This window comes from Lipophrys pholis (genome assembly GCF_963383615.2).
Source record: "Lipophrys pholis genome assembly, chromosome: 17".
In the NCBI taxonomy this organism is placed as follows: Eukaryota; Metazoa; Chordata; class Actinopteri; order Blenniiformes; family Blenniidae; genus Lipophrys; species Lipophrys pholis.
The window spans coordinates 1,614,730-1,757,877 of NC_137643.1; the positions used below are offsets into that span (position 1 = coordinate 1,614,730).

Here is a 143,148-nt window from a genome sequence, read left to right on the forward strand (position 1 = left end):
CTTTCAAAAGCTTGGCGGAGTTTTCGCAACGCGACACAACAGCTGTTGTAGCGACACGAGAAAAGTCTGTCAACAAACTCCCTCTGCGGAGACGTGAAACCACACGGGTGGACTGCAAAGCGAGCCACGCTCCGAAGTGGGATTCTTACCCAGGACGTCCTTGTCGTGCTGCGGGATGAGCGTCGTCCAGCGCCGCTCGTCTGGACTCTGCAGGTCAATGTTGATGAGGCGGTATCGAGGGGCGTCCAGGTTGGAGCGGAAAGTGAAGACGGTCCCTTCGTTGGTGACGTACGAGTACTGGGCGTCAAAGTTGTCCACGACTTTGACCCACGGCAGCAGGCCTGGAGGACAATGGTTCATGGACGGTTAATGGATTTCCCCGACTTCGCGTTTTTCCCCCCAGTGGAACACATGTGTGTCTCTGTGGCCCTTCTGTCTTTCACTAAATCATACCTAAATAAACACCTTTATCTAGTTTTCAGTTTATTTATGCACACAAAAGGACTTTTAACTCTGGGCTTAAAAGGGCTTTTGAAAAAGGGGGGGGGGCGCTAAAACTACACAAAGACAAAAACAGCTGAAAGAGCTTTAAAGAAACCCGAACATGAAGATTTCGATAAGAAAAACACAAAACCAAAATGTGAAAACTGTAAGAAAAAAGGATGAAATCTCTAAAATCTGGTGCAGAAACAGCTGAAAATGTAATAAAGCATTTACCATCCTAAACTGAAATTTCTTAAATGCAAGGACACTTCAGGACGTGGTCGGGGAGGAGATTTTAACCGAACCTGCAACAGTTTTTCTGTTATAAACTACCAATCTTATTGACGGTAGAATAAAATTGGGTTCAGATTTAATGCCCATCAGTCTGGACCCGAGGAGCTTGCCGGCCACTTTTGGCCCACGGGCCTTCTGTTTGACACCCCTGCTCTAGATAAATAACTTCCACCACCTAATGACTGGAATTAAAGATCAGCTTAACCCCAGCAGGTGATGGTTCGGTCTGCGCAGACCTTTGATGCCGCCGGGCAGACTGTGGAGATCGCAGTACCACAGCCGGTTCACCGGCTCGCAGCCTTCAGTGATGGACAGAACCGCATATCTGCCATCGTCTGATATCTGAGGAGAGGAAGAGGAGAGGGACACAGAGCCAGAGACTTTACACTGGTGGATGAGGAGATCTCATTTTTCTACATCACACAGAATCTAACAGAGTAACTACTCTGGTAATTACTTCCCAGTGAACTACTGGTAAAAATATTGGCATTACGGTTAGTTCACTGTGCCACTTGGGATGTTCTGGGAACTCTGCCACCAGAATGTCCTCCGACTGTTTGGTTCCGATGACGTGGTAGTAGAGCTTCTGGTTGATGTTGGAGGTCGTCTCCGTCCCTGTAAAGAGACACTGAAGAGGTCAATCCAGACGCCGTTTACACGTTACAAGTCAAAACGCCAACACAGCGACGTCACAGCGTATCACAAAACGTTTTCAGCCGTCTACACGGGAGTTGGACCGTTTTTAAAAAGTTGCAGTTTCAGCAACTCCGACCACTGTTGTGTTTTCAGCGCACACTCAGAATGCAGAATTTGCGTTATCCCTTAAGCACTGCCGTGTAAACGGGGCCCGTTCTTCGGTTTGCGTGCGCACCGTCAGCTTTGCCCTCCTGCCGTGGGTAGCAGTTGTAGAAAACCCCCTTTGCGTCGTGGGTCCAGGCCAAGCAGCTGAATTTAACCCTTTCCAGGAGGTCGGGGAGCTCCGTGAGGTCGTCGGCCTTCATGAAGTGCACCGTCACCCAGTCCGAGCCGCCGCTGCTCAAACCGTACGCGAAATACTCGCAGTCCTCAGACAGACGACCCACTGGATTCAGACAGGAGAGAAGCAAGGAATCAGCACTGCAAGTCTCTCTACAAGTCTACGTAAGTGTAGGGGCAGAGGTTGTCTCACTAGTCAGAGCCACGGTGCCGTCTTCGGACAGCTTATTGGGATCAAAGAAAACCGTGGAAGGCGATTCCAGAGAGTCCTGCACGTACAGCACATGTTGGTTCTGAAGGCCTTTGTTGTGGAAGTAGAAATACCTGAACGGGGCGAGATCAGACGTGAGTTCAAGCTTGCTTTACATGTTCATAATAAGTGGAGCTCTTTAGCTGTGGTACCTCTTCCCCCTCTTAAAGGGGCAGCTGTATTTGGGGTAGTCGTACAGATCGGTGAGACGCTGCTGGAACTGAGCGCGCACTGCACACCGCTCCAGGTACGGCATGGTTAGTTTGTTCTGCTCTTCCACAAACGCCTGAGGGAGGAAGATGAAGACAATAGAAGTCATGAGAAGTTTTTATTTTTTAATCGGCTTTCTGCGGTGAAGCGGTGTACCTTCGTCTCCTCACTATCAGGGTCCTCCAGCCAGGCGTAGGGGTCACAGATCTTGTTTCCATGGTAATCATCCACCTGTTTCAAAAAATGAGCAAATTTAAAACACTCTTGTGCAACGTTTTGCCTCAACGTCCTCCGATGTTAAGAACAACTGCAGCACCGGCCCCTCGCCCCTCTCTCATTCCATAAAACACCAGTTTGTAAAAACACCCGTAATGCAACGTTTATAGAAGCTTTGTGTGTGTGTGTGTGTGTGTGTGTGTGTGTGTGTGTGTGTGTGTGTGTGTGTGTGTGTGTGTGTGTGTGTGTGTGTGTGTGTGTGTGTGTGTGTGTGTGTGTGTGTGTGTGTGTGTGTGTGTGTGTGTGTGTGTGTGTGTTCCCATCCATAGAGATTTGACTTGAAATGAAACTGGTGCGTCATCATATTTCTGTTTTGAGACGTTTCAAACGGTCTCGTTTGCTTTTCTCCTAAAAAGAAAAAGAAAGCCCTCTAAACGCATGACTGCGCAGTGAGGACTCCTGTGTTCGGGGCTTTTATTTCTCCTGGGGCGTTGGTTCGGTTCGGTTCGGTTCGATTTGAACCATTAAGTATTTTACGCGTCATCGCAGCGAGCCTCGCGCTTGCGTAAAGTTTAGTTTCAGCTCCCTCCCCTCTGACTCCGCTTCTCCTCTTCCGGGTTGGGTTCTGCAGCAGCAGCAGACTGTTTCACACCGACACGAGGGGAGAAGAAAGCCGCGGGACACTGACCTGACTCTCGTCTCTGCGGGCAGCGGGGTACTTGAGCGCCATGGCGAGAGTTTCCCCGGAGTTTCACTCTTCGTTTCCTCGGCCGTCTGCTCGCCGCTGGGCTCTTACTTTTTGTGGCTTTTTGTGAGTGTGGTTTCTCCACTGGATCAGTGGAGCCTCCTAGTGAAAGTGAAAGCAACTTTCCACACGTACACGTTTCAAACCGCCTCTTTCTTTCTTTCCGTATAGTCTACAGGAAATTACGCAGCGTCCACACGCGCAGCGCGTGTGCGCATGTTTGGAGTTTATTACGCTGCACAAAAAGAAAAAAAGAAAAGAAAAAGACAGAGAAGGAATTGATTCTGAAACTTAAAGCAAACTGGCTTTTGCTGGAAATGCGCTGCTCCAGAAAACACCGCAAAGCCCCTGCAGCTTAGAGAGAGACCACGGATGTTATGTAAAGTTCAGGTTCTGAACTTGACACCACAAGAGGGGAAAGAAAAGAGAATGAGGCTAATCTGGATGAAGAGATACTACAAAGAAAACGAAATGACTGTAAAGCTGCTTGTGCTTCAATACTGGGCTGCAGCTGGTGGAGACGAGGCAGTGAATCACTTTTATTTTTATATAATAAAGTAATTTATCAAAAGATCTTGTGTAGTTTGGCTGACTTTTGTATAAACGCTTCAATAGCAAGTTCAGTAAATGAATAGTTGCGCATTTCTGATTTCTTATATGTCTCGATCATTCTCAACATGAACTCAAAGATGTAAAACATTTTCTAAAAACACAAACGACCCATTTCTCTCAAATATTGTTCACAAATCTGTCTAAATCTGTGTTAGTGAGCACCGAGATAATCTGTCCCACCTCACAGGTGCCTTAGGGTGGCCAGCTACTGTACCTGTACATATAATACCTTGCTATGTTTTAGTCACACACCTTCTATACACATCAGCAGAAACTAGAAGATCTTGGCTTTAATTTCATGTAATAAATCACAAAGACGTAGACGATAAGCTTTGGCATTCAAGTATGTTTAATCACAGAAAATCTACTCAAAATAGACTGTCCTAGGAGGTTATAGAGAAAAAGACGTAAAAATATGTAAAACTGTGTGGGAAGTTTATCGGATTATTTTGTTTGATACTAAAATGTAATGTCTCATTCATGAAAGTAAACACCAGAAAGTTGAAATCCGTTGCTGACGAGTGACAACGGACCGACACTGAAGCCATTACGGCTCCGTTCACACGACCACGGTGCTCGCAGCCACTGGAAACCAAAACGTTTTGAGAACGGCGCACAAGGTTGGAACTCGTCAAACGTTCCGACTCCGTCGGTTTAATCTTCATGTGCATCTTGTTGTTTATTTTATGCAAACTGGATAAAATCCTCTTATAAAAATAAACAGACATCCTTTTCAAGATGTTGCCACGTAAACATGAAACTTTTCAGAATGCGTTTTCACTCGAAATGTAAAAGGAGACTAATTGTGCATTTTTCTGCTCGGTCCTCTCCATTGTTACCATGGCAACTGTTTGGCTCTGAATAATGAGACATTGTTATGTCAATAAGACATCATCATTCCATCACTTTATGCACGGACCTTCTTCCTGTTGTGACGGATGCGTCTGCGGGTCGGACTCCGCCGTTCACGGGTCGGACTCCGCCGTTCACGGGTCGGACTCCGCCGTTCACGGGTCGGACTCCAGCGTTCACGTCCCGAATTAACGCCGAGACGGAGAGGGAGAGAAAAGAACCAAAACAGAGTTTCAGACTTGTAATCTGTCTAATCCACAAAGCTGTGAAAACGACTGGGGAGAAAAGGGGGAGTTGAAGAAGAGGGCTAATTTCAAACTAATTTAGATAAGGTGATTAAGTGAGACTGGCTTGATGAGAAAACAAGCTGTTAGAAGGCCTCTAACCTTGTTTGGGATATTTAACTCACCGTCTTCGAGGCTGGACATGTAGATAATGACCCTGTCCCTGCAGCTAAAACATCAGGTCTGCAGTTTGTGCAGTGACAAAACTAACATTGAATATATAAAAATATGTTCACATTGCTGAGAATTTAACTTTTTAACAGTAAGTGTCATCTCTTTTTTTTTTTCCAGGCGAAAGCAGAAAACCTTTTATTTGGTTTTAATTGTTTGATTACACCCTTTGCCTCAGAGTAAACAGAAAAAACACAAGTTTTCTGTAACTTGGAGTTTCGACACGTGCAAGTTTTTTCTGCACGACTGTGTGTAGATGGACAATGATAACAAAGGGAGTGTTTGTGCCGCTCACTCTTTAACGTTTACCTCCAACAACGTGTACATTTACTAACTCCACCGTCATCTAGCAAAAAGTGATTCATTGTTTACATCAGATTAAAGAATCTGTTAAAACTTTACACACAAAATACCTCAAGTGAAGGTTTTTTTGGGTAAACTACACCGAAAAGGTCCAGTCAATTGAGTTTTCTGTACTACTTTTGTTTATGACACGTTGTAGGACAAACATGAAATGACACGGTTGCAATCTTTCAGCTCATCTTGGGATTTATTTTAACATAAAATTGTGGAAGCCGTGGTAAGTTTTACTCCGCTTTGCAAGAGATTTGAATGTATGGGAGTTGATGGTGTGTCTTTAAAGTCATGGTGTGCAAAACTACTAAACACCTTAATGAGCAAAAAAAAAAAAATCCTATTGTAGAAAGTGCCAGAACAAGAAATCCAGAATAAAATAAAGTGGCCTTTTGTTCTCATCATATGACGTACAACAAAACTGGAGAGCTGCTCGTCTCACAGTGCAAATGAAGATGTACCAACCAATGATGGGACTGAGTAAAAAAAAACTGCTTATTATAAGAACGAATAGTGCACTATGGCAAAATATTGACCGTTGCTTCCCAGTGGATGGTTTGGACTTGTGATGTGCAGAATGTGCATGAATCAATGGTGTGAATTTACGGTGACGCTCGTTCTGACAAAGAAACTGTTTCTGAGTCTGTTTGCTTTTGCATCTGCAAATCTGCCTATTTCTTTATGTTTAGTTTCACACTACAAATAGTCTCAATTATCAGAGGTTTTTTTTTTTTCCTCTTCTGCTTTTTGAGATCGCTATTGAGGAAAAATCCTCCGTCTTTGATCCAGAAACATTTCTGAAACAAAGTGGGCTACTTAACGATGAATCATAGCTTCGCCTATTACCTAACAACTGCATGGCGACAAGTGCTTTAATTTACGGTAAGTCTGCGGAGGATCCCTAATCTTTGGGGCCGTTGGGGATGAAAGTGGACCAGGCCAAGCCGCGGCCAGATGGGCTGTTATGGAAGCAGATAGGTGGGGCCCCAGACGGCCTGAGCCGCCACTGAGCTGGGGGCCCGAACGGAGGCCGGCTTTGGCGCTGGGCTGCGTGGCGTGCCGCACAGATGGGCTCTAATTGGCTGGAGAGAGAGAGACCCAGGTAGTTTGCCAGTCGCGAAGGCAGAGACACCAGATTAGCCATGTCAGATTACAGCAGGGCAGACAGTGTCATCGGACTACAGCGAAGCTCCAGACTCCCCCCACTGAGACGGGGGCGGGGCAGGCCGGGGAGGGGCAGTGAGGGGCAGGGAGGAGCTGGACCGTCTTCTTCAAAACACTCAGCTCTTCTACCACTACTACTCTTCCTCATTATTTGGACACCTCCACCACCACTGGCATGATAACGCCTCGATCAGATATCGGGAGAATCAAAACAACAGAAAGCAGAGAAATTGAGCTTTCCACTCGTAAACTTCCCGCTGCAGCTTCAAGGCTTTAGCAGACAGGATTCCCCTCCAGTCAGTCTCGTAGTAAAAAGGCCAAACCACCAAGCAAATAGTAAAAATGTCAAAGAAAACATTGATTTCTTTTTTTTTTTAAACCCATTTCTTAAGAGTAGTGACACAACACAACACAAGCTGAGATGTCGGTGATCGGTCAGGGTGAGTTTGTCAAAACAGCCATAATGCAGCAGCTGGAGGACGAGTTTTCTGTGGACATTTCACAAAAAATGTATTTTGCACCAGAAAGTTTAATCAAAATTGCCTTTATGTTGAGATTGTAGTCGCTTCTGGCATCGGTTGTTTGGTTTTTTGAGAAAATATCAACATTGTCATCCGATACACTCTGCGTCACAACAAAGAAAAACGTTAAAGTTTAAATTTAAAGGTTATCATGGCACTATTGGACCGGTCCAGCCCACTCGAGATGAGCCTGGCTGAATGTGGCCCTGAACTAGAACGAGTTTGATCGTAGGTTTATTACCCGGAACATGGCCGTCGCACTGTGACCGTGACGGCTGCTTCTCCAAAGTATTTGCACACACTTGTCTCATTTTTCAACATAAGACCAGTGACTTTGAGCTGTTAAAGATATAACATCACCAGTCATGTGGCTGCAGCATCTTGAACCACTGCAGCTTTATTTGTGCATGAGCACATGTGCACAAATAATAATAATAATAATAATAATAATAATTGAAAAAAGGCTCTTAATGTAAACACACTCGTACCTTCAAGTGAACAGCATTATTCCCCCGATGTCCCTCTCCTCAAACAGATGGTCCACGCTGCAGCCGCAGACCATCATAATCCCTTATTGTTCTGAATATGTTGATTATCGGTTCAAAATCATACAAATCATGTCCCAACCTCGGCCTGATCCCGGGCTTAGCGCCGCCGCGAAGCTAATATCAAAGCCGTATTGTAATATTACTGAAAGTGCTATTCCATAAGCTTCTCATTTTAGAAATTGACAATGTACAGATTTATTTTTATTTAGAGGAAGGACCAAAAGCAGCTTGGGGGAGATTTGGGAAAAGGTGTTTACAAATGCTGACTTGTGTCACTGCGACTGACTGGGATGTAATACACAGAGGTGCTTTTTTATTATTATTATTCATTCTTACTGCTATTATTTATTTTTAAAATAAATGTCAATCTCATATACAAAACTGATGAATTACACAATAATCTGAGTCATTCATTTCCAATTTCTTTCATTTCTGTTCGTTTCTATAAACTCATTTTAATGCATCCTTCAATACAGAGTTTCTTTATTTTTCATTCTTGGTGCTATTTCGTCTCTTTTTTTTTTTTACAAGTTAATTAGTTTCATAAAATGTGATGAATTATACAATAATATTAGTCATTAATTTCTGTTTACTTTAATTTCTGGTATCATAATCATAGTTATGACAATTTATTTAACCAATGAAAGTTTTATGAAACATGCTTTCATTTCCAACCCCTTTTCAGGCATGATAATTGGATATTATTATTATTATTATTATTACTAAGGTGTTTATATGTGGTTTTATTAATGGATTTCTATATATACTACGTATGTGGGTGGATGGAGTATGTATGATTGTACACATATAAAAAATATCACATGTCTGAAACAAAATATAAAAAAAAAAACGAGAAAAAAACACTGATGTGTTATTTAGAATTTTTATTTATATTTTTTCTCCTTAAACGTTAATCTCTTGAATAAAATCTGTATTACACGACTCCACAATCATTAATTTTGGATTATTTTCATGATTATTAGTTTTCTTTACCAACAATCAAGCTTATTTTCATACGTCATTAAATCCTCTCCTCTTTTTTTTCTTACAATAATTACATCTATGTGCAACTCAAAATTAATTAAGTGATAATCAATCGAGCACCATGTTGCTGGCCGCAGCCCGATGCCAAGTATTGATCTCTGCTTAATGTTTTTGTTCTGCGGTACGCATGACGCCCCGGGGACAATAAAAGACCAGTGAGCTTAAGACAATTAGGGGGTTGATTGTTATCCAAAAGACGAGAAGAAGATTAAATGAGGAGATTTAGGTCAAAGTGATGATGTCCAGAGGAAGGAGGAGGAGGAGGAGGAGGAGGAGGAGGAGGAGGAGGGAGAACGGGCAGGAGAAAAGGAGCAGGGTGAGAAGTGGGGAGGCGGAAGAGGAAGGATTGGGGTCAGAGAAACTGATCGCAGTCGCACGGGAGGGCCGTCTCAGACTCTGGAAGAGAGTGATGGCAGGAGGGAGGGAGGGAGGGAGGGAGGGAGGGAGGCAGGGCGTGCCTGATCCCTGGAAAGACTTCACCAGCGGAGTGAGGCAGGGTGTCACCCCCGTGTACTTTACCTGATTTCCTCACCAGGTACAGCTGTCTGGGGATTTTCCTTATCCGTCTAGACTTCTGAATCAGCACTGGCTGCTCCAATGTTTGTTTTTCCTTCCTCTCCCTGTCTCACTCTCATCCAGTCATCCTCCTGCCTCCTTTCCTGGCCTCCCTAATTAGCAGACATTTTTATTGATCTGCTGGATTTGGTGCTGAAATCCCCCTCTCTGTCTGCCAGACAGATCTTGGGTAAAGTCTTCCTCCTGAGCTCGGATTGGGGGAGGGGGTCGCTGCTGCTTGTTGCCCACCTGTTAACCACAAGTCAGAAGCGTGCAGACTGTACTCACCCCTGTTTTCCTCATCAGAACCTGTTTAAATCCCCCCCTCCCCGCTACACTTGCAGGTCCTCGTGTGCCTGCAGGATATTCACTATGTTGCACTAGAAATGGTAATAATTGTGGTCTTAGTCGCCCCTAGTCTCATTAGTCAGAAAGCAGCAGCTTGTGTTCACCAGTCTGTGGTAATTAGGTGGCAGGGAAAGATTATAGAAGCATTATACGCCGCAAATTAGCCACTGTGCGCGTGCTAATAGCTAACAGCTGTTCACACTGGGTGTGTTTACTGTATTTAACGTTTACACCGGATAAAGATGAACCGTCATGCAACCTAAAATTATTGGGCCCGCGTGATGGTGTGGTGGAACCTTCTGGAGGTGTGACCATGAGTGTTTTAGATCGTCTGTCTCTTTGGCGTCGTTTCCATGACGACCTTTTCATGTAAAAGTTCAAAACTTTCATTGTGTTTTTTTGGAAACAGAGAAACGACTCTGAATATTACTCAGATGAAATCAGCTGGTCACCTTCACCAGTCCCCACATGGCTGAAAGCCACTTTCTAAACCGGGGGATGATGAGCGTGACGCTACGGATAGGGATGTTGTCTTCTGAGGTTCAAACGTGTCTTTCCTTCCTCTTTTGTGATGCGTGCGAGCTCGTGGAGGTGTGAAAACGAGATGGTTTGGTCTGTAACACCCGGCCTCCAAGAAACGGGCACACACTACTAATGCTGGTGAGAAAGTGTGAGCGCTAACTTCATCTTGACCTTGTATGGATGATGTGAAAAAGAAATGTAAAAAAAAAGTGTTGGTTTCTCGGAGTAAAATAAAAACAAACAAAAAGGTCATTGTGATTCTCTACATTGAAATCTGACTTCTGTTCCAGTTAACGGCTACAAATACAGACTTAGCATGAGAGTTTGTGTTCGATGAATGTTTCATAAGAGACTATAAATGCGGACGGAATGAAGCCAGTGGAAATGATTTGCAGTGAAATGTGCTTTCAGAGATTTAAATGTCTACATCTGTATCTCACATCTTCTCATCACTGGACCAAAGAAGCCCTTTTTATATGTGGTTCTAAATCAGATGCAGATCCAATGTTTTGTGTTCTGGAGGAGACGGGAGCTCCAGGAAACGTTTTCCTACACGACTCCTATGCAGAGGTTCACAAGAGACCTTTCTCTGTCTCCATCTTATACAACAATCTACTACAGCTTCCATACTTCAGTGTGTATCGGTCACGTGTTTTACATGTGCATTGCTTCATGATCTACTACATGTAATTTCATGTTACACAGACACACACACACACACACACACACACACACACACACACACACACACACACACACTTCCAGAGAAACGTCCCCAAAGGCAACAAGGCCAGTCAAATAGGTTCACAATGACATGTTTTATATGGAAGTTACACTTGAGTGTTAATCTCATTTCAATATCCTTATCCTTAACAATCTGGTCCATGAGAAAACAAGTTTACTTTGTGAAATTGCTCTGCCGGTCACGTTTTTCCCACAGATGGCGATGACAGATCGCCGAAAAGGCAAGAGCTTCCAAATAAGAGAACAAGGTTCGTTGAATTCCACGGAGACGGTCTGATCTTGTACAAAATGGTACATTAGGAAAAAAATACTGTAGTTGCAGAAGAGCGTTTAAAACCGCTGTCAGGTAAGTGACCGTATTTGGTAACTTCCTGTTTCAAATGGATGAGAATCAAAGATGACATGATTATATGGAGATGCAAAAGTTGTGAGAAAATCTTAGCTTGAAATGGCAAAACGTGTGTCAACACTTTTCATCACATATAAGTGGCTCATAATTTACACCTATAAACACATTTACACTGTCTTTCCGACTTTTGATGAATGTTGAAGACAAGTGATGCGGAACCAAATCTGACTTAAGACTCGTGTCTTTATCCTGCCAGAAAATCCTCAAAAACAAATATGCTTCCTGGAAAACAATTGCCTCGTGCATGTTAGTGAGGAAACACAATGATGTCCCCTTTACATATTTAAGGGTCAGCAAGCAGGGATAATCCCTTTGAGTAAAGGAATCTGATGGAGACTTAAGCTTTACACTAAGTAAACAACAACCCCCCCCCCCCCCTCTTTGGGGGGAAAAAAAAAGTGACGTTTCTCTAGTTATACATCAAATCCAGGCGTATTTCCCTAAAGAAGTAGGTGTGGTTGTTTTTAAAGGGCAGCAATCACAGAGGCATAGTAACAATGCATTAACAAACAAGTAATCCTCTTTTTTTTTTTCCCCCCAAAGATCTGAAGATCAGCTGTTTATTGTTTATGAGAGTGGGACTGGAAAAACACCCGGAGATGAGGGGTTGCCAGCAGAGCAGAAAGGATTGGGGACACCTAGAAGGCTCGGGTTGTAAACACTGTCACTATCGGGGGCTGCACAGTGCTCCGCAAATTAATAGACTGTTTTCATTCATGCTGCGTTCGCCGTCGGCAAACGCCAAGTGGCATCTGAAATATTCAACAAAAGTGGGATTTAAAAAAAAATCATACAATCGACAATTTACATGCTCACTAACTGTTACTCATAATTTCATAACTGGCTGCCATAGGACGGATGTAAGAAGCACAAAAATCAAGTCATCGAGTCAGAATACCTGAATTTTATTCAGCTTTCTGTATAACTGCACCCTGAAATAGCATAGAACAAACAACTAATTGCGTTTAAAGATAAATCATGAACCAAAATCCATTCTAAACTTTGGACTTCTCAACGAAGCCACTATTGGCAGAAATAACAGATGAACACACTTTTTTTTTATCTTTTTTTTTTTTTTTTTAAAGTGGAAATCAAATATTCCTCAAAGTTCTTCACATTGCTGAAAATGATGTAGATAGCATGCCAGGCCACTAGTGGGTGCTGTTGGTTTTCGTAATGGAGCCTCACACGGATGCGCGCAGAGAACAAGAAGCTATGACCATGAACAATGTGAGGACATGAACATTCTAGCGGACAGACCACCATGTTGGATTCTTATTACGGTGACTGTCAAAATAAAAGTACCAAGTCCCAGGAGAACAGGAACTGGTAGTCGTAAACCGTATTATTGCACATCGTTCTTTTACATAACGTCTTGTGGGCCTGGTCACCACCTCCCCCTGAGTTTCTGGGTGTTTTTAGGGTGTGATGCGTTTCCATTGTGGAACCATGATCATAGATCCTGACTCACCGCCAAGCAGCGAATGAATTCAGCCATTTCAATTCAGAGTGAAACAAAAGTAGTTGATCCCAGTCCGACAAACACAAGTCACCAAACTCTCCCCAGTGTCACCTGATCTTGTTTTGTAGGTGTTGTTTTGTTTGTTGCCAAAAATGAATCATAGTTCATGTTCAGGTGTTTTGTCATTGTGAAACAACGTCAAGGATTATGTCGCACATGACGAAGGGTAAATTTTATTTTTTTGGTTTTGTTTTGGGTTTTATTTTTTTAGATTTTGACACAAGACGATCAGAAGTAAGTACTTGCTTACAGTTATTACTTTGTAGGTTCTGATTTTGGCTGCGTGTATTTATTGGTTTGTATGTGTTTGTATGTAATTTAACAAGTTTTCGCAAAAACTACCCACGCGAAATGGATGAAATATTCAGGGATGATTTGTCATCATCAAGGACCAATCGATTAGATTTTGGGATGTTAACGACTAACCTTTTCCAAATAAATCCCAAAAAACTGCGAAAAAAATGTCCCGTATAAAGTGGATGGGAGAGGCACCTCATGGAAGAGATCAAAGAAGATCGGTGTCTGTTGCCATGGAGACGCTCCCTGCTCGGTGTTTCGCACAGTGATGTAGCTACCTGACAGGCTAGTTAGCATCGGTATGAGCGAACAGCTATCACGCTAGCGATGCTAACAAGGTTCCGCAAACAAATGTGGCGTTGGCGAAGGTCTACGCTCTACCCAGTTCTAGTTTGTATATGTTTTACGATCAGGAAGTAAACAATACATAATAAATAAATAATGAACCACCAAAAGGCAGATGACGCCTTTAAAGGTATGCTGACGATTACGTAATGTTACTAAAGCAGTCTATCGTTACTCTTAGTCACATTCTGGGCTCTTTTGTGTCGCTTGTAGGACAAGTTAGTTCAGGGTTTTTGGAGCCGCTCCTTCAGTAAACAAGAGTTTAGTAACCAAGTCATTAAGTGTGGTTGTTGGTTGTAAACCCAGCGAGAAAAGTTTTGGGAGATAAAGTCTTCAACAATCGTTTTTTACCTCTTCCCAGAATGCTTTGCTTTCCTGCATTGCAACATACAACAGAAACACTTGGACTCGGTTTACATGACAGCGTTTCAAGTCAAAACGCATTGTTGAAAATGATAGTTTCTATGTAGGGCCACTAGTGGGCACTGTTATTTTTGTCATGAAACCTCAGTCAGATAAACCACCAATTTAGAGCCAAGACCAAAGATATCGCCGCAGTTCTCTCACAATTGTTATCTTATCTTACAGTTGTCTTTCGTCTGGTATTTCCAAAAGTCCCACAGTGTGTCAAAGAAGAGAAGAAGAAGAAGAAGAAGAATCATTCTTTATGGGATTTAATGAGTTCTTGTATCAGCAGGAAGCTAAAATTCAGTACTCATACTTGTCCTTGAAAAGATTCTGACCGCTTGTCATGAATAACTGTATTGAACAAGGCAATTTCACACTGATAAAAGCCAGTAATGTAAAAACAGACATTTTATGGAATCCAAGCGACTGAACTGAATCCTCACTGGTCAACACTTGAGAAATATCTCAACTTCTGAACTTGCAAAGATATAATTGACTTTTGCTGTAGTTCAATAAAAACTGTGTCCACTTTGTGGTTTTGAATTAAATGGCTTAGTCACATGTAATTGTTGATCCTAACTCATGTTGGCTGAGCCAACATTCATGTGACAGAAAGTAAAACTGAACAGCAGCAGCCTGAATGCCTGATGACTCAGACGCAGAATCAGATGAGCCTATCTGATTAGAAACAGAGTTTAGCGTTCCTCACGCCGTGCTGCTGTACAGAACATCCCTGCGAGGGAAACGCATGGTCACAAGCAACATCGCAACATCTGGAAGATGCCCCGACTTGATATTTTGTAGGATTTCTTGGAAAATGCTGACAAATTGATGCTCCCTTGGCTGGTCCCTGTCAAAGCTGCAGACCTCAGTAAACTTGGGTTTAGTGGTCGTACACAGTCCAGTTATCAAATTATCAAATTATAGTTTGGAGCTTTCAGGATTTCTATGGTTTCCAAAGTTTTGCCTCAGTTTTGCTGTCAGCATATCCTGAAAATGTAAGGATTTGATGCTATTTCATCTTGTAGAACAGAGGATACTTTTAATAAATGATTTAAAGTTAGAATGTTTGTGTTGTTCGTATCTTCCAAACATGAGACTTATAATAATAATATAATAATTAAATATAAATATAATAATTCCAGACATGTACAATAAATACTGAACACAGAAACATACTAAAAGAAAAAAAAAGGATTCTAATGTGAATTTATGTATATACGCCTGTGCACACACTTGCATATATACACACATATACATAAATACAAGCACGTATACGTTCATAAACACATTTATACACACATGCACGGCTCTATATAAACCCCTTCTAAATAATCTATATAAAATAAATCTATTTTATGAAAATACATGTACACCAAATTAATAATCCATGTCAGAGTGTACACTCAACTATTCAGACATTCATACTTAGATAGATAGTGTATTCCTTCATGTGGTGAAAATAACACATAGAACTTTTTCAAGTTTTTATCGACAAAACTAATGATAGTGTCTATTAAAGTTTTGTTGTGTTTTTTTCCACATTATCCTTGATCTGGTGCTCAATCATGATTTTCCATTGGCTGGAGGTTTGGTGTGAGGAGGGTTGGGGGGCGGTAAATGTGGAGTTTGTGTATTGATGGGGAAACAATAGGATTATTTACTTTATAACTCGTAATTACCCTGCTTGAGTCCTTCCAGCACGGCTTTCCGTAAATCTGACCTTGACTCTCTGAAGTACATTCATATATATTTTGAGTTATATTCATTCTAAGATTAATAAATAAGAAACTTTACAATTGAGAAATTCGACATCTGGACAAGCAGTGTACATGAGTCATGATTGGTGAATTTTTTTCACTTAATATGTCTTGAATAATGCAATCACATAAATGTGATGTGTAATATGATAATGTAAAAGTACAAATACTTGCATTACTGTAATTAAGGAGTACTCATATGAGTAATTCTGTAAGTTTTTTTTTTTTTTTTTAACAACTTTTTCTCCAGTGGAATTTATACCATATGATTTAAATTTGAGGTTGTTTTGGTGCCAATAAGTTGAATTCTTTGACATATTTATCATAGTTAACATTTATCAGTTTTAATGTTTTTTCTTTTTTTTGAGGAATATACTTTCAACAAGGATGTTTTATGCAGGCAAACAATTAAATGTGATTTAATTGCATGAGCAGTTTTTGAGAATAGTGTTATCTTAAAAAGAATAGTTTTAGTTATATATGAGTTCAATCCAAGAACTCTAACATTAGTTTAATATAGATATCCTGTGCTCTTTCTATTTCTGGCGGTTAAAGTCCCCTTTATTGATATAATTATTTATATCGAGAAAGGTATTGGGAGCTTCTCAGATTATAATTATCATTAATAATGAATATTAATGGGGATCTGTGGAGTTTACATTATTATTTTTCCTTGTGTCTCAGTGTTGTATACTCTACTTAGTCATGTATTGTTGAACCCTCCACACTGCAGTTTGAAGTCACTCCTGTGCTGGGCGTTTGGAGCAGCAGGTGTGGGCTTTCTCTGCACAGTTGCACTGTCGTGGAGGAGATTCAGGCTGTTTGGATGTCAACATGCATTCACTTCCACCAGACTGTTACAAAACAGGCAGGCGGCCCGCTTCTCGTGTTCTCCTTCTCAGACGACTTCCTTACCGCTGACCTGGAGGTTTTACCTCCACTTATCCTTCTCGTCTGGTTTAGGAGGTTTCCCTCCTCTGGAAAATCTGAACCCTGCTGGTGTCCCGGATGTGTGTCCAGGAGTGCGATGAGTCGGCTCTCCTGCTATCCCGGAGTGTCTTTAGCCTCTGAGCCCTGAGCCAGAGCCCAGACTGTCTGCAAATTAGAGAAATTAGCCCAGCCAGGCGCAGGCCAGTGAAAGAACCTAAATCCCTATCTACCCTCCCTCTCCCTCTTCGCTCTATCCCCTCAATCACACACGCATACAAAGTCCGTCCACCACCGTTTACCCCCCCCCCCCCCCCCCCCCCCCCCCCCCCCCCCCCCCACGCCACACCGGGCACTAAAGCTCCCCTTCTGGAATAGCAGCGCGGCCATATGGCAGCCAATTTACTCCTATTAAAGCAGGAGACAAAACTCTACTTACAAAGTTTTAATTAAATACAAATGTGTGTTTTCATTTACATGAAAATGCATATTCTGTTTCTTCTGTATTTATTTTTTAATTTGCATTTCTAATTATCTGTATTTAATCCATCCACTGTATATTCACTGATTATGTAACATTTGGTAAAACTGGCTAAATCAGTCTCTGTTTATATGTTATTTGCACATATACATGTTTTCACATGTTTTCAAATGTAAGTATGCATGCATATGTACAACACAAATATCTGTAGTGATGAAATTCGCTGTGATTTAAGGATAAAATCAAAACACAAAAGTTGGAATAAATGAGAACTAATGGCACATATTCTGTTGTTTTATCAACTATAAAGCGATTTTTTTATTTTCTTTATTAGTGTACCATTGTAGTACCAGTTAATTACAATTTTCAATGCCAGGTTTACAAAAAAAACTAAAACTTTCGATAAATTTTTTGGGTCCATATACCATTTACATGACAATGTTGCTCATAGTCACTGAAAATGCAAGTTTTTGATCACGACTCCCAAGGTAGAACTTTTTGAAAACACTACAACTCCCATCTCCATGAAAATAGAGAAAAACGCAGAAACGCTGCTACTGCGCATTTGTCATTGCAATTCAGCCTGGTCGTCTGTCTATATGAATATTTCTCTCTCTCTCTCTCTCTCTCTCTCTCTCTCTCTCTCTCTCTCTCTCTCTCTCTCTCTCTCTCTCTCTCTCTCTCTCTCTCTCTATATATATAGTTTTTAATACATCTGTGTTTTGTATATGTTTTCCTATGTGTGGACTGAATTGACAAACAATAATAAAAAAGAACGAGTAACCTTTTTATAAAACATACACCCGTAAATGTTATTATAGACAAAACCATAGTAAAATAGTGGAACATGCTAAATATTGTGACTGATATTGAAGTAAATTGTACATACATCTTGTAATCCTGAAATATTAAGAAAGGCATCAAAAACAAAACTTGAGTTCCAAATATTATTTGGAAAATAGTTTGATTCAGTTGATTATGGACACAGTGAGATTTTAAGAAGTCTTTTACTCGTGAAAAAAAACAAATCGCAGTCTTCCTTTCCACTTTCCTCCACATGCTGGTTTAACTCCTCTCTCCCGTCCCAGTTTTCTAAATGCAGATCATCAGGTGATCTCGTGCCAGAGTTTCGTGTTAGTGAACTAGACGGTCTGAAAGTAAAGGGAACACGTACCCGACAGGTGTCCAAGTCTCTTCCCTGAGAGATGGCACGACCTGGCCTACATCTGTATCTGTGAATGATCGCGGATCACCAAGTAGAGAGAGTCTGTGGAAGATTACGAGAGAAGATATCCTTCTAACATAGCCATTTGTGAGTAATTCCCTGGACTGCATTGAAATGAAGACTCAATGGTGCTCCGTGCTTTTGTTGGGGTGGGTGTTTGAATGTGAGGGTCTCGGTTCAAGATGCTCCACAGCGAGATGTAGGTCAAGGAGATACAGTGGCAGCAGATTGCTCATTAAGTGCCAAACCAAGCAAAAGTCTAGCAGTGTGTTTTTCAGTGGCAACAGGCCAGCCATCTGCTCTTCCTTTATTCATTCATTAAGACGTCTTTGTGTGCGCGTGGACGTGTGTGTGTGTGTGTGTGTGTGTGTGTGCATGCGTGTGTGTACATGTGTACGCATTCATCACAACAGCCACTTGCTGGCCAAGTGGGCAACGTCACTGGTGTTGTTGTCTAAAACCAACAGTTGTGTGTCAGGCGGCCCGGTCACATGACCGCCGCGGCTCTCGATTGGTCGGGTCGCTGGGCTAAAAGAGCTTGGCGCAATCCTGGCTCATGAGTTTCTGGTGCGGGTTTACAGAGTGGCAGCTCCAAGGAGGGATGCCCAAAGGATCTAACTGAGAGGAATCACTGAAGATAAACGGAAGAGAGAGAGAGAGAGAGAGAGAGTTTGAAGAGGAGAAAGCTGAGAAGACAAGCAATTAACGGGATGACATAGCCAAAGAAATGTGGATCCTCCAGCTGAATGAATGTGTGAAGGTACGTCTTTTTTTCTTTTTTTTCCATGTCTGTAAGCAGAACTTTGTACTTTTGGGAAGATGCATATCTCAGACCAAATGTCCGATCAATGATCAATGATGAGTGAACAGTGTCAATGAACTTTATGAATGGCAGCAGCTGAGTGAGTCATGAATGGATGCAAGTGTGACGTGACTCTAAAGACAGCATGGGGATTTCTGGCTCTAGTCATTTTCTTGACATACACTTACTTTGTGTTGAGTAATCACGTAGGGAGCCTATATTCTTCCAGTTTCCTTTCTAGATTTCACAAAATGTATTTAAGCTCAATGTTTTCCAACATCTCTTCCATTGCCTTCCTCTCTTTTTTCCAGATCTTAAGCTTTAACCTGCGTACCTAAGACAAGGGACCTACCCCAACCAAACCAAAGTACCCTCAATACCAAAGGAACCTAAACCAAACAGAAGAAAACCAAACTTAAAGTGCCCAAATCTGTCAAGTGGTATTCTACATTGCCAAGAATGAAGCTGGATAGCAGCCCTGGAGACATGAGCGGATGGAGGGAGATGGACTTTGCGCTCAACTGCACCTACATTGTGCCAGATCAGGTGTCGGACCCCAGTTTCAGCCTGCCCAAAGCCATGACCTCCATCCCACGCAACCTCACCTTCGAGTACAACACTGACAACGAGGTGAGAGCTACTTTCTTTAAGAACTTGAGGAAATCTCACTCTTTAGTGACCCACTGATTGTCTTGTAACCTGGACACATCCTGTGACCTTCGCCCTATTTTCCAGTACCTCCGATACGGTTTGAGATTGGACAGCTTTCATTGTAAAGCTTCAGCATCTGCACTTTATTATTATCATGTCTCTGTGTTACATAACAGTCTGTCAAGCCATCTGCAATGGAAATACAGGGAACAAAAGATCTGCTGACCAATCAGTTCTCATACATTAGACTGTGTGTGTGTGTGTGTGTGTGTGTGTGTGTGTGTGTGTGTGTGTGTGTGTGTGTGTGTGTGTGTGTGTGTGTGTGTGTGTGTGTGTGTGTGTGTGTGTGTGTGTGTGTGTGTGTGTGTGTGTGTGTGTGTGTGTGTGTGTGTATGAGCAAGTGAATGAGGGCTTGAGGTCAAAGGCCTTATGTCTTTTCACCTTACCTCATATCACCTTGGACTTTTATACATCTTTGATATGGGGTAATAATGCAGACAAGAACTGACCTGCACAGGGTGTTTTCCATAGTACACATGGTATCGAACTGCACCAAGTCTTCCCTTGCTTTACAACTGCACCTGCCCTCCTTTACCTCATACATCCTCACCCACTTAGGTGACTCAGCAAGTGCACACGTAATATCCCTGAGCTACTAGCCCCGTCAGCTGACTGCTGGCGCTGCCTGTCATAAAAGCAGTCTGTTGCCTGGACATGTCAGCCACGCTGACGCGCTGCAAGGGATTAGGAGGGAGTTTGTTCTGCAGAAAAAGAGAGATTCGGTATCTTAAAAGGAAGAGAGAGCGATCTCACACTCACTTATTCTGTCAACACGCCTGTGGTTGTCTGTGCTGTCTACCTTCCTCTTTCTCTCAGGGCTCAGGCAACATTTTTTTGCCACTGTTCCTCTTCTTGAGGCGTCATGCTCTCATCTGTTGTCATCTTTCTGTCGCATTTGCTGCTGCGGCATTAAAAAAACACACCAAAAAAAACATGCAAACTACAGTGATATTATCACATGTTAAAATCCCCAATGCTGTTTCCTGACTCTAACACATCTAGAAAAAGACTTCACACGCTCACACTTGATACTGCCAAACTTGATTTTGCAGGTTACTTTTTGGATGCAGGCGTTATTAAGACTACATTAGAAGTGTTACTTCGATGTGGCTCATCTCATGATCATATCTCTAGATAAGTGTTCACGTGTATGTTTGTTTGCTCGGAAAGTAAAACACATGACAGATGAGACATGAAAAGAAACTTGACCACACACTTCCTCGACTGCCAGGAATGCGCCTTTCTTGAACTGGCTGTTGCTTGAGTGGTTTCCTTTCTGCACAATGGCGTCATGTACACTTCATCACTCACTGTCGCTCAAGGTGGGAGCTTCTTTCTTGTGATGATTATAACATACAGTTGGTGGGATGGTGTGCATACTCAAACCCAATTTCCCTGTATGGATGATTCATAGATGGAGGCGTCGAAACGTTAGCACGCTGTTCAACTTACCTGCCCCACTTCCATGTGAGCGCTTCATTCAAACCTCCTTGTCTTACTAAGTTCAATGCAAAGTGTGCCAGGAAATCCGCAGAAGGGTGAAGGGGGCACGTGGCAGATGGGGCGTTAGGAACGGGTGCCAGTAAGTAGGGGGGGGGTGAGGAAGATAGATGGAAGAAGCTGGGGTGAGGAGGCTGTATTGGAGGGGGGAAGGGGGGTAGAGTGGGGGTGGGGATTTAGGTTAAAACCAGATGATTAACTTTCGTTGGGGACATGCGGCCGGCCAGGCAGCCGGCCAGGCATCAGGCTTCACCCTGGCAGGCGCACAAGCTTTTTCAGGCAAGCCAAGAGAAGACACGTGATTGGGAGAGGGCAGAAGAAAAGGATGGCCCTCACGAGGGTAATGGCGTGGGTCCACTTAAGACCGCCCTCCGTTCCTCAACACGCTTCCCTCCCTCCCTCCCTCCCTCCCTTCCTTGTCCTCCCAACCTGGCCGAACTCAGCGGTTAAGCGGTAGCGGCATCCACAGCAATTCGTTAGTCACGCAACGCCAGCGACGCACAATGTCCCTGTCAGACTGGTTCATCGCATCCTGGAATCATCTCGCTCGCCTCAGTGGTCACTTGACACACACACACACACACACACACACACACACACACACACACACACACACACACACACACACACACACACACACACACACACACACACACACACACACACACACACACACACACACACACACACACACACTCCTTCAGCAACCTGTTGTTTTTCTAATTAACTGCCGATACATCATTTGCATGTCATAAATCCTCACAAAGTGTTCAGGCAGTGTGGTTTTCGGGGGTTTGACTTTGTGGGGATTAACATTAAAGTGCTGTTCCGTGTCAGTTTGAATGTTGCCCGTGGAAGCAGGAATACGAGAAACAGTGTGCCAACATGTCTATTGTGTGTCTGTTGGGTTATAGTATGGGGGTTAGGAAGCTGCGAGTGCCACAGATGGCGTTTATGTTTGAGTTAGTTGTGGCGAGCGTTGACCCCAAGCTTGACCACTTTCTAATAAGTATGAACCCCAAAGCAGCTCCATGCCATCGATTTTTTTTTTTTTTTTTTTTTTTCCCCCTGTAATAATGACTCAAAGTGCTCAAGGCAGCTTTTGTTCTTACCACATGTGTTACTGTATATCCTGCCCCAAATAAGGCCTGGAGAAAAGAATCCCACGCACCTATGCAAGAGAATTCTATGGTAGACAAATGTTTGACTCATTTCCACATCTGCAGGACATTTTGTAACCATGGATTTCAGATTTTGAAGCAACCAGTGTAACGAGCACGCTGCAATAAATCTCCGGATTCATTCATAAATTTAAAGTCATGAAGTACACGAGACTTTGCACATACACCTTTGTCCTCTCTCCTTTTTCTTGTCTGTGGTTTTCATGAGGACAGCAGGTCAGAGATCAGCAGAGTAGGTCAGAGAGAGTGTAATTCTCTTCATTCGTTTAACTCATTAGTGTCTAAACTGGGTCACCTTGTGGGTTTTAATAGTTTCTCTAGCTGTCTGGGTTAACGTGACGGAGCCACGGTAAATGTAATGCAGGTCAGCAACCTGCAAACAGACACATAGGTATTGTCTTCCCTTGTCACCAAAAATAGACCTGAAATGAGGGAACCAACATGTCATCAACCCGTGTTGTTATCAATTGCTGTGCAGTTGTTTCACATGAAACAAGCAAAAGAACAGAAATGAACTGTAATCACAAACTTTGGTCCATTTTCCAGGTGACTGGTGTGTTCAGCAAAGAGTACATTCCTCAAGGGACTCGCTTCGGTCCACTTCAAGGAGACATCTACACCAAAGACAATGTGCCCAAACAGGCCAACAGGAAATACTTCTGGAGGGTAAGTCGGAACTGCACACCCACATTTTCATATCTCCATATATCAGAGGCTTTCAAGGTGTCGGGGGGGGGGGCATTCACTCAGAGTATGGCTGCAGGAAAAATCAGGGGTATGATTCTCCTGAAAGGATTGAAGAATTAGAGAGTGCTCAATCTCCAAATCTCTGAAACCCCGACATTTTCTGTTCCAACAAAAGTGAGGAAATCTGTTTTAATAGACAGCATTTAGACATCATTTAGCATTTAGACATCATTTAGCATTAAGGCATCACAGCTACAGCCCGACTGGTCACAGCGCTTCAGCAGGAGAAAGTCTCAAGAGGTTCAGAGAAAATCAGCCGTGAAAAAGTCAATGAGAAACTCTTGTTTTCATGAAAAGAAAAAAAATATTGCTCATATGGAGAAGTCCTTGTCCATACGTCAATAGGGAAACAAAAATGCTCTCAGGAGTTTTGGTCAAAACTTTTGAGGAAGTTGTAAACACAGTTGGCACGTAAGAGCCAAGTCATCAGAGTTTTACCGGCACCCAGGTTGTGTGCAACGCGTGTCTCACACCCACAAAGGAAGGGACTATTTACACCACAAACTCAGACAATCCTTGTTTTTCCGCCCCCCTTTTTCCTTCCCCCCTTTCTTTTCTTCTGTCATCCGCATGTGTCACTCAGGAAATTCTCAATTCACATCAGTCAATTCCCATCAGGACTCTTTGTTGACATCCTACATGTTTTCCTTCCCTAAAGGCTTCATTTCCTGTAAACCTGGGGTATTGCAGTGGCACAATAGTGAAAGTTGGCGTTCCACGGTAGTGATTATGATATCAGACGCGTGACACAGGTGAAGGACGGAGGCGGACGTGCTGCTTGAGGCATGCAGGCTTTCTTTTTTCTGGCTGCCTGCCAGCAGCTGCAGAACTTCTTTTTAACTCCACTTAGTTGTAACAAGCGAGCACACTTATTTCTGTTGAAGAAATATGATCACCAGTCACACCAGAATGTGTTTTGACGGGTAAATTGATCAGAGCGAACCTAAGAGGTGAGAAAATGAGAAGGAAAGGGAGAAACAGAGAGAGAAAGAGAGAGAGAGAAAGAGAGAGCGAGAGAGCCACGCCTCCTCGCCTCTCACTCAAAAAGACACTGAGGAGAACACACAGAGCAGATCTGTTGGGCAGTGACTGAAGGAGTACAACACACTATTAACTGAAGAGGATACTGGATTATTAATTGTACATGGCAGAGGTGATTATAGCAACTCTTTGCTTCATAATCCTGATTTATTTCATTGAAAATGTTTGCATTGCTTTTTGCCCACATCTGTGGGTTGCATGAATATCCCATTAACGTCCTATTGTGTGTCTGTCTCCATCTGCAGATTTACAGTGGCGGGCAGCTTCAAAACTTCATTGACGGCTATGACGTCCAAAGGAGCAACTGGATGCGCTACGTCAACCCAGCCCGCTCACTGGAGGAGCAGAACTTGGTGGCATGCCAGAACGACCGCGACATCTACTTCTACACCATCCGGCCGGTGGAGCCCAAACAGGAGCTGCTGGTCTGGTACAGCCCGGAGTTCGCCCAGAGGCTCTGCAGCCAGCAGGACGACCTCAAACAGAGTGAGTGGAAGGTTTTTGCTCATGTTTGCAGTTGAGGTTTCACTGGAAGTTGACAAGGCTGGCAAATATCTGGAGGCGCTGGGAGGAATGTATGCAGCGGTAAAGGGCTTGCGGGTAACAGGTTTCCTAACTGCCGTGTTTGGTGAAATTACTCACCTCATTTCCTGGAGTTCATCTACAGGTGAGAGGGAGTGGAGGACAGCTGATTGTTGGCTATTTTCAGTGATGAGCCACTTAATGACTCACAAGAACTCTTTTTGATTTTGATCAGGACATCAGGTTGATTCAGAGACCTTGATCTGTGCCAAGAGCAAACAAACGTCTAGCTATTATCTGGAAGAATCCTTCCCCCAAATTCCAGTGAAAATGCCATCCTCTCCCTTGTAAAAGAAAAAAAAAAGGACGCCATCTCTTTGGTAAACAGAGAAACTATTTGGCTTGATGCGATTTCCCCGTCTTGTTTACAATGACATGAGATCACAAGGAATGCCCACGCAGCACGTAGAAATAACTTTCCGTGACCATGACCAGGCATTATTTTCCAGAGATTTTTCCACTCTTTTAATACTAACAAAATACTTTGGTGAGTCACCTGTAAAACACAAAGTCATGTGCTCTACATCCCGAAAGATGAGGGTTAGTATGATTAATCACATAAAACCGGATACACTAGACGTGTCGCCAGTCATGTTTGTGACTAATGCTAAGGCAAGGCAAGGTATTATTACCTGCTTTTATCAGGTCTTTAAATCATCGACCTTTTCTTTTTAGTCAGAGTCCAGGTTTGTTCATTGTTTGTCTTGATAGATAGTTTCTTAATGGCTTGTTGGATGTGTTTCAACAGCAGTTCAAAGCAGCTACCGGAGGACATTTCCAATGGCTTTGTTCTGCCCTAAGCATGAATTTTAAATACCAGCAAGGTCTATGCAAAATGATTTTAGATTAGCCCATCGGAGAGGAAAGAGTATCTCATTTTTAGATTGATATGTGAAAGACGTGTCAGAAATATTCTCACAGGAACGTTATTTGCGGTTGGAAAAACAGTGTTATGGCTCTCAAAATTACCTTCTATTATCAACACTCAACTTATCTAAAACTTTATAAACAACCACAGCTGAAACAAAGTCCTGCATAGAAATAGACATAAAAACCTACAAAAACAAACTGCAAACAATAAAACAATTAAAGACTGTTTAAAAGATAAAAACAATAAAAAGATGTGGGTTAAAAGCCAAGGAATATAAATGGGCCTGAAAAAGCAGAGTTATAGTTATAAAAGAGGAAATCAGATCAATCGGGTAAAATAAGATGATGTAGAAATAATCATTTTAATAACCTCACAGCTACTTTTAACTTAATGTCACAAATATAATGATGTAATGCGGATAAAATAAGGACGATCATAAACAGCTGAACTGACTGCAGAGATTCTTCATCTTTTAAATACCAGATATCAAAACTTCAACCAAATATGGTGTGAAAAAAGCAAAGTTTGAGGGACAGTTTAGTGTTAATCTGTGACAAATGAGACAAGTAAAGGCAAGCAAACACTTTCTCACAATAGAGGAAGACTTTTTGTTCTTGTGGTGAGTACGGTAAGGCAGCAATACCCAGAAAAAAGGTTTCACATGTGATGAAACTCAGAATCTTGCTCTGCTCACACATGACAAGACACAAGGACTCCCACACACCTCCCCACCACAATAAAATCTCTACTGTGACTGACAAACAGAAACCTACAACGCATGGTGTGCATGTCATGTCAAAACTGAAACTACTACCATTTACCAGAAGAGGGAGTGCCTTCTTTCAGGAGACGTAGAGTACTGACAGAGATTTGTGATAAATGGAGGCTATATTGAAGTGGTTTCCTGTTTTCCCTCGGATGTACTCACACTGCGTTTTCGTTCCCTCGCAGAATACATGAGTGCTGACGAAGACCAAGAGCGCGAGTGCAGGAAACAGCACCTACCTCAGCAGACGTGGCTCAAAGAGAGAACAAAGGAAGAGGTGAAAGAGGAAAGAGAGGACGATATGGAGGAGAAGATCGACGTGGAACTGTTGGAAAGAGACACTCCACCAGACACGCCTGACGACCAGATCATGGACTTCAGCAGGAAGGTTGAGAAGGAGGAAAAGGATGCAGAAGGCAGGGGGATCATTCCTTCGCCCCAGCCAGAGCAAAGAGAGCCCAACATGGGCTTGAATCACCCTTTCTTGGTGGATCACCATGCTGCACTCCCCGCGCCGCACAGAAACCTTCCCTTACATCTTCATGGCCTGTATGGCCACAGGGAGCGCCTTATGTCTTCTTACCCACTGTACTCCCAGTCCCGATCAATCCAGCCCGGGTACCAGTTCCTTCCTCCCTATGGCCCACACTATCCTCGCCTCCTCCTCCCCTCATATTCCGCTCCCTTCCCCAGCATGCTGTCCTCCAGAGGATCCCTCAGATACAGCAACTATCTCGGCACGGACGGACTCCCCTACCCTCCCATCGGCCCCCCGAACCTACTCCCGGTGTCCCTTCCCTTTTCCCCCATTTTGCCGGGAGGTTTGAAAGAACTGACGCCAAATATTTCCCCACCAAGAGGGGCCCCAGCAACGCCGGAGCTCTCCCCCACCATCAAGCCCACCAGCTACCCCGAGTCTCCGGAGCCGTCGCCCTCGGGCTGCGAGGAGGCCATGAACTTAAGCCTGACTACAACCAAAAGCAACATGGCGCCACGAAACGGTCCCGGTCACAGATCGCTTCCCTACCCGCTGAAGAAGCAGAACGGGAAAATCAAATATGAATGTAACATCTGTATGAAGACATTCGGACAACTGTCAAACCTCAAGGTGACAGATGGCTTCCCCTCGATTCACAATTCAATTTGGCATATTTAAAAACAACATGCTGCCATAGTTGGATTGGTACTCATGACTTTTCTCGGTTGCAGGTCCATCTCCGAGTGCACAGCGGCGAGCGACCTTTTCAGTGCAACTTATGTAAGAAGAGCTTCACTCAGCTGGCACACCTGCAGAAACATCATCTGGTCCACACAGGAGAGAAGCCACACGAATGTCAGGTATGTCCACTATCATAACCCACGCATGCATGTGTCTGTGTTACTACAAGCATTTCAAGGCTCCTACCTCATGTAAAGAGACGTATTGTACACACAAGACATGTAAACGCACCCTAACTCACATGCCGTCGTGGTCACTGCCTACTTTGTCATCTAACAGCATCGTTATACTTTTGTTAGCTGATGTGACTCTTTGGGTGTGAGTGTTTTGCACAGAACAAAGAGCGGCTTGTCCCACCTGTTTTATGTGTCACAGAGGACAATCCCAATACAATGGGGGAAGATATTACAACATTTTTCCATTATATCCCAAGAGCACTCCATCCAGTTTTTTGTTGCACAATCTGTCATGTGGATGTTAGTCACAGAGGCTCGAACCCAGGGTTGGTAAACATCAGGCTTATGGGCCACAACCAGCCCACAAGAGGCCCCAGCCGGGCACGAAAACATTTGTGGTTTTTTTCCTCTACGTATTTCATAAGAGTAGCAGACACAACGCTGAGACCCGAGCTGAGACTTGTTTGTTTTGTTCTGTGTTCTGTCCTAACCTTCTCCTTTTTATGTTTGCCAGGTGTGTCACAAGCGCTTCAGCAGCACCAGCAACCTGAAGACACACCTGCGGTTGCACTCCGGGGAGAAACCTTACCAGTGCAAGCTGTGCAACACCAAGTTCACCCAGTACATCCACCTCAAGCTGCACCGCCGCCTCCACACCAGCCGCGACCGCCTCTACCACTGCCAGCTCTGCGCCCAGGCCTTCTTCCACCGCTTCTCCCTCTCCATCCACCAGCGCAGCTGCTGCCCGGCCGGCTCCGGCGCACCCGTCAACGCGCGCATCAAGGAGATGGTGGAGCAGTTTGACGCCAGCCAGGAGGCCGACACGCTCACCGAAACGGCGTCGGCGCCTCAGGTCGGGGAGGCGGTGGAGCACTGGCTGGCCCGTACGTTGGAGGGCGAGGGGAAGGAAGATCAGAGGGAGGCCACCGTTCTCCTGAAGGCTCTTACGGCGGTCATCAACGCACCGGCGGTCCCCATGACCCCGTCGCCCATATCATCCTCGCACCACAGCCCCTCCCACGCTTATACGGAGAGAGCGAGCGTCGTTCACCTCCACACACGGCCGACGGTGAAAACGGAGGGACAGTGAGAAGGAAGCAGATGAACAAACTGAATTATCCACTAAGCAAAACCGGTTTCGCCAAATGAATAAAAAAAATAAAATAATCCCTGCTTTGCTGTCAGGAGCAAAACAGGAAATATGAACTTTTGAAATCCAAGGAGCATGGCACCAAATGAAGAGCAATCCAAAGACTGGGTGTTCAGTGATTGTAAATCCTTCCAAAACTCAGTTTATAACCAATTAAACGAGGGGAAGTGTCATTAAACTGTGAAATACAAAAGAAAACAAAAAACCTTATCACTCAGGTAGAAAAATGCTTTTTTTTTTTGTGCTTTAACTTATTACTTTTTTCACTGAGTAATCTATATTTATTTAGCTTTGTCATAGTGTGTGTTTTATTTTATTTTTTTTGTTAGTTTGGTTTGTCTTTTTTAAGGAGACTCAGGAACATTACGATAGCTTCAACCTGTGAACGAGTCCTCGTGTGTTATTTACTTTGTGTAATGATGAAGTGTTGAGTGTGAAGCCGAACGAGTGCAAGTACTTTTTTTTGTTATTTTATCGGGGCAGAATGAGAACACAAAAACTTCTACCTGCTTTCTAACCATTGATTGTGATTATTATTTATTTATGATTAAAAAAAGGGAAAAGCGTGTGTCCTGAACGTGTGTGATAAGAAGCATTTTGCCAAATTCACTGCAAAGGAAACCATGAATATGTAGCACGTTTAACATCCAAATAGTCAGACGAAGCATTATTCACTCGTTTTCTGCCATTTGTCACTGCTAAATTAAGCATAAAGCCACACTGAGGACAATCTGCCAAATACAGATAACAAGCACAATTATGAGCAGAAGGTTTTATTTGCAGCTTTTTAATGTTTCATATTTTTTCACACAGAGATACTGTGCTGTGTTAAAAAAAAAAAAGAAGCGCTTCAACCAAATCTTAAGCAAGATATCGGTACGTCAGGTCCTGTAGTGTAAAAGGAAAACAAAGCATAAGAGTACATCTTTTTCTTTTTTAATGTCACTTAGCTCTGTAATAGAGATGCAAAGAGATCGGAGTGTCGCTCTTTATAATTGTCACACCAGAGTCAGTTTTGTGCTTCTTTTGTCTTTTTGTAGTTTTAAAATTTTGTACAGCATGTTTGCTTATGTAGGTTTATTTTTGGTTATGAGATGTTGAGAATTTATATGCGAGAGACTATTTTGATGATACTTTTATATTTACATGATGTAGCACATTAAAGATATTGTTTCTATACTTGTGGTGTTTGTGTGTTTTAATTCATGGAAAATGACTGAAAATGACAAACATTTAAATTAATTAGTTTATTCAAGAAGTCATTTTCTTTACAAGTAAATGAAATTCTCAATTATAGAGATTACTTAATTTTGATGATTATAACTCACATATACTGGAAATTATAAAGTATTTCAAAAATTTACAATATATTGAAAAAGTTCAGTATAGTGTCACACTATGACTTTTTAAACCAGAGGTGTCGTACTCATTTCATTTCAGGGGCCACAAACAGCCCAATTCCATCTCGAGTGAGCCAGACTAGTAAAATAGTGTCATAATAACCTTTAAATTTAAACTTGAACTTAAAATGTCAACATTTTCACAAAAACAAACAAACCAAACAAGACCACTGGCACGTGGTGTTGTCCGGCAGATGATCATTAGCAGCTCCAATGAAGCGTTTAACAAGTTTCACCCATACCGGTCAAACTACATTTTCTCTCTTGGAGAAATTTACACACAATTTACCCTGAAGTTCTTCAGTGATCCAAAATAAATTCCTCATTAACTTTCACTTTTATGTTCACCTGGTTATTTACAAGCCAAAACATTGAGTTTCGCCTTTACGCTGATGACCAATGGGTTTTTTTTAAAGCTTAAAACTGTGTGTGTGTGTGTGTGTGTGTGTGTGTGTGTGTGTGTGTGTGTGTGTGTGTGTGTGTGTGTGTGTGTGTGTGTGTGTGTGTGTGTGTGTGTGTGTGTGTTAACTCTGCTCACTCTCTTGCATCTCAAAAGAAACTCATCCATTTACCTTTAAGTTTATGCAAAGCACATATTCATGACAAGTCGTAGTTTTTTGGGAATTGCTTCACACTTCAAAACAAAGTATATTCATGACTTTTGGAATCTGTAAAGAACAGAAACAACCAAAGCCTACTAGTTGCTTTTACTGACCACTATATCTTCACTTAACAGTTGGACTTGTGAAAGTTATTGTTTTGTTCTGCAGTGGATGTTTTCATTATAATAAGTATTCACGACATAACAATATTAATTCATTTCCAAAATGTGTATTCCAGTAAGGTAAATAGGAGTTTAATATTTTTCCATTGTTATCATGATTTCTTTAGAAAGAATAGAGCATATTGGGCAAATTTCTTCAGCGGCCATTAATCTGAAATGCCCAGTACATGTTTGTCACATTTCTAAAACCATTTAAAGTCAATATTTCTATTTTATAATTTGACTTTGTTGCAGCTGTGGCCCCGTTTACATGACAGTGAAAATGGTGATATTTCAATACGTTTGGGCCTTTCGTTCCCACGTAAATGAAGCTACAAGACAATGAAAACGATTAGATTTGAAAACTCCGTCCAAAGATGAGATTCGGAAAAACTTTCATCTTGTGTTTTTTCTGGGATTGTGATGGGCAGGCACGACGTTATACTCCTCGTTACACTGCCACCTATGGGTTTGGCACGCTCATAGTAACTCTTAATGAAGTTTTAATGCATGTTTGTGGAAAAAGATAATTGTTTTTTTGGAAGGATCTGGTGTGAACAATGTCAGTTTTGAAAACGTAGCGGGGGGGGGAAATATGTGTAAACATGGTTTTAAACACAATGCTTACGCCCTCACAGCAACCCACATACCAACCTACTCTTACTGGCAATATTTTGAGTCACTACACATCTCTCTTTTCATGCAACGTCCACTTTTCACACTCCTTTTCCTAGAAAATACAGGAAATGAAACTCATCAACTGAGTATGAAACGCAGAAAACACACACGGGTTTACATCACAAGTCTCCCACTCCGAGGAAACTGTGTGACGACCGTCCAAACTGGATATTCTTCCAAGACCAAGTCGATTCAATTCAACAACAATGACCGTAAGCCAGTTCTGAGCCGTTTCACGTGTCACAGTTTCTCAACATTTGTGTCAGTTTCATGTTTCGTTTCATTTTGTCAGCTTTACTGGAAGATGGAGAAGAAAAACAAAGATAGATTTACACTAATATTAATTCATATGCTCACCAAAACACCCACCCACACACACACACACACACACACACACACACACACACACACACACACACACACACACACACACACACACACACACACACACACAATGCAATTAATGCACCTAATGCACACACACGACCGTCTAGAAATACACACACACATCTAGTTTAATACGTCTGAAAAGAGTTAAGATGAAGGAAATACACAACGACACCGTCGCTATTTAAAGGCAGCGGGATAAATTCATAATCAAAACACATTTCTGAGTTACTGTAATAAGCACGTTTTTGTTTTATTTCTCCCTCAGCCATTTCGTTTTCTCTCCTCGGACCATTTTTCTGGTTCTTAAAGCTGCACGATGACTCGTCACTCTGTAATAATTCCTCTCCTGTGTGTGGGAGAACCCCGCAGACTGAAAAACACCCACGGACCAGAATCAAAACACCTCAGGGCTTTTTTAACTTGCAGTGTGACAGGAAACCACTTGGTATTGTATCTGACCCATATTGAGTCAGCTTTTTCGAAAAGTTGCTTTTTAAGTGGAAGGTGTGCCACCCAATGATCTTTAATGACGTCTGCTGATGAATGGAGAACGACAAAACACTGGAAACGTCGTTTAATGTTTTGAGACTTTTAAAATACTCACATATTCCAAGCTGTGTTGAGCTATAAAAATAATGCGTTTGCTTAAAGGTGTGTGGGTAAACCCCTTTGTGCAGCGAAAAATACTTTATCGCCATTAAACATGTACATACAACAAATGTTTCTGGAAAATTCTTGTTTTAGATTTTATTTTTTACACATTTTAAGCATTTTAGGGTTGGGGAATGTGTATTAATGCTCTTGTGACAAATCAGGTTTCTCGATAAATAAAAAGTATTCGTGTGACTTTGTAGGAAATGATTTGCTCCGTCAAGTCAAATCCGAGCTCCAGGAATAATAGACAAATACTCACCAAATGTGTGGCATTTAGAGTACCTACCCAGGTGAATTTGAATCATTTAACTTTTTGTTCAAGGGATTTGTTAAACTTAGCCGCTGGCCAGAGTCTGATCAGCTGTAGGGGGCGCTGTCTTCTCCTCATTTCAGTCAAAGAACAGACAAACGCAGCCGCAAATTCTGACATTATAAATCCGATGAAGGCTGAAATTCTTGTGAACTCAATACTGCCCCCGATGTACAAAGATGGTATTACTGGAATCGTACACACTGTACCTTTAAATACTTTGGATGCAGGATATTGACTATATTACATCACATGGTCACATTTCAGCTGCGCTGCTCATGTAATTAACGATACATGATAGATTTCGCTTGGGAGGCGAAATTTTCCTCAGTCAAGGGCTGAGCGGACGTTACTTCTTTGTTTTGCAGTAAACAGTTCACCTTTTGGGAAAAATACCGTCTCACACTGACATCATGCTCTTACTCACAAGAAACTACTGCTGCATTGAGGTTTTCAGGAAAAACTCCGTTCAGAAAAAAAGCTGTCCAAGCAACTTCTAAGATTATAAGACGAGACTGTTAATCATCGTTCACAATTTACATTCATATACTTTTTTTTTACAATTTCCGTTCATCGTACTGGATGTCATCGCTTAATGCAGCCATTAACAGCGATCAGACTTAAAGTGACTCAGTGAAGGAGTGTGAGAGGAGAAGGAATTCTGTTTGGAATTCTGAGAAAAGACATGACACACAACACCGGTTACTGTGGAAATTAGTTAAAAAAAAATCAATGTCTTCTTTGAAATGATGACATTTTCTTCTTGGTGCTTTGACTGGGCGGATTGAGCCTCTTGTGAGCCTCTTGTGAGCCTCTTGTGAGCCTCTTGTGAGCCGGCTGTGACCCACGGGCCTCACGGTCGACACCCCCAGCTTCAGAACCAGAATCCATTTAACTGAGCTTTGATTCCTTCTTTACATTTTAAGAAAGAAAACCCCACAACTTGCAAATATCCCTAGAGACAATAGGTGATGTTTGTTTTTAACATAATGAAGATGAACAAGATGATGTAGAGCTCTATCTGGGATTCCACCATGTTATTCTGTCTACACGTACTGTATACTCCTGCCCTCGTCGCCAAACTCTTTTTCATCAAATTCGTTTTCACGTCACTATTTTGATGTATAACAAATAACAGCAAATATTCTTCTGCCAGTCCGATGCTGATCTCTTAAATCTTTACACGCAGATTGTGTGTCGTAAACTGTTACGGTTCTGGTTTGCAGTCCCCAAAGGACACGCACGTTTTATCTTGTGATCCGCCGTTATAAAACCAGAATCGCTTTCTGTTTTATTTCAACGCAGAGATTTGAGAAGTGATCCCTGGACACTGAGTTTCACCTTTACGCTGCTGACGGATGTGTTTCTGTTTAACCCTGAAACAACCGTGGAAACGATGGATCAATATCTATTTGTGTGTGTGTGTGTGTGTGTGTGTGTGTGTGTGTGTGTGTGTGTGTGTGTGTGTGTGTGTGTGTGTGTGTGTGTGTGTGTGTGTGTGTGTGTGTGCGTGTGTGCTTGTGTGTGTGTGTCACTGGTTGAGCAAGGTGTGTGCGGAAGTGGAGAAACAACCTTTGCTCTGTTGTGTTTCCTTTACTTTTATTTTTTAGTACAGCCAGTAATTATCCAATAGTATAATTACACTTTCCCCAAACACACACAATCAGAACGATCTTTTTTTTATGGTGGCCTTTAATTTGTGCCATTTTAGAGTTCCTGTCTTTTGTTCATTTCCAATTACAGGTGTGTGTGTGTGTGTGTGTGTGTGTGTGTGTGTGTGTGTGTGTGTGTGTGTGTGTGTGTGTGTGTGTGTGTGTGTGTGTGTGTGGGTGCGTGCGTGCGTGCATTTGGTCACAGTGTAGAAGATAATAAACGTGGGTGTGTATTCTGAGTCACAGCACGTGGTTGTGACATCGCAGCGATCAGATTAAGAGTCTAAAGGTTTAAACATGTGATGTTTTTCTGTTTTCATGTTGGATTAATATTACCACAAAAATAAATCATGAGAAAGGCAAGAGTAGACGGAAAATAACAGAGAGTCATGACTCCCACTCCACGTTCTCCTGGGACTTGGTGGTTTTATTTTGACAGTCATCGTAATAACGATCCAACGTTGGTGGTTTTATTTTGACAGTCACCGTAATAACAATCCAACTCGGTGGCCTGTCCATTAGAATGTCCGTGTCCTTTAAATATTAACAAAATCACGAATGGACAATTATATGAAAACAGATGAAAATGTTTTATTGTTCGGTATTGTTTGTACAAATACTCTATATTTTATAATATACACACATATATGCTATTGGTTGAACGTTTTAGTTCAGTATACCTTTCATTTAATTGTGATATACAGCACACAGTATTCATGAACAGTAACAATACTGTAGTAGTAATAATAATAATAATAATAATAATAATAATAATAATAATAATAATAATAATGTCATTCCTGTTTTTCCACCACAAGTTTCTTTCTCTTTTGATTTATTTGTTTAAATTCTGCTAATGTTTGACATGTTTCCTAGTTTTCACTCCTTTTATTTAAATCCAGTGGTTTATTGCTGCTTTTAAAAGTTTGGTTTTCCTGGTTGGAACAAACTCATATTTCAAAAATGAAAATTACATTGATAAAGAATCCATGTACTGCCATCAGTCGTGACTCTGTTTTTGAAAACAAATGTTCTGGACCCTATTGTGTGTGTGGTAGGCGTTATTGTTTGTGTTTGCTGATGTTTTGAAGCATCTTCGCCTCCTTTCATCGAGCAGGAAGCAGAAAAGATGATATCCAGGAAGGGTGGGTGACACATTAATCACATAATTTATTTTCTGTGGCGTATCTTGATATTTGTTTTGTGGCGTAGTTCCTGCCCTGTGTTCCTGAGGGCAGCGTCAGGGTAATCCCAGCACAGCCACAGATACTGTGATGTCACCTCCCAATAGAAACTGGCACGCCAGAATAGGCCTGACCCTTATCACAGTGTGGGTGGCTACTGTTACTGTAAAGCAATAAAACTTTCACCGGTGAAAAAAAACTGTGCTGTTGGTCAGAGGCAGCAGCATGATTACATAAATGTTGAGCTGAAGGAAAAGTTTTTGTCATCTCTTAATAAATGTTAAGAGCATCTTCTGTGTGATAATATTTTTTGTACTGTGTGAGCAAAAGATAAATAAAGAACAAACCTGACATTTTGGGAGATGATTGTGTGTGTGTGTGTGTGTGTGTGTGTGTGTGTGTGTGTGTGTGTTCTTCCTTCCTTCTACCTCTCTCTTTGAATTGAATCACAGCGCCACCATGAGGCTGAAGGAGTCACCTGCATTCAATACAAGCCCTGGCCTGTAAAACTTTGAAGCTGCAATCTTCAGATTTACCACACGGGGGCAGTGTTGATCCATTGAGATTGCACAAGGAATTCAAGAGGAGTTGACGTGACGATGTTATAGTTAAAAAACCGTACATAACAGTTTACATTACGTTTTAAATAAATAATAATGTAAAAAACAAAACAATAATTATTGTCTACATTATCGTCTATCTGTTTTTTTTACATAATTTGTCTGAATGATTACAAATCCTCATATTACTGTAGTACACTAGTTTTTCCCCTCAACGACCATCAGGGGTATTTTCTTTTTAAGTATCTACTATATAACTCATGAGCTCTGTCATACATATTCAATAACATTAATGCTAATATGTCTTTAATAGATACCATTCTTTTGTACATCTACATTTGTGTACTTTTGGAATTATAGGTTCCTTTTTTTCTGCCATTCTGTGTTTATTTATATACTTTGAAGAATACTAATTTGATTGTTTTTGTTTGATTGTGATTAAGTGACTGACATATTAAGTGACGTAAAAGTAATTTTTGACGATTTAAGTTTTCAGAACTTTCTCCATCTCTCATTGATGTTTTTTTCCCCTTTCTCAGCCTCTAACAACTTAAATAAATCAAATACAATTTAATGAAATATAATTTCATAAGAGCCAATATAATCTTTTTTTTTTTTTACGGTGGCCCAGAAGGGTCAAGGCCACAACACAACAGCAAAATGTCACAATGTAAGTACAAAGGCCGGAACGGAAGTTAATCCACAATGGAGGCGTCGAAAGAATAGGACAATATTTTCTGACTCACTATTTTGATTGTGAGAGAGTTTACTGTCAAGAAAGTAAAACGCTGCCCGATGATTGTGATTTGTGTGGTTGTGTGTTTTCAGAAATCAGCCATGTTAAAATTGTCATAACGTCCATTGTTTGGTTCCGTCGGAAAATATTGTCCCCGGGAAACTCAAAATTCTTCTCCCGTTTCATTCCAGTGATGAAAGTTTGACACAACAACAAAAACGAGTGTAATTGCAAAACTTGCGTTGCCTTCGGGGTCCGTTTACACAACAGCGGTGCTCGGAGTCCCTGCAACAGCATGTGTGTGTGGTTTCATTACAAAAACAAGCAAGAACGCCACCTCGTGGCCTGGCATGCTTACTGCATGGTTTTCAGTGTCTCTGTGAATGCAAAGCTTGGAAAAAAAAATTTTAAATCTGAAAAAAATAAGGTGAAATATGTGATTAACCCTTTACTGGAACTCACACTGCACTTTTAAAATGACCCAAAAAATAATAGCTTTCAACAGCCGATCCTGTTATAAATCATAATTGTTGATTTTCAAAGTTAGAGCTCTGCAGACAAACTCACTGGTTTCATTTCATTTCCAAACTCCCCGATATCTCCACTCCTTTCTCAATATTCACAAGTCTCAGTCTACGTTCTAGTAGATCCATCAGTCCGCTCGTCCCTAAAGCCTACACCTCCTTTGTTCACTCCTCATCCAACTAATCTGCAACAAACCTTAAAACGTCCCACATTTATTCCACTAATACCTTAATAATGAAAAATCACTGCTGCTGCTTTTAGCCTTTATCAATTTGTGCAAAAAGTCTTAAACTGAACTCACATAACCTTGAACCAGGTTATTAAACTTTTGTTAATTCTCACATGTTGAATCATGACCTGTGTCATAAAAAATAAAAGCTCCTGCAGCCACATTAATATAGACATACAATTAATAATCGTTTGTTTGTGAACTTGAGGGGGGGGGGGGGGGGGGGGGGGGGTAAAGGGTTAAGAGGTCTAAAAAGAGGAATCTTGTATCAATAAACTATGCAATACATTTTAAGAACAAGTAGTTGAAATTGTGTTTTTACTTTCACCAAGTATTTTACGCACGTATCTGTGCGCAAACTGAAGTAAAGGATGTGAGCAAATGTGCACAAACACAGTACCTGCAGCCATTCTAAATCAGTTGATTTAGAATTGTACGAAGCTTTATTGTGATTTTTCCTGCTTAAAAAAAGGAAGGAAAGATTATTTCCACACAATGTTTTCAATCACTTTAGAAAGTATGTTGACGCACGGTGCGCATGCAGCGCGCAGCGCGCTGCGTTCCGGAGGCTGTCCGGGAGTACGGGGCGTGTCGCCACACCTGAGCTCAGCTCACAAAATGAGGCAGCAGCAGCTGTCAGCTGCCGGGTACCATCAGTGCTCACTTTCACACCTCTGCGCGGCTTTCATTGACCTTTTATGAGCGGATAATCAGCGGGGAGCCACACGCGACCCACCGGGCCCTCTGACTATCGCGCACAGGGCAGAGATGGCGAAAAAAGGCTCGTCCATGAAAAGTTTTAAGAAGCTCTTCTCCAGGAGCGAAGCCAGCCTCAACGAGTCTGTGGAAAAGGAGAAAAAGGAGGGCGAGAAGAAGAAGTTTAAGTTCCCGACGTTGAGGACGAAGTCGAAAAGCGGCTCCGAGAAGTCCCTGAACGGGAGCCAGCAGGTGCTCAGGTATGGCTTTACGCACCAGTGTCGTGTTTTCATGTCCCTGCATGTGACATATGGCTTCTCGGCCACTGGCAGAAACGTTTTGCAGACCCCCCCCCCCCAGATTGATTTCTTTATTTAAAATGAATGCCTCGGATCATTGGAGCTCCTGCTGTGTGAGTGCGTCGTTTCTCCAATTCATCAATCAGTGCGCACAGTTACCCCTCAACTCAATGTTTAAACGTGCACACGCACAATGTTTCCACCATTTAGGAATCAACCTTTCTTCCCTTTTCCTTGTTTGCATTGGTGGTATATTAGGCAGGATTGAATTAAGTGCATGGAATCTGCCCTATACGTCGATATGTGAAAACTGCACACATTCTAATTAGTCGACATTCTTTGAAACTCCCCAAACCCCTTTAGGGAAATTCCTAAAGCATAACTTAAGCAGTTCAAGTGTTTTATAGGTATATAAACTACAAGGAACCTACAGCCAAAAAAGAAGAAATGCCTTGAATTGTTTACATCGAAACACTGCACGCAATAATTCGACATGAAAAGGTTCAGTGAGTCAATCCTGCAGTAATCTGAGTATAATGAGCTGAAAGTGTCAGATGATGATGTGTGTTGGTTTGAGTCTGGGTTTGCATGTTCTCTCTGTGTGTGACCTCCAGCGGTCTGAACAGCCTGAGGTTAATTGATCACTCCAAATTGAGTCCGAGTCTGCTGGGAATGGTGCCAGCAAACCAGAATTGGATAAGTTGGTTTGCAAATCTTGATGGATGTCTTGTTGGTTCAAAAGTTTGCTCTTATGTTTGTATTTTGGGTTTTTAAAGGACCTCAACACATTGCAGTTGTGCATTAAGGTTGATTGTGACCATTTAGCCTCCGTTTATATCCCCTTTAAGTGAAAACCCAAAGGTGTGTCTGTTTACATGACAATGATGCTTGGAGCAACTTTTTGAAAACTGTTTGAAATTGTTCCGTCTCCGTGGAAACGGAGGAAAATGATACTTTTCTGAAACGAAAATGCAAAAACGATGCGTTTTCACTTGAAACGTTGCAAAGTGCTCAGCGACAGATGTTGTATTTCATCACAGTGGGGGGGGGGGGAGGGTAAATAAATGAAATTCTCAGTAGAGTAGTCAGTTGGTGTACTCTGTTTCTTTGCCCTCTGATGATCCCTGTCGGCCTCTCAGGAGCATCAATTCCCCCCTTGGCTGTGGATGTTTGGAATAGTTGTGTCTGACCTTGAGTCACTGGGATGTTTTTTTTTCTAATGTTCTTTCAGACAAAACTCTCAGCTGCAGTAACGTCTCTTGTATCTTCTGCCTGTTTGGACTCTTCACAACACTCGGGCGTGGGCTCCGGGCCATTCTAGAACCCTGTTTGTTTAATAACTTGGTATCATTATGTTCAACCTCATCTGTTCCCGCTTTGTGTTTTGTTTCACGTCACCTCAGCGGTTTCCAGCTGCTCCTTTGCCGCCGTGTTTTAAGCGACCTGTATTCGGCGTCGGGCAGCTGCTCCCGGCCTTTGTTGCCTTGAGCCTGTCCCGACTGTCACTGCGAAAAACTGCAGGCTCCCTTTTCTGATCGCTGATGTTCCAAAACATGATGGTGAAGCCGGCGCTGGTGTGGACACGCCCACTTTCACCAACACACAAAGCAACATGCTCTTTCTAGTGTCTGTCTCAGACCAGGAAGTCTATTTTTATGTTTGTTGACATGTGAATATCTATTCCTGACAACTTCCGAGCCGGCGTGTCTTTGTGTAATCCACCATCTTCTGACATCCAGACATTTTTAGAATTCTGGAGTGTTCTGAAGATCGAAGTAATCGTGTAAACAGCATATTGGAATACACTTAATTAGATAACAGTAGGTATTTATTTATTCATTTCCAAACCTGTGCAAAGAAAACAAACGGAATGACTAAAAAAAAGACACTAATCCAGAAATGACTCGACACTCTAATTTCACAACACGCGTGTCACATCGAAAAGGGCGTCGGAAGGAGTTTAACTTTATTTAATTCTACCTCTTTACATCTTTATCGTGTAAATCACACATTCGTTTCTATATATTTTTCTTTATCAATCTTGTCCTATCCTACATGCAAATAATAAAAACTGACGATTTATATAAACAAGTTTTTGCCCCTCGACCAATAAACGGTGCAATAAACAGCATAAACCCACAAGCTCTCATGGCAAAACGCTTTACCTCACCAGAATCGGCTTTTATTTTTATTTTTAAAACTAAATTTGATCATTTAATCTCTGTTCATAAATGATTCCATAATTTTACACCATGGTTGGTGATGCAGCTTTTCTGGGTTGCAGAACTTTAACTGTAATTTTCCCCTGACGTTGGAACTGTTTCTCTCTGGATGTTTCCCTGCAGCGAGTCGTTCTCTGCTTTATTCTTTGTGTTGCCTGATTGAGACGTTTCCCCAACACTCTGATGTGGATGTATACCTTAATCTGTGTTTATTAGTCTGTGCATGTGTTAAATAACGATGCGTAGAAAAGAAGTGACATGAAGGAAGAGAAGCAGCTGACTCAGCTAAGATTGTAGGCTACTCCATGTTCAACAACACGAGAGCAGATGTTTGAAGTAGGAGTCCAATACTAACCTGTAGTACTCCCAAAGAGATCTACTGAATGGTATAAACATATAATCGAGTGTTTTCCCTAATTATTGCATTCCTGAAGTGATTAAAATCAGCGGATTAATCCCAGTTATCAGGCTCAGTGATGTGGAAACTTAACGCCAAATGTGCTTTGTGCTATTTTGACTATTTCCAACTTGAGGCTCGACGATACCGAGTCGGTTATCAATACTGTCAGGCTGTCTCTTTGGAATTTGCAGGTGAAACCACCAACAATCGTACCACTGAAAGTCTTGTGAAGTTGGAATATTGCATCAATTTACTCTAAAGACATTTGTTCAGGGGTTTTAATCTGCTCTCAGAACGAATGGCGCCCACTAGTGGCCCGTCCAGATGTCCACATGGCCTCCAGCGAGACACTCCACCCCAAGCTGCTCAAAATAGATGGATTGATTGACAATTGGTGTGTGAATATGAGGAAGTAATTTACTAGATTGCTCTTTCTCAGCATGTTTCTCAGTTCTTCTTGTTTGGAGAAGCAGTTTTATTTATTTATCTTTTTCCTGTTACAAGCGGGTGTTCTCCACGGTTCAGTTCTGGAGCATACCGGCTCTTTGCCAACATGTCCGTCCGCAAATTGTGAACTGACGCCAATGTTTTTCTTGGATGATGAAAGCTTGTTTTCCCACTGGCACGCTACCTCATACAGTTGAAATTTGTTTATTGTCATTCTTTCTGTGGATAAATTCACTTGGACAGCGATATTCTGCTCATCCTGAAATTAATTTATAGGTTTTAGAGACTGAAGTGTTATGAGTAAGAAAACCAAGCAAGTGCTACTAAATATAATTGCATTTTGGGTGTTTTTACAATCTCTCTCTTTTTTAAGTTGACAAAACCAAAATAATTGCTTGAATCTTAAGGAAGAAAAATGTTTCTTTTGCTTGAAGGCGGAGGTGTCCGACATGAAGCCCGCGGCTCTGGAGGCTCCAGCCCGGCCAAACAAATTGTAAAGTTTTCAAAGAAAACATACATTTTTTTTTTGGTGACGCTGCCATGAAAGCGAACTTCCTCATTGCTGTCAAGCGAGCCTCAAAGCCATGATGTCTGGGGGAGTTTGTAAAAATACCCATAATGCAACAGAACGTTTCATTAAAATTGTGTTGAAATTGTAATAATTTTATGCAAAATATGAAAATTGACATTTTCATCACATGCTCTCCACCACAACAACCAAAACCTTTTACATTTTAAACTTCAAGGTCGTCCTGGAATTTTTCCACTGGTCACTTGAGGGTGAAATTGGGCTGCATGTGGAAGCTGAACTAAAAGGTGTTTGACTCCCCTGATGTTTAGTTACACCCGACACTCACTGAACAAGTTCTAATAATGGTCCTCTAAGTGGTAGATGTTGCTGAGACTGATCACTTGGTGTGCCTCCTTGTTGACACACGCTGGTGTCGTGTTCAAACACTCGGATCACTGGAGGATATTCCTTTCCTTTCAGTCTGGTCTCTGGTTCCTTTTGTCTTTGGGGATTTCAAGTTCAGCCTCTGGTTTTCTCAATGTGCTCCTTTCTTCCACAGTCAAAAAATATGTATTTTAGTTTGATTGTTCACTCTAAGTTGACTGAAATGATGATTTCTTGTTCCTGCAATCACACTTGACTGTTTTGAAACAATATTTTAGCAACTCGAGTGAAAAAATTCTAACGTTTTGCTAAAACAAAGTGGTGACTGATCGCAGTCACTGACTGCAGCAGGTTTGTAAATAGAATGTAGGAAATGAACGAGTGTATTCATCTTTAACATCGAGTCGTCAGATTTTGATTCTCTGAAGTGAAAGTCACTATGGCGATGAGTATTTGTATTAAGGTTATATTTCCAGAGCACCTTGAGGGAGGTTATAGAATTTAGAATCTGGACCGCACGTCAAGACTAACGGGAACATTTGATTTTGATTGTAATCATTTCATCACCTTTAGTCTTGATTTAAAAAGACTGACGCCCTGTTTACAAGTGGAAATGGAAAATGTTCAGTGCTTTGGAGCTGTGGAAAACGCTGCTACTGATCATGCACACTGGATGTAGTAAGGCTGGGTGATTGGGACAAAAAAAATAATAAAAAAATTTCGATTAATTTTTTTTCTCACTGCACTTAAAAATGACTGCAGCCATCAGTCCTCAGAGCTAGAATGCATTTAAACAATCTCAAAATCAAAAGTAAATGAGTCTGTCATTCAACAAGTTTAAGCAACAGCAACTACAGAAACCTACAAGGAAAGGAAAAGGCTGAAAACTGGGCGCAGAAAAAAACTAGAATTTGTAAAATAGCTACAAATTCGATAAATTGATTAAATCTTCTTCTTTTTTTTTTTTTTTTAGCCCAGCACGAGGACGTAGTAACTACTCGATCTGCACATGCTCAGTAGCTGGACAATCCGAACAATGTTTCCTCCAGAGTGTCGGGACTCCCAGTCCATATTCTCCTGGGACTTGGTACTTTTCTGACACGCAAACATAAAAAGACAATTTAAACTCCTTCTTGAAGACCAGAGCTGCAGAAACTGCAGTGAAAGGGATTACACGTTCAGTTCTGTTGCACACACTGTTAACTCTGTCGTATTTGGTGGTACGGAGGAGAAAACATGCGTCCGTTTGTCTTCTACATAAGACATGGGTGGGTGTGAAAATCCAAACAGGTGGAGCGGAGGTTGAGCTCACGGTCACATGCCAGGACGTGGTAACCATGTTGCTCAGGTGGCTCCAGATCAGACTGACTGACAGCTTGTGTTTGCACAGAGAAGGAAAATAAATTATGAGCTGACACGGCGAGGACCGCCTCTGCACACAAACCCTCACTCTGCGAGGTTATGCAAGGCTGAAGTTTGTTTTCTGTAAACTAAACTACAAAATGAAACAAATGTTTGTCATTTCCGAGACTAAATTATATTATTTTAAATGTGAACAATAAAGATAATCACTCATCATTAGTAGTTTATTCACTGTCAACCTCAATTATACCACAGAAGCGGTTCATGAGTCTTGGCGTGTGTTTCTACATATACTGACACTGTCCGAGACGGATTAAGTCCAGACAGATCGAGTCTCTTGTTGTTGTGGTTTGTTAAAGATTTGGTATCTTGAGGATTTCAGGGTCTCATGATCAAATCTTTCTGCCTTGATTCCGCCGTCCTCGTACAGTTCAAGGTCGTGTCACGCACATTGGAAACTTGTGTTGAATTACCGAGGCGACACTTTCGAGTTTCTCTCTGAACCGAGCCGAACACACCCACACGTCGAAGGTATCTGTTAAAGTCCCTCTGGCTCCTGAGTGGAGTCGTGGATTAATGGAAGCTGTGTCGAGAAACCTGCCGCTCCACATGCCTGCCACGTTATCATGAAACTACGACTCAATCGGACAAAGAGGCGCACACATACCAACACGGTGCCGAAGGCTACAAGTTGGCTTCATCTTTGTTAGAGAGGGAGCTCATCTGCCTCAACTCGGCTGCGTTTGAATATTTAACATTATTCAAAACAATACAGAGCCGATGAGTCAATGTTGTGTTGAACTAGTTGGTTCGCTTTGTGTATGAAGCGTGTGCACAGTAAAACAAGCTTTATATAAACCCAACTTACTGCCAACATGAGGGAAATACACTTAAATAACGAGCATTGATTCAGCCTGCGTGGATTTCATTCATAGTTTCATACAATTTATTTAAATGAGTTGAAAATCAATCGTATGTTTACAGTGAAGGTTACTCTCACCTGTTCAACCCTCGGTACCTTATAACGTAACAAGAGTGTCATTGATTCCACATGTCAAAGAATTACTAACTAACCAGTTTAGCTATTCATGAACCAAAACGTATAACAATAAAGGGGGTCACCTCTTTCTCTCCTTGAGTAATTCATTAACAAAATGTTGAGTTTGACCTAAACTTGTGTGCTGCATATCTGTCTGCCGTCTGTCAGACAGGAATGGACGAAGAGTCAATGAGGCTGGGAGCGTTTGGCCTTTTGTGGAAACCCGTCCCGGCAGCTGCAGCAGACAAAGAGACAATTACTTCCATGATGCTTTACAATAAAGAAGAGAAAGTTGCACCAGTTTGCCTTTTGTATGTGTTTAACCTGGAGCGGAGGAGTAATTATGACGATGAGTCCCAATGTTGTTGCTATTAAAACCATTTGAGCATTCTGTGAACAAAGGAGTAGTTAAACATTGACTTTTTAAACGCGTCCTATTTCAGATAATAGCACCTGGGTGGTGAAGCTGCCACTTGTGGGAACACGGCAGAAAGACTCGTCTCAGACAACAGCGAAGCTCAAACATTAAAATTGCAGACAAAACTAAAATAAATTCTATTGTTTGGTCTCTGGGCTGTGGGAAAACGCGTCGCTCTGCATGGCGCTCGTCTTTCAGCTTTCCACACACACTTTATAAATCTGAAATGTTCGGACCCTGAAGACATGGTTTGGTACGTCCGTTAAAACCGTCTGTATTCGTGACATTAAGTCGATTTTGTTCAAGGCGGGTGTTGGATTCCTCCTCTGGTCGTCATTTTAATTGTCGCAGAGCCAAAAGTCAGGCGGGCTTCATGTGGGGGATCTGGAAAGTGTCGTCTCATCAAGGTCCCGTTGTTTATATCTTTTGCTGCAAATTTGTTTCAAATGTCAAAATTCTACGACAAGTCACTTATTGGCCCAGATCGTAAGTCATGTTCCTTTCTGTCACCGCGGTGCTTTTTTGTTTGCTCTTTGTTTTCTTTTTTGCAGCTTGAAATGAGTGACGACCACCACATAGAAGCTGTTAGTGCCTGGAAAATAGTTCTGAAGTGCATCAGCTTTATGGCTGAAGAAACCCCCCCCTATAAAAACACTTTATCTGTGATGATTTTGATTTTCTAAAGCTTTGTAAAATGCCGATTAGTTTTGGAAAGCAAAGCTACCAGCTGAAGCGACATATTTATCATGGATCCTCGGTGACAGTTTCCGAGGTGGAGCCTTGTTTAGTGGGTTGGCAAAAAGAAAGTATGTGATTTGACGAAGCCGAGTGACTTCCAGTGTCTATATATGAACTGGAAACTTGTCAACGCCATAACTTATGGCTAAGTTCAGCTCCCTGGCTCTCCCTCTCCCACACAAACAAACATCGTGGCGTTTCCCTGCCGTGCCAGACGAAGCACCGAGGACACTTTCATCTCTTCTTACATCCTGTTCAAGTTCACTCTGTCGAATTCATGAGATTCTTTTCATGAATATCGTGTTGTGAGTTCACACAGTGAAGTACTTTGTGTGTTTTCGGGTAATCGTGCATGTTGACATGTAAACAGGCTCCAGCTGGGGACACAGATGTGACTCTTCTCCTGAGACGTCTTCTCCACCAGAAAGAGCTAAATCGGCTGGCAGGTTGCAGTCGGTAGTTACTCATGTCATGTATTGCAGTTATGCAACTTGCACACGTGTGTTATTGGACCTGCCGGACTATAAAACTCGCTCATTAAAGCTCGATAAATAAAAAAGAAAAAGACCCTCAACGGTTGCCACCATAACGAAGTGATGCTTGTCTGCTCTGTGTACACACGGATCCCTAACCTGCGGCGTCTTTGTTTGCTCGTCATTCGACTTCCTGTTTCATCCAGTTGTGTAAAGGGAGACTGTCCCCATGAGTATCAAGTGACCTTTGTTCTGCTCGTCTGGCGAGATGATGGCTCACAATAACCGTTGAGGGCTCTCTGTTGACTCAAAAGCCTGTTGTGTTGCGAGTCGTAGTAATGCCAATCGGCCGTCTGAAAGCCTGTTTTCATTAGGAGTCGTAATGGTATCGGATAAGAACGCGGCATCACTATAACTTTAATACCAGAGATTAATATTCAAAACAAAACACACAAAGAAAGAGAAGCACTCGACTCATCCAGAGTAGAAACTGTAGCTTATGAAAATAATTCATCACTCGGCCTTCAACAGTCGTATTCCCTGGAAGTCGAGTGTTATAGGAAACGCTGCTCTAGCAGCAGGGCTGGATAGCAGCCGTGGCTCAATGGCTGCTCCAGCAACTTGTTGCAGTCGCTCATGAAAATGCAACTTTTCGGAAACGTTTCATTGGCCCTCGAGCCTGGACTCGTACCGTGGATCACTTTGCTTCGAGGCAGTTGATTTTCAAGCAACCCCTCTGGGGGGGGATAAACAAAGATATTACATGTTTTCAGCAATTTCCCCAAACAATGGGATTATTTCCAACAGTGGAAAACAATCAGTAATTAAGGCGTTCAACATTTCATCACAATAATTTTATTGGAATTTTGAGTAAAATCACTTTTAAGGATGAACACGTGATTTTAAAGTACTAAATTAATCTCTCGCTATTGATTACCTAAATGACGAAGCCCATGTATTACAGACGGGATCTGAACCACCAAACTGTGTTCAGTCATCAGGTTTTATTATTGCGTTTGGAAACGCCTCATTTTTAAGTTTAGCTGCTGGGTTGGATTGTTTCACTCTTGCAGGGTTGCCACACTATTAATACGACTGAATGTTTAAATGTGATCTGTGTCTCTCCAGTGATGTGGAGTCCAGTAACGATGGAGAGGCCTGGACCAACAACGGCGCCCGGAAAAACAAGAGGTTTTCCCTCTATGGCACCGCGCCAAGGGCAAAGGTGAGCGGCCAGTTCATGTGCGACACAGCCCCTCTGTCCTGTGGTGGACCTCAGGGATCTGTCCTGGGTCCACTACGATTTTCATTGTATTTGTTGCCTCTGGGTCGGATAATTAGACATTTTAGAGGGATTTCTTAACATCTGTATGTGGCTGACGGTCAGTTCTATTCTTTCCACTTTAAATGACTGTTTGGCGGCCGTCAAAATTTAGATGTCTGACGATTGCCTTCAACTAAACACGACTACAGCGGAGGCTCTTATACTTGCCCCCCCCCCCCCCCCCCCCCCCGCCCCCCCCCACAACTGGATAGTCTGTCAGTCTGACACGTTCCTGCTTTTTCCACCTTCAATCTTGCTAAACTGTAAAGAATGGTTTCATCATTTTAATGCTTGTATCTCTTCTCATTTAGACTATTGTAATGCTCTTTTTCTCACTTTAAATCGGTCATCTTTAAATCAAAATACAGCTGCTCGTCTTTTAACGGGAACAAACTGGAGAGCCCACATCACCTCGGTCCTCTCCTCCCGCCACTGGCTCCCGATCACCTTCAGTGTTCGTTTTAAAATACCAGTGCTAACTTTTAAAGAATTCCATGGCCAACCTCCTTCACCCGCATGCCTCAAATCGAGGCTCAGGTCAGGCCAACTAATGCTTCTTGCTGTCCTGCAGACTAGGTTGAAAAGCCATAGTGACTGTTCATCTAAAGCTCTCACACCAAAGCTGTGGAATTCTCTTCACTTCAGCTGAGATCTGTTGACTCCTGCGGTACTTTTATGAACGTTAACATAATTTTTAAACCCAGTTTTAAAAAATGTATCTGACGGCATGCAAGTTTAGTACCTGAAAGTTTGCACTTAAAGCATGAGAAGATATTCTGATTTTACAAACTATACATGAAATGCATTAAGTGCTGCCTATTACATATAATTGCTGTTAATTGATTTAGTTTGTAATCTATAACCAGAGACATTCTTCTCCCGTCTTGTGTGGAACTGATGTTTTGTAGAGACGTAGTTCATCCTCTTCAGGACTAAACCATGGCTGACTCGGTACGTTTCCTGTGTTGTGGCCCTGAGGTTTACTGCTTTGGGACTCTGAGAATATTTGTGTTCAGACCCGTTTCTGATACGTTCAGAGGCATTTCGTCATGCTTTATGAAACCCTCGTCAACCGTTGTCTCATTCCAGCTGCCAGTCCCTCGAGGTCTTTCTTGCATAACTGTGGCCGTTTTCCCCTCCTGAGCGCTAACTGACATGACTCCTATAGCTGCCATGCACACAAACTCTGATTGGATCCTTTTGGGATGTGTTGCATCAACACACACTCCACACACCTGAAGTGTGTGTGTGTGTGTTTGCGTGTAAACTGCTTGTATCTGTCCAGTAAAGTTACCTTGTGATTGCTGAATACTTTATTTCTCAGATGTTATGCTTTCATTATACCTGGATGACTCTGAGTTTATAATCCCAGACATGCCTGCAGGTTGTAGTTGATAAATTGGATCAAGAAATAAAGTTAAAAAAAGAAAAAGAAGTGAATCTCTCCAGCAGAGGGCGCCACTGCCTCACAAAGCTTCTGAACTGCCATTATTGGCTGACTGGCGCCACCTGCTGAACAAGACACAGATTTAACATACGGTACATGCGAGTTTAGATCGTTTTTACTAGATTAGGTTGAAGTAGTTTAAATCTACACATGGGGGTAAATGTATGGATGCAGTCAACAACAAAATAGATTTTAAAGAAGACCTGGAGATAAATTGAATTCTGATATTGTCTTATTTTAAAAACTGCAATCGGATGATTTTGTGGTATAATCATACACATTGATAATCAGAATAAATAATGGCCTTTTTTAATTATTGTGAGAGAGACTCTCTGTAATATACTCTAAGTTCTATACATAATTTATTGAAAATAACAATATGCAAATCTCTTATTCAGATCTGTGTATAATATTATATTAACATGCATCAATATCATATGAAGCACTTTAAAATGCAACTTGATATCACAGTATTATAAAGTTCTGTTGGTAAATTCTCCCAGACATTTCAACACATACAAAATACAAATTAAAAAAACGTTATTTCCACTAATAGAACAACTGTATGTGAACGTCATCCTCAGATTAACTGATTCTGTCATTTGTGGAGCCTGATCTGTTTCCAGTGAAGTTCTAAGAACCCGTTCCACCTATCTTCCTCTTATTTACACTTGTAACTTGTAATTCCAATTTATAGTTTCTCTCATTATTAACTGTGCGCCACACAGAAACCTCCAGCCTGGATTTGAACACAGGCCCCTCTGATGTGTGTCGTAGTTGAGAGATACCCCGTCCACACCCCGGTAGACAAAACAACCTCTCACATTGTTGTGTTCTCTTTTCACACGTCGGTGAAGGAGGAATTCCTGCAGACACACCTAGTCAGAGATGTGAGTGATGTCTGCTTACATTCCTCTTTGTCATCTCGGCTCAACAAAACTAATTCACCTAAATAGTGTCGGCTTCTATCTTTGCATCAGCCTGCATGCTTTCATATCTTTGAGAAATACTGTATCTGCAGAGGAGCCCTCGGTATTCGGAGAGAGGTGACAGAACTGCTCGAACTTACTGTATTTACTCGTCGTGTGACTTGTGAAGGAATCTTTAGCATTACGCATGGTTTCAGGCAGAAATCGGTGTTTTGGGTGTCCATGTTAAAAATCTGGGTGTCAGAGTTTTGGTTTCGGCGACCATGTGGGGGGGCATAGCGGCGTGGGCAGGGTAACATATACACTCTGCTTCTTGACAGTAATATACTTCCTCCTCTCCTTGACATTTTTGCTAATGCACCCTATGTCTTTTCTTGCTTTGTTAAAAACTTCATTTTTTTTTCTTCTAAGGTAATAACTTCTTTTCAGTGATGATGGTTTTCACTTGTACCTGACTGGCCTCACTCCAAACTTCACTACATGTACTTATGCCTGATGCAGTTGACGCATTGCTTCTATCTGCACCCCTAAACTGGGCGCCCGTAGACGCTGAAATATTTTCTATTATCCTCCTATTAGTTTTTAGTAGAATATTAGATGTTGTTTGTTCTCTGCAGGCCTCCTGTAGCTCAGTCTCAAGACTCTAGAACGTCACAGTCACACTGAATTAAACTGGTGAGGGAACAAGCATGATTGTAAATACTTATATCAAAATCAACATTTTCACAGCAAAGAATATTTTATTCTTCAATGAAAAGCTTGAGTGATGTGCAGTTATCCAAGCATGTGTCAACATTTTGGAAATGAAAATTAGATCGATCGTAGGTCCATAGATATTCTGCAGATAGAATTCCGCCTCTCTGCTTCAGCATTTAAACACATCGAGATGAGTCGGTGAATTACAAATTAATCAGGCCGCCTTTCAAAGTGTATATACCACACTTGTTTGAAGCATTCCTGCAGTTTCATGGAAACAGACATTGTTTTCCAAAATGTAAGCCTAATACTTTTCTAATAGAGAAACACAAACGATGCACAAGCAGGTTTATTAGGACTCATCTGATCTAACGTTGTTTATATTTATTTCTTATTACTGATCTTAATTTGTGTTGCCAGGTTGCACTTTTAAAGAAGCGGCAAGTACCTTTTAACTTCAACTTCAACTAATACAAGAAAATATTAAGTAAATACTTTTGGGGTCAATCTATAAATACATGCCAACTCAGATTTTTGGATGTTCTGGTGATCGAGTGGTTTATGTTAAAGTCTGAAAGTAATTCTGTCTTTTAGTTTCCCAAAGGACAATAATTCAAGCAGCCTCACTCCTGTCGTCTTGGAAAATCATGTTCTACTCGTCTCTCATTTTTCTCAGGGTGGGGTCGTTTTTATTGTTTGGAATGAAGAGAGCGTGTCGATTGCTTTTCTTGTTTAGTATGTGTGTGTGTGTGTTATCCTCATTCTTCCCTCTTAAAGGAGCCGGCTTCTCTTCTAATTAACATTTCAACGACGGCCTATAATTATCCTGCATGACTGACATGTACGATCAGATCAGTTTGTTTCGTGACTTTTGAAATGGCAAAGTGACTCTAGCGGTCATTAATCCAAACGTTCAGAATTGGACATAATGACATTGAGGTGTAAAATCTATAGAGTGAAAATGAAGTCCAATCACATAAAAGAAAACATTGCTAACTTTGAATAAAGTTTACTAGACTATAGCAGTGGGATCTCATTATACTGAATGTTTTGGCAGGACAAAGACATCAGCTACTCTGAGATGGACCTACGGAAGCCTAAAAGGTTCGCAACATTTTCCTTTGGTTTCAAAAAGAAAAAGAAGAAAGATGAAGAAATGTCGAAGAGCACCTTTGGCCTCCACACCCACGGCATCGAGGAGCAAGAAGAGGTAAGACCCTCAACTTGGAGTGTGATAAGATAAAGCTGGACAGTGTTTGATAAGGAGATTTGATTGCAGCGAGACATTTTTAAGATACTAGACATTACTTATTGTTTTTATTCATCAAATTCAAATAATATGCCCCCCCCCCCCCCCACCATCTTAAAACAATGAAAGTGTTGAATATTCAACATTCCAGGTATTTCAGTTATCGTATCATTTCCCATTCACACCTGTGTTATAGTTATTAACTCCCTAACGGGTGTATCCTTCATCATTACACTGTGAATGATGTTCTCTTGGACTCCTCAGGACCTCGGTCAGATGAAGCTGGACCAAACCAACACCAAGAGGTTCAGTATGTCCGAGCCGGAGCTCGACACCAGCGGTGCGTTCGACATCCCCTCTCCTCCCCCGGTGGCCAATAATCTGTCAGAATCGTACTTCACTCTCACCGGTCAGTCCCAGACGGCGTCACAAGAGCGTCCCACCAATGGTTTCGACGTCCACCAAGAGCCTCTACAAGCGCCGATCGCTGCGATCCCCGAGGCGCAACTGGACGATCCCGATCCGTCGGACAAGAAGGAAAATGTTCCAAATGACTTTAAAGCGACTGCGACAAACCCAGAAATCCCTCCTGAGGTTAATAACCAGTCGGTTCCTGGACTTCCACCAGCATCCGCCAGCTCAGCAAGCAGCCATCTGCCTGATGTCGATGTCCAACTCAAAGACGAGTCCACGGTTCAACCAGATGCACCTGAGTCGGCTGACGAGTCCTCCCTGGCTTACCTTGAGTCCCAAAATAATCCCAATGTCACAGATTCACCTCCTCAAGATCACAAGTCGCATCTGGATTCCAACATCGCTGCCAGCGAGGCTGAAGTCTCTCTTTCTGACAGAGTGAGCGCCATTCCAGAAAGGGCCACCGCCTCAGCTCCTAGTGCGGCTCCTGTCAGCCCAGAGATGGTTTATGGAGCTTTATACGACACGCTTTTCCCTCAGAATTTCAACGCTGAAGTTTTGTCTTCATTTTCAAAGTCGCCATCTAAAGTCCGAACCGAAACGCATCATCCAGGAACTGAAACTGTCATTTTCAAAACTATGGAGTGTCGCCCAGAATCTGATGCTACAGACTCCCGCACTACTGCTGCACGTGAGTCTGACTCTGATGATACGGTGGATGGTTTCGCCAAAGCACTTCAGACAAACTCCCGTCAAATCTATTCTGAAATGACACATCCCGCAACCAATAAGGAAATCGTCATGATCAAAACCTTCAGTGAGCGTCACTCGGAATCGATTCTGCACTCAAATGAGTCTGAGTCTGCCGGTCGCAGAGCGAAAGGTGAAGAACCCGTCGAGGCGAGGTCACCTGATGGCCAAAAATCTGTCATGGTCAAAACTCTCAATGAAATCGGCGCAGAATCGAACGTCATTTACTCCAGTAAGAGCACTTCACATGAGCCTGGGAATACCATCGGGGTCGATGATGGCGTTGGGAGATTCGTCACTGTCAGAAAAAAAGTAACCGAAGTGAGCGCGTGTCCAGAAATGAGTCCTCCTGATACCAAAAAAGCCATCATGGTCAAAACTCTCTACGGACCTAACTCGGATGCAGAGACCGTGAACTCGGACTCCTTCGATCGTGGAATGGACAATACTACACAGGGTTTTTCCTCTTTATATGACCAAACGGTTGAAGAAACATATCGTGAAGGCAAGAAACCAGCCATCATGATCAAAACGCGTAATGAAATTCACACTGAGTCTAGCATCATACTCTCTCCTAAGGCCGCTTCAGGGCAGTTGGACTGGACCGATGGCAAAATGGAGGAAACCATGGAAAAGTACAACTTGCCCCAAATCGTTTCTGAAATTGGACTCGATAGTGAAAAACCAGTCATGGTCAAAACTCTTGATGAAAATCAGACGGAAACAAACGCCACACACGAGACGGGCTCGATCATTCCTTCAGTGGAAAATAGTGGTGACAGTTTAGAATCAGCAGAGACCAGCTCAGCTCATGACTCAACACTTCTAAGGGATAAGGAAATGCTAGAACCCGAACCGATCGTGGTCAAAATCCCAGAAACTAAACCCGAACCGATCGTGGTCGAACCTTCACGTATGTGGACTTCTGATCTGTCAGACTCTTCTGCCAGTGGAAAATCAGCAGACGCAAGCTCAGCCCAAATTCTTACAGATGTCAGATATACAGAAATAAACAACGAACCTCATGATGAAAATCCCACAGAGGACAATGTTCTCCACTCTCAGGCGTCATCTTCACATCGGTCTGAGGAAAACAAGATGAAGACTGTTGATTTTCCCTCTGTTTCCCAAAATTCAATGGAGACGCTCAACATCCTCACTGAAATGGAAAAACCCGACGTGGTCAAAACCTTTAATGAAATAAACACAGAAGGAAATACTGCTGAGTCAGACTCTGTGTACGGAAAACATGATATCATCAATAGTTTTGTCTCTGTGACTGATGAATCGGTGGTTTCTTGTGAACTTGAAAGAAATCTGGAAAGTCACGACGGGGATTCATCCGACTCGTGTTCTCAGCCGGTTGACAGTAGCTGCATTCCTCAATCAGAGCCGAGCCATTCCTATTCAGAGATGAAATCGGACCTGGCTCCTGACAGCTCGGGGTCAGTCCCTGTGTCTAGAAGCACTGCCCCTCCCATTACTGATTGTGCAACATCCCAATGGACGGCTACTCGGGTTACCGACACCGAGCGGAGGGAGATCCTGCCGGAACAGTTGGTAGGAGACGGAGCGAGCGCCGACGCCAGGAGTCCCTCTCCAGTGAAGGGTGTCCTGCTGAAAATCCGGACGGAGAGTTTTTCTGACCGCCCCGGAAACATGGATTGGATCGAACGGTCTATGAGCCCGTCGTACCTGAGCATAGGATCAGAAGATGGCGCTGCCCTGGAGCTGTACTACAGCGCTGAAGAGGGCGATGAAGGCGAGAGCGGGGATGAGCCGTTCACAGCGGACACAAGACCAGAAAGTGTTTCTACAGGTGGAAGAGATGCAGGGCGAAAGGGGGAGGCGGAGGGGGGCGGACAGGTTTTGACTGTTGAGATGGGACCAGCGGGAGACGAGAGGAGCCCAGAGGAAACGCACCAAGAGCGAGATGAAGGTGGTGTTGGAGTCGCTGCTTTCTCAGAGACTGGGACGAAGCAGCTGCTCGTAGGCAGCGACGCAGCGAGTCTGGAGGAAAAAGGCGCCGCTGCAGCAGATCTAAAAAAAGAGGGAGAGGAGGTGAGAAAGGAGGAGTTACCGGCCATACCGGTTCAGCAGGTAAACACACGGATGGTATGTGACTTTGCTCCACCCGGTGAGGAGGAGGAGGAGGAGGCGAAGTGCAGCGTGAACTTGGAAACAGAAGATCAAACTCCTGCAGTGAAACAACTCCCCTGCCTGGAGGGGCAAAATCAGGCTTACAGAGGGAACAGGAGTCCTGCCTGCACAGATGCAACTTCCAGTGACAATCAAAGTGAGCGAGATACGATCACATCTACTGAGGCCCAAGAGCAAGTTTCACTGTGTGCACAAGCAGACACGAGTGAAGGAGTGAGAGGAGAAAGCACAGAAAGTAGCGGTGGAGCAATAAAAGCTGTACGAGCAGAGAGTCCGGGTGCAGCAGAGGTTGTCACGGGCAATGTGACACACGGCGCTGAGCTGCAATCAGATGCCGCTCCGGCGGAACACAATAGAGCTCCACCAAGCAGCGAGTGGGCGGATCCAATCAGTCACAGCAACGACACGCGGGCTGAAGTGGCAGTCGAGCCGTCGGAACCGAATGCCGACACACGCCGCCCTGATACTGAAGCTGCAGACGCCGTCCAGGAGACCCAGGAGCGTCCGGCGGAGACCCGGCGGGACCTGGATGAGGGGTGAGTGTCTGAATACGCAGCTCACACCCAGAGTCAAGTGCAAAAAGAATCATTAGCAGAGTGTTGTGTGTCATTTGGGGAGTTGAACGTCTAACATGTAGCCTGGGGGGCATTCTTCTTCTGTCATACAAGGTAACACACATCCAAAAGGTTAATTCTCCTGTATTGCCTTACAGTGTAGTCATCTGATTAGAACTCTCCTGGTTAAACATTTTCTCTGATTTGAAAAAGTAAAACGTGAACAGTGGATGAGCGGCATCGTTTAACTGCGGAGTTCTCTACATACCTGTTTATCTTGAACGCACCCTTTCTGAGGCAGCACATGTGAAGGGATTGATTTATCCTTAAGTTAAATAGATCCAATCACGCCTCATGAGTCACACGAGTGTGGACTGCTCTGCAGGATTAAATATATTAATCTGGTCCAGTGTAGTTACTCAGTGTAATCGAGTAGTTTTACATGCATTGTTATCATGTTTGTTCAGCTCTGAGTGGTTACTACATACTTACCAAACAAGCCTCGGTTGTAATCTGTGGAAATAAATTGAGTTCTACTAAATCCCAATTTGATAAAACGCAATGAATGAATTTACACTATTTACTGGCTAATAAGGCGTCCACTAATTATTTGCTTTTGATAAATCATTTACCTAAATAACCTATTGACTAGTGAGGTGATAAAGAATCGAAGCGATAATGAGCTGTGACAGATTAATGATTGACAGGACCCAGATATGATGTCCTCTGGTCGGTGGGTGTGTGTCACAAAGGAAACCGAATCTGTTCCATAGTCGATTTCACTGAATGACAGAAATGGTAAAATCATGCAGAGTCTTTTTTTCTTCTGATAAGCTTAATGATGAATCCTTTATCTTCTGTCACAAGTTACTTTAATTCTCCCTGCAGAGACTTCAGGGGCCGCACACCGGTACAATAGTGCAGCAATAACCTTTTAAATTTGAACTTTAAAGTTTAGTTTTTTTTCATGCGGCGCCGAGTGTACGTCATGGAAATGTCTAATCTCACAAAAAGCGAAAGCTTACTATGGAGAATGGATCCAATCTCAACAAGCCAATTTTAATTAAACCTTCTGGTAGAAAATACAGTGAGATGTCAAACACGGTTGCATTATGGGTGTTTTTACTCACTCCCCTTCACTGCATGGCTTTGAGGCCAGATTGAAAACTTTACATTTCAGCGTCACTCAGCTCGGGTCTCAGTGCTTCCTCAGCCAATCTTAACAAATTTCATTACAAATCAATGTTTTCTTTGACAGTTTGACCATTTTGTTAGAGCTTTGGCCGGATCGCAGCCTCTTGCTGGTTTATAATGATATAATTATTTCTATGTGAAAGTGAAAGCTGTAATAAGTCTGAATCATCTATTGTTGCAAAGGGAAACCCAACAGCGTCATAAAATATGTGAATTATTGTCTAAGGTTTACAACTATCTCTCTTTTTGAAAGTACAGGAATGTATAATTAACCGAGAACTTACTGAACGGTGTCTGACAAAGTGAAATATCCATCAAACCTTCCTGGGCCTATTTTCAGAGATCAAATAAATCACACATTTGAAAGAAAAGCAGTTATTTGTCAAGAGAACAGTCACTAATTGCCCAACAAATAGAAGCCCTCAACTTTAGTAAAAAACTACTAGTAATTAAAAAAAACAATAACAATCAATGATGAAAACTAGAAAAAAGAAGGAAAAATGGTAAAGAAGTTAAATATGAATATCTGAAAGTGACATTAATAAATGCGTCTGCCTTATAGAATAAAGATCATCTGAGTTTACACATTTCAAACGCATTTGTTTTGTTTTTGTTTCAGAAAAGTGTCACAATGGCAATGTTCAGAAAACGATGTCGGTTTCCGTGGTAACAGCAAAAACACTGAAAACTGTCATTTTCTTTTTTTTTTTACAATGAAATCATACACATAAGATTCAAGGTTTTTATTTGTACATACAAAGCGACACTTCAGGCACATGGGGATTCTTGTGTAGAGCTTCAGTGGAAGCCGATTAAAAAAAAATAAATAAAAAAATAAAAAAAGACGCACCCGTCAAAAATGATATCCGAAATAAAGGCCAGAAGCTGCAGCTGAGGTACGCCATGCTTCAATATATATGCACAAAAACTAGTTTTACGTCTAGTTTTTTCCATGCACACATGCAGCAGAGAACAATCTGCTATTAACATGAACAATGGAGAACAGACATTCTATCTGATTCTGATATTAGGTGAGTATGTAGACGACCAGAGTGGGGTTATGTCCTTCCCACCCCACTAAAATACACCCAAGGCTTTAACTTTAGTTTTCACATGGAACTGAAATCCGCTCCGATTCTTTTGATGCACTGACCTCCCGTCGGCTCCGTGTTGATGCGTTGTTGCCCTCGTTAACCTGCATTGATTTAAAGCGTCTCGGCATCAGGTGCGTCCAGGTTTTTTCCACGAGCTTTAACATCCACTTGTGTCGCCGTCGGGGTGAACTCTCAGATGCCACATCACACCCAGACAGCTTTGATTTTATGTGAGGAAATCTACGGATTATGAAACACTAAATGAGTTTGGCATCACGTTTAATGGTTTTCTAATTAGCACCGCTAAAGCCTGATTAAAAAGACCAAACAAAGAAGCTTCCACTGAGACTGAAATAAAAGGGTAAGGAATTATGAGTATGTGAACACACCTTGACCACGGAACTTTGTTCCCCTTTGGCGCCGTATCTGAGTGGGTGTTGTGCTCTGGCATGTTTTCTTTATGCATCTGTTAGTTGTTGAAATGTTTGGAAGTTTGAGTAGCAGACTGAGATTACTTCCTCTTTGTGTGTTTTTCCAGTTGAAACCACAAGATGGCAGCAGAGATGTTTCTGTCAGCCGTGCAGAATAACAAGCGTTAAAGAGGTTGAACATGGTTGGCTCATTAGGAAATTATAGTGGTGTGGATATTCCACTACAGGAATTGGTAGAAGAATCAGAATTAAGGAGTGCAATTACTGTCAATCTTCCGGTTCAGGCTCTGCAGAAGTGTCCACATGTTGGATGAGGGTCAGGAGTTGAAATACACTAGTTGGGTAACTCAGCCTTCAAGAATGAAGGTCCGCAAAGGATTGTTCTACGTTTTGCAACAACCACGTTCACCAAGTAATGCATTGTGTCCATGTAAGACCAGAATCTCAAGTATGCTCACTGAAGGATTGGACGAGGAATCTCTCCTGCAGCGTCTCCTTAGACATCCTTCCTCCTGAGATGGACTCCAGTGTAACGCCCACTTTTTACCTTTAAGTGAAAACGCTGCCAGTCTCCCTGAGATCGTCTGTGTACTCTCATTGTTGCGTGTTGTTCTCTGCTGTACACGTGCGTGGCTTTATTGCAAAAACAAACACCCATTAGTGGCTTGACGTGAAAACTACATTTTGTAGCGTTTTTGCCGTTTCCGTCTTTTAAGTGTCGCGTCAATCCGAAATGAAAACGCAAAAAAACGATAAATTTTCATGTGAAATGTTGTCGCGCAAATGAGGACTTAGAGAAAACATTTTCAGAAAATTGTAGCTTAAGCATAATTTTTCTCATTACATCAACCTGAAGGAGCGTCTGCTGGTTTCATTAGAAAGGGAGAAGGGAAAACACGATGTTACACTTGCTGCTTTGTTTGCATACAAGCTGCCACACAGCAGCCCGTCACGATAACTTGGCAAGCAAACACTTAGAATGTCAAACTTGCGGAAAAATGTCCACCTGCTGTCAGCGGGACACACAAACATAGTTTAAACCACGCCTTAGCGTGACGGAAGAAAACATTCCTGCTAACAGCTCCGGTTTTACGGTTGATCTTTTCCAGGGCGTTCACACTATTTAACCCTTTTCGTCTCGATCATTTACTTAATGACAAATATGTCCAATTCTTAAAAAAAACAACTTGCCTACATAAATCTATATAACAGCTTCAGTCATTCCAGGAGTGAAGCCTTTAAAGTCCAGGTTGACAATGACGGGTTTTTGTGTAGAATCAGTTTGGACCCTCTTGAGAAGTGGAGGACGGAAGTTTATTTTTTATGCGTGTAGGAAACAGACGTTTGTTTTGTCATTAATGATTTACATCAGGGGTGTCAAACACATTTTAGTTCAGGGCCCACATGAACCCCAGTTTCATCTTGAGTGGACCGGGCTGGTAAAATAGTGCCATAATAACCTTTTTTTTATTTTTTGTTTTTCAGGTTATACGTGGTGATAAATATCGAGTTTCACAAAAACCAAACTATTACAATGGAAAATGACTATAATGTCAACATAAAGTGAAGTTTAATGAAACTTTCTGGTGCAAAATCCAGTGAAATGTCAGAAAAGGAAACAAACTTTGGCTGTTTGGGGAAAAAAAAAAAATCTGAACTTTTAACCGTTTGCTTGGTGGTTTGGCCGGATTGGAAGGTGGCCTGCCAGAGGGCAGGCCACCTTTGGCCCACGGGCCGCTTGTTTGACACTGAAACAAAACGTAAAATCCTCCTCAGACCAACAGAACACTGCTGTCTGTGACATAAATTATTTACTCAAGTATTTCAAGAGAGATTTTGTTAAACGGAATTGCCCCACTAACGCATGAAAAGCATAAATTTACCCAAATTGACAAATCGTCGACACTGATGCCCAATGGTTAACGTCTCTATTGATTCAGCTTTGTTTAATTTAGTCCAATATGAGGATTTGCACAGTTCTTACTAAATAAGACCCGGAGGTGGGCTTGACTTAAAGGGGACATATCCTGCTAAATCCACTTTTTTAGCCCTTAAATGCATTTTGTTGTATATTTAGAGTGTTTAGAAGTACAGAAAAGTTCAAAGTAGTCTCTTCAGGTGCTCCGTTGATATCTTTATATTCTGTTTTGCTCATATGTTGCGATCCGTTTCGATTTTTCTATTCTCTATTACGTTTTTTGAACAATGACGTCACAGTATTCTCAGCGGAACTGCCAAATTAGGACATCGACATTTCGAGCAATCCGCCATTTTTGTTTCTCGCTGCGATTTTGTAGTCCAACCGAAGTTACGAGAGGATAAGTCGAAATGTTCGATTGTTGGATGTAGTAACCCACAAGCTTCGTTACACCGTCTCCCAGCATCAGAACCTTTTCGAAGTGCCTGGTTGAGTTTTATTTTTCACAGAAATGTACCCACATCTGTGGGTAAGGTCATTTTTGTGTGCGCGAAGCACTTTAAGGACGACTGCTTCAGCAACCTCCGCCAGTATAAAGAAGGATTTGCCGAAAGACTTGGTCTGATTGAGCGGTCAGTTCCTTCTATCTATGGAGACGACGAACAGAGCACTTCGGTAAGCTGTATATAACGCTAAAAAGTGTGATGATAAGACGTCCCTGTCATTGTTTTGTTAGCATTAGCAGTTGCACCGTCTTCATATGTTAGCGCTGTGTGCTCGTTTTAGATTATAATGTAACTTCTGTGTTAAATAGTCGTTGTAATACAGGCAGTATTGTAGTAGTGGGCATGGATGGAGAAGTTAGTGTAAATATAGTAACACACCATTGCGTTACATCCATATGAAGACGTTGTTCTTCAGGTGCATCATCGTCATTTTCATCTCGCTCCGCCGGGTCCGACTCTGGCTCCAACATGTATGGCTGGATGGACAAATCTTCCGTTGTTGACATTTTGTAAATAATGTGTGAATATAAAGTTTCTGCGCCGCTAGATAATTGTATCTGTTCTATCAAACTACAAAGATGGCCGAACAGGGTGGAGTTGAACCGAGTGTGACCTCTGCAACCTGGAGAGGAGGCGGGGTATGAAGAGACCGCCCCAAAACCAGTTGCTCTCAGAAGCACATCAGAAAAGGGGTTGAAAAGGGGCCTGTGGAGCTCTAATAATGAGGAATTCAGACCCAAGCATTGCAGTTCCGCTTTATATAGACCACAACTGTATGATTTATATGTAAAAAGGAAGGATTTAAAAGCATGATATGTCTCCTTTAACACATTTGCTCAGCAGGTTTCTGCACATCTTCATCATGACTCTAGTGAGCAGGATTAAAACATGCAGGACTGTCGCCCTCTGCTGGTGGTGTTTGTTTTATCTGTTGGCTCCTGACAGCCCTGCCAACTCGTACTACCTTTAGAAATGTTAATTTAATTTAATTAATTTTAGTTTTATTTTATTACTGAGCATGTACTAAAGATAAAGAATATTTAAAAAAAAAAAAAAAAAAAAAAGACAATCCAAAAGAGTAATCCAGAGAGAGCTCACTGGACACACACGCCAATTTTATGTGTTACAAGTTCTAAAAGGGGGTATATAGGTATGCGACTACCTATATTATATTAAGGGTGTCGCATATATACGACTATTAAATTTGTACAAATTTAATTTGATGCTCGTTATCGAAGAAAGGTGGAGCAGAGAAGGAGCCACGTGTCGTAAAATAAGCGATGATATTGGAGTCAAGTAACCTGCTCAGTCACAACAAAAGATTACCTGGCTGCCAGCTATGTAAGTAAAAGGTTACTAACAGTGTGACGGACCTGTTTTTATGTCTCATCAGTTTTATTAATGAATCATAAAGATAGGAGTGAATATGTTTGAGTATGACCTGACTCATCAGGCGTAGTGGCGGGGGCGGGGGACAGATAAATGATCCAATATAAATTCTTAATAGCATATATTGGGAGTGGTTGAGTTGTTCAGGGTCATTGACCTGAACGCAAATATTCCAAATGAGCTGGGTTGATATCGGCCAGGGAGCGTCTCGATCAGGGTTTCAAACATGAGGCCCGTCGGCCCAAACCGGCCCGCCAGAGGCTCCAATCCACCAAGCAAGGTGTAAAAACTTTGAAGAAATCATTGAATTTTCAACAAATTTCTTAAGGGCAGCAGACAAACTAGTTGCTATGAAACTAACCTCCAAGCCATGCTGTCAGGTGGGTTTTTATAAAAACTCCCATAATGCAACTGTGAGAGTTGTTTTATGGACATTACACTGTACTTTTGCATCAATAGATTGATTGCAGCAAAACTGGCTACTAATTGTTCATATGGATGAAAATGGAGATTTACATCAGGTATACGCTGGACCACAATAACTAACAGCTACTTTTAATTTGACACAAACTTTATGGTTGAAGCATTAATATTAGTACAATGAATTAAAAAAAAAAAAGCAGCAAGAAGCTATGAAAATGCTGAAGCATGAAATGACACAAAGCTATAAAAGCTTTATAAATCCACCTTTTTTTTTCTTCTTTTTGTTCCGTCAATAAAAAGCTTTATTATCCTGGCCGGAGTTTCTTCTCCAGTCTGCCCCTGAACATGTATAACAGCACGTGACCCGAGCAGATTGACGCCCGATGTAAACTACTAACATTAGTATCTGAGCCTAACTGTGTGTTTTTTATTTTTTACATTATCCTGAAGAGAAACACTGCGGCTCAGAGGATTTTACACATTCCAGTTGATGTGCAAGAAAAACTGCACAAAGTAATACTTTTCCGTATTATTTAAAAAAATAAAATAAAAAGACTTAGAGTGCGGGGGGAGTAATTACACACCAGTCACAGGTTATAATGCTGTTTTAGTCGCTGGTTTGGCCTCTTTGTGATCTATTTGAGTCTTATGTGGCCTCGAACTGGGAGAAATTCAACACCAATATAGTCTTTGAAATGTCAGTCTTCAAAGAAGCTCCAATAAATCACATCAGCACATTCAGCAATGTCGTTTTTTTTTAATATGCATTCCTCCTCCTTGTCACAACAGGGGGATTATATAACCTACAATGCAGTTCAAGTCCAGACAGTGTACACACACACACACACACACACACACACACACACACACACACAGTTGGGTGTGATTGCCAGTAACGACTTAACATTCTCCTTTTCATTGTAATTACTGCTTGTCTGACATTTCGTGCTAATGCTGTTGTCACTGCAGTTAGATTTTAAAAAGTAAACCGTGACTTCAGTAATAATGGTAATTGTGACGTGGCAGCTGCACTTTAGTGAACTTGAAACAGGAAGGTTATAGTTGCACGACGTGCCTGTCGAATGGCAGCTCCTGCATAAATCCCTCGTGTTGCCCATTCAGCCGTTTGTTGTTTTAATTCTTTCAGAGGGAAGTTTGCAGCAAAAAGTGATGGTTTAGAACATTATTTCACACACAGAGGGTTGGCATTATAGTTGCATCGAGACACAAAGTACATGTGTTGCATGTGAACATCTACACAAGGCGTGTCAAACAATAAAACAATGGGTTTTTTTCTTTTCACTGTATTTTGCATCAGAAGCTTTGATTAAATTGCCTTTGTGTTGAGATTATTGTCATTTTCCAAAGTAATTGTTTGGGTTTGAGATGTTTTAATGATGTATATTCTGCGCCACGACAAAGAAACAAACCTTAATGTTTAAATTTAAAGTGATTCTGGCACTATTCTACCGGTCTGGCCCACTCAAGAGCAAGTTGGACTTAATTTGAATAATTAAAAAACATAGATAGCGTTTGGTGCTTTTGAATTATATATATTTGGATTTATATTTAATAGAAATAAATGTAATGTGGAGAAGTTAAAAGTACATCAGAAAACATGTTTCCCTGTACAATGGAATTCTCTCTGCTGTCCAGAGAGTACCAACAATAAAATAGCATTTAAAAGATAAATGCAAAACCAAAAAAAAAGACTATTAAACTGTTCAAACTGAAAGCCTTCCATGGCCAAAGACCAAAAAAGTTGCCTTGAACACCTCGACATGATCACAATCGATTAATTGTTGTAAATTTCAGGACAATTTTCTTTAAGTGACAAACTGTGCCGTTTGTCTACAGATGAAAAAAAAACTTGTAATGAGCCGGTTTTTAGAAGATACAGATGTTTTTTGTTCAAAAGTACAAAGCTGACTGAAAAGCACATTGAGGTGATCCGTCCTCGAGGCGTCTCTGTTACCTGGAAGCTTCCTTTCCCATGTTGTACTCACGTTCTCCACACTGAGAGGAACTTGGTGTCCCGGCCGGCACAAGTTTCAGAACATGTGAACATGATGGCATGTCTGAAGTTGTTCACGCACCGTCTCGGCACTCCGGTCCTCCAGTGTCGCACATTATTTGCATGTTATAGTGAAGTTCACAGGATGGTTTAAGTTTTAGTTTTTTTGGGTCGCTGCCAGAATTTCTGGCTGGAGGGTGTGGGTGTGGCTTTGTGGGTTACGCAGCAATGTACAGGCCGTGTACTCTGAAACCTGAGGGTCGTAGAATGAGTCTGTTCTAATGGAGGAGGGACGCATGCTCCCCTTATTAAAATTAGTTTCTCGATAACCTTTGACGTTATCCTGAAGGATATTTAAAAAATAATAATAATTTAAATGTTTGTGTACTCCTATAATTAATGTTCATAACATATTGTTCTCTGTGCACATGAAGGAAACTTTTCTGAAACAAAAACGAAGCGTAAACGAGGCCGAAGTCTCAAATGATTGCCAGTGGAGCATAAAATCTATTTGTGCAATACTGGAGTTTACAGTGATGCAAAGAGTCACATGCAGCCATCATTTTCTCATTTTACAAAGATTTTGTAACCGCGTCCGTTCTAATTGATTTTCATTGAGTTGTGATTTGTAGTCAGAATTCTGCAGATTTTTGAGGTGAATCTGCAGCATGCACAGAGATAAAACCTCACTGCCTGTCGCTTCGGTGTTCATGTACATGTAACGTGTCATTCTGTATGGAACTGTCAGGAATTCGCTCGGTGCCGGGACGCTCTGACAAGTTCAGGACGGTCATACTTTCGGTAACTTTTACAACCTTTTCGCTCCTTCCTGCTATTCACCCACACAGTCTCTGAATGTCACGCTCAGGTATTTTCAATTCTTCTTGAAACGTCCCACCTTGAAACGTCCCTGTTGTACAGGTTCGGAGGATCTTAAAAGGTCAAATGATTCACCGGTGGCGGATCAACTTAATATTGGTGGTTAACTCGTGGCACCGCTTTGACATTTCGCTGAGGAGGTTTCGTCATCCTTTCAGCCCCGAGGCGTTTCATCCATTCAGTTATTGATGATTTGCAAAGTTGGTATTCCTTTTGTCTGGAGGTAAATACACTTGTACCAACTCCCACGTGTTTCTGCACATCATTTCCCGCACCCAGAGAGAATAGAATTGCTGACGGCGCCATTCAAATTACGTTATATTTACAGTAAAATGCCCACGTGGTTGGCTGAGTTCTGGAACATGACAAATGATGAAACACTAAAATGACAACATGTAAAAGCACAAAGTGCAGAAGCTTCTGAATTCATACAAAACATCACACCAGGGGCGTCAAACACATTTTAGTTTCTGTTAACACGGACAACTCGGTTTCATTTCGAGTGGGATGTACCGCTTAAATAGATAAATAAATAACCTTTGAATTTTAGAGTTTAAAGTTTTTCTTTGGGTTTTTGTTAAAATAGACATTTTCATCAGGTATACCCTGCACCAAAACAAACCATTACTATGGAGAATGATTACAATGTCAAGATGAAGCCAATTTTAATGAAACCTTCTGGTGCAAAATACAGTGAAGTAACCCCCAAAACTTTTTTCTGTGGCTGTTGAATTATGCATGTGTTTACAAACTCACCCTGACTGCGTGGCTTGGAGGGAAATAAAAGTCAACACTTTCTATGAAATGTTGACATTTTGTGGTTTGACCGGCCGGATTGGAGCCTCTTGTGGGCTGGTTTTGTCCCACGGGCCTTATGTTTGACACTGTACATGAAAAAGAACAAGCCGAGAACAGTGGCGGCCATTCTACAAGTAAACACCGCCGCATTGGATCGTTCAGCCACATTTTTGTAAACTGACAGAACACATTTCTTGAATTTCTGTGATTCTTTTAGTCAGTTATTCACAGGAAGGCTTTTTTGTGTAGTTTAGGGCTAGAGTTCACTTCTGAAGGCTCACCTTAGTTTCTGATGCAGATCATAGTTTTCCAATCTATCTTCAACCTGACACCAGTCATCTGTGTTTCCTCCCTCACTTCATCCATGAACCTCCTCACTCACCCTCAGCATCTCTGCACAGCTACAGTACATCTCCTCTACAGCCTCGACCGAAGCGTCTCGATTCCTTTCCCACTTCATTCTTCGTCATTCTGTGAAAACCTCAACCCCCTCGGCCTTGTTGCCTCCAGTTCGGCCTTGTCCTCACCTTTCTTCCACTACTCCAGTTTGTCTTCTTCTTTGCTTTGTCCACATTTCAACTCTCAAACTAAAAAAAAAAGAAAATTGACACCCCTGGTGTCTCACTTTGCTACGTCAAACAGGAGGCCTGTGGGCCAGACTCGGCTCACGAGAGGCTCCAATCCGGCTAATCCACCAAGCAAATTGTAAACATTTCAAAGAAAACCTAGATTATTCTTTTTAGACATTCTTTAAGAGTAGCAGACACGATTCTGAGACCTGAGCTATTGGAGACGCTGCCATGAACGCTAACTACCTGGTTGCTGTCAAACGGGCCTCAAAGCCACGCTGTCAAGGGGGGGTTTGTAAAAACCATAATGCAACAGCTATAGAAGTTTTTTGATCATTTCATTGTATTTTGCATCATTAAACTTGGCTTTGTGTTGAGATTAGTCATTTTCCGTAATCGTTTGGTTCTAATAGTGTGACAAGGACCAATAATGTTAACTATTTAGTTTTTGAAATTCAACTTTATTTTGGATAAAATTGACCATCATGATATTCTTAAGATGCCCTTTGCTGTGTCAGCAGTTGCATTAGGAATGTTTCTTCTGTACATATAAAGCCGATGTCAATTTGATTGCTTTTCCAATGGTGTGCACACCTTCACTAAATTGTGCACACCATTGGAAATATTATCAACAAACATAACTGATTAGCCTGATGGTCTGTAAAACTCCCCATCACTGGTCAAAGTTCTGCTGGAGATACTTGTGAGAGATGGGAAGAGCAGGAAAAGAAAACAGAACAGGGAGGTCTGAAAGCTGCTCGGTGAATCGAGACGTGTTTATTTAGGTTAAACCTGAATTGCCACCTGACTGTTTTGTTTTTTCTCGTGTGTGTGTGTGTGTGCATGATCCACCCAGACCAAAGTCACTGTGGCTTCTGTGTCGGTGTTTGTGCCGATATCTAAAGCTTTATTTTATGTTCAATTCTTTATTAAAATGTCCCAGCAGCTGTTTCAGCCATGCAGTTTTTATGAGACGTTTCCAGCCCGGATATTCAAAGTTACTTGATATAATTTGTATTGACGCAGTGCAGTTCCCCTATAGACAAAATGAGGGCAAAATGATTAAGACGAGAGAAAATGAGTTGTAAACATTTCCTTGTCTCTCTCTCTCTCTCCTTGTGGTCAGGTTGCTGACTGCTTCAGCGACTCCAGAAAGCCCCCCAACAGAAAGTGAGACGGACTCGGTCACCACAATGAATTCAGGCTACAGCAGCCTGAGCACCAAGCTGAGCTTGAGGACCTCCACTCTCCCTAAAGAGGACGAGTCCAAACTCCGCATCCACAAAGTGTCTTTAATCAAAGAGGACGACGCTGCTAACGTCGGCCGGGACACAGTGGACTTCAGCGGAACCGACAGCGCTGTAACAGAGTCTATTGAAGACGATTTCAGCTCTGGTTATAAATGGGAAAACAGACTTGAGGGAGTCGGTCAGTATGTACCCAAGATAACAGAGAATTCCACTTCATCTGAGTCTCTGAGTTACAGAATATCTGAGAGCTCCTCCAGTAATTACCCCTCCTCCTACTCCTCCTCCTACTCCTTCACCCTCCCCGAGGCCACCGCTTACAAACACCTGAGCGACGTCGCCTCCTCCTTTCCAGAAGAGCACTCTACTCTCGGCAGCCATCTGACTGACAGGACTGTAGTTTATCTGAGGCGTGAAAGTGAGCTGGCAGAGCAGCCGTGGAGGAGGAGCTTGCTGGCGCAGGAGGAGCCTGATGCACCTGCACAGCGAGAGGGAGAGTCAGAGATAATAAAGTCAGGCTGGGACTCACAGCAGCTCCCGGCGTTCAGCTTCTCCTCCGCTCAGCCGGCCAGCTACAGCGTGCGGGAGGAGGACGAGGACGACGCGTCTCGGTTTACCGGAGTGTTCAAGGCCACGCTCATCCAGCTGGTCCCTGAACCCGCGGCACCCTCCTCCACGCCCCCCGCCTCCCCCGAGGACGACTCCTCCAGCCACTCCGACATGGAGAGCCTGGTGGACACTCTGAAGAACATGGGACCCTCGATGAGGCCCAGAGGCATGGCCTTACGCCCGCCTGTTCCGGCTCTCATGTCCTCGCTGCCACCGATCGTGGAGGATGCGACCAGTCCTGTCGTCGCTGATGTTCCTGACTCCTCTGGCTCGCCCACAAAACAGATGAGGCCAACAAACCCCCCAGCGGAATTATCCAACGGAGAGTTCATGCTCCCTACTGACCTGGGACTGAGAAAGAACGCCAGGGACTTACGATCTCCACTGACGCTGATGAAGCAAGGCCAGGTAATCTACATTCATAGTCTACAACTCCCTACGTCAATCTCTTTTTGCCTGATGGGAACTTTATTATGCTTGAGCAACAAAATATTAAACTGTAATTAAAAACCAATCATAAAAATAATGAATGAAGGTTGACTTAAATTGCCAATGCAACAGCTGTAGAAGCTTCATGGACATTTCACTGTATTCTGCGCCACGAGGTTTCATTAAAATTGTCTTTATGTTGCGATTGTAGTAATCTTCTCTAGGAATTGGGGAAAATATATTTTCATCATGTATAATCTATGCCACAAAAAAGACAAACTTAAATGTTTAGATTACAGGATTATTATGGCACTATTTTACTTGTCCAGTCCACTATTAGACTGTATTTGGCTCCTGGACTAAAAACGTTTGACACTCCGGTTTTCAAATCTTAGCAATTGAAACTTTTATACCTGCTCTGTGATTTGGTTAAATTCTAACCATGAACTTCTGCCTGTGTTGGGTCACTTTACAGGATCAGCAGCAGCAGCAGCCAGGAGCACGAAATCTGAGCTTGCACCTCAGATCTACGACTAACAGTATTGCAACCAAGTCCTCTGACTCGCCTACTGATGAGGCGCAGTCTCCGGTGCACAATGGAAACGGAGTCTCATCCAGCTCTCGCCTGGACAACAGCGTCCTCTTCAGAAGTTACAGGTCATCGTCTATAGACCAGGCGCTTGACAATGGGGTGTCCCATCGCCCGCTTTTACGCACCGGCTCTCTACCAGATACGGGGCCTGTGAGTAATCGTTTAAGTGCCGGACCAAAGGAGCTCGGTGAACCCAGAGTGAGTGCAGACATCCTGGGCTCCAGATCTGAGCGCCTGTCCTTCCTTTTGAATGCCGCCTCTTCCTCGACTGGCTCCTTGCCCGGGTCAGACGACCTCAACAATCGCATCAGCCGGCCTTCAACGATGGGAGCCAACTCTTCACCTGCCACCAATACCGCCGCCCGCGTGCTCACGACCTCCAGTTCCTTAGACCTCCCGAGGCCGCTGACCAACATAGACACTGCGTTATCCAAGTTTGGCCAGACGCCTGGTATCGGGGGCGGTACAGGAACCTCGGTCCCACCCCTCCTGCAGAGGTCCTTTAGCAGCGACGGCCAGGCGGGGACCCAGTCTTCAATGTTCAGCAACATCTCGAATCAGTTCCAGAGCCCAGGGTCGCAGTTCCAGAGCCCAGGGTCACAGTTCCTGAGCCCAGGATCGCAGTTCCAGAGCCCGGGGTCGCAGTTCCAGAGCCCGGGGTCGCAGTTCCAGAGCCCGGGGTCGCAGTTCCAGAGCCCGGGGTCGCAGTTCCAGAGCCCGGGGTCGCAGTTCCAGAGCCAAGGGTCGCAGTTCCAGAGCCAGGGGTCGCAGTTCCAGAGCCAGGGGTCGCAGTTCCAGAGCCAGGGGTCGCAGTTCCAGAGCCAGGGGTCGCAGTTCCAGAGCCAAGGGTCGCAGTTCCAGAGCCAAGGGTCGCAGTTCCAGAGCCAAGAACCTGACAGGAATATAGTGTCCAAGTACAGAGCTTTCCCTGATGCCTATGTGAGTGTTGTTAGTTATTCCTTCAGTCTTGTTGCTTGCTTCACATTTACTCACCACTTGCAGAACAACTTTTCGAGTGAAACCACGTCGTTTTTGTTTTCCTTTCAAAAACGTTTTACGTTTACATGGCAACATTCTGAAAACAAATTCAGTTTACATGGAAGAAACGCTAAACATGTTGTAGTTGACTTGTTTGGCCACTAGTGGGCACGTTTGGTTGTTTTTGTAACTAAACCCCACACATGCGTGCAGAGAACAATACCTATATACATTACCAATTTGAGTACAGAGACATTCGCATGTACAGATGACCAAGATGAATTATTGACTTGACTGTAAAACTAGAATATTAGCTGGGAGCCATGACACTCTGGAGGCCGCCATGTTTGTCTTTGCCCATCAATTTGTGCCAGTGGAGTAGCAGCACTTCTGCAGTCCACTTGGGACAGAGCCTGAGCGTTTTTCAAGAAGTTCCACCTTCTGAGCCTTTTTGAAAATGTTGTGTAAATGTACACACAACAAAAATGACAAGTTTTGTGTTTTCACTTGAACATTGCCATGTAAACGGGTATCATGATATTCAAACAATGTGCAATGCACAATTCTCAATGTACTGACAAAGATAATTACCATTCTTAAGACTTGTTGTAGGCGCAGGCCTCCGTACAGGATAACACAGGCACACTGAGAATGATGCATTTTTCTGCACGCCCTCTCGACAGAGTGGAATACTTCCAAACGGTGCTTCATATCATTGCCAAGCGCAAGTATGAAGAAGATACTTTGAAGTGTCTGGTTGTGCGGTGAGTGGAGGTCATGAAACGGTAACTGGGAAAAGGATGTAAAATCCTGAACGGGCGTTTCTCCCCTCTGTTATTGTGCAAGTAGCTCTCATTCTCAGATCTGGTCTCCTCACTGCTGTTGGGAAGAAAACATCAGCTGACATTAGTTGAGACGGATGACTTCACATGTGGTTTACTGTGTACGCAGGAAGTCTTTCTTTCTGCACGGCTTTCATTGGTGCTGTAATATGTCCAGTTTTCTAATTCAAATATTTAAAGAGTCATCAACAGGACGTGGCTTGAGATTGTTCCAGTGTCACCAGCAGTGTTAAAACGGTTCTTTTAATTACAATACCATCACGGAATCCATAAGAATGAGTGATTGTTCTACTCATGCTTGCACTTGTTGTTGCATGCATTAGTTTATCTGATTAAGACCTGTTTTATTGTGATCTCAGTTGGCTTGGAACTCGATCTCCATCCACACGTGGTTAAATAAAAGCGCCCCTCCCTTTCTGCGTCGCCGTCAGTCGCTCTTCTTGTTTCACTCCTTCAGCAAAGAAGCCTCCAAGTGGTTTTTCACTGAGCTATTAATCATTGTAATTACCCCCTGTTTGTGGCTGCGAGTGCACTTCAGACACACAACGCATAGAACTGACATTAAGATGTTGTTGATGGTTTTCTCAGCTCTTTATGTGTAGATCATTTCATTGCAGAGAACATTGTGGTGGTGTTGTGATCCACAGGCAGTCAACGGTATGGCTTCGGCCTCGGCTCACATTTCTAACCAGGTCAGTTGGCCTGATGCCAAACCTGAGAAGTATAGAATAGAAATACCTTCTTAATCCCAAAGGGGAATTGTTAAAGCATAACTCCACATGGAAAAGACCACAGAATAAATGGCATAGAAGTTGAAATTCAATCATTTCGTCAGAATAATACTTTTTACAAGGAGGCGTTATAGAGTCTTATTACAAGTGGGTTACATGTAGCCAATACATTACCGATACTTGTAATGACAGTAATCAGAGAAATGATGCACATGTACAGAAAGTAATTTAAGTGCTTGGTGGCCTGATTCCTTATGGTTTATTTCTGAGTTGGTAGATTGCTGACGTGTCGGTGCAGAGTTTAGTTTAAAAACTGGAGTCGATTTTTGCCTTCATGAACCAGCTTATGCAAGCCTTCAGTGAATGGCTTTAAGGAGTGAACAGGGATGTATTTTACAGCTTCATCCTGCTTCTGTCTGCTGAATGAAAATAGGAGGAGACAATAAGATTAAACAAAAGGAGATTTACAACACAAAGCTGTGGGTTAATTGATTTTATTAGTAGTGATGTGAAGACCTGTGAAATGTCCCTGCTGGTGGGCATCGAGGCATCTAACTCTGACAAAACACTTCATCCTCTTTTTTGTCGTCTTCTTCGTGTCTGCACAAGGCTCCCCACCCACCGCAGCTATCTGTCGGTTCCTGCCGAGGCGAGGACACACCTTAAACTTTTGTGTTTTGTCCTTGTGTTTCTCCGCTCGCTGGTTTGATACGAGATGAAGTGAAGCTGACAGGGACAAAACGGAAAGTGGGAGGGTGAGATGACAGGATGACAACATGATTGTCGGCCGTCTTTCGCAAGGTCTTATGAGCTTTGTTCGTTATCCGCTTGCATCACAGGTGCATATTTCGGGGGGATTTCTAGACACACGTCCATTTGAGGTAACGAAGTTAATTGGAAGTCCAATCTGACGCCAAAGTTGCGGGTTCGGCTTCATTTGGCAGCAGGATCGCAGTAACTACACCAGTCCTCATGCAGCTGGTTGACCTTGAGGTTTTCAAGAAATAAATCTGCCGAAAGCATACCAGCTTCCACTTTCGGCAGGTGCATGGCTGACAGATGGTGAATTATATTTTATGATCGAAATCTCAAACATTATCTTGCCCCAGGCTGAGACCAAATGATTGCTACTAAATTATTCAATTTGCATTGTCGAGTTTTCATATGCAAGTTTTGCTCTTCAAAGTACCTTTTAACTATTCCGGTAGAGCAGATTTAACGCTGCAATTTTTAACTAAAACCTTTGAAGAATGCACTTGTTTAAAGTGTCAGTCTGGTACGAAAACTCTGATTTCAGAGAGCTTTGAGTTGTAGTTTGAAGAGGTCAAATACAAAAAGGTTGGATTGGTCTGAAAAGTTTGAAGTGCAAGTTGATGTGTTTTGGTCTCAAATCCTCTTTAAGGAGTCTGTACACACTTTTTAAATGAGTTGATGCACGGGCTTGAAAAAAAATCCACTTGTAATATAAAGATTTAAAATCCAGTGGAACCCGTCTGAGTCTTTGGTCTGATTTCAATAATCCAGGGATAATTTATAGAAAATGCCCATGTCAGAGAGTTCAGTTCTGGATGAAAGAGTCCTATTGACGGTATGTGATGCTTATTAAGAGCCAGATATGTTTGAAAGAGTCCTGGTCCAAATCAAGTTTAAAGTCAGATCCTGTCTCTTTAAATTAGAACCAGATTCCTTAACACCGTCTCCCAGTCAGGGCCGGCAATCACATTTCAGTTCAGGGGCAAACATTCGGCCCAATTTCAGAGATTGGAGCCTCTTGCATGGCGGTTTTGGCCCACGGGCCTTATAGTTGACCAAAGTTTGGCTCAAAGAATTCATGTTTCTTTTATCAAAAGTCCAGGTTTATTTTAGAGTCTGCAGCTTGTTTAAAGAGGCCAAGACCACTACAAAGAGTCCAGGTCCATTTCAATGAGAATTCCAGGAGTGATTTTATTATTTATTTAAACTGTTGTTGTTGCGGTTTAACAATCATTGTTTAGTAGAAAGAGTTTACGTCTACTACTGGGTCACTATTTGAGTGTTAACCACAGAATCTGGGTTTGCCTCGAGAAAGTCTGGGTTTTTTTAAGTTTAAAGTCTGAGTCTATTTTGAAGAGTCCATATGTGGTTTTAAACTCATTTCTTGAGTTTGCAGGTCTAGCGTTAACAGTTTGTACACTTTTGTGGTTGAAGCAGCCTGTGTCTAGTTTAGCACCTGACCCAGCCGCTCGTCTCCTTCTCTCTCTGACAGGTCTGTAAAGGGTTAAATAAGACGCTGTAGAGTGCTCTGTTGCATTGCAGTAATATTTAGGTGTGTTTTATACAACACTTTGCACATACCAAGTTAATTTGGTGGCAAACATTTTGTTCAAAGGTTGTTTTTTTTTAAACAAGCAATACAGGTTCACCATGTTTTGTTGACTGTGTGTTTTGATGCTTCTTTTAAAGCAGCACTGAGCTGTAAATGACATGCAAGACGCTGATGTCAGTCGGGCTATGATAGGTTGTGTCAATACTCCTCAATTGTCTCAACACTTGTCCCTCAACAGTTTCAATCAGGTTATTCTAATAAAAAGCGTCTATATAGTCGAAGTGACAAGTGATTGTCATGTCAGTGGAATGTAAATGTTGACCCTGTGCCTTGATTTTGATGGCAGTTTCGATGATCGTGTTGTCAACACTTTCACAGATTGGTAAGAGTTGTTTTGTGACTTATACATTCATGTATGCATTTGAAGAGAACAGCAACAACACAATCCGCATATCTACTGTTCTATTACACTGCATTCCTGAAAATGATGTGAAGTCTGTTCTCTGTATGACACTTAACATCCAAGTGGAGCCAAGAATTCTGTGACATCGGTGGGGAACTGATGGGCTCTGTGGTGGAAAAGTTTTATTGTTCTCTGGTATGTCAGCAGTAATGAGTCACTCTTTTATTTAATAGGTCAGAGCTGGGCTCACTTTCACTGAAATGTGAAAAAGGTGTTGTATTACAGCAGCCGAAATGTCTCCCATTGTTTGGCTGGGAGTGTAATTATTTGCTGCCAACGTTAGTTAGTCTTTCTTGAAATATGTTTCCTGTTGTCGCCAACATTTCTGGGTGAAAACTGAACCTAGAGGACTGAAACGGTAGCTTCAGTAGTTGCTGGTTTTCTTTGGTTGGAAACATGATCCAGATGGTAACCTGTTTCCGACGGAGCTCCCAGAGGCCAAGTGATACCTGAGACACGCACAAAACACACCACGTGCACACTCACAAAACACACCACGTGCACACGCACAAAACACACCACGTGCACACACACACACACACACACACACACACACACACACACACACACACACACACACACACACACACACACACACACACACACACACACACACACACACACACACACACACACACACACACACACACACACACACACACACACACACACACACACACACACACACACACACACACACACACACACAACAAACATACAAACCAGACAAGCGCAGAAAGCAACACAGACACTCGCACATGCGACGCATCGCGAACAAGCCTGCGACACATTATGGAGATTCATGTGTGTAATTTATTGTGGACATGCACACACATAACACACACACACACACACACAAGGCATGCATGCACGTCCGAACACAGAGCATGACGCGACATATTGGTAACACTCGGGCACTAAATCGCATCGCAGACCCGCAGGAAGAAAAACCGTATAAAACAACACAGAGTACATTCGTCACCTGCTGGGTCCACTTGACAGTTTTCCTGTGAACGTCTCAGACCAGAAGTCGGTGTCGATCAGGTTTTACAGGTACAGTAGAGGAATCCATTCTCATTTGTGAGAGACATGGTTATGCCGTCTTGAAAGATGTCCTCTGCTCTCGTTTCTTTCCTCTGAAGCTCCCAGAACCTGTTGAACATAGTAGCCAGAGCAGAAATAATGTTCGGATTGTCTGGCATGTGTAGAAGCCGGCTGTCATTCAGAAGCTTGCTTGTTTATACTGTCATACCTTATCTTGACCATTATCTTAACCAGAATTTTCTTTAGAAAGGAAAGCTTGTATGAGGTGTTTGACAGCTTACTGACACTATTTTTCTTTGTTTATAGCTCACGAAAGAAAAGGAACATGGAAAGCTCAACCCTCGTCCTGGAAAGGTGAGTGTTTGGTTTTGTTCTTTTTTTTTTTTTTCATATACTTATTTACACCCTGAGGAGGAACTAGTGCAAGAAGAGGAGTTCACTCATTGCTTTGAAACAGGGACCAGGAAGTGAAATCCTAGTGAATCCAGTCTTAATGATTCTTGCTTTACAGTGTCAATTCATTTTATACAGTGAGAAGAACAGGACAAATAATAACTTAAGAGCTTCTGGCTCCACGATTACCTAAAGCAGACATGTTGGACCCTGTTCTCTCCAGGCTTGGTGTTTAATGTGTCTGATCTTCAGTTTCATCGCGTGTTTAGTCAATATCTTTTATCCACATGTCTGACTTTGATAATGATATCTGTGGTACCCTGGAAATTGCGTTTTGAAGCTCATGTTTTGCAGATATCCACTTCAATTTTGGCCACCGCAGATTAAAGATGAACAATTTAGAGAAAAAAGCTTTTTCCTCGTTTATAAACCGTCTATATCACTGGAGCAACATTTTCCTTTATTTATTCCCTATAGGCACCAATTCAGTATGTTAATGTACAGGAAGAAGTACTCATTTGATATCGTGCCATTGGACTTGCTGTCAAAACCACCTTGCAGGTGATGAAGCAATAATAATCTGTAAATCTCACAGTCTGCAGGGACGCTTTGCGTCGCAGGCTGCCGGAGTCTCTCATTAGGTAAATGGCGGTTACGCCTTTGACGGATTCATTATAGGGCCAACACAGTGGCAAACATGCAAATTCACACCTATAGGCCAGACATCTATTAATCTGATAGACATGACTCTAGACTCTGGGACACTTTGCATGCCGCCCTTTAGACTCGATCCCAGAATCAAACCAGGAATGAGGCAAGAGTGCCAACCACTACACCACTGCCATGAGGTCACAATTCTTTTAGACGTTAACGAGCAGTTTCATATTTGGAGCATTGCTTACAACAGTCATCTCAGTGCTAAATATTGTCAGGTGAGTTGGTTAAAGTTGTGCAGAAGACCAGCTTTCAGTACGACATGTTGATGTGACCTTCTCTGTATGTCTGTCGTACGTTAAAGCCCAAATCCTGAATCTCTCGATGGTCCTTCTTCTGGATTTGGCATCATGCGTTCAACCATTCACTCACAGAACGTACAAACTTTATTTTCATCTGAGGAAGAGTTGTGCCGTGTCAACATAAGTTATTCATTTTTCTTTGTTAATCCAAGTAGCAGGCGATCTGGTTTGTTCTCTACCAGACAAACCCAACCCACTCACACTTCCTCTGGAATCTCAGACTCTGTTTGATTATTAAGCTGCATACCTGCTTCCAGTGTGGCCATGTATGCTGTTAACTTTTAAATGTCAGGCCTGCTTCTGCTTGCTGTGCAAGAAGCATCTTGAGCGGTAGAGGTGGAGTTGACATTTAGGTTTGGCTTCTCTCCCGCGCTGCAGGGCTTCATACCTGAATGAACCAAACATCTGTCCTGTGGACATGAGGAGTTTCATTTGATAGCAAAAAATGAGTGCTGGCTTTTTCTACAAATTCATCCAAATTTCTTCTGAACTTTGCAAATGTTCATTACTTTCAAGAAACTGAATGATTTTGCATTTTCCTTACAACTCTACACCCATAAACCAACATGGATCCAGACGACTGGAATATGATCTCAAGACTGTTTAGGGTAGTTGGGTGACATGGTTGATTTGGCTGATAAGTAAAAGGGTGGGGACATTGGATTATGTCCAAATCATAACCTTTTCTCTGATTGAACTCTGTTTCCCAACAATGCTCAAGTTACAAACTTTGAAAAAAACTTAATATTGTAATTTGTTTGCATTACAAAGAAAAAGAGCAGCAAATTTTTCTCAATTCCCCAACAGCGGTCGCTCTGTTTCACTAAGAGTGGAAAATAGAATTCAAAACTGAGATCTTTACCATCTGCTGCTATAACCCCAGTTCTAAAGAAACGTGGCCCAGACCCAAATTAGAAAACGGACAAAAGTTATTGAAATTCTGGGGAACAGTTTCAGTTTGGTTTCTGTCCTCCTCATTGCACCCAACAGTCTCTGATCACCTCCTAACTGCACCTCCTCTATCGGTACGCATCCAGTGGGACTATCAAACACCCCCCCCTGGGCTGCTTCAAATCATATCTCTCTGCTCGCACTCAGTTCATCCAATTAAAATCTTTTACATCCCAGCCATCTTCACTCTCCTCCGGTGTCCCCCAGGGCTCTGTCCTCGGCCCCATCCTTTCCATTGTCCAACTCCTCCCGCTTGGCCATATTTTTCAATATTCACCTTGATTGCTATGCGGATGACACCCCGCTCTACATTTCCACCAAATGGCATGAAATGTATACAGTGAGTAAGGAAGACGTGCTCGAGCCTGCAGGAATCCTGAGAAGCAACAGGTTTTTGCGTACCTTAGATGATACTTCAGATTGCACTGTATTCCAGGAGGATGTTGTCAATATTTCTGGGTTTTTATGTTTTCACTTTACTGGTCAATTGAAATCAAAATGAATGAACAAAAATAAGTTTGAAGCTCCAAAAACACTTGATGATTGAAACTAATGTGCTTTGAGCCCCTTTAACATGCTCCAGTCTTTTACCTCTGATTATCTCTCCTCGAAGATCTGCCAACATTTGACTGCCAACCATAATAATACGAAAAAACTGAACACATGCCAATAATTACATTTAAAACTGAATTCTCCTCCTCTACTCTCCCATCCGGCCTCTAGATGTACATTTTTGACCGACCTGGGATGTGTGGCCAGCGGCTGGAGATACGCAGTGATATTGTTGATGCGACGTCCTGGGAGCTGCAGGACACCATCTCCATCCGAGTGATCAGAGGAGGGTGAGAAACCGTGTTCACGTCGGCTTGGCAGCCACCTAATCTTCTAAAAAGTCTTTCTTGATCTACATCTTCAGTAGTTTACAATAACATCTGTCCAATCCTGAAACTGGCTCAAGTACAACCATGAGCACTGAGGCACAAACTGATTCAAACTTTCTGTAAAGTACATTTTCCCTTCACCTCTACGAATCAACAGGGCTAATTCATTTTCTAAGGTCAAGTAAAACTGGATTATTTGCAAAAACATTGTGGTGACAAGGTTTTTTCATATCGTCTTTGGGTTGAAGCATAATTGACTAAGGCCTTGAACAATTTCAATTCAACATTCAAAACGTATTTGTTTTTTGGGTGTCCATTTACGTAAACCTTATGGGTAGTAGGAAATACGAACATAAGCAATAAATACTGATTTTCCACGACAACTAATTCTGAATGTCCTTGAGACGCGTGGAACTCCACAAATACTGAAGCCAGTGTTTTTGAACACAATACTAAACTTATACTTTATTTTATCCCCCTTGGGGGAATTACTTTTTCTGCATTCAGCCATCCTGTTTCTAGGATGGGTGGGCTGCCACATTAAGGCACTCCAGGGAGCGGACTGGGGTCAAAGGTCATGTTCAGGGACCCACACTTCACCGCTGACCCCAAAGCATTCTGTTTAATGAACGGTAACGCTCACTAGAATAGATGCCTTTTGTTGACTTTCCCTCTCTGTTGTCTCTTCCATTGTGTCTCCATCTCTAGTGGGTATTGAGAAAGTAAGGAGTTCAAAATACAGATATTTGTAATTTTTTGTGCATTTTTAACTTAAATGGAGCCTTTGTACTTTGTCACTTTCACGTTCCACTGAAATCTGAAAGTGCTTCCCACTTAATCATTGACCTGTTCGCACAGCGTTGATAAGGACGCTGCAGTTTGCCGTTTAATGTTTCACTTTAACTCATGAACATTAGGAGATGGTGACTGAACAGTCAACAACCTGCTCCTCCTCAAATCAACCTTTTGTCAGTTGCAGCCGGTTTTGTTGCCTCTTCAAGAAAGCTGGTCTCGTTGCCATAAGTAAACGTTCAAAAATGTGGGAGCCAAGAAGTCGTAGTTTGAATCTCAGAGGGTTATGTCGGCTGGTAAACGGGTGCCAGGGCAAACGAGGTGAGCAGCCGGAGGACGATCACCATCGTCAGCCACAAGTCTGCATCTTTTCCTCACCCCATAATATCTTTGACACTTGAGCTCAAACTTTCCTCTCCTCTTCAAGTTTGCATAGTTTAAATAGGATGACACGCGCACGCCCAGTTTTTCCTTGAAATGTCAAGTGTGCAATCAAACATCAGTTTTTGAAAACAAGCCCCTCACTCCGCATGCTCTCATGTACCAAGAAAACCAGCCGGCCAGAATTCCTCCGATAGTTAACACTCCAGAATTCCTCCGATAGGTAACACTCCAGAATTCCTCTGATAGTTAACACTCTAGAATTCCTCCGATAGTTAACACACCCAAACACAAGCTTAAACACAATCAGGTTGTTTTTTTGTTTTTTTAAAACCTGTCAACACGAGAGCTAATTGCTCTGGCCTGTACCAACACCGTGATAACACTGCTTGGCTGCCTTCTGGTAGATGATTAAAGTTGATGCATCACTTCCTGCACCACAAGCCAGAGCAAGAGTAATTATCTGTAGCCTATCTACCTCAGACTGAAAATAAGCTTTTTAAGTTCGACTGTGTGACAATATTTATTTTTTATAAAAAACATAAAGTTCAGAAATGCCAAACACTTGAGGTCAAAGTTTGCTTGTGACAGGAAGGACCTCTGAATGCATCACTGTGCCACCTCATATTTCTACCTGCAAGTAGAATAAATGTACAAAAAAAGAGGTGCACCAACGATGAGCAATGAAATATTGCCTGCACTCGTGCTCTTTCATGGACTCGTTCTTCGCCTTCAGGTGGGTGTTGTACGAGAAACCCAACTTCAAAGGGGAGAAGGTCGCCCTGGACGAGGGCGACATCGAGCTGACGTGCCCCTTCAGTCCTCTGGAGGAACAGCAGAACGAGCAGAGTGAGGCGGAGCAGCAGCAGCAGAACGAGCAGAGTGAGGCGGAGCAGCAGCAGCAGAACGGAGAGAAGAGCGAGACCAAGCCGGCCAGGAGGTTCATCATCGGGTCAATACGAAGGGCGGTCCGGGTAAGCGCCACTTACTGTATACCGTCAGCTATTGGGAGTTAAATTCTTAGCATTGTTACCTGAATAGTTTTCATTTCTGGAGTCAGAGCTCTATCAAAATGAATGAATTTAATGTTTTTGAGAAGAATTTCTGACTTTCACTCCATGTTAAACATGATGCAGACCCCTGATGTACAGCAAAAGTACTAGATTGACTTGTATGTGGATCAGAAATTAAATTCTTTTTGGAATTGGATATAGGAAGATGTGCATTTGGGAGTAATTCTTTGTGCAATCATAGAAATAACTCCATAGACTTCTTCCCTGATCATTTGCTTAATTCAAGAGCTCCCCCTAGTGTCCAAAACAAGGATCCACACGTGTCACTCTAAAATATTTCATTGAGCACTGAATTAATGGCAGAGACAAATGATTTTTATTTATTTATTTATTTTACTTCGGTAACTATTTTTATACTATCATTATTAATTTGTTCCAGACATGTCAAAGGCAGAGGAAGATATGAAGTAAAACTTATTTAATCCTACCCCTTCTCTCAATAATCAACTGTTCTAATCATCCTGCTTCCTCAGTCCTATGTTTATTCTATAGAATTTTATATTTTGACATTCATACCTGCATACATATGCAGACTTACAACTTTGTAAACATGGTGATATTGACCTAAAATATGTGAGTAACGCAGTGATATCAATCTCTAAAAGATACTCAAGTAAATACTTTTGGAAGGTTCAACAAATTGTCAAATATATATATTTATTTCTTTATTTCTTTCACCCACAGACACCTACAAAACTGTTATTTCCATAATTGCCTGACAAATCTAATCTCCACCCCCCCCCCCCCCCCCCTTTCAGGACTACAGCGTCCCTGATATCAGTCTTTTCCCGGAGGAGAACGCCGAGGGGAAGAAGGTCATCTTCAGAGACACGTCGGAAGACGCCAGAATTTTCGGTTTCCCCATCAAGGCGAACTCCATTATCATTAACGCCGGGCTGTGAGTTCTCAATACTGAGTCTTGAACAAGTAAGAGATACAAGATGCTTTCTGTTTTTTAAACTCCCACTACCTGTACTCTTCCATAGGTGGCTGGTGTACGCACAGCCCTTCTTCCAGGGCGTACCTCGGGTCCTGGAGGTGGGTGGGTACCCCAACCCAGCCGCCTGGGGGGTGGAGCAGCCCTATGTGGGGTCCTTACATCCACTTAAAGTTGTAAGTAACACTTGGTTGAAGAATGAACGTATAGGTCTCCTTTCATATTTTGTTTGTGTGGGAAGAAATTCCAAGCTGTGTACATACTGCGATCATGATTTACGTTTAACTTTTGCCTTTTAAACATTACATAGGTACAAATGCCCCAAAAGCTGCAGCATTTAAATAGTTTCAACATTATAATTACACCAATTGTTTCCCTTAAACGTGAACGTTTTTCCTCCCCATTATCCATTACAACCTCCAACACAAAGTTCAGCTTAAATTTGTCTTCCTTTTGGTTGTTTGCGCACTCTGCTCTGTGCAGGGGAAACCCCCTTTTTAGTTTATTAACGGAGTATGACACTAAACAAAGATGCTTTGAGGTTTTCATATAATTAAAGATGGCTCGACATGTTGTATATCACTTTCTACTATTTTATAAACGCAGAATATCGCGATTTAGATTTTTTTATGATCTGTAGAAATATTAAAATCTACCAGAATGCAGAGTCTTTTGTTCCTGTACTAATCATAATGGTGACACAACTGATAACAAACATACTTAGAAATTGAACTTCTCTGAACAGTTGAAAAAAATTGTAATATTGAAGAACTGCCAATCATTGAAAGTTATCTTGGATGAAGAGGCAGAAACAATCTGTTAAATTGAAATGCATCTCTGTAATAAAATATTTATTGATCTGATTTCTCTCTCAGGGTGAACCAAGAGTGGAGAACTTGAGCGAACCAAAGGTAAAGATGAAATAATGTATTCACTCAAATTAAAATGGGTTAAATTGAAGTAAATCTTCATTTTTTTTTTTGTCTTCCCCAGAACAACCTATTGAATATGATTGTAATTTCCCCTTTGTGTCTCCAGATTGTGATCTATGACAAGCCTTACTTCTCCGGGAAGTCCAGGACCATCAACGCCACCATGAGAGACTTCATGGCCCGAGTGGACCGGCAGCAGACGGCCTTCATGTACAGCGTCGGCTCCTTGAAAGTCCTGGGAGGAATGTGAGTGTGTGTGTGGAGAATTAAAAGAAAAATTAGAAGTAGTAGAAATGTGATGGGGGTTTCTAAGCCTTGTGCTCGTTGTCTTGTCGCTCCAGCTGGGTGGGCTACGAGAAGGAGGGCTTCCGGGGGCACCAGTACCTGCTGGAGGAGGGGGAGTTCCACGACTGGAGGGTGTGGGGGGGCTGCAACTCGGAGCTGCGCTCCGTCAGGGTGATTCGAGCGGTAAGCTGGAACATGACGCATAAGAAATATAAGATTCAGTCAGCAGCTATAGAATCTTTCTTACAGGCTTTTACGTGGAACACTTGTTTGTCATCAGTGAATTCTCATGACATCAAGGTCTCAAAATGTCAAACATATAGAAGGTTTAAATTCCCCTTTTTTAACATGAATTCCTGTAAATAAAAATATGAAGAGAAATAAACATACAAAAATAATTCAACAAAAACTCCTTAGGATCCTATTTATGTAGACTGTTCGTTAATATTCAGTTACTCAATTAAGCTTTTTTGTAAAGTGACTACTCTATGTTGTAGTAAGATTGTTTCCCAAGAAAACTGACTATAATTATCTTTATATATTTTTATATATTAAGTTCTGTTATTTAATTTTTTTTAAACTACACTTTTGGATATTATTTCCCCCTAATGGATACTTTTTGAACCACAGCTTTAAGGGAAAACTGAGTCAAAAATTTAATTTAGAATTTAGTTAGAAGTCCGTGAGTCTCCGATCCGGCCACCAAACCACCAAGACAATTATAAAAATTCCAAAGAAAAACATTGATTTCTTTACAAATTTGTACCCGAGCTGAAATATCAGTGCTGCTATCCAACTAGTCCCAAAACCACAGCTATACGAGACATTTCTGGCACATTTGATTTCATTAAAATTGGTTTTATATTGAGATTGTTGTCCTTTTCTGTAGTAATTGTTTGGATTTGGTGACCTTATGGACATCTGTGTCACATATATTCTGTCTCACAACAACAGAAACTTTAAATCTAAAGGTTTTTATGGCACCGTTTTACCGGTCCGGGCCACTCAAGATGATATTTGGCTTTTTATTCCCCCTGAACTGAAATGTGGTGGTCACCCGTGTTGTAGGACCTCACAGACCCCTTGATGGTGATGTTCGAGCAGCCAGAGGAAGACCAGGAGGGCATGCCGGAGGAGAACACCTTCGAGGTGACGGAGGCCATCCCCGACGTCGAGCTGTTCGAGTACAAAACCTCCACGCGCTCCATCCACGTACTCAGCGGGGCGTAAGTTCACACATGCTCCACGACGCTCTCTTCCCTGGAGTCCGCAGTCACTGTAGGTGATGGTTCGTCTGACCCCTGCAGGTGGATCGCCTATTCGCACGTGGACTTCTCTGGTAACCAGTACATCCTGGAGAAAGGCTTCTACAACAACTGTGCAGACTGGGGCTCTGCCGACACCCGGATCTGCTCGGTCCAGCCCATCTTACTGGTGAGACGCTCTGCGGAGCACATCGGTGAAATGATGATTCAACACGCAGGATGCGGGTTTCTTTACATGTTGTTTCTGTCGTAGGCACCAAGTGACAGTTTGAAATGCAAGGATGAGGTGAGTAATCTCAGCATGTCACTTTAATACCAGATAGCAACAATCGGTTTGTCTGTGTTTGTGCATCCATTGTGCAAATAGTGCAAGATTTTGAAGAGAAATTCAAATGTAGATACAGATTGCAGTTTCTGATTAAAATTAGCTTTTGCATTTGCAACGTTGCATATTTCTGCAGGGACTGACGAGTGCAGTCGCTGCATCATTTAACTCATGAGTTGCATTATTTTTCTTTAAAAATCAAACTTTATTCTCGCTATTATCCATCCCAGCATCTGGTACGAAGTTCAGCGTAAATTTTTGCCTCGTGCTTGTTTATGCACTCTTCCAGGGAAAACCTGGTCTTATTAACAGACTATGACACTGACTTTTATATGAAAAAAAAAAGTTTTTCAAAGATGTGAGACGTCCTCCCTTTCCGCTGTTTGAAATGCAGCATATCAGACTCAAGTGTCATCGGAAGACTCATGATTGAAGTTTTTCTTGTTCTTTTCTTTGTCAGATCCTCTTGTACTCGGAGCCAGACTACCAGGGTGAATGTCACATCTTTAACCTGAACCAGGAAGCACTGCCGGATAAATTAGCGGCAAAGTCATGCCGAGTTGCACGTGGAAGGTGAGGAACAAGGAAACAAAGTGGCAGCATCTTCAAGAGATCAATGGAGGGGAAATAAGCTTTTCAATGGAGGCCACATTTAAAAAAATAAAAATAAAAAAAAAGACATGATAATAGGGCCGTACTTCTAACGGCTTTGCAGAACAAATTGTGTTTTGAAACAAATTTTTTTTATGAATAGTTTTTTTCTGTAGTCATTAAATAACAACCCACTTGTAAACTTTTCAAACCAAAGTCAGTTTTCGATAATGTACCTAAGTTACTTGTTTCCACAAAAATTACAAATTTGCAACTGAAAAAAAGTGGATAACTGCAAAACTGAGGATTTTTTTTTTTTTTATATTTAATTCCAGACACGTTAAATAAACATGAATTTGAATATACACACATCCACTCACACACTTCTTTCTGAGGTCCTTTTGCTGTTGAGCCTCTCTTGCCTTGTATCTGGACCCAAGTGTATCTGGACCAAAGTGTATCTGGACCAAAGTGTACTGACGGTTCTGCGCTCTGTGTTTCAGCTGGGTGCTCTACGAGAACACCCAGTTCGCCGGCGCCATGTTCGTTCTTTCCGAAGGCGATTATCCCAATTTAACCAGCATGGGCTGCCTCCTAGACAGCTCCATCCGCTCCATCAAGGTGGTCCCGATGGTGAGGACGTGCTCACGTGAAAAAGGAAAATGCTCATCTGTTTTAATGGTGTCATCACTGTAACCCGTTTGTTTGTTTGTTTGTTTGTTTGTTTGTTTGTTTGTTTGGCTGTGTGCAGAAGTTCTCCGTTCCCTCCATCTCCCTGTTTGGCCTCGAAGGTCTGGAGGGCCGAGAAATCACAACGGAGCATGAAATCGTCAGCATGGTGGAAGAAGGCTTCAACAACCACATCCTGTCTGTCAGGGTCAACAACGGCTGGTGAGCCTTGACTTTTCAAACACGGCTCGTAACAAGCAGTGACGCAATACGTTTCTGAACATGATAAAGTCAATAATGTAATGAAGCAGTAGAAGATGTTCTACAACCATGATTGAGAGCGTTGCACTGTTTCCTCACAGCTCTCATTCACTATACCTAGTGTAGATAAACAAACTGCACAAAACCTTCAAAAAAAACTTTAATTTAATTATATTCTCTCTCTTTTGCTTGCAGCTGGGTGATATGTGAGCACTCCAACTACAGGGGGCGCCAGTTCCTACTTGAACCAATTGAAATCACCAATTGGGAGAAGTTCAGCTCTCTGAACACTGTTGGCTCGATGTACCCGGTCAGACAGGTTGGTTCACTTCCTCCTCGCTGCTGCTCTGTGAATGTGAAGGCCGACTCGCTTCTTTTGAGTGTTGTTGAGTTTGACAGAACTGCGTTGGCCTCCTTCGCTCCGTCACAACAGTGAGACGTTCTCTGGTGTTTGATCCTTCAGAAGCGCCACTGGTTCCGAGTGAAGAACAAAGAGACGGGGAACTACTTGTCCGTCCAGGGCGGCGTGGAGGAGATGAAGTCTGGACGAGTGGTCGCGGCACCACAGCTGGAGCCCATGAGTGACATCTGGTACTATCAGGACGGGCTGCTGAAGAACAAGGTACTTGATCACCAAGTAGATGCATATTTCCCGTATCGCCTCGTAGGGGTTTGGAAAAGGCTTTCTGAAGTGTAATGACGTGTTGTGGTGACCCTCTGAAAGAAGCCAAATATACTCATCGAGGATATTTTAAAGAGATAAATGCTCGTTAAAACTACTAATCTTGTTATCGACACATAATTTTGGAACTGGAATGACTTAGAAATTATTTGATGTTAGGATATTCCAATATTTAGAGCAGTATTTCATGTTTTTGACTTATTAAGAATAAAACAAAAAACATATATAAAATAGATAATTAAGTTGCTGGAGGTGTGTTCTAATTTGTTTTCTTTTTTACATTTGTAGATAAAGTATAAAAAATTCGACCATTTATTTTTCCAAGTTCCTAGTTGTATTAATTATAGATACTAGTTAAAAATTATAGTAATAAAATATTCAAAGTTGCTGTAGTTATAATGGCTTGTAGACTAAATTTCAAAAGATTTTAAAAAAAATTTGTCATAAATGTAAAGCAGATTTCACAAACTATTCAGATTTTTGAGAGGCACTTTTTTTAAAATAATGAAAATGTATAGTATTGGACCATCACAGGAAGAGTTCTTGCTCCTGCACTGTAAAAAGCACGTCTGCTGTACGATGACCGTTGAATGTTGCTTGCTGCAGTTGGCGCCCAACATGGCTCTCCAGGTGATGGGGAACGTCGAGGCGGCAGCGAAGGTGGTTCTGTGGACGGAAACCAGGCAGCCGATCCAGACCTGGGCGGCCCAGATTGCCGGACTCATCACCAGCATCACCTTCTCCGGTTTCGTCCTGGACGTGAAAGGTCAGCATCCTCAGATGGTCCGATGAAGCTTAAATGTGATCAAATCTAATTTTGCTGTTTGCTTTGGAGATCGTTGCTGTTCTCCAACAGTCATTTCCAATGGTTGTTTTGGGGTTTTTTCCCATCAGTGTAGCGGCTAAAGGCCCCTGCATCCTCCCTTTTGAACCCATAAGAACAAGAAGAAAATTCGGCAGTGACGTCAGCCAGCAGCAGAAAAAGAAAGCTTATTCTGCAGGACTGTTCATACTCCGATAAGAAGCTGCCGAACTCGCAGGCCACGCCCCCTCACGGCAGGCCACGCCCCCTCACAGCAGGCACAAGTCTGTGAAGCGGCGTTTAAACTTTTCAACTGCACAGTTTATTTCTGGCCTCCAGTGCTTTCAGAAATACATTCCTCTGAACTTTTTCAGTTATAAAAAAGTTTTTGTCCGAGCGCGATGTTAGTCCAGTTTTAACTTCAGGAGCTGACAGCTGTTCGTGATGCGTTCAGGTGCATCACGTCAGCCTACACTCCGACATTTTAAGGAGCTGCGGCGCTCGTACAGTAGCGCTGTTACAAGCTAAATATGATTAAAATATTATCGATAGTCATGAGCGAACTAGAACACGCATGCGCAGCACACGGCAGTGCAGAAGTTTCGGCAGTGCGGCTCCTACAAAGTTCGGCCAGGGCGGTTGGCACAGCCCAAACTAATTTGTTCGGCCAGAAGGAGCTGGCCGAAGGAAATGACGTCATTTTGTTCGACAGGACCCCGCACTGCCGAACTTTCGTCTTGTTCTTATGGAGTATGAAGAGGCCTTAAGAGGTTCCTGGAGCACTAAGAAATATCCTGAGATTTAGCGTTCATACCCCTTTTTTCTTTGATCAGGTGGGAAAAGTTACGACAAGGACCACGTGGTGGTGATGCCAGAGAGCGACGAGAGGCCGAGCCAACAGTGGAAGATAGAATTGTTGTAATCCCGATCGGATTAACGACTCAACATTATTTTTTTTTTTGATGCCACTGCCTCATGATGTAAGAAATGATTTCCTCTGAACGTTTAGTTACATGAAAAGTGAGAATGCAGCAGCAGCAGCAGCAGAGAAGCCAATGAAGCAACACAAGCCCTGACAAGCTGCACCAGCGTTTTCCAGAACCTTCCTGTATTTTGTTAGTTTTCAGTCATTCGTTATCATTCCATGCTCGGTTAATAATTGTCCTGTATGCAAACAGAAAGGTGGGGTGTCGGATGAATTCCATGATCGTTTGTATTTTTGAAGACGTAAACAAACCCAGGATGGAAACTCGTATCCAGTTCACCTTTTGTCCGACAATTAAAGTATTCATACTCGTCTCTTCGCGCGATCTGAGCCCGCACTGTATTTCTGCCTGCGCCCGTCGTCGATCCTTTCATTACTTTTGTTTACCACGAAGCAAAGCCTGTTTATTGATGATTATCTCCTGCTGACGCGGGATGAATGAAGCCAATAGCGTATGTTGTATCTAAGATATGTTTATGCTTTAATGCGTGTATCACTATATATTTGGGACGTGCGTGTATACAGTATATAAATCACTGGGTCGTATCGGTCAAGTTCACTTCTACTTCTTGACGTGTTTTATGAAAGTTTTATGTTACATGAACGTGTGTTACCCGCAGTATGTTCATATTTGCTACGAAAGATTTTACATGTAAATGGGAGAGGTTTTAAAATATTGAATAAAGATGAATATAACTAAACGTCTCCGATTGCCTATCTTGAGCTATATTTTATATTTTCATACAAACTGGTTTACAAACCAATAAACTGCATTACAACGTTTAAACTTTAAAGGACAAACAAGTTTTTGAAACGCAATGCCATTTAAAAAGTTCGTATTTAACATTATTTTAAAGCTTATTTCTGAATTGTTCAAGTGAAAATGCTGGTTTTACCTTTAAAAAAAAAAAAAAAAAAAAAAAAAAACTAAATAAAACTGGTAGGACATTCCTTCTGCTCTTGAAATTGCAGTTAAAATGTTTTTCTGTATACTTGGCAAAGCATATATAAATATGCTTTTGTTCTAGTTTTTTAAGGTAGGGGGCGCTGTCTATAAAAAGCATTGTAGGATCTCGCGGCGCTAGTCCTCACTATGCCCGTCCACTTGCTGCAGTTTCCTAGTAGGTGTCGGTGTCTATAAAAAATAATATATATTTCAACGCAGGACCTCCGTCTGCTGTTTGCAGAGAAAACTCTTCCCAAAATCGACTACACCCATTAGGGCGGTGCCAAGTTTACGCGTCAATATGACGTAATGTGCGTGACGTCAGGCAGCATCACAGGGCAAACCACTGCCAGCGAGCAACAATAAGGCAATGTTGGCTATTTGTAAGATGTCTTATTTTTTATTTTTTTAATATTAGGCCGATAATTATCGGTACTGATGGCTATCGTACATCCCTAATCCAAATGCTGAGTACTGTCTTACATTTTCACTTAAGCTTCAGTTTTCTTCTTCCTGAAAATTTTTACTCTTTTAAATCAGAGTTTAGCGTAAATGTACTTTTTAAAAAGGTTTTGCAGCATAGTGGTCGCAGCAGACACACAGGTCTGTCTAGATTGGCTAAATAAAACTCACTTTTAACAGAAGTCCATAGAGGCTGCTGCGGTTCCGTTCTGTTTATAATAACCACACGGGGCTCATATTTCTTTGGGACATGAGGGTGGAAAACAGGGGAAAGTCGACTGTGAGATCAATGTAGTTTTTTTGGTTACTCAGTCTAAATTCACTAGGCGTTCTAGTGCCTTGGTTAAATACTCGATCTGGAAAGTTTGAATTTGATCCTTATTTTTTTGTCTGGTTTCAGTTGAATGACAGTGAAGGGCGTTTATGAAGGTTTGTTTTTTTTGGTATCGGATCATTTGGTATCATTGTCATTTCAAAACACAGGAGCTGAAGATCCTCTTTGTTGGCTCATTCTGATACCGTCTACATTTCAGGTCTCAGAGGAAGACCTGTGTGTGTGTGTGTGGTTTCCAAGGTGTGGTTAAACACACACTCTCACACACACAATTTGATCTCAGAGATAAGTGGCATGTAGCAGGGTGGCTTTACTTATCAGATATTTAATTTTAGACTTAAAGAATGATAGGATAGATTATTTAAACTGAAAATAATCCTTAAATTACGATTTAATTGAGGGAAACGGCTTTTGATTATGGCTACAAGTCTCCTGTAAACAAACCTGATTGTTTGGATTCTTTTTTTGAGAGGAATGTGGAAGTATTTCACCAGAACCAAGTGTGCCTACGACATTGGGAGAATACCGGGCTCCGATTGGCCCGCTGGGTGATTGACAGCCAAGTGGGCGTACCGGGAGCGGGTGTGGCTTCAAGTGGGCGGGAACCAGGTAGAGGCTCGTTGCACTTCTTCTACGCCTCCCTGCTGCTGCTCCAGGATTCTGTTACAGGTGAGAAAATGAGCTTTTCTCTTTGGGAAATGGTTGATATTGTATGAATGAAAAGAGAAAAGTCATGCTTTAGGGGTTTTGCTGTTTCTTTCATTTGTCATGTTGAAGGCAAAAGAATGAAAATTAAAATATCACATGAAATGAGCATTTTCTTTCTTTACATGCTGTTAAATTAATGTATAAATGAAGGTTTTCAGCATTTTTATGACTTTGTGGTAAGTCTTTCTAATTTATTCATGCATCTTTAGATTGTATCTGTCCTTTTACTTCCCTACGTCCTTCTAACTGACTCCTTCCTTGTTTTAATAAAGACGATTCAGAGTTTGGGTGAAAGGATTAGAACAGTGTCGGTATTAGTTAGTGTTAGTAGCATAGTAGTGTTGGATTGAAGACTGATTATTACATCAGTGATGATTAAAACCCAGACTTCCTGTTTGAGGTTCCAAACATCCTTCCATTGCTGATGAATAATCTCACACATGTTCACAATCGTTATCATCTGTGTGTTTACATCTACTTGAGTGTGTTTGAATCTACTATGCATTGACGTGTATTTCTTCATTTACTCAGATTGAATAAAGCCATGGATCTCCAGTACTACAGCTCATATGTGAGTTGACCTTTGTCCCTCCTGTGACGTCTCGCCATGACTCTGCTCACTAAGAATGCACATTTGTAGATAGTACTGCAGATAATGTTGCCTGCATGTCTTGTGTGTAGAGCAGGACGGGTAGTGAGGAATTACAAACACTCACCGTTTTGTAAAGTTGGAATAGCGAAAGAAAGACAAGGAATTTTCTGTTTAAATTCAGTTTCAGGTCCTGAAATCCAACATTTTCTGCTCCGGACATCCAAATATTTTCTACAATTGAATCGAGCTTTAGGCTAATATTGATTATGTAATTAAAGGATTAAATTTCCATCACACTTCTTTCACTTTTAATTGAGTATGGTTTAGGCATTGTAACATGAGGAATGCTCTTTTCATCTCAAGTGTACAGCACTCGCATAGTTTCCAAAAGTTGGTCTGATGTCAAGAATATCACAAGTGGACCCTTGTGGTTCTTAAGTCATATCAGAAACGTGTTTCTACATGAGTCACACTCAGAACTACTAATTTACTCAGAAGTCAGTGTAGTTATGGGATGTTTGTCATTCTTTAAACTCAAGCAAATCTATTTGTGTTGTTTATCAGCTGTGAGATGGGTTTTTTTCTGTTCCACCCCGTCCGTCACGCAGGACATGTGTTGGGGAACCCTTGGAACGGTGCGCCCTTTCCCCAACTTCCACCCCGACAGAGACGCTGTCGAGATCCAAGCAGCGCTGGAGAACAAAGGTCCGTCAGCTTCTCCTCGCGTCACTCCTAACTTCTCCAGAATGAAGGTTTTTTTTTCTATTTCTTTCCTAAAAACATGATATTCCTCCTCCAGATTCAGTAACTCTGGTGAGAATCCTAACCAATCGGAACAACGCCCAGAGACAAGTGATTGTTCAGTCCTTTGACGAGCTAATGCACAAGGTGAGTACGTGTTCGGTATTTGACTTCAACTTATCTGAAACCTGTCACATGTTAGGATATGTATCTGTGAGCCTTATCAGTTGCAATTATAAGAAAACGTGGGGCGCGTGTGTGTGTGTGTGTGTGTGTGTGTGTGTGTGTGTGTGTGTGTGTGTGTGTGTGTGTGTGTGTGTGTGTGTGTGTGTGTGTGTGTGTGTGTGTGTGTGTGTGTGTGTGTGTGTGTGTGTGTGTGTGTGTGTGTGTGTGTGTGTGTGTGTGTGTGTGTGTGTGTGTGTTTGCACATTTGAACTGTTTGCTGATCAAATATTGTTGGAACTGGTCTTGATGGTTTGAACACACCTTCGTTTAGAAAGTGGGTTGAGCTTTGTTTTGTGGTTAGACATTGAGGAATAACTTTTAACACACAGTTACAGTATATCAGCACATTTTATAAAAGGATAGTCCACACCTGAGATGTCAAACGCATTTTATTTCATCGGCCACATGCAGCCCAATTTCATCTTGTGTGGCGCTTTAGATTTATTCTTTACTCTTTGTTGTGGTGCCGAGAATACATGGTGAAAATGTCTCTGTATTCACAATGGATTACTACCAGAAATATCTATAATCTCAGCGTAAATCCAATTTTATTGAAGGTTTTGAAATCTTTTGGTGCAAAATGCAGTGAAATGTCCACAAACCTCCTCCTGTAGCTGTTGCATTCTGGGTATTTTCGACCCTGACAGCATGGCTTTGAGACCAGATTGATTAATCGAAGTTACTGGAGCTACATTTGGGTCAATACATGTGTGCAGTGTTTCTTGTTTGATTTATTAGTATTTCTATAGATGTTTCTAACAAAGTCCAGAATCCAGACTTTGGTATATTTAGCTAGATTTTGTCTTTTAACTTTATAAAACAAGACCTGTCGTGTTATTTTCACGACGCACTAAAAGACAACAAAGATGATATTTGGATCTAAATCTGTGTGTCCCAGGATCTGCCATCGTCCTTGAGGAAATGTCTGTCTGGAGACGTGGAGACTCTGCTGCTGAGCCTCCTGATGCTCCCTATGCATTACGAAGCTCACCGACTGCAGCAGGCCATGGCGGTGAGCGTGGCTTCAGTTAAAAGTCAAAGACACGATTACCTGCCATTTTCCCACTTAGTTCCAGGACGATGATTGCACTGTGCGTGTCTTATGAACTTGTTTACACAGCCTGTGTCTGGAGGCGTAAGGACATTTTAGTGGAAGCTTTGAAGTTACAATCAGTGAATTTCGTGAAGTTGTGGCTGATATTAGATTAAAATCTTCAGGAAATACTTCGAGGTCAACGCAACGACCCTGAAAGGCAGTGTGTGTGCGTGTGCGTGTGCGTGTGCGTGTGCGTGTGCGTGTGCGTGTGCGTGTGTGTGTGTGTGTGTGTGCAGGGTTTGGGGACAGATGAACAAGCCCTGATGGAGATTCTTTGCACGAGATCCGGAAAGCAGCTTCAGGAAATTGACGCCGTGTACAAACAACGTGAGTCACAGACCAAATTCATCCTCATGAAAAAAAAAAAAAAAAAAAGCAATTTAATAAATGTGCAACTTATAGATTTCTATTTCATGATCTCCTGTAAATCTTTGTTCTCGTTTCAGTGTATAAAAAGGACCTGGCGAAGGAACTGAAAGGAGAAACCAGCGGAGACTTTGCTCAGCTGGTTTTAGCTTTGCTAAATGTAATTTGAGTAGATTTTCATGGGCTTATTTTTTACATATACTTTGTCATAATTATTTCCATACTAACACAACTTCTCTTCCTTTTACTTAATATTTAATGATTGTATATTGATAGTTGTTTTCTGTCAATATGACCTCATTATTGTATTTAATTGTTTGCTTTGCTTCACTTTTCCAACAGAAAGACACTGTTGCTGGTGTGGTTGAAAGAGATATTGAGGTATAAATTCACTTTATGCTTTGATATAACCATGTTGTGGTATTCATAAGGGGTTGAGAAGACAAGAGGACGGAGTAATTTGACTACAAGCTGAAGTTTTTAAAAAGTTAAAGATATACTGGTATGATGCATGAAGTGGTTTTAAATAGTCTTCTCATTTTTATTTATTTTTTTATTCCAGCTTCTCTCTGCTTCTCTGAATGGGAAGAAAGCTGAGGCCGGACCGTGGATCGACATATTGACCTCCAGAGACTCGGATCACCTCAACAACGGTGAGGCTCCCTTCAGTCTTCGGGTTCTCACTCTTCACTGAGATTCTCTGCTGACCTGGGGTTCCTCTTGCCAGTGCTCATGGCCCTGGAGATGGAAACCGGACAGACGCTGGATCAGATCGTGCAGAAACGCTTTACAGGAGATTTCCGGCTCGGTTTGAGCATTTTGGGTAAGAAATACTTTGACATGTGGTTCTAGTGTTTCTACCGACCCTGATGTGTCTTATTATCTGTGTTAATACAGTGCAGTGCATTGAAAACCCTGCTGCCTTCCTGGCCAAGAGGCTTTCCACAATGAAGGTGAGAGGATGTTGTAACCTGTGACCTGATATAGATGATCGATCCAAGCTCTGCGCAAATTCAAAGAAAAATTCAATTAATGGGGATTCATTCCTTAAAAATCTTGCAATTTTATTGATACGTTGTGACTTTTACTAGTACTTTAACACTTTTTTCACTATTTCTCATAGTATTTGTAGTCGTAGTTAAAAAAACAAAAGCATTTTAGTAACAACTATATATCATGAATCCAGGTTTAACGCACATTCAATGCACTCTTTTCTAGTTTATCTCTGGAAAAGATGTTTAATGCTCATTTTGGTCCTGAAACACACATCGATTCATATATACATGTGTATGAACTGTGCTCTGTGATTAGTTATTATATTACTCTGTTCTACATGTATGTAAGTATTTGCATGTTATCAATTGGTATGTTACAGGGAATAATGTTTTTCATTCTTTTTGCAGACTTCAGTGGTGCATGGGATCATGGTGTCTCACAGCGAGGAAGACCTGCTGTGCATCCGAGCTGCGTTCCTTAAATTAACAGGCACCTCACTCTATTCTGCTCTGCAGGTTAGCCACACACATAGTACAATATAACGCAGCACGTTTCGGCGCTTTCCACTGAAATATGGGCTTTAATGTATAATTCACAGGTTTTATATGAAAAATACATGAGTGTTCTTCTTCCCTTCATAACAGAAACAGTTCAAACAAGACCATCTCCTGGCTCTGCTGGCCATCTGTCGATCTGAAGACTGAAAAATGTACAGATTTTACTGCTGGTTTCATCTTGTACTCCTTTATATCATCCTGTTTCACCTATTAACAGTCTAATATAGTGTATAAGTGAATATTTTAATAAACTGTGCATACTCACATCAATGTCATGTTTCTGTTTCAATTTCAATCAATGATTCATTGTGCAAACATAACACAGTCAACTGTGTTTAATCGTCCACTCCTAATTTTCTTTTTATGTTAATGTACTTCTGTGTGTACACTCAAAAAAATCAACTATGCAGTTTTTCAGTTTCCATATCAGAAATATGTTTGATTAACATGAGCATATTGAGTTTCTTGTTGTTAAATGGTTCATTCTAATACATGTTGTTCAGATAATATGAATAAATGGGATTCAATCTACTTAATATGAATAGATCGAAATGTGTGACATGATTAAATTACATTAACTCAACAAATTATTTTTGTGTTTGTGGAAATGACAGAATTGTTTTTTTCAGTGTAGTAGTATTTTGCACATAAACAACATAGGAACAATCAGCCATTTATCACTTGATAACTGTTCATGGTCCAATGTGGTAATACTTTATTGAACGCAAATCACTTAATGATATATGGATTGAAATTCATAGGTGGTGGAAAATAACAGAAGAATACAATAAGACCCCACGATCTTTCTCAGAGGCAATCCGGGGATGTGAGCGACTCACAGACAGAGTATGCAGAATAACAGAGACGCTGCAGAAAACACAACGGTAGCTTTGGTGTGTGAGCCTCCGTTTTCCACCATAGTGACTGAGGAACCGGTGGTGGACGTCGTGGAACCGGTGGTGGACGTCGTGGAACCGGTGGTGGACGTCGAGGAACCGGTGGTGGACGTCGAGGAACCGCTGGTGGACGTCGTGGCTGTCAAACCATTTCCCGTAGGAGCTGTGGTGGAGGAAAGGTAGTCGGTGCTGGTATCGGTGTCAGTATAGGGCCACGTGGTGGTCATCAAGGCCGGGGTTGGGTTGACTGTTCCGGACGTCTGTTTGGTACTGACGGGCGTGAGGTTTGTCGTCTTCGGTGTGGAGTTGGTTGTTAATGTGGTTTTTGCCGGGGATATTGTGGAGCTGGTTTCAGTAGTCGTGCTTGTGGAGTGGGTTACAGTAGTAGTGGTGGGTTTTGGTGTGGTGGTTACGGAGGTGGTTTCAGTAGTAGTGGTGGGTTTTGGTGTGGTGGTTACGGAGGTGGTTTCAGTAGTAGTGGTGGGTTTTGGTGTGGTGGTTACGGAGGTGGTTACCGTAGTAGTGGTGGGTTTTGGTGTGGTGGTTACGGAGGTGGTTTCAGTAGTAGTGGTGGGTTTTGGTGTGGTGGTTACGGAGGTGGTTACCGTAGTAGTGGTAGAGGCAGTATGAGCAGAGGTGTTTGCAGAGATGATTTTAGGACTTGTCTGGGCTTCAGTCTCAGCAGCAGTGTACTGTGCGGTGGTTTCAGTAGGTGTGTGGTCCTGAGTCTAATGCAGGGCAGAGAGAAAAATAGTTTTTAGTCATTCAAAACGAAATATAGCTGTAACATGTATCCTTTCAGCTATTTCATATTTAACAGGGTTTTTCGTTGAGGATGTTTTTTTTCTATATGTTTTTCATTATTAAAAAATAAATAAAACAGCTAGTCCGTTACAGGGCAAAAACACAAAAAAATAGACATTCACATCTACGGGTAAGTCAGAGTCACTTATTAAGCTCAGTCGAATCAACTTACTGAGCCACATTCAGCCCAATTTCATCTTGAGTGGGCAGGACTGGCAAAATAGTGACATAACGAACTTTAATAATTTCCTTTGGTTGTGGCGCAGAGTATACGTTGATGTAAATGTTTATTTTTTTCACAAAATCAATTAATATGGAAAATGACTACAATCTCAACATAAAGCCAAATTTAATAAAGCCTTCTGGTGCAAAATACAGTTGAAATGCCCAAAAAACTAAATAAAAAATAATTGCTCAAAATGGTATTTAAAGTATTTACTAGATACTTTCAGCACTCATTGATAAATATGATAACATTTGATCAGTATGAAGGTAGTTTGGAAGTAAACTTATGTCTCTTTTAAAAAAAAATAACCCAAAAAACCACTGATTTACCTGTGCGACCGCCAGCAGAGCAAGTGTGAGGAATCCCACAGTGGACGTCTTCATGTTGGAGGTCCGAGGGGAGTCAGATGCTCCAGATGTGTCCGTCAGATCGTCCCGTTGCTGCACGATCTGAGGCTCAGGTGAAATAGCTGGGATGGCCTTGGGAACCTGCTCTACTTATGCTTCTGAGACACTGGGAGGAAAGGTTTTGTTCTTGCCTACATACAAAAATATTATATTTCGGGAGGGGTAGGAGCAGGGCTTATGACGCACCTTCTGATAGAATTTGGCTTTTGATCCAGGAAGATGTTGGTCAGTTAAGTTTGAAAAAGCACCCACCATGCATTATAGGTCTTTTCAATTATCATCAGTGTAATGAACGTTATGATTCTTAAGCATGTTTTCTTTACTGTTTAAAATATGTATGAAAAATTCTCATTTTCAAATGATGTGGGTATGAAAAAACATCGTCAGTGAAAATGTTCCTCTTTGTGACTTGGCTGTTGACAGACAGTTTAATCTTTACCAGTCACACCGCTCGCCAGGGGAGACGTGAAGGCTTGTGAATTGGATCTGATGTGTTGGATCATCCATCAATGATAAACAGGAGAATATTCCTGCAGCCTTCCCTTTGGTGGATCATTGATGACATGGAAAATAAATGAAATGCAAATACAAAGTTATTTCCTGGTGTGGATGAAGGTTGTTATTCTGATTCGTCATTTCTAGCTCTAGTTGTTTTCCATTTAATTTTAAGGGGTTTTGAATTGTATGCACTTGCTTTTTTATTGCTTTTATGTAATTGTTATAGTCTGTATTTTACAGTGGTCACTCTGAAATTACACACAGCTTCACTCATTGAGCTTCACCAAAACTGTTTCCAGCCTCTTTTTCCTTGAAGATATGTAGAACGGAGTCAGAATTAAAGACAGACTTAATAACTAAGACAAATGCAATGTATGATATTAACCTATGTATAAAAAAAAACAGACAAATGAATATACATCTGTGTAAAATACACTATAAAAATGTTAAACTTGTCTACGTTTTTTGGCTTAAATGGAGCAAGAATAAGATAACACAACTGATGCTCATGAGGCGAGCTTCTTGCACAATGGCATCCAGGCAACTTTCTGTGTCTATTTTAATCAATTTGATCAACCCAAAGGCACAGTATGTGGTATTTATTTTAACTAAACCTTAAACAATAAGCAAAAATATAATCTGTTTCGATGCCCTTCCACTGAGTCTGTGCATCGTTAGGACTCACTACTGCCCCCTCCAATGCAGAAAAGTGACATTAAATTTTAAATATACTCATATTGACCCCAAACAATATGTTTTCTCCCCCCACATTTTGACCACACTATATGAACACAGCTCAACACAATCCCTAAGGGCATGTAGTACACATGACAGGCCTTTAGGGGCGCTGTGACTCACCAAATACACCAGAAACCACGAAGCACATTGCGATTATTAGGTAACATGGCAGACCATGGTGGCGGGAGAGGCAATATAGTTTTCTGCAGATGTGCGCCGTCTTTGTCGTCCACACCGTAGAGTCAAGCCGGCGTTGTGGAATTCCTCCACTCTGTTTTCTGTTTTCACAAATAACATTTTCAGCCTCCTCCTGGAAAATTCCCACAAAAGAATGGCCGCCGCTTTTGTGATTTAATCGCACCATGGTCCCTCCTGCTGACTCACCGAGGTGTCACACTATCCTTTTATCCACGGTCATGAACTCCACAGGCCTTTCAGCCTCGTATTGTGTGCGTACTGTTACTGCTGCAGCTCATCTTACAAAATCCAGGCCTAAAACCCGAAGAACGAGGAGCGAGTTTACTGCTATGAATGGATATTTTTAAGGGAGTGCTCTGTTAGAAGCATTTAGGTTTTGGTTAACGATTTGGTTAACTATCAGGTAGGCCTGGGACGATAATCAATAAATCAATTAATCGCAAAATAAATGAAAGGAACTCAATACTTTTGCCAGCCTCTCATCGATTTTATTATTTTTGGTTGTGAATTTTCTTCAAGTGCAATTTTTGCAAACAGAGGCGGTCCATTTAAAAAAAAAAAAAAAAAAAAGTATTGTTTGTTTTATTGATTGAAATAATTTTTAACTCCTTCACATTCCAAATACAATGGTAAAGAATGAGGAATAGAAGTTTATTGCATTTGAAACGGTATATTTGCATTATTACGGAAATGTTATCATGACATTTTTGGTTAATTTGGTCTCAAGAAAATGTTGATATTAATATCGTTTATCTGCAAAAAATGTATTTGTGGGGCAATATATCGTCCAAATTTGCTATCGTCACAGGCCTACTTACTATCAGGCTTCAACACAGCGACCTTTCAATCTGTTTGGCTTCAAAAATGAGACGAAATAAGTCTGTTGGCTTTTCCTCACATTTTATTAAATCAAAAAGCATTTAATTCAATATTTGATACACATACAATAACTTCAAATGTTATGTCTATGACATATCTCACATGCTTTATGTATTGTAGAAGTTTTTTTGCCAATAGAAAGAGCAATGCACACGTCAACTCAATCCTACTAACACACACAGCTACCAGCATATGTCTCCCAATAAAATTTTTGCAATTTCTTTATGAGATGTTTCCCTTTTGTTGGATTACTTCAATGATTTCACACTGATTAACAAATATTTCCATTTTATGGAAAAAGGGGAAAGGGGAGAAAAGGAGAAATGTAATATTTATATTTAAAGAAAAACACAAGCACTTTAAATCTGAAGTGCAGATAGATAAATTAAGTTTTAGTACACAGTTATGAGTGCTTTGATTCCAGTAGTATTCAGGCAAAACAATCCTCAACATGAAGTAAAACACAGATTTGGCAGCAATCATTAAGATTTTAGTAATTTTTTTATTCAGTAGCTGTAATTGCACCCTGTGTATAAATAGTATAAATGCATGATACATTCAGCTGCAAACTCGTGTACTTTGATTTGTTTTCCTGCAAATACAAACTCAGTCTGTCAGAGTTAGTTTGATGATTCCCGAGGTGTGGAGAGAAGGGCCCTGAAGGTCCTCAAGTCCAGCCACCAGAGCCAAATTACAATTGTTTTCCTGAAGTTGGTTTCTCATTGGAAGCAGTGCCAGCCAATGACCTGAAACTGCACCTGTGGGAAATAGACTTCAACAAAAAACCTGAAACATCAAGTTATGTACCTGGTTTGTTTAGCAAATTTAGACTTTTCACGTTTTTTTTGGAACAAACATTTCAGCAATATTCATCTTTGTGTCATATTTTCATCAGATTTCTGATATAGCAGCGTTGGCTCGAAGAATGTATGATAGTCAAGTGGGAAAATGAATTAAATGATATAAATGTTTGTTTCTAACTGCATCAGCTTTGATTAAAAAAAAAAGAAAAGAAAAAAAGATAATGTGTCGTAAGTCTAACAGCTGATTTTCTATGCGTATGTTATAATTGGAGACGATTATTAAAAGCTGAGATCTGCCAGTTTTGTTTGGACCCGGATGTGAATCTCACTGGAGGACGAGCTGGAGGGCGACGGAGCCCAGCAGCAGAGTGATGCAGGTCAAGATGTTGCTCTGGCTGTTACTGGTGTTGTTTTTCTGTGTGTTCATCTGAGGGGTTATTATTGTTGAATTGCTGTGTGTGCCGCCCATGGTGCTGCCGCCGCCCATGGTGCTGCCGCCGCCCATGGTGCTGCCGCTGCCAGTGTTGCTGCTGCCGCTGCCCGTGTTGCTGCTGCCACTGCCCGTGTTGCTGCTGCCGCTGCCCGTGTTGCTGCTGCCGCTGCCCGTGTTGCTGCTGCCACTGCCCGTGTTGCTGCTGCCGCTGCCCGGGGTCCCGGTGGCCTCCGTCCCACCACTTTGGGTGTTGTCTTCGCCGGTGGGCTTCATTGTCGAACTCGGCATTTCTGTCGTGGTTTCTGCAGACTGGTTGAGAGACAAAAGATTATTATGACCCACCGAAGCGTTGATCCTTACTCATACATGCAAATTACAAATACTCCACTGGAACTAAATGGTTTGTTCAAGAAGCTTGAAGTTTTGTTTTGCACATTTGTAGCTTATACATTTTTTTTATAAACTTAGAAATAACCAGTTTCATACCTACATCTTGCTTCTATTGTGTAATTTTCTTACACGTTATGGTTGTTATGGGAAATGTATGGTGGCCTGGAAGTGCAAAACACTACAAAATAGAGAAAACATTCCAAAATAAAGAAAACACTACCTAATCCAAAAACCACTACAATATCAAGAAACCACAATGGAAACATTAGGTACCTGTTGACAGTGGGGTCGTCACTGATTGGACGTGCTGCCAATGACATTATCATTGTATCCACAAAGCTCCTCCTGCTCAGCTACAAGTCCCTCCATAACATTGGACCTGCAATAACACTGTCCCAGCCGTCGCTTCCGCTCTGCCAACCTCAACCGCCTCACACCCAGCAACCTCAACCTCCTCACACCCATCAACCTCCTCACACCCATCAACCGCCTCACACCCATCAACCTCCTCACACCCCTCAACCTCCTCACACCCAGCAACCTCAACATCCTCACACCCAGCAACCTCCTCACACCCATCAACCTCCTCACACCCATCAACCGCCTCACACCCAGCAACCTCAACCTCCTCACACCCATCAACCTCCTCACACCCAGCAACCTCAACCTCCTCACACCCAGCAACCTCCTCACACCCAGCAACCTCCTCACACCCAGCAACCTCAACCTCCTCACACCCAGCAACCTCAACCTCCTCACACCCAGCAACCTCCTCACACCCAGCAACCTCCTCACACCCATCAACCTCAACATCCTCACACCCCTCAACATCCTCACACCCCTCAACCTCCTCACACCCAGCAACCTCAACATCCTCACACCCAGCAACCTCCTCACACCCATCAACCTCAACATCCTGACACCCATCAACCTCCTCACACCCAGCAACCTCAACCTCCTCACACCCATCAACCTCAACCTCCTTACACCCATCAACCTCCTCACACCCATCAACCTCAACCGCCTCACACCCATCAACCTCCTCACACCCAGCAACCTCAACCTCCTCACACCCAGCAACCTCAACCTCCTCACACCCATCAACCTCAACCTCCTCACACCCATCAACCTCCTCACACCCATCAACCTCAACCGCCTCACACCCATCAACCTCCTCACACCCAGCAACCTCAACCTCCTCACACCCAGCAACCTCCTCACACCCAGCAACCTCCTCACACCCAGCAACCTCAACATCCTCACACCCAGCAACCTCAACATCCTCACACCCCTCAACCTCCTCACACCCATCAACCTCAACCTCCTCACATCCAGCACCCGCACTAAGCACTGGACCTTGGGAGACCGAGCCTTCGCCTTCACCGCCCACCCCCCCAAAAACTCACTCCCACAACCCAACAGTAACACAAACTCATTACAGAACTTCAAATCACTCCTCAAAACCCACATATTCAGACTTGATTTTTCCTTAACTCATTTTATTTTCATCGTTATTATTTTTGTTTCTGTATGTAAAGTGTATTTGAGAGTACAAAAAGAAGTATATAAGTTTAATGTATTTATATTTATTATTATTATTATTATGAATTTTGTAGTGTTTTCTAAAGTTTGTGGTAGAAATGGGCTTTGAACATGATTTACACATACATAAAATATCTGCAATTAAAAAGTAACTGACAATACAGTAATTTTTCAGAAGAGTAATTTCAATTGATTGTAATTGAAGAAATTAAAAAAGGTGATTCTCAGATTTATTTAAATATAAGTATGTATTTGTATTTCCTTTGCATTTATTCAGAAATTATGTTTTAAAGATTTTATTGATGTATGTATTTTATTTATTTATTCATTCATTCATTCACATTTAATCTAACTTTTGGAGTTTACAGTCCAACCAATCCCAGCAAGAATTTTCATTACATGAAAAGTAACTAATACTTTGAGTAGTTTATGAGCGGAGTACTTTGTAGTTTTACCAGACTGAAATCACAAAGAAGATATTTGAGGGTTTTAAAAAAACAACCCATGCTGTGGATTCTTCAACCCAGTGAGAAATAAAGTACTATTGATTTAATGCCACGTAATCATGGAAGTAAAATAAATTTAAATCAAATCCTCACTGCAGATGTGCCCAAAATAAAAGTACTTGTACTATTAATCAATTTTTTCAAAGTACAGTATTTTCACTTATAAGTGCATGGAACTGACACATTGTAACAACATTTGCACTGAATGGATGGATGGATACAATGTAACAATATTTGCACTTAATGGATGGATGGATACAATGTAACAATATTTGTACTTTAGTATAATTTAGCTCTACTTTAATAAAAACATCAACATTCCAAGAATGTTTTTTTAACCTCATAACAAACATAATTGTTTATTTGTTTAAATCACCGTCTGCACCTTCAAATAATTTCACTCAGTGTCAACGGCCCTGAGAGAAGTGGTTTTGCATTACAATGCAATTAAACTGTAACTAATACCCTGTGTACTTTTTAAGAGGAATACTTTTTCTGAAGTACTTTATTTTTCTTATTACCAGTAAAATTACTTGTAACTTAGCTCAATGTTACTCTGGTACAGATTTTTAGTTCTCATTTCATCTGGTTTTATAGACACAACAGGTCCCAAGATCAACATAAACAAAGAGATTATAATCTTGAGGGATATTTATTTATTCATATGTGTATGTATTTATTTGTCTATTTCTTGAGGCAGTGAAAGAGATGTGATTGTTACCTGTACGAGGTCAAATCCCAGCAGCACCAGTGAGAACAGCCCCAGGAGAAGATACTTCATACTGAAAGAAAACTGATTTCCTCTTTAAAGACAAACACGCGGCTCAGGATTTTTTTTTTTCCACTAAATATTTCACCCGTTTTTCCTTCTTGAACTTTGTGCCACTCAAAGACTCTTTCCCTGCGTGTGTGTGTGTGGGTGAGTGTGTGTGTGTGTGTGTGTGTGTGTGTGTGTGGCCCTTGCTTGACGGTCTGAAAGGTGGGTGCCCAAGGAAGCCAGCCTTTTATAAGGCATTCTCCCTTTTCACCCGATACCGGATTCCATTCAGGAAGCGTGGGTCAGTCTCCACCCCAGTGATGGGCCACAAATGCAAAATCCTCACAATGAGCCAATGGAAATCTGTCTTCACGTGGATGTAAGAGATATCTTGTCTCGGCTGGGTCTGCTCGAGCGCCTCCAGCTGCCCCCAGTCTGCCTGTTATGGCACTTATGAGTGGAAATCTAAACTTAAGAAATTCATAAGTCTTTAAAAAGGATGACATTTTGTTGAATACATTGTGAAACAAAGTGGAAACCTTCATTTAATGTCTTGTAAAAAACCTCTTTGGATGTACAAACAACACAAACAACACAATATTGTGCTTTTATCCAATCAGACTTGTTGAAAAGAGCAACAATTCAACCATATATAAGCTTATAAATGCTTTTAAATTGGATGCACTTCTCATCAGCCTCCTATAACATCCTGTTTTTACGTCCTGAAATGCTACTGTCCCACAATAATACATGTGATTAGTTATAAAAACGACCTTAGACTGGACACCCATGGCTGATGTTTAGTGTCACGATTAACATTTATTACAGGAACATCTATCAACTTGGAAACATGAAAACTGCATTTTCTCACAAAGAATAACTCAACTTTTCCATCAATGATTTAATTTCTGTTTTTACATTATATTAAATTACAATTAAAAAAAAAACACTTCAAAAATCAAAATACAAAGTGCTAAAGGATTCTCGTAATATGGTTCATAATACTGAAGTAATTCACTTGCAAAAAATGTAATTTGAGACCAATAAGACACGTTTACAGATGGTGGTGTTTATTAAATGTGGTGACTTGTGTGAGTAATTATTTAATGTTATTTGCATTGTACATTAGAGTACATAAGTACGTTGGTCTTTTTCTGGTAGAGAGTTTTAACCTCCATGACTGGGCTGGAAAGATAGAATGAAATGGTTTCATCATGTGACTGAAATCCAGAGAGCTGAGGTGTCCATCGTTTCAGGAGCCTCAGACGTTGCAGACACGGTAGATGAGGACTGCGATGGCGGAAAGCAGCAGCTTGTTGCCTCCACACACGGAGGCCGACCCTCCTTTTGTCGTTGTGTCTGCAGCTGTTGGAGATGACCCGGTGGGCTTGAATGTGGAGGTGCTGGGGCCACCGGTGGGGCCGGCGGTGGGGCCGGCGGTGGGGCCGGCGGTTGGGTCGGCGGTGGGGCCGGCGGTGGGGCCGGCGGTGGGGCCGGCGGTGGGGCCCCCGGTGGGGCCCCCAGTGGGGCCGGCGGTTGGGTCGGCGGTGGGGCCGGGGGTGGGGCCGGCGGTTGGGTCGGCGGTGGGGTCGGCGGTGGGGCTGGCGGTTGGGTCGGCGGTGGGGCCGGCGGTGGGGCCACCGGTGGGGTCACCGGTGGGGCCGGCGGTGGGGCCGGCGGTTGGGTCGGCGGTGGGGCCGGCGGTGGGGTCGGCGGTGGGGCCGGCGGTTGGGTCGGCGGTGGTGCCGGCGGTGGGGCCGGGTGAAGGTTGTGGAGTCCCCCCCTGTAAAAATGTAATCGATAAATGTAACTAAACTGTACAGTACATCCAACTTCTCTTTCTTATGAACAAAAGTGAAAAATATTTGATAATAAAGAACAAAACAGTGCAAATCGAATCACTTTATCTACACACTCTGGACTACAGACAGAATAAATGATATATGTTTCTTAAAGGTTACACTTTAAAAAAAATGTTTTAATCTAAATCACATCACTTAATGAATCTCCAATATATTCGAGAATATTGGATTTTATATGTATCTGTATTTTTGTATGTTTTGAAAAGTCTGAACTAAATATCCACACATCTGAAGCACACAGTCAACTGACACATTTTAATAATATAATGAGAGTTTTGTTAGAGTTTTTTTTCTCACTCTAAAACAGAAACTCAACCACCCGAGAGGTCGAGCACCTGCTGCTCCACCTGAGTGCACGGTGCCTCAAGACCATAATTCAACTTTGCATATGGCAGCGAGCGGGTAAGTCTCCATTCCATGACGCTCTAAAGCTCAATCTGGGTCAAGCTTCATCTCATATAATGCTGAGGTTTCAGAAAAAAAACATTAAAAATAACAAAAGGAAACTTGGACTCAACTTGATGCTAATGAAGTTACTTGTACTTTTTGTTTAGAGTTCTGTTCATACAAAAGTACTGGAAGAAAAAAAATGTCAAAAATGATGTTAGAATGTGTGTATGAAAGTTCTCAGAATGAAAGGAAAAGTTCAGCTGGACCGAAGTGATTAAACCCAATGAGCTTTGAATACAACACAAGCCAAAGGAAACAAATGTCCTCGTTAGAGACTTTATGTTTCTCCCTCTCCATTTGCCTGTCCTTAGATCCATTTAAATGTGCAATTTACCTTATTTGAATTCAACCATGCTTAAGATAGACAAGCAAATGAAAGCTGCTTTCAGCCCCGACAACTTCAACTACAACAACCCTGAAATGAGGAAGATTTCCAAAAGAAAAAAAGCTTGAAAATCAAGGAAAAAAGCACATCAACACACAAACAAACCCACAAACAGCTAAAATGACAAGATTGTCTCAGAATGCGGAAAGAGAAGGTTGAAGGTTGTTATGAAATGTTTACTATCCTGAATTGAAACTTCATAAATGCAGCATTAGACACAGTTTAGGTCCAAATATCAAAACTATGTATGAAACTTTAGAAGCTGCGTTTGCCTCGTTTCAGGTGTTTTGAGGCTGAAAAGGCTGCAGGACTCTGAGGTGGAGGAATTAGTGGCTGATCACAGCCTTTTATCATCCAGTCTGAGTTAAAGTGTCTCTTACCTCAGCACTGAGCAGAGACACCAAGGACAACCAGATGCAGAGGACAATCATCCCTGTTATCTTCATCTTGCTCTGCCCTGCTGTTTCCTTCGTCCTATATGACTGCCCCCACTTCTACGCCTCTCAATTTATACCTGCGGCACTCCATAACTCTGTTACTGATAAGAGTTAAAAAAATAAATACAAAATCATGTGCCTGAGCTCTATAACTTTGTCTTTGAATGGATTGTAAAGATATTGCATGTGACCTGCATGCAAACCGAAATTATGTTGCCAAGAAATGCTTGTGTAAGGACATTTTGGATTGCATTCAGGTCTGTGTAAAGGTTTGGTTACAAGAGGCCAACTGCCGCCTGGTTCATCTCTGGAGATTAAACCAGGGACAATAGCAGCTGTCCTACTTCTGGCAAGAGTGTCATATTCACTGAGATGAAAAACAATATCAGAAAGTGGGATTTCTTTGTATCTGTTTTAATAAATGAAATGACTTAATAAGGATTTAATAGAGGTAAAGGTTAAGATTTTACGTAAAAAATCACTTTGACACCAGTCACCAATGTCAAGTTATAGCTTAAATTAATTTCTCAGAAAATCCAAAATTCCACTTTGGTCTGAGACAAACGTGTTAATGGGAGTTTTACAGTTTATCTTATAAGTTTCACTCTCAATATGTGTTGTAATCAAAGGACCTGTTGGTCGGACCACGGTGCTCACAGCCACTGATAACGCAGGTTTTTTAAAGTGGCCCCCAAGGTGGAACGTTTTGAAAATGGTCGCACTCCGTCTCCATGGAAAACCTTTTGGAAACCCTGCTACAGCTGTCGCTGTGTAAAAGCGAAACTTTTCAACCAACCATAATAATGTGTTTTCACTTGAAATGCTGTCGTGTAAACAGGGCCTGGGTGATTAAGCAGGAGGGGGGGGGGGGGGATACGTAGATGTGGAATAGCTATATTTTCACCTCATTAATAACTTTTAAACTTTCATCTAAGATCTGACATGAAAGACAGAGACCTGAGGAAAAAGACGTGATGAAGTAACTCAGCTAAAGACGGAATGTCGCCATAGAAATCCAACGAAAGCCAATTATTTACATTGATATTGTAAGAGTTTCTCCCTGCTTCTTTATTCAACATTTATCAATCCCACTGGAAGATACGAAGATAAAGTTACGCCGACTGGGTCTTGTCTGTTTGCTAGTTGAAGCCGTTGGAATGACTGCACCTGTTTTATATGACTTGTGGTAAAACTGGCGGCTGACTCTCCTCTCAGGAATGAGCCCACAGTTTTTCTGCCCTGCATGTCGAGAATCAATCATAAAATAACAAAAGAGTCAGTGACGTTTAAAGCCAATAACTCTTTTATTATGGCACTATGAATTGAATAACTTTTAAAAGGAATAAAACAAAACTATGTTTAAGGTCACATTGCAAGGTTTGACACTCGCACCATTTTTCCATCCAAAAAACCTTAAACTATTGCCCAATGGGATATGTATATGTATATATATATATATATATATATAAGAAGGCCATTACTGATTATAGGGGGAAGGGATAGAATTAAATATGCCCCCCCTTTTTGTATGTTTTTGTATTTTGTTTCTTATCATGCCATTTTGACTTATCTGAAATTAATTATTAATAATAATGAAAAACTGAAATTAAGAAAAACCCCTTTGTACTATAAAGTTTATAGGGCATCCAAAGTGGATATTTCACTCCTTTGAAGTCACTGTGAAACATACTAATGTGCCATTTACACAGGACAAAATAAGTTTCAAAGCTTTATGATGACTAAAGTCACACTTTTTAACATTTCTAGCTTAAAATGTCCCTGAATTGGGATAATTTCCAACAGGGTTCCACAAAAACATTGTGTGAGTGCCACTTTCCTTATTTAGAATTGTTATATCTACAAAAAGGTTTTTTTGTAAAATAAAAGCTTCATCTGACGGACGGGGATTGAGTATGTGTCTGGACTCTGGCTGTATGTGGGCAGTGCTTCACTCAGACCCAGTTCTTCGTGGTTTATTCATATCACATATGACAACAGCAGTGTTTAACGTCACAATTAATCAGGCTTAATGTGATTGATGTTATTGCTTTCGAAGGAGACTGAAGTCACCAAATGTGTTCACTAAAAGGTTAAATGTGAAGTCTGGAACCTCTAACTGTCTGTTCATACTATCTTATAGGTTTACTCAGACTGCTTTATCTTCATTTTAAACTTTGACCAAAGGACTAATAGATGCACCTTCACATTTATGAGTGTAATTTAAACAAGAATATAAGTTTTCAAGTTCCCATCAAGTCTTTGTGGAAGTCAAAGCCCATTTCAGGGATTTAAGTAGAAAATGAAAACAGTTAAATCCACATTCAGTCAGCTTTGGTGTCCTCTTGTCGTCATAGTGCGAGCTCCGTAATGGAGAAGGAAGTGAAGGTGTTCCTGTGGCTCATTGTTGTCGTAGCCATGAGAGGACAATGAGGTCTTTGTCGTGCTTTATCTGCTTTGTTATCGCAACTTTCCTGCTAGTAGCTATTTTAATATCTCCCTCAGATAATTCCTCTCAATTTAACACGGCTTCAAAAGCTGTGGACTAACACACTCATATGATTTTACTGTATATACGTGTTTTGAAGTCCACCAATTAAACCACAAATAAGAAATCACAGCCACCCTCACTGACTATTGTTTCGCCCTTATGAGACGAAGGTTAACAACTTAATGTTCTGTTGCAGTGAGTTGAGAAAAATGCCATCAGGCGGAGGAGGAACCTTGTAAACAGTTACTGTGGGCCTCATAAAGACGGTCAAATTCAAATATATAAACTTCCCACAAGGATGAGCGAATGCTCACATGAGAAGAGACAAATCAAACCATGAGGAAACGATAAACTTTTGTAGACACATTGATTCACTCATGACAGTGATGTCACTCTGTGATGAACGAGGGATGACACACTATCCCTGTCTTACTTTAACTTATGAACCAGGTTCGCTCCTGTGAAACCCGCTCAGAGGTGGAGCATCATATTTTCAATGTTCTGGTTCGGTTCATCTTCTAGCAACAAGCTCAGACTCTGTTTACGTGTCGTTTCAAGTGAAAACACGTTCCTTTTTTGCGTTTTTGTTCATTGATTGGTTTAGTTTTATGTTGAACATTTATGCAGTTGATCAGTAATTAGTGAAACGGCGAGTAAACCCCGCCTCCTCTGGGCGATTTCTGAAGATTATCTATGGAAAATGAAGCATGTACAGTTCAGGGCCTATTGTTAGTTTGTTGGCGTCAACATATTTCACCATTGCTACGGTTTAATAATTTATTTATGACGGCGACAGTCAACTATGAAACTACAGGAGGAAACATTGTTCTTATTGTCCGTCTACTGAGCATGTGCAGAGCAACTATTTACTACAGCCGTGGTGTGCATGCACAGTGGTGGCGTTTCAGAGAAGTTGTTTTTTTCTTTGTTTCCATGGAGACAGAATCAGAGTGTTTTCGAAAAGTTGTGTTTTCCGTGTCTCTGACCACCGTGGGCCTATTAACGGAGCGTTTTACAATGACGGGGCGGCCGTGGCTCGTTGGCAGAGCGGTCGTCTCCCAATCGGAAGGTCGGTTCAATTCCCATGTCCACCGGTCCACGTGTCGAAGGGTCCTTGAGCAAGACACTGAACCCTAGACTGCTCCCACAGTGCGTGGAATGAGTGCCTTGCGAGGCAGCAGCCTCCATCGGTGTGTGAATGGGTGAATGATTAATCTTCTAAAGTGCTCTCACATGACCTTTATTCCACCTGAGCCAAACATACCTAAGATTCTGCCCTTTTTCTGAGACGGCATTCAAATATATGCAAAGTTGTCTCACTGGATGAATGAAGTCCTTGGCAGGGAAGGACCTGGATTTTCTTAACTTGTATCCCCTCCTTTGATGCTGATTTTCATATGATTTGATGGAGTCATCAGAGGTCTGCTGGACTCGGCTCATGAACACAAACTCAAAGATTGTTAGGAGTAAAGTACGACAGTTCACAGATTCCCATTTTTCTATTTGCAATAAATTTACTAATAAACTGTTTTATATATATATAAAAAAAAAAATCATTCCTGTTGAATTTGATAGTGTCAACAATTCTGAAAAATGTTGTCATAGGTTGTGGGGAATAGTGATTTTAAAAAACAGCTAGAGGAGCATTTTGCAGCAAGTGAAGGTCACTAATATGAATTTTAAAGGGGCAGAATATATACCAATAGTAAAGATGAATTATGGAGTATAAAACCCCCCTGAAGCCAATATTAATATGTGCTGATATATATCAGCATGGAAAAGGCAGGGGTGTCAAAAGAAAAGGCCTGTGGCCCAAAACCAGCCTGTAGGCTGGTTGGTTGGTTTGTAGGTAGGTAGGTTGGTTGGTTTGTAGGTAGGTAGGTTGGTTGGTTGGTTGGTTTGTAGGTAGGTTGGTTGGTTGGTTTGTAGGTAGGTAGGTTGGTTGGTTGGTTTGTAGGTAGGTTGGTTGGTTGGTTGGTTTGTAGGTAGGTAGGCTGGTTGGTTGGTTTGTAGGTAGGTAGGTTGGTTGGTTGGTTGGTTTGTAGGTAGGTAGGTTGGTTGGTTGGTTGGTTGGTTGGTTGGTTGGTAGGTAGGTAGGTTGGTTGGTTGGTTGGTTGGTTGTTTGGTTTGTAGGTAGGTAGGCTGGTTGGTTGGTTGGTTGGTTTGTAGGTAGGTAGGCTGGTTGGTTGGTTTGTAGGTAGGTAGGTTGGTTGGTTGGTTGGTTGGTTGGTTGGTTTGTAGGTAGGTAGGCTGGTTGGTTGGTTTGTAGGTAGGTAGGTTGGTTGGTTGGTTGGTTGGTTGGTTGGTAGGTAGGTTGGTTGGTTGGTTTGTAGGTAGGTAGGCTGGTTGGTTGGTTTGTAGGTAGGTAGGTTGGTTGGTTGGTTTGTTGGTTGGTTGGTTGGTTGGTTGGTTGGTTGGTTGGTAGGTAGGTAGGTTGGTTGGTTTGTAGGTAGGTAGGCTGGTTGGTTGGTTTGTAGGTTGGTAGGTTGGTTGGTTGGTTGGTTTGTAGGTAGGTAGGTTGGTTGGTTGGTTGGTTGGTTGGTTGGTTGGTTGGTTGGTTGGTAGGTAGGTTGGTTGGTTGGTTTGTAGGTAGGTAGGCTGGTTGGTTGGTTTGTAGGTTGGTAGGTTGGTTGGTTGGTTTGTAGGTAGGTAGGTAGGCTGGTTGGTTGGTTTGTAGGTAGGTAGATTGGTTGGGTCATTCATTTTAGTATTCATATTAGTATAAATATGTTTTTTTTCTTCTCTTTTATGTATGTATCTGTGTTTTATATATGTTTTGACATATCTGGAACAAATAAAAAAAATGTTTAAGAGTTTAAGGACTTCCTGCAAAGATATTAAAAGATATACGGTGCAGGCTGAAGTTTAACCACGAATAATCACAAACACAAAAGTCCATTGAAACAGTAAAGATATCCTGACATCTTTGCAGTGACTCAGCAAGGCAAAGCAGCTGTTTTGCCTTTTTAATGTGGCATCCTGCTCACTTTGGATCGTTCGTTCACTAAAAGAAGAATCTCACATTTAATGTAAACCTAGTCAATATGGACTTTTATGCCTTTTATTAATAGCCAACAAGAATATTTAAGCTGAGAATGACACAGACTTCCAGAAAGAGTTGATAACGCCATGTTATAAATTGTATGTAAATCACGGAGGAGTTGGAACACAGAGTGTGGTTGTACCAAGCTGAAAAACCAACAAGTCTGAGAAATACCACCTTTGTCTATTGTGAGTTTTAAAGTATCTAAGTTGACTTTTGTTAAATCGCTGTGAATATATTAATATGTCAGTGTACATCTAATTGGACATCATAGGCACTGAAACTAAATGTAAATGTATCTTACAATGTCCTATTAGACTTAAAACGTATTATAAAAGGTTGTTTGCGGTGAATTGTTATTGCTGTTGAATTAGTGAGTAAACAATTTATTTAAAAAAGCATTTTTTGAGGGGAATTGTTGAATTACAAACAGATAATATATTGTCAATTTTTAACGAATACTACATTTGCACCAGACGTTAAATTAAACGCTTATTTGTCATCCTGTGAGTTACGAATAAAATGTATCCTGTTTCTTTCTCTTGCTTTTATTTATTTTTTTTAAACCTCTGTCTCCCTCTGGCGGCGAGCGGAAACGCGCGTGCCTGGTACGTAATGACGTCATGAAAACAAACAACGCGCGAGCCGAGCGGAGTCCCTGAAATCGTTTCATCGTCATGTTTTCTTGCAAATAGGTAATTAGAAAACGTTTTGTATCGCTGCAGACACAGAAAACAGTCGGCTCCATCTGGAAAACACACAGTTATAGCGGCAGCTTTGTATTTAAGTCAGCAGCTTAATGTAAACAGGTTAGCGAGCTGGAGGCTAACTGGCTAGCTCCGCTGAGGGGGTTTCTCTGTTGTTTCTGTTAGCATGGTTAGCCTCGGAGAGGCAGCCTTATTCTCACTTCTCTTTAATTCTGCGCAAAATGAAATGTACCAGTGAATGAATAGTTAATCATTTCATCCCCCTCTCCTGCAGACCGGCGCACACATGGCAGCTTCGTTACCCCAGAAGCCGGGGATGGCAGGCATGCCCCCGCAGCCGCAGCAGCCGGCTCACATGCCCCCCAACGCGGCCGCAGCCGCCGGCCAGCAGCCGCTGCCCCCGCAGGGGGCTCTGAGAGAGATCTCCCCGGTGTTCCTCTGCAGGATCGGGCAGGAGACCGTGCAGGACATCGTGACGAGGACGATGGAGATCTTCCAGATAACACGAGCGACACAGGTGAGAAATACCAAGTGGAGTCACTGTTCTCATCCTTTATCCACTCTTTTCCTCCCCACTTTATTTCGGTGCAAACATGAAGATCAAACTAATCAAATGCACTTTAATTTTTTTTTTTTTATCTTGTTAGCAATTTTAACATCACCCTGCTGGACTCTGCTTTACTTGGTGAGGGAAGCTGCTCAGATTTCAAGTTTTTATTTATATTTTTTGGATGCTTTTGGGAAAAAATTCAGCATGTGAACACAAAGTCAGACACTTATATCATCATTCAAATTCAGAATCAGCAAAGGTATTGAGTCACTTCAAATTTCAACAATTAAAATCAATTAATAGATAAAGTCACATCCAGCCGGGGTTAGAGAAATAGCAGTTTGAGTTTGAAATCATGGGCGGTGGCGAGGAAGGTCACCCACCACTTCCTTTGAAATAACAGTTGTAAGCATTTAAGAAACTGGCTCACAGTCTAATCCAATCACAGTCAATGTAACCCTTGTTTAAGTGTGGCAGTTCAGCTCTCATTCATGGCTCTGTGTGTATTTTCTTTCAATCTATCGCACTTATTAATTTGCTTTTTCACATGGTCACATAAAATTTCCTCCTGAGCTACTTGGATGTTGATTATATTATTCCACATATTTTGTTTCTGCTTCACTAAGTAACCTACTTGTCTTGTTCAGTAACACTTGTTAATAAATGAAAACAGTCATTTCCGCAGGGACTTTTTGTCGTGTGTTTGTTTTCTTTGACTTTGAGCTGACATTGAGGGGAGAACTAAGAAGTTGCATCCGTTATCAGGATTTCTTGTGTTTTGTTGTGAGGGATTGAAGCAGAGATGAGAAGTCTCATCTCTTTTATTGCCTGTTGTCGGTGTGTCTGGGTGTTAACGTGATGGTCGGTTGTCTTTGAGCTCAAACGATCCTCGGCTCCCCGTCACTTTGAGCTTCTTCCATCGTTCTTCTGCGTCCGCTCGGCGTTCCCGTCTCTGTCCGACCAGCCCGGCCTCCCGTCTCCGTCTGTAATCGTGTTTATCTGTGCACTGCTGTCTTCTCCCGCCTTCTTCTCGCCCATTACTCTCAAGAATTGTTTTGCCTGTGCTGCAAACTGTCAGAGGAAAACTCAATGGACCTGATTTGTTGTGCCTTTCAGCTCGACTCGGCACGTTATTATCCACATGCTCGTCTTTCTGATGCACCATAAAAATGCAGAGAACAGTGAAGCTCTGGGTCTTCAGATTAATGTCCCCTGAACTGTAATCTAAATATTTCACTGGTATTGAAACCAAAAAGGTAAACTAACAAGAGACCCATATGTGTTTTGGATTCAGCTTCCTAATGGCGTGACTCAGAGCCAGGCCATGTACCAGGACCGCTTCGGGAAGCTGCAGGAACACCTCCGGCAGCTCGCACTGCTCTTCCGAAAGCTGCGGCTGCTGTACGAGCGCTGCGTGGAGATGACCTCTGACCTGCAGGAGAGCCCCACAGAGGTCCGGTAGTCTTCTGCTTCCATTAAGAAATGAATCTTAATCTATATCGGAGTTCTGTTTCCTCTGGGTTTTCTTTACTATGACAAACTATGTGTCCGTGTGTGTGTGTTTCCTGTTTAGCTCGTGCCGTATGTCGCAGAGGACCTGCTTTCTGTCAGAGTGGAGCCGTGCAGTTCTGCTGTGAACCAAGAGCGAAAAGAAGTTTTAGAGGTGCGTTTCTGTTTTGTTTTCAGTGTTTTCCCTTCAGGATCAGTGCACGTTCACATGAAAGGGGTGGAGCTTGCAGCGTCTGACCAATCACACACAGAGAAATCCTGCAGTGCAGTTTACTGAAGGAGCAGTTATTCTCTGAGATTATGAAGAATTAAAACACATCTACCAGGTCAAAAGCAGCACTGTTGCCACATCCAAAGCCAGAACATTCCTGACTTAGTGAGATATACGATATTAATTCATCAGACAATATGAACGGACGGCACTGCGATCCCTCAGTTTGACTCTATTCCAGCCGAAACGTTTCAGGCAGAGCTTCCTCACTGCTCTTCTTTCTGGTTATATTTTCCATCCAGTTGTTTTGAGGCTGAGTTTCCTCCGTGTGAGTGTGTTTCGTGTTGGAATATTAATTCATCACCGCGACAGCATGAGAAGATGGAAATTCCATAAATTCATGTTTCTGACCATTATTATTAAGCTCAATATTCCAGATTAACCCTCGTGGAGCCGAACTGACTTGAACTAGTCAAGAACTAAAACATCCTTCAAAGCCTCAGTGACCAGGACTTATTAAGAAGATCGTTTTAAATACGTTCTCGTCTCCTCGCTGCTGCAGCTCAGCGCTGAACCTGTGTTGTATTTGGTGCTATATAAATAAAGTCGAATTGAATTGAAACCGTGCACCAATCACCATTGTTTAAGAATTGGCAGGTCATTTTCCAAGAGATCTGATTGGTCAGGAGGCGGAGCTTTACACTCTGATCACATGAAGAACAAAACCTGCTGTGGAGCAGGTTAAACATTCAGAGTCAGTTACTGGGGGATTTTTTTCCAGTCGGAAGCGAACGAGCATCGCGGTACAGAAAACCCAGGGTTAATCTTTGAAGTTATGTTGACAAGAGAAAATCCAGCGTCGCAGTACGGTGTTTGTTTAGCAGCAACTCATTTGCTGATGACTTGTTTTCAACATTAATTCAAACACCGTCCTAAACAGAAGAGGAAATGCAGCAGCCGAGCGAGTAGATAGACGAACTCTGTGGGACTCTTATTTCTTATTTATTCACTTGTTTATCTGCCGGAGCGCACATAAAGCCCAGACTGACAACATTTTATCTAATGAATGTCTCAGTGTTTTAACGATTATCCAGGGAGCCGCGACGACGGCAGCTAAACCTTTAACTTACTTTTTTTTTTTAAACATCTTAAAATGAGTCTCAAAACATTTCCTATAACCTTAGTTGATGTTATTTTAACACAATAGGCAGTGTTAATAACCACAAAACACAAGTTATTTTAAAATAGTATATATTTTGTATTTGGTTCCAAAATGGTCCAGAAAATATATTTTCTTTAGATTGAGTGATGCACAGCTTTAAAATATCATATCTTGTAATTTTCAGGAAGTTTTGATCATCAAAACAATAAAATGTTATGGCTAATAATTATCTGTCAATCAACTATTTACATTTGTATTGTGTCTCTTTTTTTCACAACACAGCATCTCTCCTCTTGCAGCTTGTAAATAGTTTTTATTTGAAAGAATTCAGAGTCGCCTTTGAAATATTAATTTTAACTTTTTGCTAAATGGAAACCCAACAGATGCGCTGAGGTGAGTGCAGTTCCCTACAGATGCCTGTAGGTGGCAGTGCTCTCACACAAGAAGGTTAAAGAGGAGCCACACAAACTGTAACTCAGGGCGTTATTGTGAGGAGATTCAACGTTTCAGTTGACGCTACTACATACTTGGTGAATTGCTTATGATTCTAGATGCTGTAACGGTCTTGTGTCTTGTGTCTCACCGGCAGAAAGTCCGTCAGAAGAACCAGGAGATGAAGTTTCTGATGGACCAGATGAGGAACCTGCTGTGGGACGTCAACGCCATGCTGACGCTCAGGAAGTGAAAACTCTTCATTTCAGCTGCTCGGACTTGGACGTGGGAACATCTTGACGGATTGTTTTTGGACATGGTACCTTCCACCTCCTCCACACTCCTACTGAGATTCGATCACGTCACGCCGAACTATTACTGACATAGGACTTGTTAAAACCCGAAAGATGCTTCTCTTCAACCTCATACACTTCCAATCCTAATATGTGTTTTATTTGTTTACTGAACAGCCCGGGTGCTTCACAACGGTTACGTAACTGTTTATCCCGATGAGCCTCACACTGCGGAAATAATGAGTGGAAACCTGTTTTGCCTCAGGTAAAAATAACAATAAGCAAAGTTTTCCAAACACCATATGAATGGTGTGTTTTTTTTTTTTCTTTTGTCCCCAGGTGTAGATTTGACACCAGGCAGACTTGAATTCCAGCGTGTTTACAGTAGGAACGTTTACCCACGTTTACCCGCTCCGCCGCTTGTAAAACACTACGGGTTCGGAATTGAAACGAGCCCCCTGGCAGCTCCGTATCTCAGGTGCTCGGTACACAAACGGTGTGTATGCATGTGCTTAATGAGATTAGCTTCCCGAGTGCTCGACAGCGCACCCGTTTACCCCGAGGGAGTTACACTCGCTTTGCCTGTGAATATATTTTTGTAAACCGTGGGACAACAAGTTCACTTCTGTTTTTGTATAAAATAAAACTTTTTTTTTTTTATTAAAAAAGAAAAAACAAAAGCTTGTTCCTCGACATATGTAAGTACTCCTTTCTAAATTCGGGCCTCGACGCTCGAGGGCTGACGTGGGAACCGCACCGATCTTCACGACTGAGGCGATGTGCAAGTACATGAAAGCTCATCCGCCCACACACACACACACACACACACACACACACACACACACACACACACACACACACACACACACACACACACACACACACACACACACACACACACACACACACACACACACACACACACACACACACTCTGCTGCACATTGTGACCCCAGCCCTCTGCGTTCGTCTCCTCCTGCACACCGGAGGCTCCTCGCCACATCACAATATGTTCCAGCCATGAGGAAACAAAAACACTGGGAAGGAACACGCCGCGGCACCTTTGCCACAATTTGCATTTATAAATCATTTTATTGATTTTACAGTTAGCATTTTGATGTGAAATGATCTGTTTCCTTGGCAACAGTCCTTCACATCGACAGCCGGAGTGCGTGGCACCGATACCGTCTGGCACCGTGTAGTCGCTCCCTCCTCATTGTCCAGCAGGAGCACTGACATCTAAAGTGCTCAAATGGTTCTCTTCTTTTTTTTTTTTTAACGCCGTCCAACAGAGATTGTCCTTCTCACTGAGAGGCCCCGTCACAGGGACTCTTGCAAGGCTCCTGGGTTTCCTCCTCTGCTGTCTGTGAAGGCCGGAGGATCATTAGAAGCTCCTGTCAGACAGTTTTCAACCCTTCATCTTCATGATGTAATTAGTCCAGAACAAACCACCAGGGTCTGCATGATGATTGTACTTTGTCCACGTCACAAATGGACCCGGCTGCCAGTTCGACCTCACTCTCAAGCAGTCCGCTTGATTGGTCCATTTCTCTTGACCACAAGGCCGCTTGGCGAGGCGCCTGTGTGTTTTCTGTCCATGCCGTCAATGCCCCTTCAGGTCTTTGTCCCTCTCGTGCACGACGGACACTTGATCTTTCGAGGAGTATGAAGTCAGGGTGCTCTCTTCGATTGGTTCGCCCGCTCACTGCTACGCCCTCTCCAGGTCTTTGTACTTTTTGCGGAGGACAGACACTTGATCTTTGAAGAGGACGGGGTCCAGGCGAAACTGAGAGTGGACCAGAGGCATGTAGCCAAACCAGTTGGCGAAGGTGTTGACGCACTCCTGCCTCTGGTTGAAGTGTTCCGGGTTTGCCCAAGGGACGCTCTTCGTACCCTGCGGAGGAAAAAGAAAAACGGATTCCATCAGGCATGAAGACCGGGCGTTTGACCCAACGCCATGCGTGGACGTGGTTCCTTACCTGCGGACTGGGCAGCTCCTTGTACTGCTTCCTCTGCGCCACTTTGATGGGCGGCAGGTGAGTGACGGCAGAGACCAGGAAGTTCATGAGGATGTCCTCGCAGTTGGCGGTGCGATCCACCAGCGTGCGCAGGGACTGGGGCAGGTAGTGGGAGAACAGGTAGTGGTAGTACCTGTGGGGCGGGGAGAACTGGTTTAGCAGACGAAGGTACTTCAGAAGTTCTGCCACCTTCTGGGGTCGCCACAGCAGATTATGGCGTCCACAGTTCCTCCACTGGTTTCTGACGCAACCTGACCAGTTAGGAGTGTTCAGGGCCAAATGGTGTCAAACATAAGGCTTGTCGGCCAAAACTGGCCACTCCGGTCCACCAAACCAAGAAAATAGTAAAAAAAAAATTCAAACATTCAATTTTTTTTTCCCCAACAAATTTCTTAAGACTAGCGACACGACACTGGAACCTGAGCTGAAACTTCGGCCATGAAAACTAGAAATCAAACTAGCCTCCAAGCCATGCTGCCAAGGGAGAAAAATACCCATAATGCAACAGCTTTAGGTTTTTTTTTTACATTTCACTGTATTTTATATCAAAAGGTTTCACTAGAATCAGCTTAATGTTGAGGTTGCAGTCATCCTTTGTCGTAATTGATTTTGCAAAAAATATCAAAGTTTTCATCACGTATCCTCTGCGCCACAACAAACAAATCATTTCTATCAAATTTAAAGGTTATTATGGCACCGGTCCGGCCCACTCAAGATGGAATTGGGATATAAGAGAAAAAAAAGGGTACTTTTTATGCCCTGCAACTCGATTGCACATTTTAGTGTCTTTTGTAAGATTAATTGGTCACGCCTGCTCCGAGTGTGCTCTGCCTGATGTTCTCTCTCACTGTCATAACGTCAAGAGAATTTTAGCCTCTTCTGTCGGCGCTCACGACGCAGTGAGTCTCTTCAGAGATTCTCAATCGCTCACGTGAAAAAAATAAAAATAAAGGTCAAACTGCACGATACAAAAAGAGCATTGCATAATTTAACAGGAGTGGAGATCAACAAATCACAGCCTGTATGGTGACATCTTCAGAAACAAAAACCCCCATGGCTGGTGTGATGAGCTGTATGTTGATGATATGTATCTGGGACGAGTTAACCATCTCCAGTGGGATTTCAGATTTATTGAAAGTGAGCCCCACAAGCGCATCGCACATTTTTTCGCACTTGTTTTGAAACGGGATTTCACTAACATGCTTCATATCTGTAATTCTGCATCAGTTGCTGCCAAGTACGCTCACGAGATAAAATAAGCACAATTTTTTTTTTTTACGTCTACAAGACTTTTATTCTATTTGTATCGAGGTCTTTTTCCTTTTAGCATGCCATTGAAAGAACGAAAACCTAATTTGCACACACTTGATTGGTTAACTAATTCAATATACAGTAAAAAGGAGGAAACTTAAAAAAAAAAAAAAAAAGAACTTTCCCCCAAGAGCGCAGATGAGTTTATAGTCTCGACTATAAATTGTTTAGGCACGAGCTGCGAGCTAATGACAACATGCCCCCCCCCCTCTCAAAATGTCACAAGGCTCTCCAGCACCTCGTCTGAGGAACAATCCCATCCATATTGTAGAAAAGCCCACATCGACTTCTCGCTTTGTGATGGAATCAAACCGCTTGAAGGAATCCACCCGAGGCCTTTCTGTCCTCACTCACATGTACATAATCGTTGCCGGTACCTTTTGTTTCCCTCTGATTGTCCCTTATTGGCTGTCGTGCTGAGCTGCATGTCATTACGCTCTCTGCTGTTGTAGTTCATCAGGCTGTGCTTTGTTTTTAGCCGCTGATCCCTGAGAGGGCAGTCTGTTTCCAACTTCGGCTGAATATTTAATGTCACGTCTAAATTTAGGCGTGATATTTTGTCATCGGAGAGGAGATATTGGTTTCTGCTATTAGAAAAGCCAGATGAACTTTCACGTTGCTACAAGAAATAACGTTTATGACGAGGTCTAGTTTGGTTTTTATTAGATTAAATACCATCTAGTATATGACAGAGGTGTCAAACACATTTTAGTTCAGGGGCCACATTCAGTCCATTTTCATCTGCAGTGGGACGGACTGGTAATTTGTTAAAAATATATTTACAATTTGCTTGGTGGTTCGGCTGTAGTTTTGCCTCTTGAGGGTCAGTTTGGACCCAAGGGCCTCTGACACCACTGATGTATGACAAATAGAGACAAACACGAGGATACAAACAGGAATAGATGAATAATTATAGATATAGTCAAATAGATGGCTTCAGATTTCATTCTCGATCTTTTTTGTTTTATTCTACGAAGAGAACGATTTCAATGTGTAATGGTTTGTAATTGGGTGGGAATTTAATAGAACAACACAACAGAAGGGTGGAGTACCATCATCAAATACTCCGAGCTATAAATCTGTCATTAATGTTTTGTTGCTGTTCAGTGTGAACATCACCAGCAATGCTCTGGTGTGAGCTAAATGTTTTGGCATTATTTTTCCCAGTGGAGTAACTCACCAGCAGTTTATAAAGACGTCAAACACCGTGTGATTTACAAGCTCCTTCTGAAATGTTCAGTTTGTGTTCAGCGTTTGGATCTCTGCCAATCGACTGAACGATCATGGTGATCAGACTCTGGTTGGTTACAACGCGACCTTTAGTGGATGTTCCTCAATCACATAACGTTTCTCTCAATCTGATCTTGTTAGTTTGTCTTAAAGTAAACGCATTGTTCCTTTTTCAATATCTATTAAACCCTCTCACTCATCTTAACAATACGTCCAGAAACTGTTTAATCCTTCCTGGGTGGAACACCTGATCAAACAAAGAAAAGTTCCACATTCCAGTGACCTTGTGACACCAAAACACTGAATAAATAGATGTACATTCTCCTGCGTCAGCCAGTGGCGGAAAAAGCCACTTTTCCAGGTCGGAGTGGTTGGACTGACCTGTGGTAGAAAGCGGCTCCAGTCAGCACGATGGAGTAGTCGTTGGTCCACTTGGAGGTGTAGCCCCAGGCGCGCTTCAGTGGATCCCAGAAGTGGCTCCTGGGTGGATACCCTACGATCCGCTCGGGGAAGCTCCGCCACACCAAGAAGGCAAAGTTCACCTGCGTGTACACACACACACACACGCACACACACACACACACACACACACACACACACACACACACCCCTCAGATGCTGCTTCGATCGCCTGCGTGTGCCGATATGGTTTCACACTCTGAGAGCATGCACACGTACTTCACTGGTCAGAAGGACTGTATCTTCATCCAGACTCAGCACTGCCTCCGTCTCTATGGCAACGTGAGGTAGGAACCGACTGGTGGTCTGCGAGAACAACAGTCGTAAGTCTGCGTTGTGACGATTATGAAAGAACGACTGTCACGTTAAAGTGAATCACGTTGAGTAATTGAGGAGTGAATCACCACAGACTGTGGCCCCGGGTGGAAAAAGAAGACAACGTGAAGAATGAGTGGCGTTTAAAGAAGATCCTCGTGGTTAACACAGACACACCAATAAAATACATCCCGGAGTAAAACAGATGAACACAGATAAAGAGTTGGAGATACACAGACAGGCTGACAGCTCGTCATCCTGCCTGGCACCGGCCCTCACCTTCCTCCTGCCGTCTGTCACGGTGAGCGGGACGGGCATCGGGGGCCATTTGCTCCGATTGGGCGGCGGCTTCTCGCTGTTCCACAGAATGATGATCTGGAGAGTCGGCGGGAGGGACGTTCATAAAAGACATACGTCAGATTAATTGGAAAAGACTGCCGACATCAATCAAACGGTGTGACTGACGTCAGTTTGCTTCTCTGTTGTAGTTTGACGGCTCATTCGCTGCTGAATCTATAATCACGTCTCAAACTAATCAAACTCCTTCACGTTCTGCAGACTGAGAAGTGTTGCTCTATTATATACAGATAATCGCCACCAAAGTCTTGATTACATTAAATTCTGATTTTTTTTAATCAACATTTCTTTTTAGATATATTTAAAAATAACATTGTAAAATACAAAATATTTTTTGTATATATATGAACTTTGAACTTGAAATTAGTAAAGAAGTTGTTGTTAGTTTGGCTCAATTGGAGAAGCTCTCATGATGAAAAACCCAAGTCTGTTTGTCTCTTACATTTTCTATAAAAACTAAATATATTTGAGCATATTTTTGCCAGTAATTTTTCACACTTCGAGACTAATGGACCCATCATATCCAAGAGATGATTTTTCCAAAGCAAAAAGTGTTTCAGGTACCACACAAAGTGTTGCGTGGACGGTCCATTGTCACAACTGCATCTTAGACTCTGTTCCTGTCTGTTTCCTGCAATCCTAAATATGCTCACAATGTTTGTCCCGCCAACATTTACTCAATGACTCACATTCAAAATGCTAAGTTTAGGAAATAGAGTCGTTGTTTCTATCTGTCTTTGCACGTCTTTAAAGATCCTCTGAACCGGTCAGGTTCTTCAGGTCCAGTCGCGTATAAACGACACCCTGTAAAGTGAAGTTCTCCTCAACAACTAAACAGTATTTGGCTAAATTCTCTCTTCTTTTGTTTTAGATTAGTCTCTTTAGTTTATAATGTTCATAAGCAGCCAATTGGCATGATGCTGCCACCACCATGCTTGGTGTTAGCCAGGCGAGGTGGTGCTCGGGTTCCTGCCTGTATCGTCCTGATCGTGATTGATGGGACCAGTTTTTGTTTGCTCTTCCAAACTAACTTGGCTGCCGTGTTTCTTTTGCCAAGTGCAGATTCTGCACAGCGTCTCGACCATAAACGCCTGATTGATGGAAAGCTACTGATTTGGTTGTCCTTTCTTCAGGCTTTCCAATATCCTGCGAAAGGCTTTTGAAGCTCTGTTAAAGGGATTATTTGCTCCCCGGTCGCCTCCCTGACCAAGGCCCTTCTGTCTTGTGTACCAAAGTTGGCCCAATGCCTAATTCTGCAAAGAGCCCTGGCAGTTATCGAGGCCTGGACACTCCTGGGAACACTTAAAGCTTTGGAGAGGGCTTCGTACTCGGCCCTGATCTATACCGCAGCAGTTTTATACACCAACTTCTACTGACTTTTTTGGGAACTTTAGTGTCTTTTCTCCTTCTGTTTTATCTCCTGCCGTTATTTGATCTCACACACTAAGCTGTGTAGCTTCTTAAACACTCCCGCTCTCATCTCTTTATCTTTTTTTTTAGAGGTAGACTATAAAAAATGTCCAGACAGTTCAGAGGTAATCAAATACCTGAGAATGAAAGGTCTGACTCATTCTGTTAGCTTAGGTTATTCCATTTATGTTAAATGTATGTGGAGTTTAAAACAGTAAAGCAAAGCAGTCAAACACAACATTGTGAAATCAACGGTCTACCTGCGAGCAGTACTTGGACTTGGAGACCACCTGAAGAAGCTTCATGATTGGCTGCGACTGGGAGACCAATGGAGAGACGGCGTGGATGACGGCCGTGAACTCTTGACCTGGACTGACCCCTGGGCAAGGTCACCAAACAATGACGTAAGGACGAGAGAGAACTTCAGTGAAAAACATTCACAATCAGACAGCTCACGACCTCGGGGCAGAAAACATACGGAGCTATAAAGAGTGGAACAGTTCCATAACTCATATCAGCACCAGCAGCGTAATGTGGAAAATATCTGGTTTTATAGGCCGAGAAAAGAAGAACCTGTATTTGTAACACATTTCAGCTTGATTGCAAAATGAAAGCGTGCACGAAGAAGGACCTCGGTAAATATTTGATTACAACTTGCGAGTGTTGATTACGACCTTTATGTGCAATCATGACTTGCGTGCCACTCAGACCCGTTTGAATGACGCCAACGTTTTACCTAATCCCAGGTAGTAGAAGGGGAAGTGTGCGAGGTGAGTGGAGTACTCTGGGAGGACCAGCAGGCCCCCTGGCAAGGAGTTCCACATGTACTTGTTCCTCGATATGTGAGAAAACACCCGGTCCTTAATGATCTGAGGAGAGAACGACGAAGGTTGGAGGTGAAAGAGTCAAGAGAACAGACCGTCTTTGTGCAGCAGAGTAGCTGTTGTGCTCATCCTGTATAAGTCTGCACTGCTTTTATTCTCTCCCCTCTAAGCCGGCAGATGAGACTTTCATAGTTTAATGTGAACTGCACAGCAGTTTAAATCCTGATACTCGTGTGTTTGCATATTTCAGCAATCCCTAATGGCGCGCTCTCTGTACTTCCCATTGTACGCCAACAGGAGGAGTCCACACCTCCCAGAAGCCCTCTGTCTCACTGACCTCAGGCTGACTGCACAGCTGTCTCCCATGGGGAGAGGTTCCCCCTCTACATGCTGTATGTATATAAGCAGCTTATCACCAACCTCCAGAACCTCTCCTATATTATCTCCAGAATAAATCCCCAACAGCAAATGCACTAGGGGGCTGCCCGCCTTGCCTTTATAAACATCAGATTGCGGAGTCTGCTGCTCCCTGCGTGGTTTCTTCAGATTTCGGCGGGGTTAAATCTGTTGTTTCCCCGCCATCTTCATGTGCTGAAATTGACACTGGCAGGCTGTGAGGGAAAACTCCTCATATAAGGAGCTTGTTATTCCTTTTCATCCATCATATAACCCACGGGCAAACCTTCAAATGACTTTCTCTTAGCTGGAGAAACCACCTTTTGAAGTACATTCGCTTTTGCAGCTCGTTCAAAGACGGAGAGGTAAAACCAGGGCTGGCGGCTCCTTTGGCATGAGGCGTCCACCTCCGGTGTGTCTCACACAGTCCCCCAAAAATATTAGAGGGACACCTCAAAAGCTCTGCCTTTTTGAAATAAATACGCTTTATTTTCTGTCTCAGTCTAAACATCAGACATTTTTGGCCCATAACACAGGAGATATCGTTTCCATCGGGGGCGTCAAACATCAGGCCTGTGGTTCAGAACTGGACCACAAGAGGCTCCAATCTGGCCAAACCGCCAATAAATGGTAAATAATTCAAAGATTTTTTTTAGAATAGCAACACAACACTGAGAGACGAGCTGAGATATAGATGCTGCTAAAACTCGGGGAGTTTGTAAAAACACCCACAATGTAACAGCTATAGGAGACGTTTTTCTTTTGTTTTTGGACATTGGACTGTATTTTGCACCAGAGGGATTCATTAAATTGTCTTTATGTTGAGATTGGAGTAATGTCTTGGTACTAAATGTAAAATAGTTTTGCAAAAACAAAACTTGTTCTGCACCACCATCAAGAAAATCTTTATGTGGCACTATTTTACCCGCCCGGCCCACTCAAGATGAATCTGTGACTCCTGAACTAAAGTGAGTTTGACAATCCTGGATTGTCAAATGTCTTCTTTTGATAAATTCATCCACAAACCCACTCTCTTATCAAGCCTGTGTTGAGTTTTACTTATTCGTTATTTCCATTTTGAGCTCTTAGTGAAAATAAAATCCACTTTCATCATTTAGATAAAACATTTTTTTTTCAACCATGTAGGTTTTTTTTAAATAACATTTACTTAGTAGTTTACTTAGTAGTATCAGCATCATTAAATGTATTAGGTGTATTCCAGAAGTAAAGTATGTATCTTTATAGCGCATTTTTCAACTCAAACAACCATCTCACTCATGAATCATGAATTTATCAACAAAAATAAGTCAACCGGCTGGAAATAAATAAAAATGACATTTTCAAGGATCAGAAGTTGTAGCTTTTCGACACGTTATATTTACACAACGCTTCTGAAATAAACTCGGATATGAGTCAGAAGATATGAGCTTATTGAATCTCACACCAACTGGTAGCTCAAAGGGGATATTCTTTATATTATGAATGGCGAATCATATTATATGAGCAACGATAAGCACTGAAACTCAATAGCAGGTAAAATAAGGCGAGTGGCTTCTGTTCCCTTTGAAAATGAGTCAGAACGTCACCGGCAGCATAGAAATAGAAACATTTACAAGTCTGATATTAGCGAGCAGTCAAGCAGAAACTGGCAGGTCCAGACTGATCTTTTCAAAGTAATGATATAGAATTTTTATACATTAGGGGAATTCTCTCAGACTTCAGGTGGATCGGATGTCGACTGCTTTTGAAATGATTATAAACGGAGTACAACATAAGCTGTAGACTGGAAAAGCAGTGGAAATGCAGCGTATGGGCCCACGGCCCAACCCTGTAATCATAATGATAGAAGGGTAATGCGATTCGAAACGTCCAAACTCTGCTGGAAAACCTCTGTGGAGGCACTCGGGCAGTAAAGAGGAGAAAGATAGCAACTAGCGTCCTGTGTTTAGGACAGCGGCTGCTTCTTTTTGTGGATGTTTTTACTGTAAATTGTACGCTGCCGTGTTTGTATGGGAGCAAAAGTACTCGGTATGCCGTCTTAAAACAGATCTGTAAGGTTTGCTGCATTCCAGGAAGGGGTTGAGGGAGAAACACACTTGAAGGTCAACTCTCGGTAAAATGCAATCAAAGCTGGATGTAGCAGCTATACATATAGTAAATGAATAAAAAAAACCTACAATTCTAAACATTTCAGATACACTTTTGGTTGCCGTTTCATTCTCAGAGATGGTCTATGCACCTCCTATTTTGGAACGACTTCAAACAGGTGGGACTAAAATCTGATGTGATTAAAACTATTTAACGAGAAGACTGGACGTAAAGCAACGTCTGAAAAAAATCTATCTTTCTCTTTCAACGATCACCCCTCATGCAATCATGAAATTCCCCCAATTAACTCAGGACTTTTGGCTGATTGGCTCACTGTGAACGCTCCTTCTATACGTCCCCGCAACTGCAATACAATTAGTTCAAAACGTGTTTTATAGGGTTGGACTTTCCAGAGTAAAGCTGCTGGAAAGAGACACAAATGAAGCATCCAGGTAAGGATGACATTTTCCATCACATTATTATTTGCTTGTACAGACGTCTGTTTGAAAAAAAAAAAAATAAACTTCTTCTAAAAAGTGGAAAAAGGTGTCGAGCATAAGGCTCGGGAGCCTAAATTTAGCTTGCAAGAAGCTCCAATCCAGCCAGACGAGCCACCGAGCAAATGGTAAAAATGCAAACAAGCCTTTGCCTCAAAGTCATGAAGATTACCCACAATGCAACAGCGACAGGAGAAGTTTTTTGGGGGATTTTTTGAGGCGTCATTCAAATCTGCTTTCTGTTGGGATTGTTGTCATTTTCAGCAGGAATAGTTGAGTTTTTATGAAGGTACAGACTATTTGAGTTTAACGTCCTCCAAGCAGACAAAAGCTTGCACACCCGGGATCTCTGGCTTGAGCCACCAACATGTGGAATTTGAACTTATTTCCTATTTTGTCAGGACTCTTTTCTTTAAAAAAAAGAAACAAAAATAAAGGTGGACACATGTACCTCCAGAATTATCACTAAAACTCACAAAAAAAGGAAAAAAAAAAAAAGAGAATTAATTGCGTTCTCGGTCTGTCTGTGCGACTGGGCCCTATTGTGAGGAGAAGCTGCGGCTCTTGGCTGACCTCCAGCGTGGTGAGGACCATCTTGTCCACAGAGGAGAAGTAGGCCTCCCACAACATCTGTGTCCTCTGTCTAAGAGCCAGGACTCTCTCGTTCCCGACTGCTCTCACTGTCGACGGCACCTGAAGAGAGAACACAAGAGGAGAAATGACAGAAATGTGTTAAAATACCACAGCGACGATAGTTTTTACTCAAACAAAAGGTGCTGGAAAGGGAGGAAACGGCATTTAAGCCATCAAAACTACAGAAAACTAATTTGGGCGGCTGCTCGATTTGCCCCCCTAAAACCATTTGACACAGAGCTGATTTGGGTCCTGTTGTTCAGATAATTAGACCTTAATTAGTAAGGACTAAATTGAGGGTTTCAAATAAATCGCCGAAATTGATTTAATCGCTTGGAGAGTTAAGCTCTCCGACTCAATCAAAGAGGAAGAAAACCATGATAAAGTGAGGGGAGTGATCGCAGTTAACGCCTTTAATTCCCGGAGTCTCCACACTGCTAATGCATTTTCTAAGGGATTTGGAGAAGCTAAATCACTTCCTCTTTCTGTTCTGACTTTTTTCTGTCCGTTTACCGCCGTTCCTAAATGCAGCACTACTTCACCCTGCTCTTCTTGCCTGTGTCTCCGGATTTGGATTGGAATCATAAAAACAACTCCAAATTTGTTGTGCAAACTTTGGTCTTTAGAAATACCAGAATGGCTCGTTCGGCTTCAGTAAACCGTGACGGCTGACGTTGCGCTCCAGAAAACGTCAAGGGAGTGTCTTAGGTGGAGAACTGGGCGCTTTGTGGTTCTCTGGTCTAAATGCAAGTTTAAGTCCGAGTTGCATTTGATTGGTCCTGCAGTACGACGGAAAACGGCCCGGAATCAAAGCTGACGATTCAAGGTGACACGTCACCTCCTGCTGATCGAGTCCAAAGTGAACACGGCAACGACAGGGAGTTTTTTTTTTAGCACCTCACGCTAACCGTTTTGAGAAATGCTAATTTCCTTTTGCGGCTGGACTTTTCACCGGCAGCGCCACCAGAACGCCTCCGATCTGGTTTGCTGACCTTGGTATTACAGTGCTGTCATTGAACTGAAGCCCCACGAGGATCTATGCTTTATCGTCGAGGAGAAGAAGAGAGAAGCCGGAGCCACGATACAGATGAGCAGTGGTGCCAAACACATTTCAGTGAAGGGGCACCACCATACAGTTCAATTTCATCTGGAGAATGATGGACTGGTAAACTAGTGCCATAAAAACCTTAAAACCGTTCTTTGTAGTGGTGTAGAATATACTTAATAATGTCTATATTTTCACAAAATCAAACAATTATAACCAGCACTGACTACAATCTCAACATAAAGATGGTGGTTTGGCCGGATTGGAGCCTCTTATGTTTGACACATTAACTGTTCCATAATACGTTATTGGACGAGCTGCATCTTTACATCACGTCTACTTTTCTTCTCAGTACAACTGAAGGACATCTTCCCTTTCCTTTCTCTGACGTGTCCGTGCTCGCTCACCTCTGCGCTCCGATCACATAACATGAGGGTTTTTCGTGGATCTGTGCAGAAATGCCACCCGTGACGACGGCTCATTCAATCCAAGTCGGCCCTAATTTGAAAATATCCCCCCTCCTGCTCCGAGCTGGGGGAGGCCTGTTCCTCTCTATTAGCTGAATGCCAATTTATGTCCTCTATCGAAGCGGATCAATGCCGAGGAGACATGATGTAATTGGTGTGAGGCAGAGTGATAAAGGTTGTAGCCGAGGTTGAGCCGGCTTTGCTCGCTTATTGTGTTTATTTATGTGTCGGTGCAACAAGGAGGCACAATGACGGAGCTTTGAAAAAGAAGCGGGATTAAGGCCTTTACGGGGGTTTGATCTCCACGGGGGTCCAGACTGTAAACACACCGTTCGGTACAGGTTTAAATCTCTTTATATTGGAAATTTCGCACATCTAAAATAAATTTAAACCAAGTGGCAACAGATTGTTTGTTTATTTTAATGATTTCCTCAGTTTGAAAAACGTATAGCTGGAGAGTCACTTAATTGAAAAACAAAAGGCATCAGTTTGGCTGATTAGATATCATAACCCACCTTTTCAATTCGACTCTCCCCTGGAGCAGCAGGCCGTCAGTCAATAAAACCACCAATTTAGATTTTCTTTTTATCCCTTTTAAAATGATGCAGATGAGATATATACTTTTTATGGAGTGAGTTTTATTCATTACCTGGAGTAGTAATCTCTCGTCCCCCTCGATGACCGCCTGGTTCCACTGTATGACGTCAGAAAACGGAAGCTCCCAGCCATTACTCAGCAGTACTGGGATACATGCCGCCTACACACACACACACACAGAGAGAGAGATACATGTATATGTGAATTTAGAGTGTTAGGAAGTGTACGTTTCTCTCCTCCAAACAGCTCAACCCACCGCAATTATAGCCTCACTGTTGAGAAATGTAGTAAAAGTGTACGACTTTCTTGAGATAGTATATTTACAGAAATGGGGCAGATGTCAAAGTGACCTGATGTCAAGTGACCAGTTTTTTATTAGGGCATTCATTCCTGCGGGAAAACTGAATGGATTTCTAACATTTCTTCAGGGCAGGCTGCGTGAAAACACTTCACAGGAATACATAAAGTCAGGAAGACTTTGACTAACCAAAATTAAACATCTATGCCAAATTCGAAGAAACTCCCTGAAGGCAGTGTGGATAGTGCAGAATGGAACCAATGGACTAAACTAAACTGATCATACAACAGAAGGACCGTCTCATTTATGGCCTCAAACTTACAGCCATCACCTGAAATATATCCGTCCACACTTATTACAATCGACTGCAGTTTTGCTGGGTTCCTTCTTCTGGTCTTTCTCATTGCCAACTCAATGTGAGTGATCAATATCTCTCTGTGGATGTACGCCGATCAGCCCTAAGATTATGACTATTGACTGGTGGAGTGCGTAGCTCTGGTCGCACCAGAGATAAGGGAACATTTTATAACTTTATCACGTGTATGAAACAGAAGCTCTTGTAGGGAGTTCAGAGTCTGCAATGAGGAGTCTTTAAAAAGTGGTCCAAAGAAAGGAAAAATGGTAAGTTTATGAAAGATTCATGGACGACTTGGGGCTCATTGGCGTGAGTGTGATGTGACGGCTGCCCGGTTTGGTCGAATCCAACAGAGGAGCTACTGAAACTGAAATCAATGCTGATGCTGAACGATAGTGGGGTTCATTCCATGTGTCGCAGCTGTTTTGCAGTTGAAAGGATTGGATATTGACGGTGGATCAGCGTATGCGAATGCACTTTAGGCCCCATTTACACGACAACCAATACGAGTGTATCCGCAACACTCTCTTCACTTTTGGGGGGTCCGTTTGCACGACGCCGGTGTGCAGATCCACTGTGAAGTGAAGTTTTTGTTCAGGTTTCTTTCACGGCCGCGATTTCGCCCCTGCAGGGGCTGCCGGAGGCGGCGGAGCGCTGTTACTGCGCATGCCCCCCCCCCCCAATTTAGGAACACCAATGAGGAGACTACAAATTTGAGGGGTGAATACGTGTAAGCAGATTAATCCGTTGATATGTTAAAGCACACTGAGTTGCTGGAGTTGATACGGTAAGTTTGTCCTCTCCTCTACCCTCCTGCCAGGCCTTTGATCTTCCATTTTTTCGGCTCTCTGCCGGCGTCTTTCCCGCTGTGGTCATGGAGTGTTGATAGGTTGGACTGTTATTTCCCCCCCTAATTAAACCACTAGAGAAGAGCATCTGCAGCTGAAATTTGGGAGATCAAACAGCCTCTCTGGCCCACAGGGGCTTCCACGCTCCTACATTTCATCTGAGAATAAACCAGCTGAAGGACACTCTGGAGGACTAGTATGTGTGTCTGTCTTTGTGGCAGAATTAGCCACAGGTTACTACAAGGTCGAACGCAGACTCCCAGAGTGATAATCCAGTGCCTTTAAATGTGAAACGCAGCCTGTAGCTTGCCTGAATCGTCACCCTGATGAAAGTTGCGTTTTCAGTGACTCCGACCACCTTTTCAAGCCAGGAGGCAGGGTGATACAACGGTCTCTCCGCTGTGTAGTTCCTCCGGGTTTGTTTGCATTGGGAAATGGAGAAGGGAGAGGATTTGAGCAGTTGTGTATATGTAGGAGTGTGTCTATGTGTACATTGGAAAGCTGGCAGTAGCTTCTCTACCACAGTGGTAATTACCAGTTCTTTTGTGGTGTTGGCTGGATATATATATATATATATATATATTTCAAAAAGTAGAAAAAGAAAAACTTGAAAAGTAGGTTGAATGGAAAAGAGAGTGGATGTCAGGGAGGAGAGAACAAGAGACAAAAAGAGAGGACAAAGAGGGAAGGCAGGAGGAGAAAGGGACCACGACTGCTGCTGCCAAGCCAAGTGGATTGTGTGTGGATTCGTCCATTCAGCAGACATCAGCGGTGAGGCAGGCTGCCACTCCTATGGATGCTTCCAGGGGAGAACATTGTAGCAGCCAGAGAGTTCAGTGTTGGGCAAGTCTAAAAACAGCCACTACTGCTTCCTGTGCTGGTGTGAGGCTGTCAACTTGGGTGGCGAGGAGAGCGCTACAGCACACCGACAGGTTGAAACTGTTCTCTCACTCCACTGCCGGCGGCCGCTTCATTGTTTGTGCCCTTGCACATCTCACTGAGGGATGTAACCCAGCGATTCCAGTGTTTGTATAAGTGCGTCCTTTACGTCTGTGTGTTTGTTTGTCTTAATGGAGCCATATTAGTTTAAACGGCCTCACAAGTAGCAAATGAAGCCTTTGTGGCGAGACGTGCATTCAATACAACACAAAGGTGTGGGGGGGAAAGCGCTTGCAGATGTGAATAATAAGGTGTCAATAACCACAAGACTACATAAACCTCGGCTCTGGAACATAAACATTCCCGTCCTGTACACTTCCTTGTTGATTGAACTGTATATGAGTTGGCTCGGCTTCAGCGGGGGCTATTTCCTGGTGTAATCTGAGCGCTCTAACAATGTAGACCGAGAGAGAGAGATGCAGTAGCTGATGTTTGGATGATGGCTGTGCTCATAGCACACAGAGATCGGAGGGGTTTGTTTATGTGGAACTTGGAGAGAATAGAGTCCTGAAGTACAACACCATTCAACCAGCCACTTTCAGTTGTTTCACAGTTGTTATGCTACGACTGTATATTTGGCCACATAATTCATTTATATGCTGGAGACTTTGCAAATCTCAAGGTTAGTGTTTATCATACAAAATACCAAAAAGCAATAAATCGAACTGCAGAGAAAGTTTACATTGTTAGTCACATTCATCCACACACACAAAGTGGGTATCAGTGCCTTGCTCAAGGAAACTTGGACATATGGACCGATAGGGGAGGTGGGGGATCGAACCTGCAACCCTGCGATTGAGCAACGATCCACTCAACCAACTTGGCCACAATTTCAAATTCATTAAATTTGAGATACTGAGATTTCAGTGATCATAAGACTTGATATATATACACCACATAGATATAATATTAAGACTATGTGCACCATGGTACCTGATGCTGTACGAGTTATATTAAGCAGCAAAAGTTAATGTTCGAAACAAAAAACAAAAGGAGTTTGACAACGACTGACATCTCTAAAACTGCAGCTCTTTATGACAGGGGAGTAAAACCCATTGGAAGGATAATCTACATTTACCTGCAGAGACTCTAGGAAGCGGAAGGAGCCTAAGCGTCGACCTCGGGGCACCAGACAGAAGGTGGAGTTGTGGAGAAGCTCCTGGTAGTCGAACCTGGAAAAGAGAAGAGCAAAGAAGATTAGGTTAGATTTTTATCAAGAATAAAACAGGAGCAAAGGTTATAAAGCAAAACTAAAAACCATAAAATGAATAAATTATGAGAATTCCAGGAGCGCAAATGAAAGATGGCGTTGACCTTGGATCTCGGAAGATAATAATCAAAGTAATGAGCTTGAGCTTTTGTATAACGTCTCCAGCTGTCATAAGAGGGAAAAAGAACCTTTACTTTTGTAAAGTGATTGTATAAGAGTAACAGGAAAAGGCGTCAGAATTGAATTGTAATTGCCTGGTTGTTCCCCGTTTGTTCTGATTGGCCGACTGTTGATGTGAAAATGTAACTGACCATTATTGTGATCATTTACTCAAACAACTGAAGCTTTGAGGTGTCCTAAACAGTAGGTTAGTGCAGCAGTACACGTTCATTCTAATTTATCACATTTATCATCTGTCACACATGAAACACAGCAGGATTTTTGCAGCTTTCCATTTGTGTTATTTAGTCATAATAGCTCTGATTATTTGCCGTCATAAATCTGCCCTCAGCAGACAGGTTGGCACCGGTACAGATAGCTACTGTATGATGGAAAAGAAAACTATGAATCACTGTGCTCATGAGCAAGTACGCCCTAATCTCTGTTCGGTATTGATTTGTGCTGGAGACTTAAGACAGCCAAGAAATTGTGCGTTTGCCGCCGCACGTCACCCAGATGAGGCGCACCACTTTGTTCTCATATTTCATACTCGTGCGCCACAAAAAATTAAAATAAAATGAGATGGAAACCGCTGCATCAATGCCCTCCTTCATTCCCCTCGGCGGCGGAGCGGTGTAACGGTCTCGTGGTAAAGAAGCGCCCAGAGGAGTAAACAGATGAGGAAACAAACAGCCTCTTAAGGGAAAGTTGGACTTTCCTTTCACTGTGCTGCTCCTCATCTCACCCCCCCCCCCCCCCCCCCCCCCCCCCCCCCCCCCCCCCCCCACCCCTCATCCTGCCTCCTTCTCCCTCCACCGGTCCTGCTCCCGGTTTGTTTACTTTCTGAGGAGGGTAAAATGTGCCTGCGATTAATCTTCTCACTCATTTATTTAACCCTCCAGTCGTGATGAGACGCAGTCCTCTGTCGGTTGATGCTGTTGCTGATGTTGGCATCAGTCAACACCGCCGAGCTCCTGGACACCGACGTCTATCGAAAACACAGCACATGATTACACATCCTGAAAGGTGGCCTTGTCTGGTGTTAACTGCTGATATTCCTCCACCTGTTGCAGTGTGTGTGTGTGTGTGTGTGTGTGTGTGTGTGTGTGTGTGTGTGTGTGTGTGTGTGTGTGTGTGCAACAACATAACGACAATGTATGAAAGGGAAAAACGAATCGTTTTTGCATTTTTGTTTCAACGGCAGAAACACTGAAAACTAGAGCTACACTCGGTAGAGCGCAGACCTTCGCCAACGCCACATTTGTTTGCGGAGCCGAGTTAGCATCTCTAGCATGTTAGCCATTAGCTCATGTCGATGCTAACTAGCCTGTCAGGTAGCTACATCACTGAGTGGAACGCTGAGCGGAGGCACACAGACAAACCACTACCTGAGTCACTGCCCTCACACCGGTGTTTCTGGATACTTGTTGGAAAAAAGAGCTCCAGAGCGTCTCCATGGCAACAGGCGCTGATCTCCCTTGATCTCCTCCATGAGGTACCTCTCACATCCGCTCTGTACGGGACATTTTTTAGCATTTCTACAGGGATTTATCCGGAAACAGTTTGCCGTTAACGTCCCAAAATCTAATCGATGTTTTGTTGGATGATGATGAATCTTCCCTGAAGATGTCACGCAATTCGGGTTTATTAATTCCCACGAAAAGATGGTGAAATACATTCCGAGTAGCTCCGAGTAGAGTTGTTGTGTAAACGAACCTCCAAAGCACAACAACGTTTTTTTTGTGTTTTCTGAATCTCCACTGTGCAGCTTGATGTACATTTGCACAGAAAGCACTCGTCACCACCGTTAGAGAGATTTACACAATGTATTTTCTGAGGGATTTATATCCAAATCTTGTTCAAAGCTCGAGGATTTATGCAAAAAAAAAACATGCATTTAGCGATGCGTGAGTAAATGCATTTGTAGATTACATCAGTGGAGACGTTGAACCCCTCGGTGTATTTCTAGGTTTGGGCAAAGAGAATAAATAAATGTGTTACTGAGAATGTGCAGTGCGTTGACAAGTCACTATATCTACTTCTCCTCCAGTTTATATATTAATATATTAAGTTGTGCGACTGTGTGCGTGTGTGCGTGTGCAGGCGTTTCCGTCCGCGGCTGCATCCATATCATCTATGTTAAACAGCAGGAGCCCTTTGCATGTTTGAATGCAGTGAGCCTGAGCCGGTTGGTCTGACCCATTTCTGTCTGCGGGCCTGCTGTTTGTGTGTTTGTGCGAAAATGTGAAGATTGTGTGTGTTGGTGTGTGTGTGTGTGTGTTGGTGTATGTGTGTGTGTGTGTTGGTGTGTGTGTGTGTGTGTGTGTGTGTGTGTGTGTGTGTGTGTGTGTGTGTGTGTGTGTGTGTGTGTGTGTGTGTGTGTGTGTGTGTGTTGCTGCGCACAAGCTGGTCCGTCTGCAAAATCCAGCAGTCTGGCAAAGCGGCTGCTGTTCTTTAATGAGGGAATGTACTTAGATGCAGGGAACAAGTAAATCATTTAAAAGCACTTTGTTTCCAACAACAAACGACCAGGCCTGCTGTGTCTCCTTAGCTCTCTCTCGCTCTCTCTCTCTCTCTCTCTCTCTCTCTCTCTCTCTCTCTCTCTTGTTTTCCTTCTTGTGCGCCCTTTGTTCCTGCATCCTCCCTTTGAGCACGCCGGTGTTGTTGCTGTCATACAGACTCCAAACAGCAGGTTTATCAGCGTGCGGCTCAATCAGAGATGAAGCTGTTTCTAATTGATTTGGTAGAAATCCATCAGTGACGACTGAAGCCGAATTTATGGACGTTCACTCTTTTGGTGGTAGTAAAAAAGTTCGGTTTATGTGTCTCACTTGTGCTAAAAGTTTTTAAAGGTTACTCCTGCGATTGGAATGAGCATTATCCTTGGGGGTTTTCATAATTGCTGAATTTTGAACAGGCTCGGGAGAAGCGAAGCGAGACGTCCAGGCGAAGGCAGGAAGTGAGATTTTCCTGCCCACCAGATTCAGACCCTGTTGAAGACTCAAGACACAAGTTTTCGAAAACGACTCCCGAACTTTTTGGGAATGCTTCGACGCCGTCGCCGTAGACAACAGCCCCCACTAGTGGTCAAACAGGTTAACTGAATAGTTTTTGGCATTTCTGCAGTTTTTAAAGTGTCGCTGTGTAAACTTTTCTGAATTGAAAACATAAAAATGATCCGTTTTCACCTGAAATGTTGTTGTGTAAACGGGGCCTTAATGGTTTGTTGGGATTGCTGAGGGGATAACACGCCGCTCTGATCAATGTGCCCCGCCACCCCTCATCTTGATCAGGAAGTTAGAACATTTAGAGACACTGAACCTGCAGAAAAGGGCTAAACATGATAAATAAATGTGTTTTAAATCCAAGCAAAGTGAACTTTCACCTCTCGTGCATCATGAGTGAAATCTACACTATGAACTACACTGGTTTTCTCCATGTCTGGACAATACTCATTAAAATATAATATTCGAGCAGAAGTAATTGTAAAAAGACATTCAACAGAAAACGGCATCAATTCTCATGACCAATTTAGATATTTGAGGAAAATCCCCTCAAATCTCTTTCAATATGGCCCTTTCCCCAGTTTTACAGAAGTACTCCCCCCCCCAAAAAAGATATGAGAGATTAGTTGAATATGAAAACAGTAATTTTCTGGAGCCCTGGCCCACATGCTCAAAGTGGCATTAGTCAGTCTGATTGCTTCCACAGCGGCGACGCAGCTGAATGGAATGAAAAAACCTCATTAGGAATATCTTTTAGAGGAAAACGCCTGCGATGATTCAGATCAGAGGAGAACCGCAATGTTTTCTCCCAACTCACAGAATACACGCTTTGTCGCACACCAAGTACTTTTTGGTTCATTCTAATACTTCCTATAGTTCTTTAAGATATTAGTGCTGCTGTTTGGGCCCAGAGGAAACAAAAACAAGTTTCTGTTATGAAATGTAAGTCTTTATATAGTCTGTTGGAATCCATTGAATTTATACTTTCTCAGTAAAGTTGATTTAACTTGGAAAAAACATTCATTCTTTCTAAACTGAGCTTTATACTGACGTTTGAGGAAATCTTAACCAGCATTTGTATTTTTACATGAATATATTTTAGACCAACTCTTACTTTTGTTGCAGACATTTTTAAAGAAATCAACATTAAAATGTGGCCTTAAAAAAAAAGACCCAATCGTTTGCATATGTATGAGTGAATAACCGAGTCAGTGTGTGATTGGTGCTCTGGCTCAAAGGTAACGCGGCTAAATAACAATGACTCACTGTGCATTCACGTGTGTCACTTCATATTGGGCACAGAGATCGTAACACACAAGACTTCCCTGCATGTAGGGTGGTGATGCACTCATTCACTTCATGTAACACACACACACACACACACACACACACACACACACACACACACACACACACACACACCTCCACTGTGATCAAGGGAAGGTTAATGAATGCAGTGTGTGTAGGATGTAAAATACATGATGGAGAGCACCACTGCATGCAGCTTCGTACTCGTGAATAAACAGGACAAGGGGGAATTTACATTATTGGGAATTCTAAGTAATAAAAAACATTATTGGACGTGTGCTAAAGGCTTTTGCTTTTAAAGTTTAATCAGTTCTTGTATATAAAAGACCTGCAACTGGTGAACCTGTTCCATTCATAGTTTTGCATTACAGCGTATTCCTTAATTTCAGTCGGTCTTCAAATTAATAAATAAATAAATATTAATCAAAGAATTACGAGTTCAGACGAGTCATCAGAGACGTCCTAACTGGGGGGAAAAGAAAAAGGGGTCAGGAATAGAAAAAAAGTGGAAAAAAGTAAAAATTGAATGAATAAAAACTGGAAAAAGAGATCCTACATTTTGATTTCTTTAAAATCTTACCCTAAAAAAGTAAACTCTCTCTTGAATTAAGCTGTGAACCCTTTCAGATTTGTAAACTATAACAAAACAAACAAGCAATATTCTTTGATGTTCTTTAGTTCAGTTATGCATCTTTTTTTAATGCAGCTCTGCATTGGATGTCTTATTTAGACTTTGACATTTAAAGCTGCTATAATTAACACGGTTCTCGTCACAATGGATTATATAACTGCACGCACGTCAAAGAGGACATTTAAATTTTTATGCTCCCGTCCGCGCTCTCCGAGGTCGTTTTCAGGCAGGAGCTCTCAGATCCTCGAAATGAGCTAACAGGAGAGTAAATATTGGACTTTCATTTTATCTGATGGCGCGGCGTGCGACGCCGGCTGAATGCTGATGCTGCAGCCAGCGTGCAACTGTTTGCTAACAATTTCACCGCAACAAAAGGCGATTGCGTGCGTGAAGGCGCGGCCTGTTTCGCTCTCAGGCGGGTGAATTTTGATAATTATTTGTTTCTGAGGTGATCGTTTATGTTTTGTTTTTCCCAGCATGTCGGAGTCCTTCGTGAAGCTGCTGTTGCTTCACGTTCTGTGACGAGGGGTTGTCTGCTTGCATTTCCATCTCATTTGCATGCTCTTGATTACACGTGGAGTGTTTATGGTTGGTGATGATAGAATCTGATTCTCTGTGTTTGTGTCTACGTGTGCACACCGCGCTCACCCATCTATTTTTTTCCCCCCTCCCCCCACCCTACAATCTCCCCGAGGAGCAGACATAGTTAAATATTAATCATCCAGTATGGAGCCACGAGGACGAGATGAGGTGTTGATTGTGAAGTCGTTTCACACAGATTCAGGCCCGACGTCTTCACATCGTCTCTGGTAGTTTTCTCCAGATAGCTGCAGCCGCG

The 143,148-nt window shown here is 42.2% G+C and overlaps 7 protein-coding genes across 13 annotated transcripts in view; 4 read left to right on the forward strand and 3 right to left on the reverse strand.

The window, feature by feature from the left end:
• The window catches only part of LOC308122723 (prolyl endopeptidase), an 11,332-nt gene extending 7,962 nt beyond the window's left edge, over positions 1 to 3,370 (reverse strand). The window contains exons 1-8 of the mRNA XM_080484748.1: positions 3,117 to 3,370; positions 2,369 to 2,443; positions 2,155 to 2,288; positions 1,946 to 2,076; positions 1,649 to 1,858; positions 1,271 to 1,392; positions 1,014 to 1,119; positions 150 to 341 (exon numbers count right to left, since the gene is read on the reverse strand). Coding sequence (XP_080340874.1) covers positions 150 to 341; positions 1,014 to 1,119; positions 1,271 to 1,392; positions 1,649 to 1,858; positions 1,946 to 2,076; positions 2,155 to 2,288; positions 2,369 to 2,443; positions 3,117 to 3,158 — 1,012 coding nt within the window. The 5' untranslated portion in view covers positions 3,159 to 3,370. The remainder of the gene's footprint in view (positions 1 to 149; positions 342 to 1,013; positions 1,120 to 1,270; positions 1,393 to 1,648; positions 1,859 to 1,945; positions 2,077 to 2,154; positions 2,289 to 2,368; positions 2,444 to 3,116) is intronic.
• A 15,227-nt stretch (positions 3,371 to 18,597) lies between these two features.
• Positions 18,598 to 30,190, forward strand: prdm1b (PR domain containing 1b, with ZNF domain). Of its 2 annotated transcripts, XM_080485042.1 has the most exons (7): positions 18,598 to 19,026; positions 19,380 to 19,698; positions 23,007 to 23,126; positions 24,494 to 24,734; positions 26,653 to 27,575; positions 27,677 to 27,805; positions 28,377 to 30,190. In XM_080485042.1, the coding sequence occupies exons 2-7, from the start codon at positions 19,528 to 19,530 to the stop codon at positions 28,950 to 28,952; spliced, it is 2,160 nt and encodes a 719-aa protein (XP_080341168.1). In that variant the 5' UTR covers positions 18,598 to 19,026; positions 19,380 to 19,527; the 3' UTR covers positions 28,953 to 30,190. The 2 variants fall into 2 exon arrangements, with proteins under 2 accessions (XP_080341168.1, XP_080341169.1); XM_080485043.1 differs by lacking the exons at positions 18,598 to 19,026; positions 19,380 to 19,698; positions 23,007 to 23,126 and adding an exon at positions 24,277 to 24,360.
• An 8,514-nt stretch (positions 30,191 to 38,704) lies between these two features.
• On the forward strand, positions 38,705 to 90,986 carry crybg2 (crystallin beta-gamma domain containing 2). The gene is made up of 24 exons (XM_080485081.1): positions 38,705 to 39,049; positions 48,211 to 48,307; positions 52,536 to 52,688; positions 52,992 to 56,587; positions 68,947 to 70,084; positions 70,581 to 71,636; positions 77,367 to 77,414; positions 80,144 to 80,262; positions 82,211 to 82,448; positions 83,306 to 83,445; positions 83,534 to 83,660; positions 84,360 to 84,395; positions 84,523 to 84,662; positions 84,758 to 84,884; positions 85,770 to 85,927; positions 86,009 to 86,135; positions 86,220 to 86,252; positions 86,752 to 86,864; positions 87,386 to 87,515; positions 87,634 to 87,773; positions 88,008 to 88,131; positions 88,276 to 88,434; positions 89,101 to 89,260; positions 90,130 to 90,986. The coding sequence occupies exons 1-24, from the start codon at positions 38,862 to 38,864 to the stop codon at positions 90,216 to 90,218; spliced, it is 8,436 nt and encodes a 2,811-aa protein (XP_080341207.1). The 5' UTR covers positions 38,705 to 38,861; the 3' UTR covers positions 90,219 to 90,986.
• Positions 90,987 to 91,919: 933 nt separating this feature from the next.
• anxa14 (annexin A14) lies at positions 91,920 to 97,885 on the forward strand. 4 transcript variants are annotated; one of them, XM_080485708.1, is made up of 14 exons: positions 91,985 to 92,118; positions 92,223 to 92,692; positions 93,263 to 93,302; positions 93,932 to 94,028; positions 94,123 to 94,211; positions 95,188 to 95,301; positions 95,622 to 95,712; positions 95,832 to 95,911; positions 96,094 to 96,132; positions 96,314 to 96,404; positions 96,479 to 96,574; positions 96,649 to 96,704; positions 97,155 to 97,262; positions 97,392 to 97,885. In XM_080485708.1, the coding sequence occupies exons 3-14, from the start codon at positions 93,276 to 93,278 to the stop codon at positions 97,449 to 97,451; spliced, it is 948 nt and encodes a 315-aa protein (XP_080341834.1). In that variant the 5' UTR covers positions 91,985 to 92,118; positions 92,223 to 92,692; positions 93,263 to 93,275; the 3' UTR covers positions 97,452 to 97,885. The 4 variants fall into 4 exon arrangements, with proteins under 4 accessions (XP_080341833.1, XP_080341834.1, XP_080341836.1 ...); XM_080485707.1 differs by having other exon boundaries at positions 91,920 to 92,692; XM_080485710.1 differs by lacking the exon at positions 91,985 to 92,118 and having other exon boundaries at positions 92,662 to 92,692; positions 93,888 to 94,028; positions 97,392 to 97,572.
• A 4,064-nt stretch (positions 97,886 to 101,949) lies between these two features.
• Positions 101,950 to 106,605, reverse strand: LOC308122673 (uncharacterized protein). Its single transcript, XM_080484667.1, has 2 exons — positions 106,346 to 106,605; positions 101,950 to 103,495 (listed from the first exon to the last, which is right to left on the reverse strand). The coding sequence occupies exons 1-2, from the start codon at positions 106,403 to 106,405 to the stop codon at positions 103,079 to 103,081; spliced, it is 477 nt and encodes a 158-aa protein (XP_080340793.1). The 5' UTR covers positions 106,406 to 106,605; the 3' UTR covers positions 101,950 to 103,078.
• Positions 106,606 to 115,649: 9,044 nt separating this feature from the next.
• Positions 115,650 to 120,609, forward strand: LOC308123224 (mediator of RNA polymerase II transcription subunit 30). The gene is made up of 5 exons (XM_080485591.1): positions 115,650 to 115,741; positions 116,028 to 116,270; positions 117,598 to 117,756; positions 117,877 to 117,966; positions 119,775 to 120,609. Exons 2-5 carry the CDS (start codon positions 116,040 to 116,042, stop codon positions 119,868 to 119,870), a joined length of 576 nt encoding a protein of 191 aa, XP_080341717.1. The 5' UTR covers positions 115,650 to 115,741; positions 116,028 to 116,039; the 3' UTR covers positions 119,871 to 120,609.
• A 505-nt stretch (positions 120,610 to 121,114) lies between these two features.
• The window catches only part of ext1c (exostoses (multiple) 1c), a 91,631-nt gene continuing 69,597 nt past the window's right edge, over positions 121,115 to 143,148 (reverse strand). For all 3 annotated transcript variants that reach the window (XM_080485592.1, XM_080485593.1, XM_080485594.1), the window contains 10 exons: positions 137,076 to 137,169; positions 133,610 to 133,717; positions 131,389 to 131,508; positions 127,747 to 127,879; positions 127,271 to 127,389; positions 125,523 to 125,618; positions 125,148 to 125,234; positions 124,851 to 125,011; positions 121,890 to 122,061; positions 121,115 to 121,804 (listed from right to left, as the gene is read on the reverse strand). In XM_080485592.1, coding sequence (XP_080341718.1) covers positions 121,619 to 121,804; positions 121,890 to 122,061; positions 124,851 to 125,011; positions 125,148 to 125,234; positions 125,523 to 125,618; positions 127,271 to 127,389; positions 127,747 to 127,879; positions 131,389 to 131,508; positions 133,610 to 133,717; positions 137,076 to 137,169 — 1,276 coding nt within the window. In that variant the 3' untranslated portion in view covers positions 121,115 to 121,618. The remainder of the gene's footprint in view (positions 121,805 to 121,889; positions 122,062 to 124,850; positions 125,012 to 125,147; positions 125,235 to 125,522; positions 125,619 to 127,270; positions 127,390 to 127,746; positions 127,880 to 131,388; positions 131,509 to 133,609; positions 133,718 to 137,075; positions 137,170 to 143,148) is intronic.

Coding starts and splice junctions, on each gene's coding strand:
- crybg2 (XM_080485081.1), top strand. CDS start 38,862: ATGGCGAAAAAAGGCTCGTCCATGAAAAGTTTTAAGAAGCTCTTCTCC. Junction 77,415..80,143: donor TCAACCCTCGTCCTGGAAAG/GTGAGTGTTTGG, acceptor TCCGGCCTCTAG/ATGTACATTTTTGACCGACC. Junction 86,136..86,219: donor CGGTCCAGCCCATCTTACTG/GTGAGACGCTCT, acceptor TTTCTGTCGTAG/GCACCAAGTGACAGTTTGAA.
- LOC308123224 (XM_080485591.1), top strand. CDS start 116,040: ATGGCAGCTTCGTTACCCCAGAAGCCGGGGATGGCAGGCATGCCCCCG. Junction 116,271..117,597: donor AGATAACACGAGCGACACAG/GTGAGAAATACC, acceptor TTTTGGATTCAG/CTTCCTAATGGCGTGACTCA. Junction 117,757..117,876: donor TGCAGGAGAGCCCCACAGAG/GTCCGGTAGTCT, acceptor TTTCCTGTTTAG/CTCGTGCCGTATGTCGCAGA.
- prdm1b (XM_080485042.1), top strand. CDS start 19,528: ATGAAGCTGGATAGCAGCCCTGGAGACATGAGCGGATGGAGGGAGATG. Junction 23,127..24,493: donor ACAGGAAATACTTCTGGAGG/GTAAGTCGGAAC, acceptor CTCCATCTGCAG/ATTTACAGTGGCGGGCAGCT. Junction 27,806..28,376: donor AGAAGCCACACGAATGTCAG/GTATGTCCACTA, acceptor TATGTTTGCCAG/GTGTGTCACAAGCGCTTCAG.
- LOC308122673 (XM_080484667.1), bottom strand. CDS start 106,405: ATGAAGTATCTTCTCCTGGGGCTGTTCTCACTGGTGCTGCTGGGATTT. Junction 103,496..106,345: donor TGGGATTTGACCTCGTACAG/GTAACAATCACA, acceptor TCTCTCAACCAG/TCTGCAGAAACCACGACAGA.
- anxa14 (XM_080485707.1), top strand. CDS start 93,276: ATGGATCTCCAGTACTACAGCTCATAT. Junction 95,713..95,831: donor TGACGCCGTGTACAAACAAC/GTGAGTCACAGA, acceptor TTCTCGTTTCAG/TGTATAAAAAGGACCTGGCG. Junction 95,912..96,093: donor TGGTTTTAGCTTTGCTAAAT/GTAATTTGAGTA, acceptor CTTTTCCAACAG/AAAGACACTGTTGCTGGTGT.